Source organism: Sciurus carolinensis, chromosome 15, assembly GCF_902686445.1.
Source record: "Sciurus carolinensis chromosome 15, mSciCar1.2, whole genome shotgun sequence".
Taxonomy (NCBI): domain Eukaryota; kingdom Metazoa; phylum Chordata; class Mammalia; order Rodentia; family Sciuridae; genus Sciurus; species Sciurus carolinensis.
Window position 1 is genome coordinate 63,883,502 of NC_062227.1, and position 116,103 is coordinate 63,999,604.

The 116,103-nt window shown below is 42.2% G+C and overlaps 1 protein-coding gene across 2 annotated transcripts; it reads left to right on the plus strand.

The window, feature by feature from the left end:
- Positions 1-34,817: 34,817 nt before the first annotated feature.
- On the plus strand, positions 34,818-87,076 carry Onecut2 (one cut homeobox 2). Of its 2 annotated transcripts, XR_007105199.1 has the most exons (3): positions 34,818-36,347; positions 74,858-77,295; positions 82,401-87,076. XR_007105199.1 is itself a non-coding variant. In XM_047526601.1 (2 exons), exons 1-2 carry the CDS (start codon positions 35,120-35,122, stop codon positions 75,142-75,144), a joined length of 1,515 nt encoding a protein of 504 aa, XP_047382557.1. In that variant the 5' UTR covers positions 34,818-35,119; the 3' UTR covers positions 75,145-87,076. The 2 variants fall into 2 exon arrangements, 1 of the variants encoding a protein (XP_047382557.1); XM_047526601.1 differs by having other exon boundaries at positions 74,858-87,076.
- The last annotated feature ends 29,027 nt before the right edge of the window (positions 87,077-116,103 follow it).

The window sequence follows — 116,103 nt, forward strand, 5'->3', positions numbered from 1 at the left end:
TCAAGATAATATCCCAGGAACTATGGGAGCCACTCTTGCATTGGGAAGAAACAGCACGTGGCCAGGCTTGGACTTGTTCCCCTTCTCCATCCAGGAAGCAGGCAGCACTGAAAGACTGGGAGGCAGGGGTGAAGTAAGAGCCACTAATGAGCTGGTCTGACCCCTCCTGCTTCTGATGAGTAGGTTCATATGAGAGAGTGCATCACTATACACAGAGTCACGGTTCTTAAAGGGCTAGGAAAACAGAATCCCCATCCTATTCAGTAAATCCTTCCATTAGGGAAGAAGTCCAGAGAAAGGATTGTTTTTCATTCTCAGCAACAGAAACTTAAAAGTCTTTGTCCGCTGGTGATTCCTCTCAGCTGGAATACTTGTAAATTCCCTGTTCAAGGCACACGTGTTGCTCCTAGCTTTCCCTCTCAAGTTAGCCTCATTCAACATAATTAGAATAAGCAGCAGAAGGCCTGGGATGATTTGAAAGGCAATCTAATTCCTTCCTACCTGAAGTCTAGCTCCTCTACTTAATTAAAATTGCCCCTTAAACAGCAGCTACCAGACATACAACTTTTGGTTACAACAGAGTTTTTCTAGAAGGATTTCTAAGTACACAATGAGCCAAATAAACACTAGAGCACACATTATTTCACTAACTTTCTAGCAAAGACAGGCTTCTGGGGGAAAAAAAAATAGGAACAAGACCAGAAGATCTGAAGAAATAGAGAGCTGAGCATGCAAATGAAAAGATGGCTTAGAGAAGAGAGAAATAGCAAGTCCATGGGGAGCACCAAAGTCGGGTGTGGAAGGAGGTAGCTGACAGTTCTAGAGTGGAGGAACCCGGCATCGAAATGAAAACAGCACAGAAGTAAACAAACTGACCGATATTCACTCATTCACTCACTCAATGAACGCTGCTACAGTTTACCAGGCACTGTTCTGGGCACTGAGAAAAGACTCCGATTGTGGTCTGCCAGGTCTGTTTGGTCACTAGCTCAGCCTATTCACTGACAGGCATGTAAATCAATGAGCACCATTTTCTTCTTTGTTTTGTCAGGGGATTAAATGAGATAATTGTGCACAACACAGTTCCTGCCACATATTCATCAATCTTCTCACTCTCCCCTTGCCCTAGCCCTGCAATTTGATTGACTCTTCTTTCAATCCTAGAAGTCCTAGCTGTGCCAGAAAACCACCTACCCAGAGCACTCAATTTCAGAAAGATACTAAATTCCACGAGCCCTGGGCCTCAAGCAAGCATTCATCTACAAGGCGGTTTTATCTCCAGAATCCCAGCAGAGCAAGATCTGCAGCCATACTTAAGGGTGAATGCTATTTTTCTCGGGAAATCATGAGGCACTGCAGATGGAACAAACCACTATACAAATGAGCAAACGACATACTGGGAGACCACATAAACCAGATATCACAGTGAACCAGCCAGGGACGATGAACAGGCATCCACAGCATTCACTAAATGGCCACTGCAGACCTACTTAGAAGAGGACAGAAGAGTGATCCAAAGAACACTTGCATTTAAATAAATCTTCAAATCCTCTCCACAAGGCTGGAACCATCATCATACAGGGTTTCTGAAGTTAGGGCTGTGAGAAGCCACCATGCTCACAGGGAGGCTTGAGGAACAGGGCAAAGGCTGTGGACTAACTAAGCAGCTGGAGGTGCTGTGAACAACTTAGGTACAGCCTTCCAGAATTCTTCTGTTGGGTAAGGAGTCTAGACTACGACAGATTCAAGAATAATGAGACTTTCCCAGTTGAATGGACCTCATTTATTCATGGGACAAATATTTGCAGAACATCTACCACGTGCCAGGCACTCTTGTAGGTACCGGAAATACAACTGTGCATAAAATATGAGCTCTGAGCCCCTGGAGCTCACGTGTTTAGTGAGGGGAGACAGGAAACACAAAGAAAAGAAAGAAGGGAGGGAGGAAGGAGCCAATTCTTCCTTGCACCTATCACTATCTAAAATTAAAAGCTAGTCATATGTGACAGTGACAAAGTCGCCAGCCATGCAAAGATCTGGGTCATGCTTCTTAGAATCATGTACTTTTCTTCTTAGAATCATGTACTTTTCTTTTTTTGATCAACCTTAGTGATCAAACCCAACACTATTTATGTATGATGAAATTGAGGTCCATTCAATAAATGTGATGTCTCCAAAGTCACACTGAGTCACAGGATCCTCTACACATATAGACATCCTGAATTATTTATTGAAAGGTTTAAATACACAATGACAATTATTCAACAAATGCATATTTATCCAGTACTTTTCTTTAACACTATGATGTCTACTCTCTTGAAACCTAAACTAAATACAGTAAAAAGAAATACACAAATGAGCCGGGCGTGGTGGTGCATGCCTGTCATCCCAGCACCTTCAGAGGCTGAGGCAGGAGGATCATGAGTTCAAAGTCAGCCTCAGCAAAAGCAAGGTACTGAGCAATTCAGCAAGATCCTGCCTCTAAGTAAAATACAAAATAGGGTGGGGCATGTGGCTCAGTCTTCAAGTGCCCCTGAGTTCAATCTCCCATACCAATAAAAAAAAAGAGAGAGAGAAATATACAAATGAAGTGAGCAGAGATCCATCCTGTGCTTACTGTGGCCTGACTACTGGATACAAAGTAGCAGGAAGGGAAGAAAAGGATTCACAGGACCAAACCCACCCCTGAAGGCTGAATGCAGGATAAAATGTGGAGGATTTCAAATATTCAGAGAAGTCGAGCAGGAGACCCAAACAGGGCAAGCACAGGAAATGGCATAGGAAAGAGGATTGAGGACAGGATCTTGAGGGGAGGGAAGGGACACTAAGCAAGACAAAGGCTAGATGGGGGGACCTCAAATACAAGACAGAAGAAGGAGGATATCTCTGCTTGCTGTCCATGCAAGCTCAGGCTCTGTGGGTCTAAAGATCCTAATTCTTTCCAAAGGAGAAAGACTTCCACCTGTGCACACAGGAAGGAGTCCCACTGAACTTTAAGCTACTGCTTCTGCACAGTAACTGTGGGATCCTCATGCCAGTACCCCAGCAGGCAAACAGAGAAACACCCATCTTGACACAGGCAATTGACCCTGGTTCACAGGCTCTTCCAGGGAACAGAAGTAGGAAAGATGTGCTTTCCAGTCAGGTGCCCCGGTCAGGGCATCTCCTGATGCTCCCACGCTCAGCACTTAATGGCAAATGGACAGGTAGAGCAGCCATGGCCAGAGACAGAGCCAGTAACCCAGGCTCAGGGGTTTAGTTACCACCAGCAGGTAAGGCTAAGCCAAGACAGTGTAAAGGGGATCTAGAAAGAGTGATAAAGAAGGGCAGTAATGAGGCTTGAGGTCCACTACATAAACTTGAGATCAATTTTAGCATCAAGAACTGTGGCATTCCTACTAAACCTTCACTTGTAAGTTCAAAGGAAACAAGACCAACAAAAATGCAATAGATATTCCCAGGAAGGGTGAATTCCTGATAAGCAGTAACTCGATTTGAGTGACAGTGTTTGGACCATAGTGCACACCGAAGTGTCCCACCCAGATCCCCTCATCGGGACTGACACTCCAACCCCAGCTGCCAAGATGCCAGATGCTGGTGACCCACAGCTGAGTTCTTCACTGGAAGTTACCCTCTGCTGTTGGACATCGCTTCACCAGGGATGGTGGCCCCTCCTAGGGAACAGTCCATGACCAATGACCTTTGGGAGGGATAGAAAGTGCTGGTCCCTGTGCTTTGAAATATGGAGCACTCTGAGGGGCCTCCCAGCTCCAGAACTCCCTGTAGAATTGGGATCTCCATTGACACAGGAATACAGAGTCATTTCTCTCTCTGCCCACTCTTTCCTTCCCCACGACCTTGCAGATTTATCTCCTGAAAAGAATCACAATGAACTTTCCTTGTTAAACTCCATCTCCAAGTCAACTTCCCAGTACATAACCTTGATCTGCCTACTCACATACATCAGCACATGACCTGAGCAGACTGCCCTGGGAATACAACAGTCTTGGCTTTATCTCAAGTTCTCCATTTCATCAGATCTCCCTACCCTCTCAAAATCTAGCTGGGTAAACCTCATGCTGAATTTATAGAGCTATGCAAGTTATTAATAAAATGTCTGTAAAGCATTCTGCTTCTTCCAACACAAAAGGCTGGTAAAGATAGTAAGTCAAGGAAATTTCATGTGGTATTATCATCATTGTAGAGTGACTCATGAGAAAAGATTAAGAACAGGTCATTAAGGGCAAATGACCCTATGGAAGTTATTCAACTTCCATGAGATTGTTTCCTAACCTATTTAAAAACTTGTTCTGACTACTCAGAATTTTCATGACTCTTCTCTGTGAAGATAACTGTCCTGACTTCATGGGGTTCTTAGAAAGACTAAATGAGAGCATAGGATTCCTGGCACATAGTAAACATTCACATATGTGTTTTTTAAATAAGATACTGGAAAAATACTTTGAGAACTCCCATGTGCCATAAAACCATGTAATTATGATGACAGCCCAATATATTTGAAATGTAATATTTTACTTTTTAATCAGAAGTTTAACCTTGCCTCCTTAGTAGGATCAGAGTCTTTTTTTCTCATTTCATTTAACTTTGAAGGACCTAGTACAGAACTTGCCAGTTGGCAGATGCTAGAAAGCTTTTCCCTGACTTGGAAAGCAGGCAGGAGTGAGCAATCCCATCTTGGTACCCTCTACTAAAACATGCAAATACTTCTTTAATGCTGTTAAAGATGGGTTGTTTTTGCTCTTGTTTTGCATCACACTGAAAAAGGAGTGGAAGATCTCAAACCACAAACCACAAGAACATCACCCAATGATTTCAAACACATTCCTCCAAGTCCAGAAGCATTCAACCAACTGGTAGTTCAGGGTGCTGGTGTGTGTGCACCCATCTCCCTTTACATTTTAATAAAGAAAGAATTAAGGATTATATCTATCCTATGCTCAAACTTTTTAATGGAATCAAAATCCTCTAAGGATTATCTTAAATCCAGGTAATATTTTTAAGTGGGACCTGAATATAGCCAAATAGCTGCATGGTGAGAAACACATCTCTCTCTGTCCTCAAAGTTATCCCACAAATCTGGGTTTGTATGTCACTGACCCACTTCAGTGTTGGCATGTGTATTATGAGGAAATGCACTGTGGAAATTCAAAAGACACTCAAACAAATGCCAGTGTGTCTCTACATAAGAATGGTTTGGAAAAACTCTATCAGTCTAATCCAACTCATTTAATCTCATCTTCAAAAAGATCTAAACATATTCCCTTCCTGTGAACAAGGCTAACTTTTTTCTTTATCCCAAATCTCCTTCTCTGAGAATCCCCAGCCTCTGCATCAGTCACACTGGCTTTTCCAGAGTTACCTCAGATCTTACTTGCTACTAATGCCTTCCTGATATGTATTAATTTCCAGTGCCCATCTCATTTGTGAAACTTGGAATTTCCCCCATATTCAACAATCACTGCAGAGGTCAGATCAGCAACTGTGCTCAGCCTTGGTTCTCTCTACAGGACTAAGCTCAGGGCTTGAGCAGCCACTTATCATGGGGAAAATTGCAATAATTATATAATAATTACCTGCGACACTGAGTGGTATTTTTGTTTTTGGAAGAACAGGTCTTCATTTTGCAGAGGAGATACATTAGAGATACAGTGTCGTTTATTCATTCCTATCATAAAATTCCTCCCACCAATGGTGGTGTTTCCTCCCACCAATGATTTACCTTGACAGTGCACTAGAAAATCTACCTGGTGCACTCATACATTGACCATCAATCCCCATAAATCACAGCAGCCAGTCTCAAACTGACTTTTGAACAGCACCTGAGAACATGTCCTTGCTGGGTTCGGTTCCCTTAGTTGTTGCCCCATGCTGGAACAATGGGGTTAAACTTTAGGTCTCCAGTCTTGATGGCTGACTCTGTGTGCCTTTTCAGGATGGTGCCTTCCCTGCCCCCACACCCCAACACACAAGGTCTTCACAAGGCCTTAAAAAAATAAGAAGGACTGGAAATTTCAGAGATTGTGGTAAGCCAGGAAGAGTCATTTTTGAGCAAAGACTTCAGAAACCTATCAGCTCTTATTAGGTAAATGACCACCTTTATGTCAAGCAAATTCTACATCCTCGTGGATGGTGTTTGTACCAATGTGTGAATGACCCAGGTGTGTGAACACACAGGGGCTTGTGAGAGGTTTCAGGCTAAGGAGTAGCACTTCAACGTCTAAGTGACCACATGCTACTGTCCAAGGCTTCCCCTCCTACCTTCCCCTTTTACACAAACTCCTCACAAATTTCCCATCTGACTCCAGTGCTCCTAAATAACTGAACTTCTGATAGACAACCATGCAGAGTGGTAATGAAAGGCACGGTCAGGCAGACCTCCACACGAATTTCAGCTCATGACTTACTAGCAATGTGATTAAATCACTGAACCTCATCCTTGGTTTTTTTCTTCTGTAAAATGGACTTAATTTCAGTTCCTATCCCACAGGTTCATTGCAACTATGAAATGAGATCCATCATGTAAAATCATTAGCACACCTTAGCACACAAAAAGGGTTTAATCTTGGCATTGCTTTAATCAACATTTGGCCACCTAGAAATCTAGCCACCACCAAAATTTGCTAGCTGCAAAATCATCAGTTCTGTCTCTTTTTTTTTAAGTGAGGCACATAATGTAGTTTCCTCTTTTCTATCCCCAGTACTGTCCCCTTCCCTCCTCCCTCCTCCTGACTCCCTTCCTCCACTCTGTTGGTCTTCCTTCTATTTGTTTTTCTAATTGGTGCATTGTAGTTTACATAAAATTGGATACATCCATACATGCTCATGATGTAACTGCTGAATTTTATTCCCCTGTTCTTTCCCTTTCCCTCCTCTCCTCCCTTCCCCCGGTCCCCTGCGTCTACTCTACTGCTCTCCCTTCTACTTTCAAGAGATGCCCTTTTTAAATTTTTTTTTTTTCTCTAGCTTCCACATATGAGAAAAAAAAATGTTCCACCTTTGACTTTCTGAGTCTGGCTTGTTTTATTTAGCATGACAATTTTATTTTTCTTTACAGCTGAGTAGAACTCCATTGTGTATATATACCACATTTTCTTTATTGATTTGCCTACTGACGGGCACCATCATTGATAAGGTGGCTAAGGCTGTGAGGCAGGGAGCCCTGAGCCAGCACCAGGAGCTGGAATAGATTAGAGTCCTGCTTTGTCACCTACTAGCTGTAAGAGTTTATGGGACTCAGAGACCTGGAGGCTCCAGTTTCTTCTCAGATAAACCAAGAATAATAATACCATCCATACACTTCAATCAACATAAATCATATGATAATATGTGGACACTGTAAAGCCAATTTATTACTCCAATGTATTTATTACTACAAAATCTGGAGCAGAAGGATCTTATCACAGCTAAAGTCTGCAGGTTCAAACCTGGAGAAGGATTTCCCATCTCTTTCTCCACCTCTCTTTGTCTCTCTAGATAAGAAGGAAATCTTCTAAGCTAAAGGAGAGATTCTTTGCTACAGCTTATGCTGTTTGAATTATTACTGACTAGTTAGTTGTTCTCAGTAATAAAGTTTACTTTTGTAGAATATCTTTCCTATTGTGAAACACATTAAAACTATCACCACCTAAAATTCCTGCAGTAAAATCTTGCAGTAAAATTCTTGTAGTAAAATCTGCTTTGTCTTACTCAATGATCAGCAGAGTGATTTGAATCTTTTACATATTGGTCAAATTAATGAATAAATCAGAGAGAGAGAATTGATAAGGAAGCAGATCTGCTTCTAGTCCTGTCCCTGAGCAACAGGCTACCTGCCCTTTGACAAGTAGCTTAACATCCTGGACCTTATATACCTCACTTATGAAAGGGGAATCACTATAGCTTAACCCCTAATGAATAAATCAGAGGAAGAATAATCTTATTTTGTAGATTAAAAATAGACACTTTGGATAAGTTGTACTGGCATATAGTCAATTAAAATAAAAAAAGGCAGTAGTAGAACCCAGGATTCCAGGTTCAAATCTTTACCTGGTGTTACAGGTTAAATATTAGGTATCCCCCAAAAGCTCACGTGTGAGACCATGCAAGAAGATTTAGAGGTGAATTGATTGGGTCATGAGAGCCTAATCCAATCAGTGAATTAATCCTCAGATGAGACTAACTGAGTGGTAACTAAAAGCAGGTAGGGTGTGACTGGAGGAGGTGGGCATTGGGGTACATATTTTATATCGAGGTATATATTTTATATCCAGAAAGAAGAGTCTCTCTCTGCTTCCTGGTGTGATGTCTTGAGTCACTTCCCTCCACCACACTCTTCCGCCATGATGTTCAACCTCACCTCGAACTCCAAGGAATAGAGGCACCATCTATGAACTGAGACCTCTGAAACTGTGAACCCTGAAACAAACTTTTCCTGCCCTAAAATTGTCCTTGCAAGGTCTTTTGGTCACAGCAGTGAAAAAACTGGCTAAAACCCCTGGTCTTCCAATTTATTCTGATATAAGATCTGAACTGCTGTGAAGTAGATTGCATATTATAACCCAATCTGATAAAAGAGTAAAAACAACGCATGAAGAACTCAACTCACAACATGGTTCAATCATGTCATTATGACTAGAACACGAACATGATCATTTCCAAGCTGGAGTTTTTCTACTATGTCAAGCTGTACCACTCTAACCTTTCACTTTTCTCTGATCAAACAATAAATGTAAACTTGCTCAAAAAAAATAGTATATTTAGGAAGAGTGACAATCCTAGAAGGCCTAATTTTCATCCTATTTCATTGACTTCTTTTATCTTTATGATTCTACTTCTTCTCCTAATTTAAGCTAACTTGAGGGGGATACTGAGAGCATTTATTTTCAATCTTTCTTCTCTAAGATTTGCATTTAATATACATAATGGAATATTACTCAGCCTTAAAGAAGAATGAAATTATGGCATTTGCAGGTAAATGAATGGAACTAGAGAATATCATGCTAAATGAAATAAGCCAATCCCAAAAAACCAAAGGTTGAATGTTTTCTCTGATAAGTGGATGCTGATCCATAGTGGGGAGTGGGTAGGGAAGAAGGATTTGGATTATGCAGAGGGGAGTGAGGGGAGTGAGGGGCAATAGGGATGGGAAGGATGGTAGAATGGAGAGAGACATTATTACCCTATATACATGTATGATTAGCCTACTGATGTGACTCAGCACCATGTACAGCTAAAGGAATGAGAAGTTATGCTCCATTTGTATATTATGTGACAAAACGCATTCTACTGTCATGTATAACTAATTGGAACAAATAAAATAAAAATTTGCATTTAAATGCTCTAAATTTATTTCTAAGTGTAGTTTTAGCCTGCATCTCCCCAAGATTTGAAAAACCATATTTCCAGTAGCATTCAAAGTATTTGTGTGATTTCTTTATTGATCCAAGGGTTATTTAAAAGCATGTTGCTTAATTCCAAATATTTGAAGAATTTTCTAGTTTTTTTTTTCATAGTTATTTACAGTCTTAAATCTCCTGTGGTCAGAGAAAGATGCTCAAATTGACTTAAAATTTGGAATCAGTTGAGACTTGACTTAGGTCCCAGCATGCAGTCAATTTTTGTAAACATTCCATGTGTGCTTGAAAATAAGATATATTATCATTATTGTTGGTTGTAGGGTATATGCATATGAGCAAAGTCATGTTTGTTTCTCATGTTCTTTAGATCTTCCACAATCTTTCTGATACATTGCTTTTATCTATCATTATCCAGTAACTAACAAAGACATCTTAAAAGTTCCCACTAGGATTGTGTGTTTATCTATTGTTCCTTTTGTTTTGGTCAACTTTTACTTTGTATTTTAAGGCTATTTTATTAGAAGCATATTAATTTGTAATTGTCTAGACTATCTTTTATCATCATAAAATGCTTCTTATCTATTCTATTTCTTCCACCAACCCTAGTTTGCTGAGTATTAGTTATATGTTTTACCATTCTTTATTTTCAGTCTTCCGGTGTCTTGATGTTGAATGTATATCTCTTATAAATCACATGTGGTGGGATTATATTTTTATCCAGTCTTACAATGACTTTTAGCTAAAGTATTAAGACCATTTACATCTAGCATCATTACTAATGTTACTTGTATCACCCATTTTTATTATTTGTGTACTACTTTCCCAGTTGCTTTTTCTTTTTTTCTCTCTTTGTGCCTTATTTTATTATTATTATTATTATTTTTTCTTTTTTTGGTGGTGCTGGGGATCAAACTCAGGGACTTGTGCTTGCAATGCAAGCACTCTACCAACTGAGCTATCTCCCCAGCCCCTGTGCCATATTTTAAATGATTGATAATAAGAAAAAATTGTTCAGGGTTAGCTAGATTTGTGGCTCAGTGGTAGCGCACATGTCTAGCACATGTCTAGTGAGGCACTGGATTCAATTCTCAGCACTATGTATAAATCAATAAAAATAAAGGTCCATTGACAACTAAAAAGTTTTTTAAAAAATTGTTCAGTTTTCTTCTAATACTAGAGTGGTAGTTATACATTTTTTATTATTCTTTCAGTGACTGACATAAGTAATAAATACAAGCAACATTATAACAATCTGTGGTAGTTAGATTTATGAGTACACTTGACTAAGCCAAAGTACCCAGTAATTCTTTCAAACACTAATCTAGATGTTGTTATAAAAGTCTTTTTTAGGGCAACCCCTATAAGGTCCCCTCTCGCCCTCTGAGAGCTCTAGCTCTTCACACTTTAATAAATCCTACCTTTGTTTATGCACAAGAATAAAAACAAAAAATGTATTTTGTGAATGTAGTTAATATCTACAATTAATTGACTTTAAATGAAAGAGATTATCTCAGGGGTAGGGATATAGTTTAGTAGTACAGCACTTGCCTAGCATGTGAGAAGTTCTGAGTTTGATTCCCAGCATTGGGGAAAAAAAAAAAAAAACAGAGAGAGAAAGAGAGAAAGAGAGAGAGAGAAAGAGATTACCTCAACAAGGTAGATGGGCCCCTTCTAGTCAGTACCAGGCCCTAAGGGCCAAAAAACAAAACCAAGTTTTCCCTGAAGACAAAATTCTGCATCAAGACCAAAACATTAGACCCAGTTTGTGAGTTTTCAGCCTGCTTCTCTTTCCTACAGATTTCAGACTTTGCAGCTCACAAAATCACATGTCAATACTTTTGAAATAAATTTTATTGATCTGTCACACGGTCTAAAATTAATTAGTGCATTTATACTTCCCAAGAAATGCTGTGAATATAGAATATGTCAACTCAAGATACCCACTTCCTTTTATTTTACCATGCATTTTAATTCCGTGTATTTTATGCACCATGTCATTGTTTCGTGTAGTCAATGTTCATTTATATTTATCCACGTACTCTTTCCAATCTTTTTCACTTCTTTTTGCATTTCTGTTTTCATATGTTATCATTTATCTTCTGCTTGAAGAATTTCCAAAGTGTGTTAAGAATAAGATCTTTCAATTTTCTTTATCTAGAAATGCCTTTATTTTGCCTTCATGTTTGAAGAATATATTTTCACTGGGCATAAAATTCTAGATCTGCCTCTCCAATACTCCCCATACCTTAAAGATGCCTTTCCATTACCTCTTTCTCAGATAAGCAGAACTTAAGATCATTCTTTTGCCATCAGGTCTATCCTAAAAGAATGGCTAAAGGAAATCCTCCATGAAGAAAGAAAATTATGTAAGAAGCACTGCAGTCCTGAAACACCAGGAAGGGAGAATATGAAAAAAAGCAAAAATTGAAGTAAATACACACTTTCCTTCTGTTCTTGAATTTGTGAATTTATATTTGATTGAGTAAAAATTTTAATACTATCTGATGTGGTGTTAATATAAAGAAAGTATTGAAAACAAATATACTAAAATGGGGTAGGGTTTAGGTACTTGAAGGGAAATAAGGTTTTTACATTTCACTTGGGCTGGTAAAGTGCCTACACTAGTAGGCTGAGATCAGTTATGTGTCTGTTAGGACAACCACTACAAATGCTATACAAACTCAAAAACATTAGAAATAAATCAAAACAGAATTTTAATAAATTGTCAAGTAACACAAAGGAAAGCAGAAAAAAACAGAAAGAACAAGCAAAGAAAAATAAGTCCTAGTATATTAATAATTACATTAAATGTAAATTGTCTAAATGCACCAATTAAGAGACAGAGATTGACAAGTTGGATTTAAAACCATGACTCAACTATATGCTGTCTACAAGAAACTAGATTCAAATGCAATGACACAAATAAGTCAAAAGTAAAAGAATATACCATGTATATGTTAATCAAATAAAGTAGGTGTGGCTATATTAATAACAGATAAAGTAAACTTTAGAACAAAGAAAATCATGAGGTAAGGGACTTTAAATGATGATAAGAATATTTCAACAAAAAGAGATAACAATCCTAAGTGAGTTTTCACCAAATATAGAATTGCAAAATATGTTAAGCAAAAATAGAACTGAAAAAATAGACAAATCCACAATTATGCTTGGATACTTCACTGCCCTTTTCTTCATAAAAACAACTAGAGAAACTCAGCAAGAGTATAGATATGCTCAATAATATCAGCAGCCAACAAGATCTAATCAGCATTTATAGAATACATCACCCATCAACATCAGGATATACTTCTTTCAAGCATCCATGGAACATAAACTAATACAGAGCATATTTTGAGCCACAAATAGAGCCTCAACACATTTAAAACAACTTAAATCATAGTGTGTGTTCTTTGTCCACAATGGCATCAAACTGGAAATCAACAACAGAAAGATAACAGGAAATCTCTAAACCCTTGAAACTCAAGCATACTTTTAAATAATCCACCAGTAATTCTCAAAGGCAATTTAAAAATACACACAACTGAATTAAAATAAAACTCCAACAAATTGAAATACATAGGATGCAGCTAAAGTAGTAATGAACAGAAAATTTATAGCAACAAATGCTTTTATTAGAAAAGAGAAGCTTCAAATCAATAAGCCAAATTCCCACCTGAAGAGCTTGGAAAGAGAAGAACAGAATATATGGGAGGAAATAAAGAGCAGAATGCAATGAAATTGAAAAAAGAACAGCAATAGAGAAAATCAATGTGAGGGGGAAGCTACTTCTTTGAAAACAGTCAAAAAAATTGACAAGCCTCAAACAGAAAACGAAGAAAAAGAAAGAAGACACAAATTGATAATATCAGGAATGAAACGAGGGATATTCCTCCATAGTCTGCAGATACCAAAAGGATAATAAGGAATAATATGCACCTCAAAAAGCACAAACTAGCATACAATATGAGATCAGTTGAATAGTACAATAACTATTAGGCAAATTAAATTTGCAGCTTAAAAACTTTCCAAAAAGTAATCTCTGGGTCCAGAGAGTTCACTAAAGAATTCTACCATTCAAAGAAGAATTAGTACCAATTATTTCTTTCAATTTTTATTTTTTAACTGATAGAAAATGTACATATTTAGGTACACAACCTAATACATATTAGGTATATTTTGATATAAGCATTCATCAAAGAATAGTTAAATCAATCTAGTTAGCTTATCTGTTGCCCATATACTTATCAAATTCTTCTGTGGCAAGAACATATTAGGGACTCTCTTAGCAATTTTAAAATATAAAATGCATCATTATTAATTATAGTCATTGGGTTGTACAATAGGTACCCCAAACTTTTTCCTTCTAACTTGAATTTTGTATCCTTTGACCAGCATCTCCCCATGCCTGCCTTCCCCAATTATAATGAGTGTTTTACTCTGTTTCTGAATTTGACAGTTTGACTCTTTTAGATTCCACATGTGAGATCATATGGTATTTGTTTTTCTGTGCTTGGCTTATTTATCCTAATATAATGTACTCCAGATTCATTTTCATTGTTGCAAATTATAGGATCTTCTCAATTTATAGGGCTTAATTAAATCCCAATGTGTATAGGTACCATATTTTTAAAATCCATTCATCCATTTGTAGGCAGTTACTAATAATGCTGCAATGAATATGAGACTGCAGATATCTCTTTAACATACTAATTTAATTTCCTCTGAATATATATCCAGAGGTGGAATTGCTGTTTTATCTGATCATTCTATGTTTAATTTTTGAGGCACTCCATACTATTTTCCATAACATCTGTATGATTTACATTCCCAAAGTATGTCCCTTTCTCCATATCCTCTCCAGAACTTGTTCTCTCTTGCCTTTTTTATAAGAGCTATCCTAACAAGTGTGGGTCAATGAACTAAACACCAATTCTGTACAGTCTCTAAGAATGAGGGAACATTTTAAAATTTATTTTATGAAGCTAGTATCATCCTGCTAATAAAACCAAAGACAATATTAAAAAAGAAAACTATAAACCAATATCCCTCATAAATGTAGATGCAAAAACTTTAACAAAATATTAGCAAATAGAATTCAGCAATATGCAAAAAAGAATTACACACCATGACCAAATAAGTTTTATTCTAGGGATGCAAAGCTAGCTCAATATTAGAAAATCAATCAATGTAATCTATCATATTAATAGGCTGAAACAGAAAAATTACAGTCATATCAATCAATGCATTAAAAATATTTGACAAAATTCAAGACCCATTCATAAAACTCATACCAAAATAAAAGTAGGGATGACTTCCTCAACTTAACAAAAAGCATCCACAAAAACCTTACAGTTACATTCTGTTAAGTGCTGAAAGACTGAATATGTTTTCCTAAAACAAGGCAAGGATATTCACTCTCACCAGTCTTATCTAACACAGTAAGAACAATAAGGCAAGAAAACAAAATACAAGTTTTACAGATCAGAAAGGAAGAAACAAAACTGTCTTATTTGCAGATGACATCAAAGTCTACATATAAAATCCCAATAAAGCTACAAAAAATAGAGCTGTTAAGTCAGTTCAGCAAAGTTGCAGAAGACTAAACAAATAAAAATCCATGGTATTAGTGGGGCACACACCTGTAATCCCAGCAGCTTCTGAGGCTGAGGCAGGAGAATTGTGAGTTCAAAGCCAGCCTCAGCAAAAGCGAGAGGCTAAGCAACTCAGTGAGACCCTGTCTCTAAAAATACAAAATAAAATACAAAAGAGGGCTGGGGATGTTTCTCAGTGTTTAAGTGTCCCTGGGTTCAATTCCCTGTACCAAAAAAAAAATTAATGGTATTTCTATATTCATAAATGAACATGTGGATGTCAAAATTTTAAATCTATAATGCTTATCACCTGCCACCAAAGTGAAATTCTTAGGGAAAACATTAATACAGGACTTGCACTATACAATGTTAATGAAAGAAGTAGATGAAGATATAACTAAATGGATCTATCATTTTCAGGGATTAGAGGACTTGACATAGTAAAGATGTGAATTTTTCCCAAACTGATATACAAATTCAATACAGTACCTATCAAACCCAGCAAGAATTCTTGTAGATATAGATATGATTATCCTAATACTTACATGGAAAGTTAAAAAAACTAAAATAGTTAAAACAATTTTTAAAGGGAAGAATAAAATGGAAGGAATCAGTCTACCTGATTTAAGACTGGTACAGCTATAGCAATCGAGACTGCGACACTGAAGAGTCAGACACAAAGACTAATGGAACACACAGAGAACTCACCTACTCAGGCCCAACTAGTTTTTACGAAGGAGCAAACACAATTCATGGGAGAAAAGAGCCTTTTCAATGAATGGAGCAGAACCAATTGGACATCTATAAGCAAAATAAAATAAATCTCATGCCTGATGTAAAAACTTAGCATGGACCACAGACTTAAATGCTAAATATAAAGCTATAAAACCACAGGGGAAAAAAGTGAGAACATGTTCAGAACCCAGGGCTAGTCAAAGTGTCCACAGCCTTAAAACTAAAACCATGATCCATAAAAGTAAAAATTAATATATTGACCTTTGTGAAAATTAGTATTTGTTTTGTGAAAATTCTACTGAAAAGGTGAGTAGACAAGCTACAGACTAGGTTAAAATATTTGCATCTGCCTATCTGGCAAAGGACTGTTATCAGAACAGAAAGAACTCAAATCTGATAGCAAAAAAAGAAAAAAAATTGTTTAAAACTAAAAAAAAAAAAAATCCAATTAGAAAACAGGCTAAATGAACAGACATTTTATTGAAGCATATATACAGATGGCAAGTAAGTTCATGAAATGATGTAGTCTAGGGAAATCTAATTAAAACTAAAATATGACATTACTATGACACTTATCACAATGGTTAAAAATAAATTATCAACAATACCTATGCTGGAAAAGATGTGGAGAAACCAAATTACTCATGCACTGCTAGTGAGAAAGTAAATGGTAGTCATTCTGTTCAAAAGTTTACAGTTTCTTAAAAAATTATACATGCAGTTGGGCACAATGGCTCATGCCTATAATCCTGAGGCAGGAGGATCACAAGTTCAAAGTCAACCTCAGCACCTTAGTGAGGCCCTGTCTCAAAATAAAAAATAAAAAGGTCTGGGCATGTGGCTCAGTGGTAAATCACCCCTGGGTTCTAGCCCTGTACCTTGCTCCCCAGCAACTATCAAGTAATCCAGTAACCATACTACTGGGCATTTCTGACAGAAATGTAGACTTATGTTCACATAAAAACCTATACATAAATTTTATAGCAATTTTATTCATAATAGCCCCAAACTGGAAACAACCTTCAAAGGCTGAATGGTTAGACAAACTGTGGCACTTCAATATGGTGGACTATTACTAAACAATGAAAAGGAACTTATTATTCATATATAAAACAATCTAGGTAGATCTACAGAGAATTATGCAGGGTGAAAAGTCAAACTCAAAGGATCACACACTATATGATTATATTTACGTAATATTCTTTGCACTCTCAGGAGTGTTTTTCTTTTTTTCTTTTTTTTCCCAATCCCATGGTGCTGGGGATTTGAACCTCAGCCTTTCTGCTTGCAAAGCCATCACCCTACAGGATGGGTTATACTGTCAGCACTATGTAATATTCTTGAGATGACAAAATAATAGAAAGCTAAAAGGGATGAAGATGTGAGGGAAGTGAGTTTGGCTATCAAAGTGCCACACAAGAGATTCTTGTGATGATGAAGCTGTTTTGTATCTGGATTGTATTAGTGTCAATAACCTGACTGTAATATTATACATAGATGTTTGCAAGAAGGAAACTAGGTAAAAGCACAAGGAATCTCTGTGCATTATTTCTTGAAAATATTTATCAATCTAAAATTACCTCAAAATTAAAAATTTATTTAATAAAATGTTCTGGAAGGATCATCTCCATTTACTTTGATGGAGAAGACTGCAAGAGCAATTTTGAGAAGTAGAAATTAAGAGTTTTTAGACCTGTTAAATTTTAGGTACTTAGATAATATCACATGATCAGTTAAAAACATGTGCCTGGAACAAAGAAAATAACTCTGGACTGTATATAAAAATATCGATGTCACTGGAAAATAAATGGTACTTAAATTTATGCAAGATCTCCTGGTGTAGAGGAAAAAAAGATAGTCAAAACAAGAGAGAATCCAAAATCAACCCTAAGAAATCCCATCATCCCTTCAGTGAATGAATAGATCAAGAAACCATGGTACATATACACAATGGAAAATTACCCAGTCTTAAAGGAGTATAAAATTATGGTATTTGCAGGTAAATGGATGGAGTTGGCAAAATAAGCTAATGCCCAAAAACCAAAGGCCAAATGTTTTCTCTTATATGTGGATGCTGATTCATAATTGGGGGGGGGGGTGAATGAAGGAACTTTGGATTGGGCAGAGAGGAGTGGGGTGGGGTAGGGGCAGGGGAGTGGAAAAGATGGTGGAATCAGATTGACAGCATTACCCTGGGTACTTGTATGATCACGTAGATGGTATGACTCTACATCATGTACAACCAGAGAAATGAAGAGTGGTGCTCCATTCGTGTACAATGAATGGAAATGCATTCTGCTGTCATGTATAACCAATTAGAACAAATAAAATTAAAATTAAAATTAAAAAGAAATTCCATCATTTAGAAGTCAAGTAAAGGAGAAAAAGTTCCAGACTGGAAGCACTGGCCAGAGATTTGTGCAAGCAGAGTACATTGTCACAAAACCTACAAAGAGTGTCTCAAGTACGCACAAGGGCAGCTGCCAGCCTGTGGAGAAGATGCGAGAAAACAGAACGACACCAACTCAGGAGCTATGGCATGGCCTCCTCTCTGGCTTGCACACTCTGAGACAGAACTCTGAACCATCTGCAATCTTTCCACATTTCTCATTCTTTCCTGGATGTAAGGGAAGTGGGAAAACAGTGGGCTCTCTCTGTAGCACCTATTGGATGCAGAACTCATCCCAACAATCGAAGCTACTTCCAAATAAGAACATTCCATTTTTCCGGAAAACTGGTGGTGACGGACTCCCTGGCTGAGCAGACTCTGCCTTCCTCTTTCCGCCACTGCCTCCTGCCAACCTGTCCTACCCGCTGTGCATAGACATGCTCGGCACACTGGCTTTCCCTTCTCAGCCTCCCTTGATACTTTCTCCTGGTTATGTTACCAATCAAACTACTGAGCGCCTTACACCCGTCTCCCCGTGATCTCAAGCACCCCGTGGCCTTACATACCACCTACACAACCAACCCTTACGTTTACACCTGTTGGCTCCACTTCTCACCTCAAGTCCTGGCTTAGATCCAGTCGCCTCCCCAGTATCTCCCCCTGGATGACTAGTAGACACCCCTATTTAACACACACAGACATTTGATCTTGCCTACCTGCTAAATTGTTTTTCTTCCCATCTTCCCAACCTTTCCTAGGGTGCTTTAGTAAATGGTGTGATTGTTTTGAAACCTGTTCCCGAGTTGTTTGATGCTTCAGCGTGCCCTCCTGTCTGAGTCTGGATTAGCCTGTGCATGATTCCAGACACAAAATACAGTAGGAGCGACACCCTGTGACTTCTGGTGCAAGGTCATATAAGGCCATGCAGCTTTTTCCTGGTTCTCTTGGAAGAGACATCCCTGAGGGAACTCTTCCTCTCAAGATCCCGTCAGTGTGCTGTAAGAAGCCCAAGCCAATGGGGTAATAAAAACAGGTGTGAGGTCCTTCGGGGTGGCTTGAAGTAATAGAGAACTGGAATTGATGGTAGCTTTATTCTTTCAATTATTCAAGATGAAATATTCTGAAGTCATTCTTGATTCTTTTCTCTCACACTCCATATTAAATCCATAGCAAATTCTATCAACCCTTGCTTCAAAGCATGACCAGTTGTCACCAAGCTGACCAATACTTCCCTTATAAAATTGATCTCTCCTATGTAGAGTTCTTGGTGAGAAACCATAGAAACAGACTCCAGCTAACGTTCACAAAGAAATTGACTGACAGGAAATCAGCTTGCTCAGAGAATAGACTGAAAAGGTGAGACCCAGTAAGGAAAGGGTCTAAAATTAATGCAGTTTAGGCAAAAGGAACCACAGTCAAAGCAGCAGACCAGTGAGCTGCCACTGCTGGCCACAGAATGCACCGTGTCACCCACATGGATTCCAGGCCATCCCCACTCTACGGTCTCTTGGGCATCTTACCTTCAAAAAGGAATATGTTATTAGCGGAGATAAGTTGATGACTCTGTGTTCCAGCTACCAGAATATGGGAAAAAGGAGAATTTGGGCTTTTGGCTTTCATTGTAAGAAGTGAAATCTCTTCCTCTCCTCAAAAAACTCATTTCACAAAGCATTTGTACCCACAAAATGTGGGTACAAATTTTGAGCACCAAGTAAAAATAAGCATCTGTGAAAAGGGGTAGATGAGAAAATAAAACACTTCCTATGGAAAACATAGTTCTCAATAATAATACATGTTAATATGGTGACAACGTAACTAGATTCTGAAATTAAGCCTTGGATTCAGGTCCTGTTTGACCACTTAGTGGATGCGTGACCCTTAAAGACACTTAAATTATCAAGACACTTAAGTTCCCTCAGATTGAGTTTTTTATCTTTAAAATGGGAACAAAAACATCTGCCCTGCTTATTGCCATCTGAGGCTTCAGTGAATGCATGAACAAACCAAGTCATAATTTCAACTCTGTATCCCTCTTGCCTAACTCAAGGCCAGCCTGGAACAGAGGTTCCAAAAATGTCTATTAGTGAAACACAGTTACAGAAAGAATTTGTTAAAATAAAAGTGATTAATTAGTTGATGCTATTAACTCCTCCCTCTAAGCCAGAAAACCGTGACACTGTCACCCAGTGCCAGCCTTAAATGACATTAGATGTGCTTTGGGAGTGAAGTCTTGACACTGGTACTTTTTGCCACCAACCTCTTTATAAAATAAATACAGAAATGCAAAGAGCAGCTCATTGCTTCTTTACATAGGATAGATTTGGCTTATGGAGCAAAGTCTGCAACAAGTTTTAGGGGCTTATATATAACTTTTGAGAGGTATTCTAGCATGGGGAAGTAATACTGTATTATTGTTTATTGTCTAGACTTCTTGGCACTGAATTCAAATTACCAAGAAAAAATAAGAACTTCTTACAGGCTAACTAATAATACGAATTCACAATGCCTTGGCCAAATCCTTCATAAGTACATGATTTAGAACTGAGAATTGTTCAGATACTTGAAAGGATTAAAAGCAACAACCATACATTACCTAGCCTCCAATAGAGCCTGGATCAACACCTTCTCATCAAACACAGCCATATGTCCACAATGGTATGTGTGAATCTTAATTTTAAGTGGAATTAAAACTATAAAACAGTCTCACATCAGTTTGGTTAAGTTTTTTTTTATTTTATTTTTACAGACTGCATTTTGATTCATTGTACACAAATGGAGTACATCATTTGGTTTCTATGGTTGTGATTAAGGTTATTTTAACAAGAAATAAAAATAACTGGTTTTAGATTTTGGCGGGCAGTTAGAAATGCAGACTGGAAATAATAAACTTGCACTTCTCATAAAGGAATAGTTTTGTAGTTCTTTGAACTAGAAAATGCTCCATCATGTATATTTAGTTTTTAAAAGCTTGAAAATGAATAGTAATCTATTTCTTAAAATCATCCATATCAGAACCCTTTCACAATACACCTTTTTTCCAAACACGCAATTCAGCAAATCCTGGAACTTGATCACCTGGAACTCAGTTGCAACCTGCCACCGACTTCAGCTGACTCCTACTAACAGCACCCTTGCCAGCTAATCACCCAGTTTTAGCTACGTTCTATGTGGGTCACGACTTCGCCCCTTGCTGTGGCAACCGGCTGTACTCTTGAACGACTTTAATTACCAGAATCAAAAGCAGCCTGTCACTTTTACCCTTTGGTCCTAACTATCCCATTCCCTCTGCCACGTGACAGAGAGGCAAATATTTGAAGTGGCAGTTGTGTCCCTCACCATTTGCCTCTTCACTAGGTTGAACTTTTGCTCTAGCTCTTCCACTTAAAGCAGGGTTTCTTCTTCCCTCACATCCTGATGACCCATGTTCAACTCTAACTTACCAATGTCAGTATTAAAATGAGTTGCCTAGAATAAGATGAATCTTCAGCTCAGGACACAGGAAGCCCGTTACCTCCTTTGTCAACTCTACACCATATCTCTACTAATGCAGTCTAAAATTATACTATCTTTCTAATGGAGCTTCACACTGTTGAGTCACTTTACATTTATACAGGTGGAGCATCCTTAATTTGCAAATCTAAAATTTGAAACTCTGAGCACCAACATGATGCTGTAAGTGGAAAACAGGTCACAGTCAAACCCCAGTGTACTAAAATATTACATAAAGGTACATTCAGGCCACATGTATATGGTATATATGAAAGACAGATGGATTTTGCTTTTAGATGGGTCTCATCTCCAAGATATCTCATTATGTATTTGCAAACATTCCAAAGTCCCAAAAAATCCAAAATCTGAAACACTTTTGGTTTCAAGCACTTGGGATATGGGGTACTCAACCTGTGGTCACTGAATACCCCACTTCTTTCCCACATACATGGCTGTCACAATCCTGGAACCACTCATGGTTCAATTTTTCGGCCTAAATAAAGCACTTTACATTGCTCCTCATTAAATTATATCATGTTGGTTTTAGTTCCAACCTTCATATTTCATTTTGAATCTTGATTTCATTTTTGATAGGTTAGCTGTGAATAATATATTAGCTCTGTGTCACCTACAAATTTGATGAACAGTCCTCCAACCTGCAGCAAAGACTTTACTGAAAGCCTTGGACAAGACAGTCGTATACAAGACACTGGAGACTTCTCTGCAGGGTGGCATCCTCCAAGTTTTTACCATCAAAAACCCACAAACCAAAATAGCAATGTCGAGTTTTAGATGACCTATACTGAGTGATCATGCAAGAATGATCAAATTCAAAAAGAAAAGAATGCATCTCTGAACCATCAGACAAGGTTCTATGCTTCTAGTAATTTATTTCAAACACAAGTTTGGCTACAAGGCATTTAAAACTATGTCTTTCCTTTCTCAAAAAGTTAAAAACCAAATTACTATATGATCCAGCAACCCCACTATTAAGTATACAGCCAAAGGAAATTAAATTGGTGTGTAAAAGAGACAGCTGCACTCCTATGTTCATGGTGCCATTATTAATAGCAAGATAGGGAATCAACCCCAGTGTCCACTAATGGATGAATGGATTCAGAAAATGTGGCATATCTACACAGTGGATGCTAGTCAGCCTTTATTTGAAAAATAAAGGAGAAATACTTTTCAACAACACGAATGAATTTGGAGGATAGTAAGAGAAATAAGCCAGGCACAAAAAGAAAAAAACCTGCATGATGTCATATGTGGAATATAAAAGAAGTCACACTCACAAACACAGATAGGAGAATGATGATTCCCAGGGATCGGGGGATTGGCAGAGATGTTGGTCAAAGAATACAAAATTTCAATTAGATAGGAAGAATAAATTCAAGACATCTATTGTACCACATGGTGACTGTAGTTGATATATGACACTATATCATATACTTGAAAATCATTAAAAGAGTAGATTCTTAAATGTTTTTATCACAAAAAAAAACATACATATACATGTATGTGAGATAATACATAGGTTAATTAGTTCCACTTAGTCATTTCACAATATATACATATTTCAAAGGAATGTGAATTATAAATATATAAAATTTTTATTTGTCCATTTGAATTAGAAGTAAAAGACAAATAAATTTTTCTGATTAATAAATTAGAAGAAAATGTCTTTCCTGAAATGGGTTTCCACCCTCTCCAGCAGTAAGGATCAAACCTAGGAACTTGCCCATGCTAGGCAAGAACTCTACCAACTAAGCTACATCCCCAGCCTAGAAATGTGCAAATTTGTATATAGTAGGATCACAACATAAAATCCATTTCCTACTATAGCTCTCACCCAGAAAGCTTATAAATGCAATATTAAGGATGAGTAGGATTTGAAGTGGCTTAGGGGAGAGGAGGATAAGCCAGGGGAAAATCTTAGCACATTAAGGATCAAGAAACTCCTACAGACACCAGCTTTAGTCTACCATCCCACCGCAACCACCCACCATTAAAGGCAACCCCAACATATAAAAATCAATGTCCCCAGTATTTATATCTTTAAATGATCAATGTCTTAAGGGATTATTCACTTTTTAAAAGGGTCAGATGGAGGGCTCATTTATAAGGCAAGTAACTCTCACTTAACATGCAATCATTTAATGGATACCCAATTTTTGTAGAATACCAAGAATGTAAAATATCCAGGGCTACTGCTGTTTGCTTACATTGTGTAACAAACCTAATGTTAAACATGACCCTTGAAACTGTTCCCACATATTTCCCAGTCAGGATACTTTGATGATACAGTAAATACCACTATAGTTCCACATGGAAAGAACAGGGTTTAAATAAGGATTTCACTCTGTCAAGTGATAATTTTTCACATACAACTTAAAATCCTCTTCAGAAGAAATACCTGCTGAAATATCTGTAGTAAATTCCAAGAAGTGGTATAATTGAAGTGATTCTGTCTCACTCTCATGGATCCTAGGGAATAAAAGGGGGGACACAACCTTCCCCTTATACAGTACACTTTAGGGAATCACCTCAAAATAGGAAAGGTTTGGACAGTGGGCAATTTAAATTATGACAATTTCCGTTTTTCTCTAGTTTCTTGTTCTTAATTCCTTCTACCTTTTTGGTCTGGATATTAGTTATATATATTAGTTATAGATAGGAGCAAAAGCTCATATCATAATTTCAAACTGAAAACAACAAACCAATTCACTGATGTGGATGATGTGGAGTTTGAAAAAGCATCCTGAAGGCTTTTCAGAATATGAAGCTGATTATTACAAATTTATTCATAAGAAATAGTTCCCAAAACACTGGGAATCAGAGTCAGGGTATCTAAAGTGCCCACAGGAAATTAACCTAATCATTATAAGGACTCCGTTTTGATGAAAGGGGATCCATGTCAAACAGATGTTAAGTGTGGAGGGGACCTGGAAGATTATCTCTAGGGGGAAGGAGGGAAAGCGGCTCTTCCTCACCCAACTAGACAATAATAAGACTCAGGCTAGAATGAAGGTCCCTGTCCCCCTTGACCATGAGATTAAGGATAGTGGACTAGACACAGAGCCTTCCAAACCAGTAAATTTTAACTTCCCCTGACTAACATACAACCATATCAAAAGAGAACAAAAAGAAAAAAGTCAAAGAGGAAGTTAGCTCCCTGCTTTGAAATGGGAATAAATCTTTGTTGTTTTGTTGTTTCTTTCATATAAAGAAAAAAGGTTATCATCATCACCTTACTAAAACATAAGACCCACGAGAACAGTGAGCAAGAACTTCCACCTAGCTCACTTTTCTATCCCCAACACTTGTGTGGTCACACATTTCTGCTTTTTGTTTTGTTATTGTGGCTGCTTTGCTGTCCACTATCCAAACACCCTTTCTACTATGAAGTGACTCCCCAAATTGTACAATGTAAAGAGTAGATAGTGCCCCCCTTTTTCACTCCCTGGTTGCTAGGTTCCTAACATGTGACAGGAGAAGTTACCCTTCACCCAACTAGCTCGTGTTGAGGTGACACAAAAACAGGAATAGTGTGCTGTTGGCAGCAGCAACAGAGACAGCAGTGTCAGCAAAGGCTTCCTAACCTTTCTATTGCACATCATGACCTTGGCTCTGTTTCTGTGCTTGCCTTTCCTATCACTTCTGTGAACGCTCTGGTTACTTCCATGGAACTTCTTTTCCTCTTAATCTAAAGCAGCTTCTGTCGCTTGCAACCCCAAACGCTAAAAGGCACATGGACACTCAAATATTTCTGAAACAAAAAAAAAAGAAAAAATTGGCTATTTATTATATATTTTTTCACATTTTACAATTTCTACTCTCTCCCATATCCTAATTCTTGCACCTGATTACAGCCCCATTTACATTACAGTTGAGTTACAATATTTAACAAGGATAAGTTCTCTTTAATTCAAGAGTCAAGTAAAATTTTTTTTTCATTCAAAACTAGCCTTAAAATCATTTCCCAAAATATGCTATGAAGCACCATGTTAATGACAATACCACTGTGGGTGGTATTGGCTAAGTAATAAGGAAAACCTTAAAAAAGAAATTTAGAACAAAATCTTGGAAGTTAGAGCTAGAAAGTATGGGGCATAAGAGAAAGTTTAATATTTTTCAAAGGAAATCAGATATGCAAATAGCTTTAAGGAAGGCTAGGGACTGGAGGTATAGCTCAGTGGTACAGCACACATGCTTAGCATGTTGCAAGTCACTGGGTTCAATCTCCCACACAAAGAATAGTCTAGAAATGACAACTGAAACTTTAAATATGAGCTGAAAGTCACCAGGTGCAGGGGTAGGGGAGTGAAGGAGTCGTCAGAATGATTCTTGCACTGAGTTAACACCTACAAGGGCAAAATGTATGTCCTTTCAAAACATGAAAATCTTTATGTTAATCATATGATTCTATCTATCCAGGAGGTATTGCTTGTTCTCTGAATCCTTAAAAATGTCTTCACCCACCCACCGTTACCTTACAGGAAGTTGAAGTCAACCATAACTTCCTTGTCCCTCCCCTAAAACTTAAAGGGAAATTTTACAGATTTGCCATATATACAATTATGAATGTTGTTTCAAAACTTGATGTTTCAGAATTACCCTAAGAATTCCACTATCTTGTTAATAATTTATGTTGATAAAGAATTTGACATAGTGCATCCTGTTTTTTTTTTTTTTTTTTGAACAAAAAGCCCCCAAACCGGGTTTCCCCAAACTGGAAAAGGGTTACGAAATCCATGAAACCATCTCAGTAAGCAAGAGAGGAAAGTCCACTTGGTGTTCAGTGACCTAGACTCAGCAACAGATTTCAGAGCAGGCAATGTAGTGCTGAGGTCCCTTTTTAATTCTGCAAATCCGATCTCCAGGAAGCCAGTGCCCAAGTTTTTCCAAAATAAAGTCTGAAGAACTCATTTCACAAGGCAAGTTAATATTTAGGAGTAGTTTTCAAAGAGGGAAAAAGAAATATGGAACACTGAGACCGAGATACTTAAATCTTGGATTTTTTGCTCTGTGCAGCCTATATGTTTCCTGCATAATTTGTGATCCGTATAAAATACAGTGTACAATGTAATTTCAAGATGTAATGAAAACCCATATGGTTTTAAGTCGACAAATGAAGAGGACATAGAATGTATATACTGGTTTCCAGTGCTTTTTTGATTTAGATACAAAAAAGAAAGCTTTCGGGACACTTGAATACTTCCTCATTTTTGTTTCAATTATGCAGCTCTAATTATACCAGGGTCTTTATTCTGTATTCGCTATACAAGTGTGTCCTGTCCTTGTTCTGAGAACACACTGAAAGCACTCCTCCACAGGAGAAACCCTGACTCAGTCGCGAGCTAGAGAAGAGGAAACTGGCCACCCGCTCGGGGCCTCCCCAGACTCCAGGACTTGTTGCTCGGTTGCCGACTCTCTCACGCCCTGACCCCAGGGTGGGTGGCGCGTTCTGGGAGCCGGAAGCGCCGGGAGCCCCCTGGCCCTTCCGCCTCGCACTGCGGGCCGGCCTGGGGGCGGCGCGGGCCTGGGGCGCCCCCTGGGGCTGCCCCTGCCCCGGGCCGCCCTTTCCCGGAAGGCTGCAGTGGAGAGAGCACCTCTGGTGCATGGCTCTGGTTGCCCTAGTCCTCTGCCCCGGAGTGGGAGAGCAGGCCCGAGGGGAGCCAGGCCTACAGCCCCTCGAGCGCCCACTCGGGTACCAGCATGGCCCCGCGGGCCTGGGCTGGAGGAGCTGCCGGGACTCGGAAGCCAACCTGCGCCGCGCTGGGCCAGAGTCGCAAGGTCGCCTGGTGCAGGGCACCCGAGGGCTGGGGCCGACTCTCCTGCCTTCCCCGCGCCCCGCGGCCTCCCCACCCCCACTCGGCCCTGGAATCAATAGTGGCCGCTGATTTTTCACGACAATTGCAGCTGTCTAATTCATCAGTGAATAATTAAATCAGCGGCTACCAGGCCTGCCTGGCGTCGGAGACCAGGGGCTCCCCACCCAGAGCCCATCAAATTGGGGGTCAGTGGGGGGCAGAGGGGCAGGGAAGGGACAGGCCTCGCCCTGCACCAAGGCTGGGAGAGCGGCCCGGCCGGCGCCATTCCCGGTGTGGTGCGAGGAGGCCGGGGAGCAGGGGGGCGCTACGCAGAGGCCCGACCCCCAGCTCAGCATAGTCCTCCATTAGGGCGCAGATTCCAGATCGCACCCACCACACCTAGGTGCCTCGGGAGGGCGGTGGCGGGGGTTTGTCAGACTCACTCCTCACACAGACTGCAAAGGGAGAGGAAATCCACCCTCGGGAGGCGATCTGCCTTTGAGGAAGATGGAGAGGAGCGGGGAGAAGCGCCTAGAAACGGCATTGATTTAGACATCAATCCTGGCCAGCTCCCTCCGCCTCCCGAGCCGTGGGGCGCGCCGCCCCCTCCCCGGGAAGCGTCTCGGCGAGGACCCCGGGGCCGCCGGGCCTGGGGAGCCGCTCAAAGCTCCTGCGCGGCCATCCGCGTCCTCGGCCTCGACGCCGCCCCGCCCGCAGGCCCGGGCTCCCGGCCGGCGGGCTCACACGCGCATCCTCGAGGCCAACAGGTCCCCCTGGCCGCGAGTCCGCAGCGCCGCTTGCACAGCTCTGCCAGCACCCAGTGGGACGCCCTCGGAGCTCGCGGTCTTTCGAGGAAGCCAAACCAATTGTGCCCAGCCGGGCCCGGGGCTGGTTCTCCCGGGCGGCGAGGGCCGAGTCCCGCTTCTCCGCCCGCGAGGCTACGAAACCGCCACCTCCGAACCCAGCGGTGCACCAGAGTCGCTTTCTTCTGCACCTTTGCAAAACAAAACAATTCAGAATTCCTAAAAGTGACATCGAGTCAGTTTCCAATAATAAAATGCTCCTAAAATAATCTCAGTGTGCTCTGTGACTTTTGATTGTGCTACCCTGAAATATTTATTCATTCTCACTTGGTTCCTTCATTTCTTTGGGAACTGATACTCGAGGAATCTAAAACCTACGCGATTTTTACAAACTGCTGTGATTCGCGTAATTATCCTAAACCCCTCGGTTGGTTTTGTTAGTTTTCAACTAGACATATTATTTCTTAATCGAAAATAGTATTTCTCAAGTTAAAAATCCGGCCAACTCCTTTTTTAAATACTCTAATTAAAAATGTTTTCCATGGTGACTAGACGTCTAATTGAGATAATACACAAAGATTTTTAAATTCTCCCATTTTCACTGAAATGGGAAGTACTAGGTATTCGTAATAATGCCTAAACAATATTGAATCCTCAATCAAAAATTGTTACTTTCAGAGCAAGTAAATGATAGTTTTTAGAGGGTAATAAATTAAAAGGCAACGCCCGTGCTTAGGTGTCTCAGGGCAACTTGAAAACAGCTCTACTTTCAGGGAGTTAAATTTGTCCTTTTTACGATCAACTGCAACTTTCGCCTTCCTTTGGAAAGAACAACAAAAAGATTTCACGCACAACTTGACCTGAACAAAAGGGACCTCACGCCAGTTCTTCTTTTGTAGGGTGACAACTGGAGGAGAGGAAAACTTTATTTGAAGCATTTTTCAGTTGTACTTTTGAAAACCATCTTTAAAAAGAGCATGCGGTGGCAGGTCTGTACAATTTAAAATTGAGGCTATGGAGTTTTGGGGGGAGGGAGACAAATAATCGTGGGCAAAGAGTTGAAAGTCGGTGAGGGGAAATTTTGTCTTCGTTTTCCAGCTAGCAAGTTGCTTATTTAAAAGAGCAACGTTCTTAGGGAAAATAATCTGTACTCTGAAAATACCTTTCCCCTCCCTCCCCAAAAGAAGCCCTCGAGCATTCGCAAGTTCGAATCCTCACTTCCCCATTCACTGTTTGGAATTACGTTTTCCCCAAAGAGGAAAATTATTTCTCTCATCTGCTTCCGCAGTGGTAGCAGCCATGAAGACAGAATTGGAAGCGGGTGGGGGCAGGAAAAGTCTGCGGTGGGCCTGAACTCCCGGGAAGGAAAGTGCTCTGATAGGGTCAGAAGTCCCTATGGTCAGTTCCGGGGACAGCTACCGCAGGTCCAAATGAGAGGCCCGGGCACCCAATCCACTTCAACTCCAACTCCTCCAACGAGGGGGTCAAGGAGCCAGGGACACAGAAGCAGCAGGGGTTGGGGGGAAAGCAAAGAAACTACGTGTGCGCGCGCGCGCGCGTGGTGTGTGTGTGTGTGTGTGTGTGTGTGTGTGTGTGTGTGTGAGAGAGAGAGAGAGAGAGAGAGAGAGAGAGAGAGAGAGAGAAAGAGAGAGAGAGAGAGAAGACCCCGGCAGTCCTCTATGGGGTTAGAGGAGGACGATCAAGGTCAGTCAACTTAGTTCCTGGCTTTCTTTAAAACTAGGCAGGTGGACACGCTATTAGTAGCTCAGCTTGGCGGGGTTCGGGATTCGCGCTGCGGTTGCCTCTGCAGACCCACGGCCCCTAGAGCAGGGGCCCATGCCCATGCCCCTTGAGGTACCTGCTTCTCCTCTTCCCTCTCCCTTAAGCCTAGCCACTCCCCGTGTTCAGATTACAGAGGAAAGTGTAGGGTTTGCTCTCTGGCGGCCCAACTAATACAACCTTCTAATGCAGATGCTGGGCTGGGAGCTTCCAGAAAACCTTTCCACGGTAGGCAGGGTCCTGTAGCTTCATTTATTCCCTAAGAGGCAAGATGAGGGTGAGGATGAGACTAACAAACCCCAACTCTCTTTCCAACCCCGCACCAACTGTATTTTGTCAAGCGAAAAGTTGGGGGCAATCCCTTATAAGCTCTGCTAAACTCCTGTTTGAGATTTTAATAAGACCAACCTAGAGGAGGAAAGAGAGGAAAAAGGACCGGTTTGACCTCAGCACCCAGGAAACTTTTGTTTTGTTTTTAACTTTCCTAGATCCAACTGGCAATCTAGAAAGTGTCAATGAGTTTCTGATCTGAGAGGCCGAAGGGAGTTGTCGGGCTAGGCTGTACAGCTTTAGTTTTCTTCTCCCTGTGCACAACCAGTCCGAGCTTTCAGACAGAAGAAAATTGAAGCTAATGGAGATATCAAACAGAGCCACAATTCCGAAGGCTCCTTATCCGCCACAAACACCCTCCCTCCATCTGCACGTGTAATCACAGAGACTTGCGGGGTCTTCATTACCAGGGGCTCAGAGAAAGGGGGAGAAAATACTCCATCGTTAAAAGAAACCCTCTATTATCACTACTATTATTTGTGTATAGCAACATAAGAATTTCTTTCTCTTCTTAAAATTCCCCCACAATATTGAAACAGCATTTGTTGTCCGATTCATACAAACGCTTGAGGCCTTTCTGGAAAACCATTACCATTCAATGGCTAGAAAATTGCTCTCCTTCCTTTAAAAAAAAAAAAAAAAAAAAGCCGGGCGCAGCAGCAGCTACACAGACAACAAAAACTTTCTCCTGCATAATCCTCACTCACAGAATGACAAAGAAATGATATTGACTTACCCCCAAACGGATGATGTGTTTGATAAAGGGGGGACTTTTTTTGAAGATTTCTGTTCCGGAGCTGCACAGACAGCTGCAATTCATGGGCGACGCTGTTTGCCAGAAACGCTATGGATTGGCATGGGGTCTGCAGCTCACAGATCCTGATCAATACCCCTACACTCACACGCCAGATGGTTTGGGGAAGGACAAAAATAAAATAGTCCAAATCAACCCACCATTATGTCTTTTTGTATTGCTCTGATAAACCTAGTTGGAGCACAAATGTGTTCTGGCCAACACAAAACATGAAGAGATTTTGAGCACTTGGGTAGAAATAAATAGCCCTGCTCTTCCCTGGATTTGGGCTGTGGTTACTGTTGTTTAGTAAAAACAAAGCTGTTGGGCCCCTTATCCAGAATGGGTTTACTTGTGGTCTGTTTAAAAATTTTTGTGAATAATTTATAGAATTTCTGTTTAAAGTGAATGTTTCTCCCCCTCCCCAAAATCGCTTTAATGTGGAAAAAATCCATATGAAAGATTCTTGACAGTAAATATTTAATTGCTACCTTAAGTTCAGGGTTTTAATTTTTTCCTTTTACATTGCAGTAGCCTACATTTGTTGTCAAAGCTGCATTTTATTTACATGCTTCTTTTACTCCATTTAAGTTTCTGATCTTGAAGAAAATCTGACCTGCGAATGTGGTATACTCAAAAGTGGATATTCCTGTCCTGATATATCACTTGGTGCAGCTATCTAGATTCTACAAGTTGTGCGCTAGCACACTACATTTCTATACAGACTATTTGTGAATCAAATACTGGGGAGTGGGGAGGAGAGCAGAGAATAAGTTCAAATTAAAAGACACAATTCTGAGCTACAGAACTTGTGAAGGTTAGAGTATGGATCCTAAACAAGGAGCATTAGAAAGCAATGCTTCCTTTTTATTTTCTCAAAGGACTATCTTAAAGAAACATCAAGTATAACTCAAACATACTTTAAAATCTTATTGGTGTAGGTATTCTTCAAATTATCCTGAAGTGGAAAATACATTTCCTTTTAGAAAGAAAGGCAAAAAGGGCATCCAAATCTAAATCAGTAAAAAATTAGGGTGCTGACTTTCATTTTCCTTTTGAATGGGATTTGGGTTGAAACATAAAACCTCAAACCACCATTAGAAAAACGTGAAAAATCTGCTTTAATCTAGCCCAATGAAATTATATACAAAGAAGCCAATACGATTTCATGATTTCCCTGAGATCGCCAATATTGATCGAGGAAAGGGGGAGGGAGGGTGGAAGAGAGGCTAGAGGGAGGCAAGCAGGGAGGGAGGGAGGGAGGGAGGGAGGGAGGAAGGAAACGGCAGAAAGAAAATGCAACTCACCTTTCTGCTCCCAGACACATCGAAATGCAATTCCCAGGAGCAGATTTATCTTGGTGACCTGGTAAATGAGTTTATCATTTTGAAAAATAATTTAAATGGCAATTTTTATACTTAGGTTTCTGTGTGGAAGCAGCACCAGTCTGGGGTCATTGGCCATTTCTTGAGCCTGAAGCCAGGGGAGCAAAGACTACCTCTAACCTTTAGCACTGGGGTCCTTTAGATGAACCCCTTCTCAGCCTTCCTCTTCTCCTGCCTTATTTCAGTCACTCAGGAGGCCAACAGCAGGTTGCCTTCTTATGAACTTTTGTTCAGCTGGGTGTGTATTTCAAACATTAACTGGTTCAAATCATCCAAGTGTCCAGCCATCATATATAAAGTAGGCAGTGGAAAAGAGATGCAGCAGAAGGAAAAAAAAGGGGGGGGGGAGTGGAAACTAGAAGAACAGAAATCTGAGTTATATTACTTGTCTCCTGTTGTGACACTAAAAATGCGAACATCCAGAAAACTGTTCCACAAAGCCAAGTACCACTTCCTTACCCAGGCTTTGATAACACAGAGAAGATTCTATTTGAAAAAAATAATTGGCAACGTATTGGCCAGAGCTCAATAAAGTTGATCTATGAATAACGTCACTGTACATTCATGTGACAGGATGGTGTGTGTGTGGGGAGGGTCTCTGTAGCTAGAAGAGAGAAGAGGGCAACAGAAAAGGTCACTGCGACTAAAAACTGTTTTCCAAATGAATTAAACCTTTCTCTAGCACCAAGAAGCACATACAGTATTCCAGGCTGTCCTTGTTTTCTTATCAAGTTTTCTCTAACAGCTGGAAGTGTTTGGCGGGGGCTGTCTTAAGGAGACCCCCTGCTCTTCTTTTGACAGCTGATCAAAAGAAAATAGGTCACGCTTCTCAAACTTATGTCCACCCTGTCCTTAATTACTGTCTCTTTAAACAAAGGCAACATCTGCGCAACCTCAGCCAGCTTGAATCTTCGGAGGCAAACAGAGCGCAACCTGCTTTGGAAGAATCTGTTACTTTTGAGGTTTTCAAAGCCGAGTGTTGGCCTCTTTGGCTGTCTTCAACTGCTCCTGCACCCCCACACAGGCCGCAGAAATCACCATCTCCTCTCTCTCCCAGCTTCACTTCCACTTCCCGACCTGTGGTTGCCAAACAACGGAAATTCTAGAAAGACTAAGGTGCACTTTTTAAAGCTACGGATGCTTCTCGAACCGGCCAGGGGCTCTGATCATTTCAGAAATAAGGTTTGAATATGCAGATGTCAGTCCAGGCTCGGTGTAACCTACCCCCATGACCAGAGATGTTGCTTTTCCGGGATTCCAGAGAAGCTGTGTGTGTGTGCGTGTGTGTGTGTGCGCGCGCGCGCAAGCGTGTGTGTGTGTGTGTGTGTGTGTGTGTGTGTGCACGCGCTTGCTTGCTTGTGTGTACAGTGCATTAGGAGAAAGATCCACGGTTATCGTCCCAGTTTGCATATTCTCTGCCCCCAAAAGAAGTTTGCTTACTATAAGCATTGGCAACAATCTTCACCCCACCCCACCAGTTCTACACTCTCCCCCTTCTTTCCAAGCCACTGATGGTGCAAGCACTTGATCTTGAAACCGCTGCTCCTGGAATTCGAGTTTTGTTTTGCAATCTAGCAAGGCCCTTTTGAAGCCTCATAACTGGGAGATTTATGGCCTTGCGGAGTAATTAAATGATGTTATTGTGTTAACTTTGCATACATTACGGCTGCTCGCGCCGCCCGTGGACTGTCGACCGGCCGCAGCTTGAAAGCTGCAAAGGCGTTGGAGTTCCTTTCGCCGAGTAGATTATGCACGCCCCAGTCTCGGGAATTCACCGTGCATTAGAATACACTAGAGCCTGCATTTTAAAAGGCTAAACTACTGGCTCCCAGCTAGGGACTCTCGGGAAGTGGTTCGCTAGGAGACGCGCGTTTGTTTTTACACCGCCACGGAACAGAGTCCCTTCCTCCTGGCCGCGAGAAAAGCTTTGAGGTGAAGCGAAGGGGACCAAGCAATGCCCCTCTCCCCAGATCGCAGCTGCCCAAGAGGATACAGAGCGACATCTTTCACATAATCTCTCTCTCTCACTCGCACTCCAGCCTCTCACCATCCCCACCCCCGCCCTTCTCCTCCCTCCCTCTCCTTGACGTTTGATTCCAGTAGCAAAGGAGGAAAAAAGGCACCGAGCCGTCAGCCAAACATGAAACGCGAAGCCCCGCCCCCAACGCATTCATTGGTCGCGGCATAGCACAAAGCCTGCCCCCGGAGTAGAGGCGACCGCGGAATGGCTACTCGTGGCGCCCATCGAGTGCGACCCCGCCCCGGGTCCGGGAGGATAGGTTGGCTGCCCCAGCGAGCGGCAGAGCCCTTCTGGACAGCTCCCGCTCACCCAAACAGAAGACGTCGGCGCCGGAGCGGGCTCGGACATGGCGAGGCAGCGCGCCGGCCCGAGCGGCGGGGCCCGGTGATCCCTTCCTCCCTCCCCGCCCCCTCCCCTCTCCCGCACGCACGTCCCGTCCGCCCCCACCCCACCCCCACCCCGGGCGCGCCCGCCGGTCCGCAGCCCGGGACACACACCCGCACGCACGCTCCCCTGCACACACTCACGCACTCCCGCGCCCGCCCCAGTGCCCACAGTCCAGCCCAGCCACGCGCGCCTTGCCAGCCCGCCGGCCGCCCCCGCCGCCCCCGCCGCCCCCGGGCCCCGATGGACTGAATGAAGGCTGCCTACACCGCCTATCGATGCCTCACCAAAGACCTAGAAGGCTGCGCCATGAACCCGGAGCTGACAATGGAAAGTCTGGGCACTTTGCACGGGCCGGCCGGCGGCGGCAGCGGCGGGGGAGGCGGCGGGGGAGGCGGGGGCGGCGGCGGGGGTCCAGGCCATGAACAGGAGCTGCTGGCCAGCCCCAGCCCCCACCACGCGGGCCGCGGAGCTGCTGGCTCTCTGCGGGGTCCGCCGCCGCCTCCAACCGCACACCAAGAGCTGGGCACCGCGGCGGCGGCAGCAGCGGCAGCGTCGCGCTCGGCCATGGTCACCAGCATGGCCTCGATCCTGGACGGCGGTGACTACCGACCCGAGCTCTCCATCCCGCTGCACCACGCCATGAGTATGTCTTGCGACTCGTCCCCGCCCGGCATGGGCATGAGTAACACCTACACCACGCTGACGCCGCTCCAGCCGCTGCCACCCATCTCCACTGTCTCCGACAAGTTCCATCACCCACACCCGCACCACCACCCACACCACCACCACCACCACCACCACCAGCGTCTGTCCGGCAACGTCAGCGGTAGCTTCACCCTTATGCGCGACGAGCGCGGGCTCCCGGCCATGAACAACCTTTACAGCCCTTACAAGGAGATGCCCGGCATGAGCCAGAGTCTGTCCCCGCTGGCTGCCACGCCTCTGGGCAACGGGCTGGGCGGCCTCCACAATGCGCAGCAGAGTCTGCCCAACTACGGTCCTCCCGGCCACGACAAAATGCTCAGCCCCAACTTCGACGCGCACCACACTGCCATGCTGACCCGCGGTGAGCAACACCTGTCCCGAGGCCTGGGTACCCCGCCCGCGGCCATGATGTCGCACCTCAATGGTCTGCACCACCCGGGCCACACTCAGTCCCATGGGCCAGTGCTGGCACCCAGCCGCGAGCGGCCCCCATCGTCCTCATCGGGCTCGCAGGTGGCCACCTCGGGCCAGCTGGAGGAAATCAACACCAAAGAGGTGGCCCAGCGCATCACCGCAGAGCTGAAGCGCTACAGCATCCCACAGGCGATCTTCGCACAGAGGGTGCTATGCCGGTCTCAGGGGACTCTCTCCGACCTACTCCGGAATCCAAAACCATGGAGTAAACTCAAATCTGGCAGGGAGACCTTCCGCAGGATGTGGAAGTGGCTGCAGGAGCCGGAGTTCCAGCGAATGTCCGCCTTACGCCTGGCAGGTAAGTTCAGGGGCACCCAGGGGCCAGGCTCCCCGGTGCTCCAGAGATCCAAGTCTGCGCGCCTGGTCACTTCTCTTGGTTCTCTCTTCCTCTCCCCTATACATTTCCTCTTTTTTTCTCCTCTTTATTTCTTTTTTTCTTCCAGTTTCTTTTTCTCTTCTCTCGTTTTTCCCTTCTCTCCCTTCCTTCATCCTTTTCCATGAGCTTTCTTTAACTAGGATCCCCCATTTCATTCACCCTCCTCTCAGTGTGCCTATCTTTGCCCTCAATTTCCCACCTTTCCCAGCAGTGGGAGGCACGATAGAGTGGTGGTGGTGTGTGGCGGGGTAAGGTGTCTGGGAGGAACCCTTTCTTTCCAGAACTCACAGAAACTGGGAACTACACTTATTCAAAATCTCATGCACTTGAACTCTTCCTTAGACAACACATTTCAGTTTTCCAGGCTACCTACTCTCCCTGTATGGAGGCAGTTGAGGGACTTTGCTTCTTAGAGAGGAAAAAGAAATCTGCACTCCCTCCCACCCACCACATCAGGCAAACTTCTTTGGTCATTGGCAGGAGGCACAGCCTTACCCGCTGAAGGAGCTGACAGACAGGAGGATACAACACCGCTCCTGGACTCCATCTCCAGCCTTGGTGTTGACCAGGGACTTTCTGACATGTCTTGACTAACAGAGCGGGCTCTTGCCAGCTCCAGTGTCACTGCCTGTAGCGAGGGGAGGGTGCGAGTAGAAGGCTGGATCTGTCACATTCACCGTTTTAGAAAGACGGGAGAGAGACTGAATGGAGAGTGCCTTGCCTCCTTGGCCAGTCGCCCTTGCCCGGCTCCCAGCTATTGCTGGGATTTGCCGAGGTATGCCGCGACTCCGGGAGAGAATAGGAACTCGGGAAAAGAGGTGCTGAGAAATTAAGATGCAGGTTTAGTTAATACATCTTGGCCGCTAGCTGTAAGCTCCGCCTTTGCATTAAACGGGTGCTGATTGTGCGCGTAGCGGGGCGGCAGGGAGGGCTGGCGGCCCGCAGGAGAGGACCGGTCGAGGCGCCGGTTACATTGTTCTGGAACGGGCTCGGCTCTTTGTGCCTCCTCTAGCGGCCGAGCCGCGAGGTACAGCCCTCTATTGTTCTAGCAGCACAGAAACCTCCCGTGTGGGCGGCGGGTGCGGGAGCGAGAGCGAAGGACGCAGCAGTGGCTGCCGACTGTGGCACACAGTTGAGCGCCTTTGTGCGCGCAGACCTTGCGCCGCGCTTGGCGACTGCTCTACCCGCAGGACCGAGCCACGGTCCCAAAGGTGGAAAGTGTCCAGATCTCCCATTGAGGAAGACACACAATAACCTTACTGCAAGCCAGTATGGGCAGCTTCTCCAGATTGTGTGTTTGTGTTGTGGCGAGGGGGCGGGGGTGGGGCGTCTCAGAATCTGCGGGCGTTGGGGGAACAATTCGTTGCGGCTTGGATTTGCATAGCGCGGACTTTGGGACGCGCGCGATTCCGAGACGAGTCCGACGCGCACAGAGCGCTTCCGGGGCTGCGAGCTCCCCGGGGCTTTTCTTGCATTGCTGAACCCGGCCTATGGGGTGCACTCTACTGACGCCGGCGGGGTTGGGGAATGTGACAGGCAGCGTGTTCTCTTAGGCTTGGGGAGGGGGCGTTTCCGTTCTGACAGTCTCCTCCTTTGCCCGCTGTTGGGGAGTTTGGATTTTCACACAGTAACCACCCCGCCGTGTTGACCTCAGAAGGTTAAAAAAAAAAAAAAACAGTTTTCTCCCAAAATCGGTGGACTCCGAATACTCTTGAGTATACTTAGGAGTCTACTTGATCCTTTTTTCTCCTTTAGTTTACCCTTCATCCTCTCCTACAATTTTCTCAGATTTACACTTGGTTCCTGGCAAAGATAAAGCAATGAGAAGACAGTAGCCCGAGGAATAAGCTGGAGACTTACTGACAATTCTATTGTAGTGCTTCTTTGTTTTCGATTCCTGCCCCCTCCCGTCCCCCCACCACCACCACCACACACAATGCCGCAGGCTCTCTCAGGCGGACCTCAGCGTCGGCTGGCTTCCTGGGCTTTGGGGGTCAGAAGGAACTTGGCAGCTGCTGTTGGGGGTACAGTTAAAGGCAGAATGACAGCTCTTCTACTCCGGCCCTTCTCAGAGCGCTGCCGCCCCCTCACGCCTGTAGCATAAAGAACACAGCTTATCGAAAACACGTGCTTTTTGCCTATGTAGGTCTGAAAGCGATGTGGAAAGCACTCCTTCACTATTTAGGGCCATTCTGTTTTTACGGCGGCCCTCAGTATTGCTGGGATGAGGAAGAGTCGCATCCGCGGGTCCTTAGCCCCATGCGGACCCGGTTAGTCCCAGCGGTGACGACTCAGCATTGCCCACACGGCGGGCTTTGGAGCACAGGAGCGCTGAAGCTGCCTCTGCAGGAAACTGATCGCCTCCAACGACAAGCGGGAAATGCCGCTGAGGACCCGGCTTTGCTCAAGCATTCAAATGTGTGTCTGTTTTATTACCCTGGGTTGAAAAGGGACAAGAGCTTTAGCCTTTTTATCTGGCCATTTTATCAGCAACTACAAGTGTGTTGAGTGGTTATTATTACATAGGAGGCTTTTCAGTTGGGGTCAGTAGATCAGTCTCTTCAGACTGACGCAGAAACTGGACTGGTAAGTAGGTATTATGTGCTCAGGAGCGCTGGGGGACAGGAGCAAATGGAGAAGAAAAGCGGAGGCCTTCTCCGCCAGGAGTATCGATCGGAATCCCCGCTGGGACGCACTGAGGGCCCAAACCCTTGGCCCCGGGGGTTAAACAAGCCGGCGGCTGGGCCAGAATCCTAGCCCAGTGCCTCCAAAACACAGTCCTCACCCTGCCCAGATCCGGAGCATGTGCATGTCTTTCTTCTTTTGCTATTTTCCCTCCCATTTTGGGTCCCTTTGGGCCCTGCCAACCCTAGCAGGTAAGGGTTGAGGGGCCTCAGAATCCAGGCGCCTGATTAGGCAAGCAAGTGCCTGCCAACCTCAGGGTAAAGCACTTCCAGTCACTAGGAAGGCAGGTCCTTCCTTCCGCCTGCTCCTGAGTTACCGGGCTCTCTTTCCTACCGACTGCTTTGGCCTAGCCAAGCTGGGAAGGGGCGTCACTTAAAAGGTGAAGGGGGAAGGTGTCAGGGAAACTCGAATTGCCACATTAGATTTCAGGAAAAAATGAACTCCAAATGTTCAGTTTGGTTTGGAGAAGGTGGAGAGGGCAGCAAGTGGTTCAACCCCGCCCAGGCCAACGTCTTTCGGGGTTCCCAACAAGGGCCCCAGTGGGGAGGTTTTTATTAGCCTGACAAGAGACAACAAGGACAAATTCCCGAGGGTTTGAGCAGACGCGCTTTCCGGTTTTGAGCCCAAGAGGCCTCTGCACCAAGCACAAACACGAACAAGAAAAGACTGAGAGAATACAGGTATGAACCTGAACGGGCGCCTGGCGGAGGAAAAGCGTCGCTTTCCATGGCCAGGATGGGTTTGCTTGAATGCTGAAAGACAGCGCAGTCTGCGATTACGTTCCCTGCGAGGTTTCCGCCTCCACTTAAGCCGCCTCTCCCCAACTGCCACCTCCGACAGACGCATGGCCTTCCCCAGGCCCGCAACTGCCAGGATGAAGCCATCCTCGTTCAGGAGGCGGAAGACCCTTAACCAACTCAAAAAGTCGCCTAAACCACCTGCCACCCGCTGTGGTGGGGCACCGACTCCGCAGCGTACAGCTGCTCCCGCCAGGGGCATTACTTGTATGCATGTCCCCTGCACTCAGGGGATGTCCTTGGACAAAGCGGGTCGCAGGACGTCTCGGAAGAGAAGGGGCAGAAGGGGTCTTCCTTCGGAGTGCACCGCATCTACGCCCAACCCCCACCTCCCGCTTCTCGGACTGCCGGCTCAGCCCACCTCTCCTGACCGGTTTAATTCGGGATCCCAGAGGTAGATGCGGGACGCAATCCTCGCCAGTATGGAACAGATGATGTATTCGCCGGCTAGCTGGTTGGATTAATAATTGAAAAGCCTGCTATCGTCCTTGCTTCGTCAAGTCCCGGGCGCTAGGAGAACGCCTTTCTAACACACGTTAGGGTGGGAGGAACGGGCGGAGGAGGCGGGACGCTAGGGAGTGGAGTGAGCCCCAGCGCTAGAAGTATCCCAGGCTACCCGGCGCCCTCCAAGCGAGAGGCCCCACATTTATTTTTATTCCAGGCTTTCCACCGTGTGGTTATGTCACTTTCTCAAACAAATGTGTATATGGAGGGAGATCGATGCTGATAATGTTTAGAAGATTAAAAGAGCATTAATGCTGGCAACAATAACGTAAACGTGTGGACCCAGATTTCATTGATCTGGAACCTGATCCGGCGCATTTCCAGTAAGTCCGACGGAGCGCTCTTCCCAGCAGAGCGCTCGCCAGCGCCCAGGCTCCCCGGCGCTCCAGCCACGCGGTTTCCCTAGCTGAGGGCAGTTTCTCAGTTCTTACCGCAACTCTGCCCCTGCGCAGCCCCAGCACGATCCTTCCGAGCCAGAGTTTTCTCCTCTGGGTGCTCCCAGCCCACCCCCTGCCCACTTCTACCTCTCCGCACCATCCTGGTGTGCACTCACTGCGCTCTGCGCTGGCAGCGACCTGTAAGGTGTCTCGATCAGCAACCAGCTCCCAAATCCTACCAGCTTTCTTGTCCTGTCCTTCGTTGTGGTGTCCGTACCTGGTTCATCAGGGCTCGGGGCAACTACGTTTTCCCATCAAAACCTTCCTGAAAAGTTCCCCGTGATTCTAAATTTCAGTCTCGATATGAGCGTATGATCAAGTTTGTAAATGACTTGGCTAAAGCTGCCTACTACCTGCGCACAGTCATGATCCGAATTTCCCTTCCATCCTTACTACTTATGGTACTTTTGACACTGATGCATTAATTGGGTCATTAAATGCAGCCCCAGTAACAAAAGCCTAGGTCTCATCCCGCAGAACAGTCAGCTCTGCTCTTGGATAATTGTGTCAAAGAGCGAAGAATATTGTGTCCTACTTTGATGGGGCAGGGCGGTAGGACAAGAAGACTGGAGAACACCCTAACCCTCACCTGACTCTGAGGCAAGGGTCACAGACCTATTCTGGACAGGGGGATTTCTCTGAGACACCTGAAAAGAACTCAGCTCTTCCTGCCACTACACCCTACCAACCTTTGCTTGCCAGGTGTAGCTTATTCTTCCAGAAGGAACACTAAGGTGAATGCTATTAAAGAATGAAAAGAACTGGGTCTGTAGTGGGATTTGGGATGAGAACTAAATTGGTCTTTTTTAAAAATTATAAATTCTTGTTTGAGAAAACTAAGCTTTTCCTGTGAGAGAAGGTCTCATTCTGGAAGCATTTACCTTCCTTTTCCAAGAACAATGAGGAAGAAAGGGGGAAAGAAAAGGAAATCTTGCATTGTTCTGCTGTGAGATGTGGCAGAGGGTGAGCAGTTGTTGTTGTTGTTGTTGTTGTTGTTTATCCCCCCACCAGCACTTCCTTTAAACAAGGAAGCTTCCAAATGCTGCCATGGTTCCTAGCCCAAAAGTGCTATGCACTCTTCTAAAAACCAATGCCAGCCTGGGCCAGGTGATCAGATACTGACAGGTTGGGTAGTTCTCTTCTGGTATGGAAAGCAACTAACCCCCTCCTCACAGGTCCCACGAGGACTTCTAGGCTCTGAGAGAGGTGAGTCAGACCACCCCCACCTCCTTCATGGAATCCCAAGATGAGCAGGATTCCTGGTGAATGGTGAGGGCAGAGTAGAGGATAAACAGATTACCCAAGAGTCTCTCTGTGCCTACAAGGCCTTAGCAGCTGCTCCACCCTCTTCTTGAACCAGTCTGCCCAGAGGCAATAGAATCCTGGACCAACTTTCCAGGACTTCATTTTAGGGTCACCTCTTGATGTAAGAGAGCCCCCCATCCCAAGGGCCTGTGGCTTCTAAACACCCATTACTAAAGGAAAACTGGAAGAATGGGTTGGAGAGCTCTCAGGAAGGAAATACTGGGCCCCACACCATTTCTGGTGACTGGAGTTGGTAGAAACTGTCTTCATGAAAAGTGGTATCATGTAGGGCAATCCCTGGAGAGATGAAAACCTCAAAGGAGAAGCAGAGAAATTTAGTTTCTGGATTCTTGCCAAAGGAAGGGAAATGAGGAGGGCATAAATAGAAATAATTGCCTGGATAAATGACCCTAGGGAAGAGGGTAAAGATGGAGGCACCCTGGGCCCTAAACTTACTCTGCAGTCTCTCTGAGCTTTGCTTACCTGATCTTTATAGGGACCCCCTCCCCTTTCCCTGAGGAAGGTCATTTCCTCCAGGGAGGATAACTTTTCTTGGTAGGTCAGGTCATTATGAGGAAATCCTATGGGATCATTTATGCCATCAGGTGCAGAGCTGGAGCCGGCTCATGCCAAGGAGGGCCTCACCATCCCTCTTCACTGGGTCGTTTCCCTGAAGCAATCTCAATGCCTTTGGAAAAGCCTTTTTGATTTACAAGTCTCATGCAAGGCAAAGATTTAAAAGGGAGCATAGGGCTTTTAGAGGTAGGTGGAAGGAGGTGAGGTAGTTTATTGGGTGACCCAGTATAACTGAAGCCTGACACAGTGCAGATGGGCAAGGCATGGATAAAGGACATAGGCTATGCAGATAGAGGTAATCTCACTTGGGGTGCAGAATTCCTAGAAGCTGTGGACATTTATTATGAAAAATCATTCCACACAAATTGTCCCAGAGGGCAGGGAAGCTCTTCATTCCACCTTGGCGCCTCTCTCACCATTTGAGGATCCATTACTCTTTCAGTAGAAAGCAGACTTTGTTTGGGTTGGAAGCACACCTCCAACGTAATTTAATCAGCATTGGACTTGGCTAGTGTAATCAAATATACATATACTTTCTCCTGCAGGAAGAAAAATAATTTCTCTGTAACTGGTATTGACTTGAAGTCATGTAATCTCTGGAAAGCATCACATTTTTAAAGGGAAAGGTAAAAATTAAAGGGAAAAGAAGTCACAGTTTTAGTGGTTTGCCTTGTCATTACTAAGAAGGGCCAGTTACCATCTAAGAAAGGGCAGAAAGAGCCCCCCCAGGGCCCAAATACTCATCCTGCTCCAATTGCAGAAATTTCACTACAGCTTCCCCTGTGCAGTCAGCCTCTGAGATCTATATTGATAGGATGCTAGGTTGACTGGCTCGTCAAATCTGAGAATGTGGGATTTATATTTATATTTCATAGATATCCTTAGTAGAACCTGTTTGGTATTCTAATTTGCTACCTTCTTAGAGAGGTCCCAGGCAGCAGGATCTGGGGACAGAAAGCCTCCTCTTAACAGTGCTTGGTAGCCATTGCCAGCTTGCTCCCCAGTCTGCATGAAGCTGTGTCCTAGAGCATCTCCCTAGAACAAGTTTGGGTCCCCTACCCCCAGGGTGACGCTCTGGGCTTTGCCCAAGTTAAGTCTGTTAGGGAATCTGTTGTAAACACAGATCCATTGATTTGCATTTGTCAGAGAGTAAAGTTAAACCAGTGAAAAGAGAAGCCCTTACCCTTTTATGCAGGGCCAGGGAAACCTTTCATATTGATCCTATTGATCCAACCTTTCCCTTTAAGGAAACCACATAGTTAAAGACCCTCGTTCAATAGATTTACCCTTCGTGCTTGTGATATTCCTTTAAGTGTTCTCATCTAGGATAGCTAGGCATTAAGCCCACACTCACAACCAAACAAAAATGAAGAGGGGGTAGAAGAAGGGGTTAGGAGGCAGAATTGTGGGAAGTGAAATTAAATCAAACTGAAATGTGTAATGACCCAGTTGGGGATGTTTTTCTCGTTCTTCTAAGATGACATGCAGAGATAAAGACAAAATAGATTCATTTAACCTCCTCTCCCACCTCCCACAAAGGAAAATCAGTTTATATGTGAAAATGTCTTAGGAACACTACTTTCTACTGTATAATATTTCCATCAAGCCACTGGTTTGATTCATTTAATATGGTTCACTAAAAAGCAATGATACTGCTACAATAATTTTTTTGGTTCATTTGTAGAAAATCAGGAATAGAATTGTCTCTAGAAATGTCATGTTGAACTCTGCATATAAGCAAGGACACTGAAGACACTTAAGAAGAGAGAGGTCTCAGAGCTGTCTGTTCTGATGAAAGTGGGTAGAGGTTAATCCAAGGTACAACTTTTGTTGTAGAGCAGGGTAGATGGAATCAGAGTTGCTAAATATTGTTCAGTTCCTTTTGCTTGCACATATGAAAATGAAAGTCCCCTTTGTCTCTAGAACTGCTGGTACAATTTGTTTCATTTCTTTCTTGACCCTTTTTTGCTCTGTAAATAACATTCGTTCGTGATTTTTTCCAACATGGTGCACAAGCTATTCCTAATTGGCTATCTCATGGGTTGTTTTTGGACATTCATGTTTGTTTTATGTGATTGAAAAATATTAATGATTCCTTAGGTGAGCTAATGTATTTATCTGCTGAGCAAGTTCAAAGGGCAGAGTTCAGCCATGGTTCAGGTTAATTGAACAGGAAGCAGTGAGCTCGCCAGGCTGTGTTGAACAAGGGACCAGTCCCTTAAAATATCACCCTCAGCAAACATACAATTTCACTGTCCTTATCCTGGAGTCTGATGTAAGAAGCTCAGATCAACTTGGATTGCCTGTTTAAAAACCCAAAGCAAAACACAGCAAGTGCAACAAAACCTGCAAGTCCCCCTTGGGGAAGAAGAGTTTTCTCATTGGCTAATTGCTTTATTGGTAGCACTGACCTGCAGAGCAGCTGCAGGGGCCTGGATGAAGGCTTAAGGCCTTGGAATAATGTGCTCCATTAGAACAGGGCAAGGCATTTTTTGTTTACTCAATTGGAGCTCCCTGCAAAGTGCCATTAACCCCAGCCCAACTGTGTGCATGCTGCAAAAGCCAAAGGTCACGCCAGTCAGTCTGTAGGCATAGCCATCTTTGCCCTAGTGGAAGGGAAGGGGCATCCTGCTGGCATGGCCCTCCCTGGGGCTTGGCCCCATCCTATGGGCCTCCTTCAGGGATTTGACCAAAGCAAGCAGTTGCACAACTTGTTTACATTTCTCAACTGCTGAATCATGATATTGATGATTAAACAGTTTTGATCTGAGCACCATCAATCACACCAAAAAAAAAAAAAATCCTTCCACGGACTCTTTCTTTTCTATTTATGTTTCCTTCATTACTATGCATTACAGTAAACAGAATTGCAAACACGGTGCTTTTAGCAGGAATGTAGTCTGGGCAAGTATTTGGATCAAGAGGAAGACAGGCCTACAAACATGGCTGGGGGTTTGCTGGGTAGAAGAAAGGTTTGAAGTGGAGTGGAAGATGAGTTAAGACTTTTACTACCAGCACCATGAACTAGAGTGCCACCTGCTGGGAGTCTTTGGACTGCAATCAGCCCTGCACCTCCCACAAGGTCCAGGCGCTGGCTCCTTTTTGCTTGGTTCCTAGTATCTGTGCCCAACCCCTATTCCCCACCCTCCAGATTGCCACCCATGCAAACATGACTTTCCCAGAATTATCTTAAGGGATAATGTTTCCTGGTTCTTTGGAATTCTAACCTCTGCCTCTTCTAATTCATTGCCAAGGAGAAACCAATTAACAGTTCTGTCATTAATGAGTTTATTCACCCACCGTGCTCTTTGAGGTGCTTGGAGGAAGGAGATGCAGAGAAAGCAAGAACTACGTGTTAGAGAGAAGAGGAATGGCTATGTTTGGAAGAAGAATGACTCAGTTGATGGTGCCAGGGAGGATTGTGCCAAGTGCAAGGTGCTCAGCAAAAGTAAAATACTGTACAAATGAGAGAGGATGGACGAAAATTAGCATCAGCAGAGAGGACGTTGGTGAAAGAGATACCAAGTCAGCAAGCGGCAGGGTGGGCTCTGTGAAGTCCCCTGGGAAGAAAAATGTGAACCAGCCGTTTTGCAATTGCAAAGAAATGAGCCATTGAGCTAGATTTGGAGCCAACTGTGGAGCTGGCTGTAGCTCTGTGGGCGGCAGCAGTTTCCAGAGTCACCACACATCGATCCCAGCCTGGAGCCCCTGGCAGCCGAACGCCTGTTGGGTGGGTCGCTGACTCTGCTCCCGTGGTGCGGGCTTCAGCACCATGAACAGCGCCACGGAGCGCCCGCCAGCCCTGAGCTGCCGCTGGGACTGCTGTTGGCTCGAGTTTCTGTCTCTACATAGAGAAAGTAGATGGACCCTCTACTGGTACTAAATCCGGGCAGGACTCTGACCATTAGCTTCAGCCCTGTACATCTCTCTGACCCCAGAGAAGGACTTCAGATTTTCCTCTCGCTCGTGCCGCCTTAGGTTCTCTGTATGAGGTCGGCGATAATAAAGGGAGAGAAGGGTCCTGACTTTGAGAAGACAAAAGATACTAAACTACCCTGGCCTTCCAAGAGGAAGAGCATTGTCTTTGTTGGGGATGAAATGATTGACCGTTTCTTTCCCAAGTTACTGCCTTCTGCAGGCATTGGAATTGCGCCCTCAACACCATATTTCAGATCCAGGTTTCCTCTCAATTACTATCAATTGCCTCCGCCTACCCCCCCCCATTCCCACCCCCACCCACTACAGGTATACACAAGTCGATGCTTCTGTTTTTCCACCTGCTTGCCTCTGCTTTTTGAAAATATGGTGTTCATTGTAATAAATAATATTCTCACATTAAATTAACAACTGCCTCAAGGAGAGCCAACTAGGAGACAGTACTATCTCACATAAATCTAAAAGCTGGGTTTGGTTTTTTGAGAGTCACTAATGATGGGGCTCTTTAAAAGCCTCACCACCACTTCTGCTCACCCACAAAAGGCCAGGAATGTTGAGTCACATCCTCCAGGCCACACAATGGATTCTTATGGCCCCAGCCTGGGTGAGGGCTGACATTCGGCGCTGACCCCTGACTCTGGCCTTTGTCAATTAGTGGCTCTGCTTTATTTGTGTTTTTATTCCAGAGAAGAGATGCAGGTGGGTTATTTTGGTCAAGGACAGGGAACAACTCACATCTCTTTGGGTCTCTAGTAAAATGACCCTTGACTTCCCAAAGCTAATTAAAATGTAAAACTTTTGCTTTATTTCAAGGAACTTCAGTTCAGGCCTAATCTATTGCTAAAGTGGCTCTCAGGGAGGTGAAGCCTGGGAACAGACAAGTGTGCCCCCTTAAAAGAAAGTCAAGGGTATGATAAATGAGATTCTCTTTCCTGTGACAATTCATCCTGAAATTCCAAGTGGCTCTTGTATGAAGGGAAAATCCAATCCCAAACAAAACAAATTTGGTAGAGCATTCCAACTCACTGGAAAAAAAAATTGTGTGTCTAAATACCTAAAATTTCAGAAATAAAAATGAATCAGATCTAAACACTGATTTTAAGAGTATTTGATAAGCTGTAGCTAAAACTGTTTCTTCCACTGGATAATCTTTGAGTTTGCAGACATGCATTTCTGGTTAGTTGTTGGGTTTCACTATCAAAATCTCTTCCAATAAAGCCTGGAATTGACAGTAAGCATGACTTTTTTAAAAAGTCTTTTTACGTGCCTCACTAATCTTATTAAAACAAGGCATTATATTCTGCAAGAACATGTACTGAATGTATTTCCTTTCTAAAGAACTCAATTTGGTTTTTAAAAGAGATCTTAACAGGACTGCCTTATAAACAGGAGCCTTTCTGTGGTCTTCTTTGACTCTAAATATTTTTTACAATGTGTAGAATAAAAGAACTTCATGTTTTTCTGAGTCAGGGCCATAGATCCCCAAAAATGAGAAATACAGAAAAAAATCTTGGATGCAGTTGCCTCCTAGTGTATTCCAGAGTTCACTTCAGGACAGGTTCAAGGCACATGAATGAATTTTTTTTTCAGCCTCAACATCTGATGCCCTCATCTTTTCTTCATCTGAAGAGGAAGAGGTGATCTTCCTATTGAAGGCCAAAGCCTCTACCTTGTTCTGGACCCTGCTTCTGTTACCTTCTCAGGATCCCATCCTTTTCTGTCCTTATCACCTTTTTCTCTCCATTGGTTTTTTCCCATCAGCATTTTTGTGCTTCAGTCTCTTTTGAGTCTTTAAAAAATGCTCCCTAGTATCTATCCCAGCTTCATCTCTTTCCTCTCTTCTCTTCTAGAAAGAATAGCTGTAAATCAACCACCCTTTTCTCTAAATGCTTTTTCCTTTTTTTCTGAAATACTTTCTCCTCCCCCCTCCCCCTCCTCTCCCTTCTCCTCCTTCTCCTCTCCTCCCCTCCTCCTCCTCTTTCTTCTTCCCTTCTCTCTGTGTCTCCTCCAACTATTTCCTTTCTGACATCTTCTGGCTGTGTTCATCTAACCCTGTGCTCTGCTCTAGGCCGTTTTATTTTTTTTTCATTCAACATACTCACTGTGGAAGAGCTTACCCCTGTGATTACCATCTCTCTGTGCTGAGGACTTATAGGTCTCTCTCCAGCTTTTACATCACTCTCCTCAGCTCCAGGTTCCTGTTTCCTTCTGCATCTGGTCATCATTGCCTGAATATCCTCACAGTATATCTCAGAGTGTTTCCTTATCCTCTAGCCCCACTCACCACCACCAAGAGTGAGGGTCTTCTCTTATTTCTTCTTTGAATAATATTAGCATGTACATAGATTTTCAATCCAAAAGTCAAAAAAGTCAATTTGGGCTCTTTCCTTTCTTCTTTCTCTTTTGTCAACCAAATTAGCCATGTGGATCACACCTCTTAACAATCTGCTTATATCTCTCCATCCCCTCTGTCGCTGCCCCAGCTGGGGCCATCAACAACTTCAGTAGCCTCCTCTGATCTGTCTCCAGTCTTGCCCTCTCTCACCTTCTTTCCATGCTTAAGCTAGAGTGACTATATCCCAGCCTTGCTTAAAATTCTTTGTTGGCTCCATGTGCCCAGATCTCTGAACAGGGCTACTACACCCTACATGTACTGACCTGAGCCCCCCTCGTCCCACCTCATCCTCCCCATTTGCTCTGGGCTCCACTCCAGCTGTCCTTCAACTCCTCAAACACATCAGGCCTTTGCTTTGGTCTAGGGTACTTTCCCCCTCATGAAAATAACTTGAACTCAACGTCAGGTCTTGACTGTGGCCTCCTAAGTCAGGATCTCCATGAACTAATGCACAAAGAACACAGACAGGGATTGCCTCTCACTTGCCAGTGTCACCGTATTAGATGAAGTCCCAGGAGAGCAGGGATCGCATAGAGCGTATAGTAGGCAGCCAATAAATATTTGTGAATAACTTAATAAATACTTTTCTTTTATACAACACTATTTCTACCCATTGTATTCCCCCAGACTAGTAGGTGGTATTTAAAAAAAAAATGCGATCGAGGCACCATTTAGAAGTATTTCACATTTCACAATATCTAGCTCTCATCAATATCATTTTCCTCCAAAGCTAAGATACTATAGCCAGGGACTAGTTTTAAAGGGAGGGAGTTTTACAGTAGATTTAAGTCTTCTTTAAAGCTTCAGATTATCCCCCATGAGGCATATGATATGAAATGACTGTCACTGGACACTAGAAAAGAGACCCATTTAACCTGTTGACTCCATTCCCCTAGGTAACCCACTCCAATCAGGCCGTTTTCCTTGCTGCTTCTCATCTATTGTCCCATTTGTCATGTTTGCCTATTTGCAAATCCGTTCCCTCTGCCTGGAATGCCCCATCTCATCCATCTCTCTCCAGGTCCTCTCTAGCCTTTCTGGCCACCTCTGACCTGCCTCCTTTTCTGAAATCATCTCCTTTGAGTTAGCTCATCCTTTTCTCTCCCTTTCCTGAGCTGTGGTTGTAATCATCTGCTCTAAACCAGATAATCCAACCTCTTAGTTCCTACCTACCTTCTTCCTAGGGCTTTTCTGTGTTTTCCGTTTCTGTGGTCCTTGAGGACAGGTAGCATATCTTTATTCTTCCTGTGGCAACTGGCCCATGGCTGAACCCATAGTGGGCGTTTTTTTTCCCAAGTGAGTTGATTCCGGACTACAGAATCTCCTAATTTTACTCACTCTGGGAGGAATAGGTAGTCTATGTATCTGTCATTGTTTTCTAGCTTCTTTTTTTAAAAAAATGGGTGTTCTTTTCCAGAAATGATTTGGTCCTTGACAGAAATATTTGCTTACATAATCAAAAATGGATTCCCATGTTAACCTGAAATTAGACATAAGCTTAATATGGAGAAAACAGTGCTTATGATGATTTGGTTAGTAGCAAAGATTGTTCTGCCACCATACAAAGCTGAAAATGTTACCCATTTTGGAGCAATTGAGCCAACAATAGGTCAGCAAATAGAGTGTTCCTCTTGCAAATAATTTTAATTTTCATAAACTAAAAATTTGCATTTATATAGCCCTTACTTGATATTCTGCAAATTCTTAGATAGACTTAAATTTACCTGAAAAGAAATAAAATCTAGAGATCACATTTTTTGTACTTATGAGTTTAACTCTTCCCTTTTCATCCTCACCTTGTGGCAAATAAAGATATAATTGAAATCACTTGAGATCCTGAAACTCAGTAGTTTAGTTTAGGGATGAATAAAGGTCTACTTACACAGCACTGAACTCATAGTTAAGAGTAGAAAAAAATTAGGTAGCTTTTCCCCCTTTGATTTTAATAAATTTTGAAAATTAAAACAGATAAGTTTTTGTTTATATTTAAAATATCCATAGGGGATTAAGAATATATTTTATTGGACTATGGTTGTGACTTGGTGGTAGAGCACTTGCCTAGCACACATAAGGCGCTGGGTTCGGTTCCCTGTACCACATAAAAATAAACAAATAAAATAAAGGTATTGTGTCCACCTATAACCAAAAAAATATTTTTAAAAATGAGTATATTTTATTATTATCTCAACTGTAGTGAGAAACCAAAACTAAGATAATTTATTTACTATACATCTTATGAGGAAATAATATATTGCCTTGTGATATTTTATATCTCTTGTAATTAGGCTTTGACATTCATATTATAGGAGTAACAGACTATGAAGAGTAAGCATATGTGAACAGAATATAGTGTTTAAATTAAAACATTCCAGACTTTTTTTTTTATTGAATGCATTGCTGTTCTGCATGATAATTAGGTGTGCGTGGTAAGCAATTGACTTACCAACTGTGTGCCTTGCATAGCCAAACCAAGTTCCTTTGATACGTAAGTGGAGATGGGAAAGACTGGGCAGAAGAGTGGCTCAGAGGCCTCTCTGAAGCATCTGGGATTCCCACCTGAGGGACCTGAAGAGATCGTCCTCTGTTGGCACACCATTTCCCCCCCTTCTCCCTGGTACCTCAACCTCCTCCTCTGCCACCTTGCCAAAAGAAGGGAGAGGGACCAGGAGGAGTCGGCAAGGGTAAGCCCACCCTCCCTGGAGCCGTTCTCCATTAAGGACCCCAGACTTGGGTTTCCTCAGTCAGATTCTGGAAAGTGAATTAACTGAGCAGGGTGAGAAATAGGTAGGAGTTTGAGTTGGAAGAGGAAAGTCCATATACAGATAGGTGGTGTTTTGGGTTTTGTTTTGTTTTGTTGGGTTTTTCATTTGTTTTTGATTTTGTTTACCATAAGCCATACCATCTCAGGAAACCAAGCATTCTGCCTCTTCAGATCTCTGGAAATGTCTGGAGGCGGGAGCAGAGAACCCCAAGCTAAGACAGGGAGTCTAAGAAGGTCCTGAGAACAGTCTCATATGATCAGATCTCTCTCTCCCAGGCGGCTGGGTAGGGATTGGAGACAATAGCGCTTGTTTTTCTCTTCCTGTTCCTCCTCCCCATCTCTTCCTTCTCCTCCTCCTCCTTCTTCTTTTCTCCCTTTCCCTCTCACCTCCTCCTCCTCTCCCCTATCTTCTGATCATACAGAAACAGTACTAGCAGCAAGGTACACAGTAGAATGAATGATCTTTGGCTTTGGAGTGAGACAGACTTGAGTATTAATTCTAACTCTGCCATTGACCAGTTTTATCCTCTCTGAGTCTCAGTTTTCTTCTTTATAAAATGGGGATATGTCCACCTTGGAGAGTACATGCAAGTATTAGAATTGATCTGTATAAAGTAATTGTCAGGAAACAGGGTGATGTGAATTATCTTCAGAATTTCCCCACAAAATCTCTTGCCAAGAGACAAGATGGCATTGAATGTTGGGGAGGCAGGGAGAAAGGATATAAAGAACATATTTTATTAAACATCTATTATGTGCTGTATATGAGTTATTTATTGCCATAATAATGTTGAGTAGTAAATCACAACAAAACTCCTGGCATTAAACAGTAAATACATTTCTCACACCTCCAAGATTCCACTGATCAAGGCTTGTCCCAGCTGGGTTTACTCATGCATCTGTGGTATAACTGGTAACTGGCTAAAACAGTTGTCTATGGGTGGTTCTTCCCTGACCTGTTTTCCACCTTCTCCTGTGACCATCCAGTTAGCCTGAGCATGTCCTTCTCCCAGCAATGGCAGGGGTAAAGTGTTCAAGCAATAATTGTCTCTGTAACATCCTGTTGGTGAAAGCAGATACCATACTATGCCTGGAGACAGAGCAAGAGAGCACTGCAGCTTACATGGTAAGAGCAGGATACAGAGAAGGCTGAAGAATTGGAGTTTGGCCTTTTTCTTTTTGGTACTCTACCTCATGCCACATGTTTTGGTTAAATCATTCTTTCAGGAAGACACTCCCTTGGTAATATATAGACATCAAGGGATGTTTGATAGGCTAGGACTGGTTTGGGCAACAAAGAGAAGATAAAGGGGGACATATTTCACATTCCTAAGTAACAAACCCATGCCCATCTGGACAGAAACCTTGTCTCTTTGTACTGTGATGATTTGTGATGTACCTGAATTTCTCTACTAGATCATAGCAGTCAAGGGCCTTAAACTTCTCTCCTTCCTTCTTCCCCTTAGCCCAGCCACAGTGCCCAACACACAGCTCTCGATAAATGCATGAGGTAAAAGGATGCCCAGGGTCACACAGCCCTAGCAGAGATTGCTTAAATTTCCTTCACTTCGAGGTCATCACATATTCCTTTTAAGCTTTTATTTACATTTTTTCCATTGTAGTAATCACCAAACATCCAAGAAACTAATTTTCAAGTCTGATGCCTTCAGGGGTTAAGGCATCCAATTTAGATCTCAGTTATTCGGTGTCAATAAAAGTCAAACAACATGGATGTTGTGTAGGGGTCTGCCAATTAATATAGAGGCAATTTGGAGGTGATATCAAAAGTCAGTATCAAAAAGATCAAAAGACTGATCATTTGTGAGTCTAACATTGCTAAGATTTTTTGCTCATTTGTTCACTTTAAACCTCAACTTCTACACCTGGGGCATGCTTTCTTTTTTCTTTTTTCTTTTGTCATAGCAAAATTAAAAAAAAGTATTTGACATTCTCGTTAGGTCTTGATTCTCAGTGTAAATGTTAAGGAATGCCTTCCATTAGTGAATGTGCCCCAGATAATGTGTTTATTTGCATCTTCGTCCTTCTCTACCTGCCTCCTAATGGTCTGGTCCACAGACGGCTACTCAAGCTGATTTCTGTGGCTCTCAGTTGCTCTCATTTGTGCATACTTAACTCCAAGGGGTGATCACATTGATTTCTAAGCCTGCTTTCCAAGACACAGTACTAACACAGATATCTCAGCTGCTCTAACTACATTGTCTTAAAAGGAAAACATTTTAAACCTTTGGAAGCAATTTTGATGGACATTTCATTGTGTTCTATATTACTTACATAATTAAATTTCCTTCACTTCGAGGTCTGTTTAAAATTAAATTGAGAAATATTTTTTGAGTTCCATTGGGCAGATAATTTTGTTTAGCTGGATTTCTTCTGCATACATATGAAAGAGCTCCTCTGAATCAATACCCAGAGCTTACACTTCCCATCATGTGAACAAATGCCACCCTTAGTAGGAAGATGTAGTCTCCTATTATTCATAATGAGCTGTTCCTAGTGATTAAGCTTGTCTACCCTGTAATTCCACAAAATCATGGTGGTTTTGTGCCTGCAGTTTGGCGGGCTAATTTTTTTTCAGATGCTAAAAATTGTGAACAAAATTTGTAACTTCTTTCATGGATTAGCTGGAGTCCTGGGATCCTTATTTACAAGCTCATGGTTCAGTTCAGGGAAGCTGGTTTCCTTTGAGGCATGCAGAAGTCTTATTTAGGGAATTCAGAAAACTACCAAGGGGGTAGAATTCCATCTTGGATTTGAAAGCAAATGGGATAAATTGTCAGAAGAACTATTCTCCAGTGAAAGAGATGTGAGTCCCAAAGTTTTGTATCATTGGAAGGAAAACAGGAGCAAGACTTCTCTTTCCATTCCACCTGCCCTGCTACTGATGAGAGAAAAACAGACTTTCCTCTTTTTATTTTTTAATCCTATATTTGGAGAGTTGGTGTTCCATAGCACTGCTTTAATGTTTTTGTTTTTAAATCCCAAAGAACCGGTTTGGGTTGCACTGTTAGCTTTGAACATTTCAGAATTCACTAGAATCTTTAAGATTTGTCAAGGCCTTTGAGATTTATCTTATCTATCTGGGTCTTGAATAATAGTGGATACATCATAAGGTTATTGTGAATCTTGAATGAATGCATATAGAAGCTTAGAACAACTCGTATATAGTGAATGTTTGCTTATTTAGCTATTATTATTACTATTCATTGATCACCTTTTGCAGTTTCTCTGTATGTCAGCAGATTTGGCCTGAGTCGTGGATTCTCCCTTAGTATTATGTATTACAAACATTGCTTGGCATTGGCATTGAGAGTACAAGTGTTGGAGTCAGAGCATTCTAGTTTGTATCCAAGCTCAGTGACCTCAGGCAAGGGATCAACCTCTGAGAATGTCCATTCTCTTCTCTGTGAAATAAGGATAAGGGTGGTACCAACATCATCTAGTTGGTGTACAGATTTAATGAGATATAACATGGTGAACTGCACTGGCAAGTTCACCTGATTTCCTTAGTGCTAGCATTACACATGGTCACGTCTCTCATTCAACATAATTTGTGTGTCACTTTCAGTGCTGGAATTTATGATGAGCACTATGGCCACTCTGCATTCATCACTGGAGATACTTTTTGCAGACTCGTCAAAAGTGCAAAGAGGTTATTTACTCTCCACTCCCTATGATCCTTTTAAGACCCTCTTGACAGTTATGGGCATTTTTCTAAGTTCGTACTTAGAACCCAAAAGCCTACTGTGAACCTAGTAGATTCTGACTGAATTCTTTCAGGCTTATGCTGGGAGGAAGGAAGTCCATTTTGCAAATGTTAAGCAAATATTCTATATTTGATAGTTTTACATATAGAGATTGCAGCTGAACCAACAAGACTCAACTATCTCCATAATGATCACTGATTTGGAGTGTGTGTCTTATTAAAAAGTTGTTTTCATAAACTCCCAGGTGATTGTGAAGCTACGCATGCTAAGGAAAAGAATGGTTTTTAACATCTTCTCTGGTTTCAACATGTCCAGGCCCTCCCTCTTTATCACATTCCCCAAATCTATTCACTTGGGTTCTCATCTGACTCCCTGTAGAGCCTCTCTTTGGGTTCATACCGTTGCCCTTATTTCCAAATCCAGGAGGCTTAATAAGAAAGAAAATCCATAGATACCCAGCTGTTGCTTTTTCTGCAGTAGCAACTTATTTTCTAATAGAAGATTTTGGGAAGCTGTGGGCCTCCGCATTGTCAATACAACAGTCCATTTAAACAGTCTCCAGTATCCTTTCCTGACCCCAAATTACTCCTAAGCATTAATTGTCCTAGTGGTTTCATGGCCACATTATTTCATATTCATTAGTGTTTTCATGAAAAATTATAACACTAATTAGAGCAGCTTCCAGTTAATTCACTTGGTGATTCATTACTCTCTCCCCTCTTGGTGTTCTGCATGTGGTCATCCTGGAGAAAGCATCCAAGGGGTAATTGCAGCTCTATTCCCTGAGTGATCGCCTAATGCCATTAGTTCTGATCCACAGGCTCATCCCCAGCAGCTCTGATGGGGTCTGGTTACAGCTGCACCCTTGTCCCTGTCCTTTGTGTGCAGGGAGGGAGGAAAGCTCACAGTGAGGACCAGTCCTCAGGAGGGCATCCAGGGCAGCAAAGGGGAACAATGTCTTAGAGCAAAGGAAGTCAGATCCGGGACAGGGGAAGGAGCTTTGGGATGTGAACATCACTTTAATGTTTTCTGCAACCTGGAGTTGACAGTCTGGAGCAAAATCTGCCCTAACAAATTGCATGTAGGAGAGAGTAAAGATGGCGAATTCTCTTCAGTGTCTGCAAATGTGCAGCCAGGCACTGGCCTGGGCTTTGGAAGCCTGGTTCCATCTCAGAGCTCAGTTATCCAGTTCTTTTATTTAAAAGTTTATTTGACCCATTAGGATGGCTATCAAAGGAGAAGGAAGAGGAAGAGGAGGAGAGAAATAACAAGAGTTAGTGAGGATGTGGATAAATTGGAACCCTGAGTACCACTAGTAGGAATGTAAAATAGTATAGCTGCTATAGAAAGAGTATGGCAATTCTTTAAATACGTAAAAATCAAATTACTATTTGATCTAGAAATACCACTTCTGGGTACATATTCCAAAAGAATTAAAAGCAAGATCTCAAAAAGCTATTTGACCACCCATGTTTATTTCGGCATTATTCGTAATAGCCAAAGAGTGGAACAATTCAGGTGTCCATCAACAGATGAATGGATGGGCAAAATGTGGTATAGACATACACTGGAATATTATTCAGCCTTAAAAAGGAAGGGAATTCTGATGCTGCCACAATGCAGATGAGCCTGAAAGATATTGTGCCAAGTGGGATAACCAGTCACTAAAAGACAAATACTGTCTTACTTCACTTACGTACAGAGTAGTCAGCCTCACAGAAACAGAGACTAGAATAGTGATCTCCAGGAAACAAGGAGAGAAGGAATGAAGTGTTGATGTTTAATGGGTGTAAAGTTTTAACTTTGAAAGATGAAAAAGTTCTGGAGTTTGTGCAGTGTGAAGATACTTAACATAGTGGAACTAAATACTTTAAAAATGGATAAGATAGTAAAATTTATATCATGTGTATTTTATCACAATTTCAAAAATGATCATTTGTTGTAATGCTTGCTCAAGTAAAAAATTGGAAAATAGAAAAGTTTCTGCCACTCAAAGACAACCACATTATTTTTGCTTTTATTAAAATTGCTTTTTAATTACTTGAGTAATATGTTAAAACATTCTCCTTATAAAACTCAAACATTAATGATTGGGATGAAGTCCCCTTTGCCCATCACCTTTAATCCCAGTCTCCTTCATTACTCCCCAGGGGTAACTGCTCTGCTGGGTGGGTCTCTGCCAATTCAGGCATGTGTTTGTTTACCCATGTATGTACTCATAGAAATGATGGATGGATGGATGGATGGATGGATGGACGGACGGACGGACGGACGGACGGACAGACAGACAGAGAGAAGTCTAGACATTATTTTAACATAAGTGGCATCACAGTGTGGATATTCTGAAGTTCTCTTCTTCCATTCAGAAAAACATCTACCCAAATTCTCACATAAGGGTCCTCCAACCTGAATCTGTTGCACAGCATCCCATGGTCTGGGTATTTTCCTTTATGTAGTCATTCCTGGTGGATGGGCAATTAAGCCCTTTACATTTTTGGCTGTTTGCCTTATTTGCTGAGCAATGTTGAGCATACATCCTTAAGCATCCCTCCCTGGGTCCCTGTGCGAATGCTTCCTGGGGAGACACTGAGCAGTGAGCTGCTGGATCATAGAGATGCACGCACTTTAGTTTTGAAACATGTTGCCAAGCTGTCTTCCAAATTGGCTCCCTATCAGCAACACAGGAAAGTCTCTATACCCACCCCCACTTACCCAAAACTGTATTATCCACCTTACTTTTCCCAGTAGTTGGTGTATTAAAAATGGTACTTTGTGGCTGCTTTATGGTACTTGTCATATTTTTATGATTTCTAGTTAGTCTGTATACATTCATGTACTTATCGGTCATATATATTTCCTTTTCTTTTTTTTTAATTGTTCTAAGTAGTTATACATGACAATAGAATGCACCTTGACACATCATACATAAATGGAGTATAGCTTCTCATTCTTCTGGTTGTACACGATGTAGAATCACTGGCCATGTAGTCTCATATGGACACAGGGTAATAATGTCTGATTCATTCTATTGTCCTTCCTACTTCCATGCCCCCTCCCCTCCCTTCTGCCTAATCTGAAGTCCCTCTCTTCTTTCCTAGCCACCCCGTACCCTTATTGTGCATTAGCATCCTCAACCTTTGTTTTTTGGTGATTGGTTTACTTTGCTTGGCATAATATTCTCCAGCATCATCCATTTACTGGCAAATGCCCCTGTTCATACCCTTAGTCCTTTGTGATTCCTGGATTACTAATGATTTTGAGTATCATTTTGTTTGTTAGATTTCTTCTTCTGTGAAGTACTGGTTTTATATTAGGGTGTCTGGGTTTTTCTTACTGATTTCCAATAGATTTTATATATTCTGGCTTCAAGCCCTTTTGCCTATCATATGTGTGGCAAAAATCCATACTCTCCTTTTTACTCTTACTGTCTTTTGATAAATAGAAGTCCTTAATTTTAATTGATCCTAATATACAAATGTTTTTCCTTTTGGTTAGTCCTTTTTGAGTCTTAAGAGATCTTTCCCAGGAATATGAATATATTACCCTATGTTTATTTTTCTGAACACTTTATTGTTTTGCAGTTTAACATCTGTGATCCATGCAGAACTTGCTTTTTTTTTTTTTTTTTTTTTTTTTTTTTTTTTTTTTTTTTGTGGTGCTGGGGATTGAACCCAGGACCTTGTGCATGCGAGGCAGGCACTCTACCAACTGAGCTATATCCCCAGCCCAGAACTTGCATTATGTGTATGACATGAAGTAGAGGTAAAAAATTATACCTAGCCAGGTACCCCAGCTCCATTATTGGAAAAATACAATTTCTTCATGTTCTACATTGTCAATCTTGTCACTAAGTGTCCATATGTGTATGACTGTACATCTGGGCTTTCTGTTTTATTCCATGGGTCTAGAGTTGTGTATCCTTGTACACTATTGTAGCCTTACTGAAAGTTTGATAGTTGATGCAGCAAGACCACCTGTCTTATTCTTCATCAAGAATAGCTTGTCTATGCTTTCATTTCTTTTTTTTTTTTTGCATTCCATATAAATTTCAGAATCAGCTTGTCAAATTCCAAAGACTGAAAGGAAAGAAAGAAGGAAGGGAGGGAGGGAGAGAAATCTGTTGGGATTCAGATTAGAGATTGTATTGTATCTATATATCAATATGGAAAAAAAATTAAACTCTCCACGACTCAGTCTTCCAGTCCATTTAAGTATTCTATAATTTCTTTAACAAAGTTTTGACATTTTCTCAAAGATTTGCATGCCTTTGTTAGCTTTATCCTGTGTACGTGATGTTTTGATTTTACTATATGTAAATGGTATTTTTTTTCTTGTTTATTGTGTTTATAGAATTGATTAGTGTCTTACTGATTCTGAGCTAGGAACCTTGCTAAAATCTCACATAGTCTCATTCTGAGTCTCCTAGCTTTTCTTCTATTTTCTTGGATTTTTTTATGAACGTATAATCAATATTGTTTTTTACGTTTGTTAACTGTTCACCTTACCGAACTTTGTTGTTAGTTCTAATAATTTGTCTTAGAAGATCTTGGGTTTTCTAGGTTAAAAAAATCAAATTAATATGTAGTTATGAAAGTTCTGTTTCTATCTGGAAAAATAGTATAGAGTATCTATTAGGTATCAAGACTCAGACTACCTGAATTTGAATCCCAGCTTCCCTACTTACTATGTAGCCTTAAGTGATTTGCTTAATCTTCTGTAGTTCAGTATCATTCACTAAAAACAGCCTCATAGGATGGTTGAAAAAATCAAATGAGTTCATACAGTTAGAACAAAACCAGTCAAAGAATGTGCTTGAACTTTATGTCAGATTTGTCATTTTATTATTTAGTTTCATTACTTTCTATATGTCTATGTCTTGTTTATTTTCTTATTATATTGGCTGCTTTCCCAACATAATACTGAATAGTAGTGGCGCTTGAGTACCTCATTTGAAACTTATCACTTTGAAATATTTCCTCCTTCTTGTTTCATTATAGGCATAGTTGTTTTGATTCATTTTTCACGTTTGACATCTGAAATCATCTTTAATTGTACTTCTGAACCTGGTGTTACATTCTGATAAATACCCTACCAAGGGAATTTCTTATGTTAAAACTGTGTTATTTGCATAAAAAAGAAAGATATTAGTAGCGAAATTTATTACTTGTTTTTAAACATCCTTGAGATCTTGTGAAAGGAGACCTCAACCCTTTACCTTCCTGCAGATATGTTCATTTCCAAGGAAACTGCTTTGTTAACCTCACAAACCTCCTTGGGATGTTTGGGGTGAGCTCAGGGGCATTGGCATATCCTTTTTAAAGACAATACCACATTCTTGAGCTTTTAGGTTTTTTTTTTTTTTATTTCAACTTTAGGTCAAAATTTTGTTTTTTTAATATTTGTTCTAATAAGTTATACAAGATAGTAGAATGTATTTTGACATATTATACATACAGAGAGTATAACTTCTCATTCTTCTGGTTGTACATGATGTAAAATTACACTGATCATGTAACCATATATGCACATAGGATAGTACTATCAAGTTCATTCTACTATCTTTCCTATTCCCATCTTTCCTCCCTTCCCTTCATTCCCCTTTTTCTAACACAAAGTACTTCTATTCTTCCCTAATCCCTGCACCTTATTGTAAAGTTAGCACCCACATATCAGAGAAAACATTTGACCTTTGGCTTTTTTGGATTGGCTTATTTCACTTAACATGATTTTCTCCTGTTCCATCCATTTACCTGCAAATGCCATAATTTCATTGCTTTTTATGACTGAGTAATATTCCATTGTGTATATATACCACATTTTTAAAATCCATTCATTTGTTGAAGGGCACCTAGGTTGGCTCCATAGTTTAGCTATTGTGAACTGAGCTACTACAAACAATGATGTGGCTGCATCACTGTAGTATGCTGATTTTAAGTCCTTTGGGTATAAAGCGAGGAGTGGGATAACTGGGTCAAATGAGTTTCCAATCCAAGTTTTCTTAGGAATCTTCACAGTGGTTGCAACAATTTGCAGTCCCACCAACAATGTATGAGTGTACCTTTTTCCCCACATGCTCGTCAACATTTATTGTTGTTTGTATTCTTGATAGTTGCCATTCTGACTGGAGTGAGATGAATCTTAGTGTAGTTTTAATTTGCTAAATATGTTGAAAATTTTTCCATTTTTTTTTACTGATCATATTTCTTCTTCTGTGAAGTGTCTGTTCAGTTCCTTAGCCCATTTATTGATTGGCTTGCTTTTTGATGTTAAGATTTTTGAGCTCTTTATGTATCCTGGAGATTAATGCTGTATGTGAGGTGCAGGTGGCAAAGATTTTTTCCCATTCTGTAAGCCCTCTCTTCATGTTGTTGATTGTTTCCTTTGCTGTGAAGAAGCTTTTTAGTTTGATTCCATTCCATGTATTGATTCTTGATTTTACTTCTTGTGCTTTAGAGTCTTGTTAAGGAGGTCAGTTCCAAAATGGACATGATATAAATTTGGGTCTACTTTTTCTTCTATTAGGTGCAGAGTCTTTGGTCTAATTCCTAAGTCCCTAATCCATTTTGACTTGAGTTTTGTGCAGGGTGAGAGGGGTTTAATTTCATTTTGCTACATATGGATTTCCAGTTTTCTGAACACCATTTGTGGAAAACTTACTTTTCTTCAATGTATGTTTTTGGCTCCTTTGTCTAGTATGAGATAACTGTATTTATGTGGATTTTTCTCTGTGTCTTCTATTTTGTACCATTGGTCTTCCTGTCTATTTTGGTGCCAACACCATGCTATTTTTGCTATTTTAGCTCTGTGGTATAACTTAAGTTCTGGTATTGTGATGCCTCCTGCTTCACTTTTCTTATCATCATTTGGTCTCTTATTTTCCAAATGAATTTCATAACTGCTTTTTCTATTTCTATGAAGAATGTCACTGGGATTTTAATATGAACTGCATTAAATCTATATAGCACTTTTGGTAGTAGGGCCATTTTGACAAGGTTAAATCTGCCTATCTGAGAACATGGAAGATCCTTCCATCTTCTAAGATCTTTTTTTTTTTTTCATAAACAAATGGGATACATGTTGTTTCTCTGTTTGTACATGGAGTAAAGGCATACCATTTGTGTAATCATAAATTTACATAGGGTAATGCTGTTTGATTCATTCTGTTATTTTTCCCTTCCCCCATCCCTCCCATCCCTCTTTTCCCTCTATACAGTCCCTCCTTCCTCCATTCTTGCCCTGCTTCTAAGATCTTCAATTTCTTTCTTTAGTGTCCTGTAGTTTTCATTATAAAGGTCTTTCACCTCTTTGGTTAGATTGATTCCCAAATACTAATTTTTTGAAGATAATGTGAATGGTGTTGTTTTCCTGATTTCTCTTTCAGTAGATTCATCACTGATATAGAAACACATTTGATTTATGGGTGTTAATTTTATATCCTTCTATTTTGCTGAACTCATTTATGAGTTCTAGAAGTTTCCTGGTGGAATTTTTTGGGTCTTCTAAATATAGAATCATGTTGTCTGCAAGTGGGGATAGTTTGAGTTGTTTTTAAGTTTGATTAAATTCCCACTAAGCTGTATTGTGTCTCCAAGTTATTTTTCCTTTCATTAAGAAAATGTTAAGTAAAGTTTTTAAGTCATTAAATAACTGAGAATGCATTTCTACAGGAAATACCACCTGAACTGCCTAAAATCCTAGCATTATAATCACACTGTCAATTTCATCCGTAATGTCCTCCAATGCTACTACTTTCTCATTTTCCTGCAAATTTTTTATCTTAACTATATTTTCATAATATTTGTTACTATAGATTTTGTCTGTTTTTCTTCTTTGTAATTTTCTGTTTCATAAATCATCTCTTCTGCAATCTAAAAGTGATATGAAGACATTTTTTTTTTTTCAGTGCTGGGGATCAAATCAAGGATCACACACATGCTAGCCAAGTGCTCTACCACGGAGTCATATTCCCAAACCTGAAGTGAATCTTTAAAATTTTCTTTATTTGTAATATATCTTTCAAGTGAATTTTCTCTGATTCTCAGGTTATGATCCCTTTTCCCATTTTCTACTATTTTCCTCTGTCTACTCATTCACAAATGACAAAAGACTCATTCAGGCTTGGTGTGGTAAATAGAAAGTTGTATGTTTTGCACATGACCTCGTTTCTGGATGTCAATGAACTCTCTAAGACCTATACTGAATTGCCAATGATACATCTAGCTGCTGTGGTAATTTTGTACATGTGGTGTCCTATAAGCCTTGAATTTGATTTTCCATTTCATTCTTCAGGTTTGGGAAATTTTCTGATGTTATTTCATTGAATAGATTGTTCATTCCTTGGGTTTGTATCTCTGTGTCTTCCTCAATCCCAATAATTCTTAAATTTGGTCTTTTCATGTTATCCCATAATTCTTGGAGATTCTTTTCATGATTTCTTACCATCTTCTCTGTTTGGTCAACTTTGTTTTCAAGATTAAATATTTTGTCTTCATTGTCTGAGGTTCTGTCTTGCAAGTGATCCAGTCTATTGGTGATGCTTTCTATTGAGTTTTTAATTTGGTTTATTGTTTCCTTCATTACAAGGATTTCTGTTTGTTTGTTTGTTTTCAGAATCTCTATCTCTTTATTGAAATTATCTTTCACTTCCTGCATTTGCTCTTTTAACTGATTATTAGATTGATCATTCATTGCCCACAGTTGCTCTCTTATCTCATCCTTTGCTTTGCACATCATTTTAATTATGTACATTCTGAACTCCTTTTCTGACATTTCTTCTACCATGCTGTCATTGGATTCTATTAATATAACATCTTGGTTTGTTTGGGACACTTTCTTCCCTTGTTTTTTCATGTTGTTTGTGTATCTTCCCCTCTAGCAGTGTGAATCTGAGGTATTGCAGTTTCCCTCCTGTAGGCTTACAGTGTCCCTGCACGTTTCCAATACCTCACCTTTAAGGGGGAGATCAATTTTACCAAGACAAACAATATGCTGCCTTAAACCGAATAGTCCCTATTAAGATATTAACAATATTGTTGTAATAAACATGAGAGTTCAATTATTATCTACAGCATAAACAATAGGTCTGCAATTCCTAATTGTGGACAAAGAGGATGGGGAGGGGTGTAGGATGTAATGTTAATAAGATTATATAGAGGTGCTAGATCATGGAAAGAGTGAAAGCAGAATCAAAAGAAGTTGGTTGTTAGCATGAGAAAAGGGAGAAAGAGACTCCAAGGAAACAGATAAGAGGAAAATAGAGTGAGAAAAATAATTTAAAAAAATAGAAAGGAGGAATAATAGTAATAATACTACTAAAAAAAATCTACGACAAAACTATAATGTACTGTTCAAACCACCCAGTCTTCAGTAGCCTGATGCATGAAAGGTACTTGATAATGTGGTGTCCCAGGATGGGAGCTGCCACGGCTAAAGATGGCAGCTTCCAGGTCAGGGATAATCCATGATGGCGGGCAGAGGAGTCCCCATGTGTTGGTAGATGGGGAGCCAAGAGGCACTGGAGATCCCCACAGGCGGTGCGGCATGGTGTTGGGAGTTCCCAGGGCTCCTTGCTTTTGTCCTCAGAGTTTCTGCCAACAGGGAAGCAGGGGAAGGAGGCACATCCCCACTTGGTGTCCATGCCCCAGTGTGTTTCCCACCTGCAGGCTGGGCCAGCTGGAGAAGTGATGCAGCAGCTCAGGCATGAAGGCAGGCACCTTCCCCTGGGAGATTTGCTCTATGGCCATCCTGGGCCTTTGTCAGACCCGCCTGTGCACAGAAATTTTCCAGACTCTAAGAGCCTTCATTTCCTGAATCCTGGCACTTCCATGACTTTGTACTGAAAGTAAAAACAGGGAATAGAACTTGTTTTCCCCAGGAAACGACTTTGAGGCATGAGAACTGAGGATGGTCACTGTGCTTGTCTGCCTTTCATGGGAAAAGAAATGGACATTGCTGAATTGCTATGATGCATGTTGAGACCCACTTGCTTATAACCCACCCAACACCTGACTGCAAATAGGGGCTCTGGGATACGAAGAAAAAACAGCAGTATATCACTTATCATCCAAATGAGAGGAGGAGGGTACTGCAGGAAATACCCACATGGTTAGAAATGTGCCCCACATGAGAGGTGAAGCCCAAGGCATAGCTAATCATTCACTGGCAACACCAAGCTTCATGGGACTCTGGGTCTCTGTACTTGAGGACACGATCCCCACTATCCAGAGTCTCCAGAATGGGGGTGCTTGTGTGTGTGGCCCTCTGGCTCTCAATACCCTTCTCCCCTCTTTGTTGCCTCTTTCCTGCTTATTCCCTATCCTCCCACCCAGAATATCTGCTTGGATAAGCACTTAGACTGGCACATGGTCATTCATTCCCGGTACCTTGTGTGTTCAGGACAATTTGCCAAATGGTTTAGAGGTCGGCTTTGCCAAGGTTTTGCCTACGCCCTTAATTAGAAGAAATTGAAAGAATGGCCCCCAAGTCCATTCGCACGGCACATTCCCATCTCTGCTCTTGGCCTTTCAAACAAATGTTAGTTTGAATGTCACTGGCTCTGCTACCTGACAGGATTGGAATCTGGTCCATGGAGACCTTGAGACAAAACCATTAAATTTCCCATCTAACTTAGGCCAGAGACATCTGGAGAAATTAGGTCAAAGTTCAGGTTCACTTCTCAGGAGCTGGTGACGTCCTCAGGAGTTCTCAGGAGCCAAGCTCCGTGGTAACCTGGACCATGGTGGGCTTTGTTGATATACCAGCAATCAGAAAGGCAGGAAAAACTGCAGAACATCTAAAGGCAAACTATCATTTTAAGAAGCATAAAATAAATAATGATTTTAATATAGCCCTTTTCCCTCCAACACCCGCCCCCGCCTTCCAGGTGATCAGTTCCCCAGCTCCAGTTGGCCCTGAGTGCCCAGTGGAACTGCTGAGAGGCTGAACTCAGGTCATGGGTGTCAGCCCCTGCTCCCCATGTTGCTGTAGCGATGTGCTGGCACCTGTCCCTCTGCTGGCCCAAGAAGCTGCATGACTAAGATTTCCCAGCATTGATGGCTCACTGAATATTAAATATGTGCTTCTTTCACTTACTTCCTTGTTTGAATGCAAGGGACCCTATCATTCTTACTTTAGAGGTTCTTGAATATGTAAATGAGTTTCAGAGAATTCCTTTTTGGAACACCATCACCTGTCCCACAGGCTTGCTACTCTTTCAGGGTCAAAGGGCCCCCTCTTCAGAGCAGGGCAGTATAGGGAGTTTATTTCTCTTGTTCTTTCCTCAAAAACTCATAGGTTTTGCAGGGAATGAGGCCAACAGTACAAATGTGAACTTAGGTTTGTCATTGATTTTTTCCAACACAACTCTCGTTGAGGGCCTCTGTTGATCTTTCCAACACAGCTGCACACCTGTGTTCTCTCTGGATGTGCCCTCCTTGCTGGGGAAGATCATTCTCTCCCCTTCTTGCACAAGCCCTTTAAGAGCAAGAGCTTCAGATTTTCCAGCTGGAGGATGAAAAGGATTCTCCTGTAGGCATAGTTTCCAAACCCATATACTCAGAAGTTAAGTCTGCTGACAAACACACACCCTGGATGATCTCCTTCCCCACCACCCACCGTATGCCCTGGCAAGATCATATCAAACTATTCAGGGAAAGTATTTACTGAATGCAAGGAGAATAGAGCACTTCTGCATTATTTATTATAGGCTAACAATATCCATCATATGTAGAATGTATATGGACATAAATTAGTGATGTTAGGAAACACCAGTGGTTCAGAACCTATTAGGATCTCTGACATGTATGTAAAAACACATCACAGTCCTACCTCTCGCACAAGGCTGGGAATTGGCTATGAGACAACTTCACTAGGAAAACAAAAATCATTAACCTTTTATTTTCCATTAGCCCTCCAAGCAGTTCATCTACTATTGAGGAAGGCTTAGAAAATCATTTCAAATCATGAGTCTTAACTGTACCTTCTAATACCTTCTTTCTTTTCTCTCTGTGAAGGAAGAAAGAAGAGTCACATATACTAAGTGCTAATGAGATGCCACATGTTACAGCTAGCATTTGGATGTCCTGGAGTGGTGGGCATTAGAATCCCCGATTTACAGAGGAGAAAACTGAGGCTCAACATCATGCAGCTGATAAATGACCAACATAGAATTGGAAGCCAGGTCTTGGTTCTGAGCTAAGGCTTCTACCCTACATGTATGTGACTCACTTCCTGAGCAGGAAGGCAAAGTTGTTCTTGGCTCTGTGTCAGTTACCTGTAGCCACAATAATGCTGCATAACAGAGAACCACAAAGCAGGCAGTACAAAGCAGCATTTATTTTTGCTCAGGAGCCTGTGGGTTGATGGGGAGGTTCTGCTGATCCAGGCCATGCATGGCTGATCTCAGCTGGTTCCCTTGAGCATCTGCAGTCAGCTGCTGGGTCAGCCGGAGCTGGCTATCCAGGATGGCTGGCACTGGGACAGCCCATCTCCTCCAGCAGTCTGACCTGGGTGTATTCACGCGGCAGCCAGGCAGTGTTCCAAGAGCCTGGACAAGGTACACAGCTTCCTGGGGCCTGGCCTCACAACTGCTACAATGTCCCTTCCACCACATTCTGTAGGCCAAAGCAAGTGACAAGGCCATCCAGTATCCATGAAAAAGGCAAGTACACACTCTTCTGACTGGAGCAGATATAGTCAGGTTGCAGAGGATGAGAGCACTGGGCCATTTTGCAGTCAGTCAACCTTAGCTCCTCTGTGGGGCTGCTGTGCTCTGTGGGTGGCACCTGCTTCCCATAAGCCTCAGTTCTCTCAGCTCTTTCCTTCCAGAGTCTGCACTGAGAGATTCTTTGTCACACTAAGGGAATGAATGACTACAGGGCAGTACAGTGGTCCTTTCCCAAGGGGAAGGGGGCTAGGTTGAACCCTAGTCTGGCAGGGGTTAAACCTTCAGCAAACCTGTTTGCACTAAACTCCAGCCCTTTGTCACCAACCTGCAGTAAAGGGACTGCTTTAGGAGTCCCTCTTCAGCATTGGCTCCTCTATGTCAACGACAGCATCTTCAACTGACATTGGGTTTACCTGTGGAGTTAGGGCCCACACATATTCCCTCACCTCTCTGAGAGGACCTCTATTATTAGTTAATTTTGTTACTATAACAAAATACCTGAGACTTGGTATTTTACAAAAGAAACAGAAAAGAGGTGTTTAGCTTACAGTTCTGGAGATTCAAGGGCATGACTTGTCTTTGGTGAGGACTCCATGGCAGATGCACCATGGCAAAAACGAATGAGAGAAGAGATTTCATGATGAGACAAGAAGCTAGAAAAGGACACTGGGATCACTAAGGTCCGAGAGGAAATACATTAATTCTTTCTAAGACACACCCCTAATGACCTGAGGACCTCCCACTTAGCCCCACCTCTTAAAGGTCCCACCAGCTCTTAACATCACCACACTGAGGACCAGCCTTCCAACACATGAACCCTTGGGGGATGCGCTCAAATGGCATCTAACAATGGCAGACTCTATTTGGCCTGTGTGCTTGTGGTTTCAGGGAGGAGGATTAGGAGGACCAGTCATTTCTGCAAGACTCCCTGTGTGAAGGAGTCTACATAGGAAATGCTGTTGGGCTTGTGGGAGATGCCAGGTGGGCTGGGAGCTACAGTCGGGGGAGGGAAAAGGTAGTGTTAAAGGCAGAGGTAGAAAGCACAGCTGGATTTGAGGACAGGGATAGGCTGGAAAGCTTGAGCAGAAGTCAGAGTTGAAGGGAAACGGGAGAGATGACTCTAGAAATCAAATGCAAAAGATCAGGAATGAAAGGTCAAGCCATCCTTTCCAGACCCTGAAAACCCCATAAGACCACATTGGCCCTGCTGCCAGCTCACACCCAGAGCTTGCTTAGGCCATCTCAGTTGATTCATGAGCATCCAGTAGGACGACTACTTAGTGCTCCTGGTGTTTAGAGATTCTACTCCCCAAATCCTGAAGCTTCTAGTCTGGGAGGGAAGAGAATATATCTTTTCTGTCTAACTTGGTTATTGGGCAGGAACCCTAATTACTCCAGACTAATAATGCTTTTGTACATCATCAGGTTTAATTCTCCAAAAACAAATGGGAGGGTTCCAGCCCAGGACAGGGATGTTGCTCAGTGAATCTGAATTCAGGTTGCAAAATCCAAGTAGTGTGGGGAGGACAGGAGAATTCTGGCCTGATGTTGGTTTGCCCTTACTTCATGGGCCCCCCAGGAAGGCTGCAGAGGGTGTTTTAAAGTCCGGATCTAGTATCCAACACTAATTGTGTCACCTTAAACAAAGCTGTGTCACTGAAACTTTACTAACTGTAAAATGGGATCTGCACCTCTGCTTTATCTTCCTCTCAAAGATGTTGTGGAAAGAAAGTCCCAGTGGGGCATCCAGACCCATTCAGATTCACCTGCAGCTGAGAATCAGCTCACGGGTCTCCATTTCCCCATGTGAGACTGACAGCCCCTGACCAGACAAGATCCCTAAAGATCTGTGACTGTGATAAGGACCAAGTTATGGGGGGGCAGGAGATGTTCAGGCACCTTGAAGAGCTAAAGCCACTGCACCTATAGTACAGACCAAGAATCAAGGTGAAGTGTGGTACCAGGATGACCCACCCCCATACAACTGGACCAGCCTCTGGAATCAAACAGACACTGCCCCCCTGAACCTTTACACGCCCCCCACACACACTCCTGAGGTGATGTGAGTTGTCCTGTGCTTGATAAACTTTGCCTCAAGTCTCTGATCACACACCTTCAAGGGACCCATGGTGGGCTATGAGTGGAACTAAAGACTAATTAGCCTGGGTGTCAGAGGCTAAGTCCCCAGAATGCCAGGAGCATTCTCAAGACAAATTAGACCTGGCTTCATAGGGATTTGGGTTTGGGGAGGTATGGAAATAGGATCGGTGGGGAGAGAATCCATTCGTCTCTCCTGGTTAGGGAAGATCAGCTACAGGGAAGCAGCACATCCGGGAGAAGCACTTTCTTCCTCCTGTTTCTGATCCTGAGAGAGAGGAAAATATAGTGGCCACCAGGTAACAGGTAAGTGGACCTCAGAGAAGGCGTATACCTAGGACCAGATTTCCCTTATTTAGCTCTGAGTACTGTATGGTTTGAAAAAGTAGTCTACCAGGGAAACTGCTTTTTTAAGTAGTAACTGACTGCTGCCTTTGCTATGGATCATTGGTTAGACACAGATCGGTACATCTCTGTCCCAGTCCAACATTACCAATCTGGATCAATCTTATTCTTTCCAAAGGATTGGGCACTATAGTGATAGGTTGCCTCCCTGTAGGTAAATCTATTTTTCAAATAGACATGAGCTCTTGGTCCTTGAGATGCCTCACATGGGAGGCACCTCCCAATAAGAGGAGGTGATTCAAGAATGGCTGAGCACTTTCAGGATTCTCATTCCACCTCACCATCCTGCAAGACACGTATCAACCCATGGCATGCCCCACACCCCACTTTTCTCCTAGGAGAAGGAGTAGAAAGAAACACATCCACGTGCTATTGAGTAGGGTGGACTAGCCTTGTACCTTCCATAGCAGAATTTCCTTTGAGTAGCTAGAACCCAGGAGAGACAGACTGGTATGGGGCTGTATCATCTCAGTACATCAGCACTGCCCACCTGTGAACACCTGCTGTTTTGTTAGGTTTCTAGCACATTCCTGGGTTGTAGGGAACCACTTGGCATTTTCCTGGCCACTTAGAAATGGATACATATTGACTACAGGATGTAATGTTTTAACAATACAAAAGCCATTTACAGGCTGCTTGTGCCTATGGCTATAGCTGCTTCACAGCTTGGTTCTGAGAACTTCAAGGTCACAACCTCCTAACAGCTTCTTCACATCATTTGCTCTGTTGACTTTTTCTTAGACTTTCAAAGCAAGTGAAATTGTGTTTATTTGCTTCAGCTCCTGAACAGTGGCTTTTTAAAGAATCATGGGCTGGCTACTACCAGCTGTAAGGACTGTGGGCAAGTAATGGACCTACCACCTCATTATTCTGGGCTTCTGGTCTTGCCATACATTTGCAGATTCCAGGGAGCAGGTTTGCATTTGCTGGTGCAGAATATGGTGGCTATAGAAAGCTGTTGGGAAGAGATAGGCAGAATGTATTGATCTGGTCTTTCTCTGCAGTTTGCTGATGTTTTAAGTCTTTAATATTTTTCTGAAATTAAATATATACATCTACCATCTATTTATCTATCTATACCTCACCAAATATAACCTAATGAAATCAATATGGACTTGCACCAACACTGTCTAATCACCCTACTAAAAACACAAATACAGAATTATTTGAATAATCAATATTTGTATCAAAATGAGGGCTGTATGGTTAATCCAAAGGAGCATTAATTGACAGAGGACCTCTGCCAATGTTTGCAGAAGATATTTACCCAGATTTTGTTATCAGGAGATTATCCCACACCACTGTTTATTCAAAGTCCTACAGATGAAGGCTCGGCACTAGGCACCCCAGGAGCTTGGGGCAGGGACCGTGGTTTGGGGACCTCAAGTGGCAGTGTTGCCAGGCACACTGGTTCCCACATCTCAGAAGGGTCTGAGGAGAGTCGAGTCATCTCAGGATCTCTGGAGTGGAGCCTGAGGTCTTTCCTGCATGGAGGGACCCTCGGCTGTGCAGCTGGGCACAGTGCTACCCTGCAGAGAATGGAGCCTCTCCCTGGGTCAGCAGCAAATCTGGAATGTGGACCCAGAGCCAAAAATTTCTCTCTCCACTTATTTCCTTTTAAAATGAAAATCATCCTGCCTTATTTTCCCATCTTAGGGTGACAGGGCTAATCCAGTGAGAGGGAGGGCAGGAAGCAAACAGAATCAGACTCAAGCTTACCTGACTCTGGAGGTCCCCTTTGTATCAGGTGCTCTTCTGAGATTTTAGAAATAAAGCAGAACATTGCTACTCAGCTGCAGCAGCTTTACCTGAAAACTCATGAGAAATGCAGAATCTCAGGACCCACCCCAGACTGGCTGCATTCGAATCTGTCTATTAATGAGTTCTCTAGAAGATTCCCTGGCTCTTTTAAGTTCAAAAGCACCACTGTAGAAGACCTGATTTGGGGCAACAATGACCTGAGGTTATGGCAACCATGCAGGACTCATTATCCAACAAAACGCAAACGAAGGGCATAGAAGTGCTTACTGGGAACCTGAGAGACAGTTTCAGCCCTGCTGTCCAAGCTCCCACTGCAGAGGAAGCTCCCTTCATCTGAGAAAGTCCTAGTCCACCCCACCCCCAAGAGAATGGGTTTTAAGATAGGAACAAATTATTTTCTTGGGGATGTGGATATATTTAATTTTCCAAGGTAATATGATTAATTTTTTTAAATGAAAGAAAAATCAGGAAGAGAGAGTTTGGCAAAGCTGACATAGCCTAGCAGTTTTCCCTTTGGAGGGTTCTCTTCCTGCCTTTGAGGGTGCTGTTGCATTTTGTTTGTTTCAGGAGTGCCTCCTTTAGATCCCTATATGATGTGCAGCATGCACCAGGAAGAATGACCAGATAGGTCAGGGGGTTCCATTTCTAGGGTATTATCTGTGAGTGTTGAACTCAAGTTAAGTCCTGTCTCAGTCTGTTCTGGCTGCTATAACAAAATACCATGAGCTACATTATAACAATAGAAACACATTTCTTATAGCTTCGGAAGCTGGGAAGATGAAGATCAAGGTGATGGTAAATTTAGTGTCTATTGAGTACCTGCCTCTAGGGTCATAGACAGTCCCACTCAATGTGTCCTTACATAGTGAAGTGGCAAGAAGTCTCTCCAAGTCCTCTTTTATGAAGGCACTGATCCCATCATGAGGTCTCCACCTCCATGACCTAATCATCTTCCAAAGACCCCACTTCCTAATACCATCACTCACTTTGGGACTAGGATTTCAGCATACAAATCCAGGAGGGACACAGACATTCATAGCAAACCCTAAGACATTTCCTAGATATTCTGAAATGCTCCCTCTCACATAATGCTCCCAACAGACAGAAAATGCCTAGACTGGGGACTAGTCAACCACACTACAGACCAGGACTTTAAGGTGTACAGAAATACATCCAGTCGTCACACTGAATGCCTGATGTGGGGAAGTGTCAGTCCAGTTGAAAAGACTCCTTACCTGGGGCTTAATGTCCAGTGGAGTATTGAATACAGTTCCAGGAGAGGCTTCCTGATCCAGTCCTCTGTTCCCTTCCCTGACTTTCCCCAGTTTGCGTGGGTGAGGCTGTACAAACCCCTGGGGAGCTGGGGTTTCTTTCAAGTGATTTTAACCCATGTCCTCATGTCTTAACTTTATGATTTGTATGTACTGTATCATTTAACCCTTATAAGTCACTTTTCTGAGAAAACAAATCTGTCTAGGAAGCCGATCAGTTCCCTGAAAGAGACAAGAGGCCATTTGTCATTATGGTTCCAATCACTCACTGGGTCCCTGGCTCCAAAAAGAGTCAGTCAGGAATCTTAGACAGACCTGGTCACTGCCTACAGGCTAACAAAGAGGCGATGACACATTAATGTCCTGGTTGCATGTGTCCCTCCAGGTGTGGCTACTTACGTGTCTAATTTAGAAAGACTCTGCACATAGTAACAGACCAGTCTAGGACCTTAAAGCCCTGTCATTGTATCCCTCGGTTTCTATTCCCAACCTCACCCTCTGTCTTCTACCGGTTTCGCTTCAAATTAGCCAAGTTAGAGTTGGATAAACCAATTTTTTTTTTTGTGGTCCTTCTCACTTTGTTTTTGTGTGTGTTTGTTTTGGGGGCTTTTGTTGTTTTGTTTTAATTCTCCCAAAGTGTAGATTTCATTCTGTTAATATGGGTAGGATCCTTGATTTTGAAAAAATATGTACTTTTAAGCTTTGACACCAGAAGGTAATTTCAGCTCAGCTTAAAACAAGTATAGAGGATGACCATAAGAGCAACCGACTGGCCAGGTTCCCCTAGAGTCCTTTACCACACCTAACTTCAGAGTAAAGAATTCTAGGGTATGCAGGGGCACAGGGACTAAAAGCGAAAGACGACTTCAGTTGGTCCAAACGAGACTGTAACCAGCCCATCTCCTCCCTTCTCCCATCCCACTAGCTAGCAGATGCCCTCCATCACACGCATGAGCTGGGAAGGCTGGTTATTGACAACTGGGCAATCTTCGCAATAAAGCTTAACAGTTTACATCCCCTTGTACTGCCCTGTCGATGTTTTCAATGGATCACCTTCCGGCGCTGGTCTGCACCCTGCCACTGACTCCTCTCCTTCTTTTCTTTCCCTTTAAGCGTGCAAACGCAAAGAGCAAGAACCAAACAAAGACAGGAACAATTCCCAGAAGAAATCCCGCCTGGTGTTCACCGACCTCCAACGCCGAACACTCTTCGCCATCTTCAAGGAGAACAAGCGCCCGTCAAAGGAGATGCAGATCACCATTTCCCAGCAGCTGGGCCTGGAGCTCACCACCGTCAGCAACTTCTTCATGAACGCCCGGCGCCGCAGCCTGGAGAAGTGGCAGGACGACCTGAGCACAGGGGGCTCCTCGTCCACCTCCAGCACTTGTACCAAAGCTTGATGGAAGGACTCTTTGCCGGGCACAGGTCACCTCCAAACGAGGAGAGCAGATACCAAAAGAAAACACAAAGGAAAAAGACACCAGATTCTTAGCTGGGGCCCTTCACTGGTGATTTGAAAGCACAATTCTCTTGAAAAGAAACTTCTATTCTAGCTGTAATCATAGGCCAGGTGTTCTTTTTGTTTGTTTGTTTTTAAAGGCTATGGAGTCCAAGTGCAAGCTGAAAATTAATCTCTGAACCAAACACTGTCCTCTGAACATGCTAAGCATCCCAGAAACCCAAATGGGGGCCTTCCTGGAGCAAGTTAATTCCAGTATGGTGTCAACCAAAGCTCAGGATTGCTTAAAATGTCCACAGTCCCACTTCGGGTCCTGTCAACCTCTTACAGTCACATTCCCATGGGAAACAGTGGGAATTTGGCCTATGGAAGGACTCCAAGTTTAGGCTTCCAAGATGCTATAAGAGAAGAATCTAGCAACAAGAAAGACCTCATTTGTTTTCCAAGTGCTTAGCCTCATTACATCACAGTACACCAAAGTTCACAGCCATAACATAAAAAAAATCAGAATAGTAACTACTGAGCACAAGTTTTAAATATGGAAGTTTAAAAAAAAAAAATCCAAGGACCCATTTTTCCAACTCAGGCATCTTTCATTGAATGGTTTGGAGCTTTAAATCGATCCAGTTTACAGTTTTTTTTTTTCTTTACCTCCTGGAAATCTCATGTGGTCTTGGATTCGTCAAAAAACAAATCAGTTCACTTGAGCTCAAAGTATCAAGCACAACGAAGATAAACAGAAGTAAGGAAGGTTCTAGATTCATTGCATCTGGATTTTCAAGACACCTGTTGTGAAGTCATTAGGGAATTGTTAGGAATATGGCTTCAAGCACATTTTGCAATTTGCTACAAATTTCGTTTGTACATAACGCAGACGCACACTCAGGAGGCCAATTTAACTGTTACGGTACATGGAGCAAATGCAGCATTTAAAAAGATCTCGATTTTTTTAGATCATTAATGTATCCTTCTTGATTTATTAGTCATCTGGTTCCTCCTATTGTGCATTACAACCACCACGTAATTCATTCTCACTCTTTCTGATTTGTGTTGTTTCCTCCACCATCCCATTAATAAAGGATGTTTCCAGTGTTTTCTAGAAAGAAAAATAATAAATTAAACCACCATACGTGTTGCTCATGACTGTCATCTAGTCCTAACTCTCTTCCATTGTTGACTCATCCTTGCAAAACGGTTGAATAAATCTGGAGAAAACACAGCACACCAAAGAAGCAGAATACTGCAAACCAAAGACATTTATTACTTGCCATTTTCTAGCCTAAAAATACTGTGATTACTTTTAGAAATCAGAAAAACCTCTGCAACTCCAAATGGCATTCAGCTCTTGCATTTGACTCAATATCGGGCTGAGCGGACCAGCTACGCCAAAGACGTTAGCCAAGTCCCCCAGGCAGTGGCTTTACCACGCCAGCTCTGGTTCCTGGCTGTCACCTTCCCACAGCAAGCAAAGAGCACCCACAGAACTCTGGGAGATTGCGAAGGTCACGATGTGCATATTTACCAGTGAATGGCCCCAGGTGGGCACCATGGGGGTGTTCAAAGCAAGCCAAACGCTGCAATGATTCTTTACAGACACTTGAGACTGACTTTTTTATGAATTACTTAATCGAAACCAAAGAAACTTTTTCTGCACCTACTTCTGCAACAAATAGAACTGTCCCATTAAATGAATAAATAAATCCGTAAATCAATGGAAATCACCATCAACAAAAGGAAGCACGCCAGAAAAAAAAAAAAAAGTCCACAAAAAAACAGTGAGACGCACTGTGTTCAAATAGACCTCTTGGGACATTTTTTGGAAGCAGATTTGAAAGAAAGGGTTGATTCAAGAATTGAAATAAGGAAGCGCCTCGGTGGCTGCTGCTTCATTTGACAACTCACATGGTAATCTTAAAGTTGAAGATTGTCTTTAATTTGTGCCTATGCAGTTTTTCAAAAGAACACGGAACAGAGCAACAGAAACCTCAACAGCTACAATACCAAAGATGAGGATTTCTCACATCTTTTGTTTCAGTTCATGATCTCCTTTTGCCTGGCTAAAATACTAATAGCGTCATTGATCTGTACAAAGGTAATCAATTTTGTTTCTCTGAGCAACGAAAGGAAAGGGTCATTTATTTGATTTTATCGTTTTCCTTTATTTTGTTTTATGGCTTTTTACCCCAACATGGAATCTCTCAAAAGATTCCATGGACTCCAAATTTAAGATGTTGGGATACTGAGTAATTTTCTCTGCTCAGCAGAGTGTGGGGAATGATATTGTCATTGAATGTTCTTTGCTTAACCCTTAGACTTGGTTCCTTCTATGTTCAGAGTCTCATCATCAGGGGAGGGAAGTGGAGCGAGGGTCAGGGTAGGGGTCTTAGTGACGCATCCTCTCCCTAGCCACAAAACCAAAGAATTTATAGAGGAATTTACAACCTCATATTCATGTGATTGCTTCATCTTAACAGGGCTTCATTTGGGGGTGGGGGAAACATGTAAAAATAATGGCCAGTTTCTACTTTTCTATTAGCTTTTTAAAAATCAGCTGTAAAGTTGCATTTCTAAAGAAAGATATATATATGAATACATATATAGATCAACTTGACACTGGTGATAACCCCAAATTTTTGCTGTCCAAATTCATGTCTTGTTTTTGTCACGTGCTTCATTTGCTGAAAATTCAGCTTAGAATTTTGCTCATGTCTCATGCTATGCCAGAGTTAATTTGCCACTGTGGATGATTTGGAGTATTCAGATTTCTATGAAAATTTCTGGGAAAGAAAATTCAAGTATTTCACCATTTAACCTGTTGATAAATAGATTCATGGTATAAATGAGTTTTATTTGTATCTAGAGTCATCTCTATTCTATGTCTCACCCACCACTAAGGTGGTGGGTGAGGTATAGCCATCAAATCCAGCCCAGATCTGGACCATTGACAGTGGGGTGCTCATCTTCTGTAACTGCTGGGAAGGTTCTGTGGTCCATTCCCAATAGCTATGGAATATGGCCAGCTCAGAAATCGGTTCTCCAGGAGATCTTGTCCATCAGGGTGTTCCAGATCCCCCTCAGTGAGTAGATCCACCAGAGACTTCTCATGGGGAAGTCCAACTCCTGTTGCAATGGGTTGATCAGTTTCCTCAGGGTGGTACACATTACCAATTTGCATTGACAAGCCTGCATGCAACCACAGCTGGCACTGGGGTGGGACCCTGGTGGTGGTGTTGGGGGGAAGTGTCTCAATCCTGGAGAGAAGACATGTAGCAGGTTTTGGGGAGAGTCCCAGAGCCCTGCCCCTAGAGAACCCCATCATCTACCATGCCACCTCCTCACTCCCTCCATGTAGATGGGCCTTTGCAGGGGCAGCAGCCATGGAGCTGGGAGAGAATGTGATTCTCCATGATTTTTGTAATTTATCCTGCCTAGGGGATTGTTCCCTGACGTTGCCCTTGTGTCCCTTGGTCCCTTGCTCATACTCCACGTATCCTTTGTCAAAGGATCAAGAGAAGAGCGTCTTTCAGCAGGGGATTATTCCCACGTAAATTGATAAAGGTCGATTTTAACTTGGCTATTTCTGAACAAGTCTTTGTGACTTGTGGCCAATGGAAACAGTTGTTCTTGAGAATAGGTTGAGGAACCAAGTCTCTTGGTTTGGTTAGTGTTTCTTTGACACATTAATCTCAGCATCTGGGTCTCTGGCATCCTCTGAAGATGCATAGGCCAAAACAGTCTGCCTTTGTGGCCTGACATTTCAAAACTGGTCAAACCAGTGCTCTGGTGATCAGAGAAAGATGTCATAGTATGAAAAAAGCAAGAATTTCCCTCCAAGGACTCTTGATAAATGTCTCATACTAGATAATGTCATACCAGAGAGAAGTGCTTGCTTTTTTTAAAAAAAATTATTTACATACATATATAAATATATATGTGCATCTTGTACATTTATGTATCAAAATTTAAAGCCCTAGAGAATTTCAATTTGTTAGAAATCTGAAAGAAAAAAATTGCTGTATTGAAAGGTTATAGAATTTAACCCCCTGAGTTTCCTCAAGGATTTTTAAAAAATTGTTTTTCATTAATAGTTTCAGAGAAAATTACCATTTGGATTTGGTTACAGCTTAAAATCCATTCCTCAATCCAAGAAAAATTTGAGGCATGCCTCAGCCATCGGCAACAACAGGGACTGTGAGAAGAACTGGTTCTCAACCAAGTTTCACCTTCTTGAGGCAACAGAAATTCTAATGTTCACAGCTATTAAGTGGAAAGATATTTTACTTTATGCCTTTACACAATTAGGTTTCATGTTTGGTTTCAATGTGATTTTGATACTGGGGATATAGTTGTTTCATTCTAAGAAATTTTTTAAAAAGCAAAACTGATAGATTTATCTTTTAAAGGAAAGCAAGCAACAACAACAACAAAAAAAAAAAACCCATAACACTAATATTTAAAAGCTTTCTCCAAAATGTAAAAGAGTATGTAGGCTGTGGCACACACAGTCACAGGCTAACCTGAGCCAAGAAGGACCCAGTGCAATGCTTTCTCTGGAAAATTCAGAGTTGGCTGCACAGCAGTTCTTTTCCCATAGGCTCTTAGCAATTGTGGGCTTAGAAAATCCAAGCTCATTTTCATTTCAAGCTAAAATAAAATCAAAATTAGGAAGGTAAATCTGACAGACCTCCCCTACATTTTGCTAAGTCCTGTAGTGTATTTCAAAGCCAAATATAAATACCCTTTAAATAATCAACCATTTTCCTTGTCTATGCTGGCCACTCACATATTAGTGCCAATAAAGTTGAGCATATTAAAAAAAAATCTTAATAACCACTGCTACCTAGGTATAGGTAAACTTTCCCACTTTTGAAAATGTTGATAGGATTCTAGGAGTCTCTGTCATTATCAGTAGTATGACAGCATGTCTTTGCAGCGAACCTAGATCCTTAGGAGGTTGTAAAATGAGAATTTTCCAAAATCTAAGACCAGACAGGGTTCTAATGTTGTTGAAGAAAAATGGACCAATGGACTCCATAAAAACTGGAGAAAAAGGGATGATACCTGTTGTTAAATCAGGGTTGACCACAAGACCCAAACATAAGTACTTTGGCAATAACTCCCTGGATTCACAATAGCTCAGAGCTTTTTGCTGTTATTGTTGCTTAACCAAGAAGAGTGAATGGGAAATGATAGAAGAAGGGATAGAGCGGGTGTACCTATAACTTGCTGGTATTTATCCGCAAAACTGGATAGCTTAATAATTTTGTACCTTTATCTAAGACCAAGTCATCTCTGAAACAACAAGAGATTCCAGATTTAAAATAAGGTCACAAACATCCTCCCTAAAGAATGGTACCCCAGTTGGTTGTATAAATTTCATAAGATAAAGACATTGGCTTTAAGTACGAATGTCCCAATGCCTTTATCTGTCAATGAGTTGATTCTTTCCAAGGTTGAGTGGAGGGGTGGTTTGTTCATTTGTTTTAGAAAGTCCCGAAATACTTATGAAATACAAAAATAATTACTGAAATGATATAGGACCTCACATAGTTGCAAAACCTCTGCTTGAGGCTCATGGTCTGTGGTGTAAATCACACAGAACGTTGGCTGCTCATTGTCCTCAGATGCCAAAGTGGCTTTGACAGTCTAGGGGAAATGAAAGCTGTAGCCCAAGCTTTCCCATACAGGTTTTGAGTTAGGTTGATTGAAATTGACCAGCTAATACATTTTTAGTGGAGAAATGTGTATAATAAAAAAAAAACACATGGCTACAGGTTTGTTCATTCCACTGAAGTCTTATACTCGATCCATTTTTAGCAACAGGCATTTCATATAGCATAAACCTTGGTAAGTAAGTTTGCCTAAAGTTTATAGGGTCTGTCAGCTTGGATGTATACAGCTTTAGATGCATATTTCAACAGGTATTCTCATAGTTGTCTTTATATGAAACATTACCCATAGGTGTCTAGACTGTGTACATGCAAGTGTGTACAGACATACTAAAAACATATATACTGTAATCTGTTACAATAAATAAATTTTAAATCATCTTGTAACATGTATGTGGTACTTTTACAATGTACATTGTTTTCATTATTATTTATTGTAACATTGAAAACCAAAGTGCAGGAATACATATGTGTATATAAAAAGTATCCCAGCATCTTTATTGTGTATACTTGGAGTTACTTTCATTTGGGCACATCCAAGATAAACAACTTGTAAAGGAACCTTGGATATTATTTAATCGTCTCTGTTAGAATGACACCTACGCTTTATGACCTCGGTTGAATAGCTTTATTCTGGATCTCTCATAACTAAAGCTAAACCCAAAGACCTGAAAAAGGACAAAAAAAACCAAAAAACAAAAAAAAGAAAAAAGAATAAAAGAAAAAAAAAAAGAAATGAAAGAAAGAAAAAAGGAAGAGAAGGAAAAAATAGCAAAGTAAAGCTCAAACCAATGGGAGAAAGTGGGCTCTGGTTTCCTGGGTTGAGGCAATGCTGCCGTGGTCCTGAGGAGGCTGCACTGGCTAGGGAGGAGTGGTGATTTTATTTTTCTCACGCTGTCACATCTAAATGATCTTTAACGTAAGCTTTAGAGGCTATCCTTTCTTGCTTTATTTCCAATTAGACTATAGAAAGAGATTATACATTTTGCCCATCAAAAAATGAAGACCCTCCCCCCAATTTTTTTTTAATCTTGTTTCTTTGGGTTATGACCCAATACGTAAAGTACTATTAATGTAATTAATTTATTTAAATTAGTTTTTAGTACATAAATGTATAGAATTGGGGTAATTATTTAATCATCCTTCCTTAGTTCAGTTTTACTTCTTGTACTTATTTATCAAAATCTAGACCAGAGGTGCATCAGAGATGCAAGATCTTACTTAGAATGTTCTCAAAGTTTAGTTTGCTTTATAAAGCAGTGAAATTCTGTTACAGACAGGGAAGAAATACAGGTTACAAAAAAAGAATTTGGGGTATTTTTCCTTCTTGAATTAACTTTTTAAATAGTTTAAGTAATGATTATTAAATTATTTAATTTAAGTTCACAGCCCTACCTGGTACCAGGCGAACTTCACCTCTTAATTATTGGGGCCCTCAGAGCCTTCATATTGTAACTTATTTATTTAACTTATTCAGCATCTGAGACAGATGCCCTGTATAGTTTATATTTTTTATTTAAAACAACAGAGAGCACTGCAGTTTGTTTGCTGTCAGAACAACAGAGCAAATTTTGTGGACAAGCAATGACTATTCAACCTGAACCTGTGCATTCAGAAAACATAAGCTGAGACCCTGCTTCACCAGCCTGGATTTCGGGGCTTCTATATGGAAACTGGAAAAATAAGTTTAAAAAAAATCATAGACAAAAAAAAAAAAAGAGAGAGAAACCCTTACATTAGCTGCTTCCAAGAATGAACTATGTGTGTGTGTAAAGCAACAAAAGAGGGGGAAAAAAGCAGAAAAAAGAAAAAAAGGAAAAACTTTCTATTTCTAGTGAGAACCAAAGAAGGCTACCTCACTGACTTTTTCCATTTGTAATTTTAATCGTGTTGATGACACCAAAGATACCAAAGATTTCTTTCTCTGTGCGGTCTGCATTTTGCTTGTGCTCTTTTATAATTTGAACTATTCTCTCTGACGTATGGTATGTACAGCCACAGCTCAGATACCCCAAAGAAATAATTATCTATGTGATGGCGGCTGCTAATTTAGAAAGGGATATTTTCTGTGTTTTTCTCATTTGTTTGCTGTCCCCTCCACGTGGTCAGGAGGCAAATTTGGATGCTGGTGAAATTGGATTCCTTAAATTCCAATTCCCAATTGGTGAAGAAGACTGGTTGGAGATGGCCTTCAGTCTTAGCCATGACCTCTCTCTGCTTGGAGCTATCACAGCATAGAGTTCCAATTACAAGACCTTAGAAACTCTAACCATTGGGCAGCAGAGTCGGAAGGGACCTCAGGAGTCATTTAGTCCATGCCCTTGTGGTGTAGAGAAGTGAAGTAGTTATCCAAGTCAAATAACCGTGGCGCCAAAACCCATCTCAGCCTCCTGCTCTGCCCCAGCGCTCCATTGTGTGGTGCCACCTCTGCGTGACACTGGTTACATGTAGGCAAACAGGAAAGTGGCAGTCCTATAGCAATGAGCAGGAACTGGGGCTTATCACTTAACACTTTAACTCTGAGAATAATCACAGGCGCGTTCAGTACCTATCTAGTTATACTGCCACAGAGTCACATACGATCAGTTGCCTAGTCCGATAGCCAGCCGTGAAATATTAGGGCTCATGCGGGGGGTTTCTGCCCTGGGAAGTACATATTGATCCAAAGAGTATGATTGCTTTCCAACCTCCCCATTCCAAAGTATTGTGTAAATAAGCTTTTAATTCACCGGGAGGAGAAATTTCATTCTTGGCCCATTGAGTTTAATTATTATGGACATTTTTAAAGTCAGTATTTACCAAGAAAGGGAACTCAATTGCCATTTGCACATATGACATTTCTGCTGTCCATTCTTTTCCTTTTCCTTTTCACTTATAGGGTTTACATTTCATTTCTAAGCCAACTCCATATGTATGAGAAAAATTTAAAGCTAACATTATTTGATGCTAAACAGTAACTATAAATAACCCAAATTTTCAGAGGAATTGATATGCTTGTTTAAAAAGTGGTTTAAGTTGCTTCTCTTTTTTTCTTAGTCATGAAATTAATTGATCTTCTTGAAGTTTCTTTAGATTCCATTAAATGATAAATCATTAAGATCATTTATCAAAGTGATTTGTATGTTAGACAATGAATCTTCAGCTTCTGACCAAATGGGTTTTAGACACATGAAGATATCCACCTCTAATCTATATAATTCTTCACTGAATTCTATATATTTTGCATTTCACCCAATATAGTAATCTTTGAGCTTTTTAAGAGATCATTTATATAATAAAGGTAACAAAGGAAAAGACCAATGAATTCATCAGTTCCACACATCAACGGAGTGTGTAGTAGAGGAATATTAGAAAATAGATTGACACACCAAGAAACATTCAGTTCTCTTTCTGAGGTTTCCATGCACCATCCTGATGCTGGTGAAAGTTCCTTCCAGTCCCATCAAGCTCAAAGCTCCATCTTCTCCCTCTAGGAGGCGAACCTGTAAGGCCTTCCTTCCAAGCAGTAAATTGCTTTGATTTTCTTCCCAAATTCATATTAGGAATAGAATTCCCAGAGTACCTGGGAGACAACAAAGATGGCCTAATTCATTAGGCAGCAGAGCCCTGCCCCATAAGCAAACATAACCTTCCCCAGTCTTCCTACCACCAAGTCCCACAAGTGAGAACCTAGAGAGAGCGATGGCAGCCTGGACACAGAAAACATCCTCTTGTGGCAGACCCCGCCTCAGCAATCCCCCCTCAGCCTCATGCTTCACTTGCAAAGTGTGACATAACCACGGGACGAGTGCCTTGCTTGAACCAAAGCAACGATTTAGCCAGTCTGGACCTCTCTGTGCTTTTTTTAATCCTTCCTGTGAATACCTCAGCTTCAACTGGGCCTCCATACAGTAAATTGGTGGGCTTATTGTACTGTGGTGCTTTGCAATGCAACCCTGCAAAGAACAAGATTTGTACTAATACCAAAGGTTCTTTATGTCTCCTCCTTCTGCCTCCCGTTCTTCCCCTTTTCTAGTTCTTCATGGTTCCAAAGCTTTAATATGAACCTGGGCATGTTGGCAATGCAGACCGCGCAATTCCTTACCGAATTTTCTCAGATATACCTCATAGATAATAGTGTTTAGAGTAATGTTATTATAGCGTATGTAATAAATTATTCACTGTTTCTTTTGGTAACTGTAATTTAAAAAAAGAAAAAAGAAAAAAAAGCTTTATACGTTTTAGGTTGTGCTTTTGTAATAGACGAAAAGGTGCGCTTAAAAAGAAAATGTATGTTCTTTTTTTCCCCTTTGGATTTTATTTATTCTGGATTGGGGAAAGTTGCAGAATGAGCCCAAAGTTTACAGTTTCATATTTTGCTGAAGAAACAATCTGTGTTCATTTGCTCTGTTGAAAAAATAATAATAATTATTTTCTACATTTGTGCTACTTGGTCTGAACAATTAATTGTTCTGTGTTAACAGTGTAGTATTATAATTAGCAACTGCCAATCAGTGCTATAATTTTATGCATGAGGCTAAAAATTTAGCAGTGTGATGCATTGTGGTCTTAATAGCAACATTTTTCATTTTGAACTAGCTCTTCCTCTTTGGTTCAATGGACATTATTTATGCATGAGGCCTATCGTTTGTTAGCAGTTGTGGAACAGTTGTGTATACATTAAACTGTGAAAATGTACACAGTTCAGCCTCAGACAGTGGTAATCTCGGTTTTATTGGGAGATGTCTCACCTCAAAAATATCTTTACACCTGTTGGGATTTCAAAATAAGTCAGATTGAATTGGGTTCAAATTTTATAACAGGAGAAGTCATTTCAAGTTTGTTAGCCAACTTGCATTCCACAAATTGGGATCCTCGTAACCCAGATATAGCACTATATCTGAGGGGGGTTTGAAAATGAGCATCAAAAAGCAGCTCACCTCTGCATTTTTAATTTCCACTCAAATGAGTTCTTTTGGCTTTATGTTCATGACCTCAGACCTAAGTGGCCATGTATATAGCTCAGGCTCTCCTGGGTTTCTGTTTGGAAATGGCTATTTTTGACTATGTGGTTTCTTCTAGTATTTTGATGTCAGGTCAATTCCTAGTTGAAACTCAAAGGGCATCAATATCATTAAGTCTCTGGCTTTTTTGCCCACTCCCATGGACATCCCCACCAACATTTTTCCAGTGATTTGGACAAAAATACATGGCCATTCCCCAAAACTTCATCTGTGTGGTTTTATCCCAGTTTTCCTTCCTATAGCCAGAGTTGACTTGCTCCACAATGCTACGCCTATCTTCTAAAGGGGAGTATAAGAAAAGTTTGAAGCCCAGTTTAGGAAAACCATCTTGTTTTAAATTCCCCAATTATCTCAAAGAGTAGTTTTCAGCTGCTGTGGATTGGGCAAACTAATTCCTATATTTGGGTTTTGAGATTCATCCTCAAGTTTTAGACCTGTTTTCCAAACAAGTATGTTTGACATAAAGCCAAACCAACTACCAAGCACACTTTGTTTTACATAGGAGAGTGCAGATGAGAAACAGTGGTGTAAACAGCAGTGTGCAATGCAAAACATTAGAAATCACCGACAGAGGAACATTCATATTATCTGTCAATGAGAACGTGTTGCAAATGTGCTTTCATTAATAATAGAGAAACATTTTCATTTGGCCTTATAAAGTAGGTTGTGATAATGAAAGCTTTGTAATATAGTCTTTTATTTTTTCCTTTTATTAATCTGCCAAAGATGGGAATGGATACAAGAATTTTAAAATGGGCTTTTGTAAGACAGTTGATGATTGTAATAGTGTTTAATCTTCTAGAAAGCTTTGTATGTTCTTCTGCAATAAACCAAATCGATCTTTGTTTCAGTAAATTCTCCTCACACTCACAACTAACAAACTATTCCTCTTGATGCAGATATTGTAGCATATATAAAATCCAAATGCATTTTCCATCCAAAGAAAACAGAGGGGTGTCCGAGACATGAAAGTGTCCAACCCCTTTTATTACAGGCAACGCAGAGGTCTGGCTCACTAGGATTTGCCAAGAAGTCTTGTCTTATGAAATTTGAGGTATATTTTGTTTGCCACTTATGTCCTTTTTTTTTTTTTTTAAACTTTGTGGAAAGTGATGTTGAATCAAGTGTAAGCTGAGTTTTACAGACATCTGAAGTAGCTACATTGTGAATGTTATTTTGTTATTAAAGGGTTTTTACTCAATGCTTTGTGCCAATGGATGTCCTTTTCCTTGGAGACACGGAACTATGGAATCACCAGCTTGGCCTGGTTTTATCTCCTGCCCTCCTGGAAAAACATGGGCCTGGCCTGGGAAATAAATGGAAGGTCTGGGCTAGAAGGTAGGTTTGGGGTATTAGAAAGAGATCTCCGTGTCTGTCAGCTTTAAAGAGAGCTGGGTCCAAACTCTAACTTGTCTTTACACCCTGACACTTCTCTGAGAAGTGTTGACCTTGAGCACATTGCCAATATGAAGGCAGACCCCAATTCACATAGTAACCTCAAATCTTCTGGGACCCAGCAGGCACTCACCCTGTCAGGCTGTGGTGGCCCCTCTGGTTGACTTAAGCTGGGTTAGCACTGAAGGACTTTCTTCCATCTTGACTACTCTACTGCAAAGGGTCTGGGTCCACTTAGTCCAGTGGGGCTCCTCCAAATCAGAAACCCCCTCCCCACCCATCCTCTGCATACCATTTAGCTATTCCATCTATAACTTTTGTGATAATTATTTAAAAACAAAGACAGGTATGGAACCAGGTTTTCTGATTTTTTTTCCTAAGTTATATTTTAGCTTCCCAATTCTTTAATCTGCAAGAAGGAAAAGGAGACTCCACTGTCTTTCTGGGCCTTGCTCCCATCTCAAGGCAGACATTCCCATCACCCAGGCTACTGAACTTTCTTAAGGAACAAGCTGTACCACAGCTATGAGGCTAACCAAGAGCACAACCCATCAGAGCCTATTTTATCTCTGCTTGAAAATCCTATTTAAAAAGTTGTAGAACAGTGGTGTATGCCTTTAGACCCAGCAGCTTGGGAGGCTGAGGCAGGATGATTATGAGTTCATAGCCAGCCTCAGCAACTCAGTGAGGCCCTGTCTCTAAATAATTGCTCAGTTAAGCAGCCCTGGGTTCAATCCCTAGTACCAAAAAAAAAAAAAAAAAAAAAAAAAAAGTTGTAGAATTTGGGTTTTCTTCTCATGTCTTCCTGACTTTAACTCAGTTTGGCATTTAGCTCGAGTCAGTTTATGATCTGGAAGAATTCCCCCTCCTCTTGTCCCAGGTATGTCAAGGAGCCTGCTACTTGAGATAAAAGGTTAAGTTCCAAAACCTATCTAGATACCAGGTAGGTAGTCATTTCACTTTGAAGGCAAAAGATGATCTCCTTTCCTTACTATGTTATTTTGTGATACACAAACCCAAATGGTGCCAGTTGAATCTTCACCATGAAATGTTATAAAACACCCACCATATTGGAATTTCTGAAAAAAAAAAGACATAAGCTTTGCATTTGACCAATTGACAAAAGAACTACTAACTTTTGGAGACTGGGACTGAAGTGGTATAGGCATTAACTTGGTTTTGGTTTCTTTTTTAATCCCTGTCTCCAATCACCAATTTTTTTTTATTTTTTCCCCATTAGTCCAAGAATAGTTCAGTCTTTTCTCCACAAATCCAGGACACCACCAAATTTCATGGGTGAGGATAATTAGGAATTAACCAACATTCTAATTAATTCTCTTCTTCTTCCTTTGCTTTTCTCAAAGAAGGTGTTTCCCTGAACAGCAGAGAAAGAGCCCAGCCAATATCTTTTTATTCTTCCTATTCAAGTATTTCCACCCAGATCATACTTTATCAGCACAGGTACTATAGATTCTTGGTCAGTGAATTCTCTCAAGAGAAACTATCTTCCCACCAAAGTGGGTAAAAACAAGTACCATACCTTTTCTCCATCTAGTTTTGTTCTCACAATCCAAGTTGATCTTGGCAATTTCCTCACATTAGGCCTTGGCTGTAGATGTTTATTTTGGGTATTCAAAACACCATTTAATTTCACATGCTGGTTTGTGGGGTTGAATCCTTTCATCTTCTAATCTGTTGGTTGTTTTATGGTATCTAAAGGTGACTGTAATGAGAGAAGGGATAAGGTAAAGAGAGAAGAATTTGCCCCAGCTCTGTTTAAAGTTTTAAAATGGAAGAGACCCACTAAGCCCTGGGGAAATGTGGGTATCTCTGTCAAGGACCACTCTCTGCCACCTGCCTTCCAAGTGGCTATTCCAGAAATCCAGTTCTTCAGTAGGAACCCAACTACCTGCCATAGGTCTCACACCAGATTCAAGGAGGACAAGAGACTACAAAGTCACATGCACACCTCTTGTTCTGTTTCTTTGCTTTTCTGGATAGTACCTCCGAGAAAATCAGGAGAAAGTGTTAAACCGTTACTTTTAGTCAATCCCTTTGACATTACCTCTCATATTTAAAACCAGGAACACAAACCCTCTAAAATCTACACTCCCTCCTGTTTTGAAAAAGAACCTACACAGTGATCCACATTCTTATTTCCTTGTCACCCTGAGCAATATTCCCAAAGGACATTAGAGTGCAGATTTTGCCTCACTCAGACATGTAGAGTCAGAATGTGCTGAAAGATTTTCCAGGGATGGTCAACAGGGTATATGTTCAGTGGCTCCCTGAAATCCTGGTGAGATGAGGATCACACTTCCTTATCGAGGGAATGGTCGCCCTTGCTGAGGTCCCAGTCCTCTGGAAGATTTCCTTGAATGTTAACTGCATTTTCCAGTTTGCTCACTTCCCACCCTGATGTTTCATGTGCAACGTTGCTTACACTGGATTCTTTCTATTTTTATTCCTATCATTAAATGGTAGTGCTGTAAATTCTGCAATTAATGTCAAATAAACTACTTTAATTCATTGACCATAATTCAGTTGCCTTCTTTCTCTTTTGACAGAATTAAATGCTTAGCTGGGCGCGGTGGTGTGCGCCTGTAATCCCAGTTGCTTGGGAGACCAAGAAAAGAGGAATTGAGCTCAGAAATTAGAGAGCAACTGGACAGCATAGCAAGACCCCACTCAAAACAAGAAGAATTAAGCACTCTTAATCCTGCTGTATCCCATTATGGTTTCATAGAGAACAGATAAGTTGTTCTTAAAAAGACTGCAGCTTCTATCTCTGACAGGATGAAAGGAACATTTTATAATCAATAAATCTGTCATCCTTCTTATCAACCACAAAAGATGAAGGATGTCCCATAAATTATCTTTTTTTTCCAATTCTAAGGCTTGGGATTGAACCCCAGGGCCTCATATATCCTAGGCAAGTATTCTATATCTGAGCTATAATCCCATTCCTCAATTAACTTATTCTTAACCCATTAAAATTTTAAAGATAACCTATCCTAATCTTATCCCTGTACAAATGCTATTTTAGTCACATGTGACAAATCAAAATGAGAATCGTGTCATTGTCACCCTATGGAAGAACCAAGAAACACAAACAAATCGGAAGCAGGGAAGCTTCACATAGAGTGGAGACTCTACCAAAAATTACTTGTATGACTTTGAGCAAGTCATGCAAACTCTCTGGGCTTCAATTTCTCCACCTATACAAAGTAAGGTTAGAATAAGTTATGCCTACAGTCATTTCCATCTTTTCACTTGCCGAAAAAATTTGGAAACATTTGTACTTTTGTACAGTTCTTATATTGGCTTATTATTTTCTATAAGTGAATGAGCCAAAGAGTTCTTTCATTTTAAACTTGGATGCACTCAAATTTCAAAGGTGCCTCCTTAAGTCAAGGTTATGCCCAATCCCCCTGAACTCAGGCCACAAAGCACTAAATTTCTTTGTCTTAGCTACAGATTTTTAACTCTGACTGGGCATTAAAATTACCCAGAGCATCTTGAAAATATTCATGCTAAGTCCACCCTAGACCATTAATCTGATTTGACATGGGTGAGCCTTAAGCACTGGTGTATCAGTTAGCTTTTGCTGCCAACAAACCACCCTAAATACTAGTTGCTTAAAAAAACAAACATGCATCACACTTTGCCTCATAAATAGATACAAATATCATATGCCAATTAAAATTTTTTAAGTTAAAACAATAAAAATAATTTTAAAACTTCTCTTTTAGAAAAGAACACCCATGTTTATGTTTATAGCTAATAAACCCCTTGGTTCTCTGTTTGAGCTTGTTGCAACTGAGTGGTTCTTCTGGTCTTGCTTGGGCTCCCTCCACTTGGCCATTCGCTCCCTGGTTGGCTTAGAGCTGGCTAATCTACAGTGACCTTAGTTTTGACAACTGAGCTCATTTTTTCTCATCCCCAGCAAGCTCAGCTGGGCAGGGTTCCAGGGTTCAAGTGATGCGTGTGAGGTCCTTGAAACCTAGACACAGAACTGGGATAATCACTTCTGCATCCTACTGACTAAAGAAAACCCTAAGTCCAGCAGAGACTCAACAGAGAGGGGAACGGTTAAGACATTCCAATTTTTGATGGGAAACTCACAGTGCCAAAATAAGAGTTAAAGATGGTGACTTTTGTATAATGTGGACTCATTTTCTGGAAAATAAAAATTACAGCTTCCAAACTTCAAAAGTAGTTTCACTCATTGGATGAATTGATACAATTTGAAAAAAATCTTACACAAACCAGAATATTAGACACTTGTGACAGAAAGGGGCATCTTAGAGACAGGTGCATAGCCATTTCTAGCTCCTGCCAGGGTAAACCATATGACACCAAATCCACTTCCACTTCTGCTAACACTGGCCTCCAGTGATCATTACTGTTACTCAGAAAGTGAAGCAGTGACTACAGCTGCCCATTTCAAGGCTCAGGACCTCTGATCTCAGTTTAGCTCCCTAGGGAGAGCCAAAAGAGAAATCTTCATCATCTAGGTGGATCTTTTGAATGAGAGATTTGGCTCATTGGAGAAAAATACTTGCTCACTTTTGGAGCTCATTGACATGAGGCCATTCATTCAGCTAGCCTTTGGTTAAACACTTTGGTTGTATGGAGCATCTTTTAGTCAAAATGCCCTAAATTATTGGTCACACCCCTTGCAAATTCTTTTTCTTTTATTGCTCCCTGAACTCTGCCCTCCTTAAATGGGTCTATGTCTAAGAGGTGAATCACTTGATAAAGGAAAATTGGAAGCAAGAATAAATCCATGAGGACCCATCCAGCATGAGGAAGCATTGGTCAGTCTGCAATGGTTCACTGAGCATCATTATTTCTGGAATTAATTATGGACAGTTGTAGTCAACCATGGAGGCAGCCATTGTGCTGTCATCTCCACAATCCTTCCCTGTGCAACATAACAGTTGTGCAACTGTGCAGGGTGCATACATTACAGCAGGGGCCATCATTCCCTCCTCACAAAGACAGAAGTTGGGGTGCAATGACCTAAGGACCAAGTGGTAGAACTGGGATGCAGACCCAGGTGTTAGTGTTCCACCAGGGAGACCTGGTGGCAAGTCAGGTATGCTTCCTCTGGTTGGAGTAATAAAACACATATGCTGAGTCACTCCTGCTGTGGACCCATAGCTGCTGTATTTCAAATAAGTGGCACAAACAAACAAAAATGCCAAGAGTTCAGAGGAAATGAAGACCAAACTTGACTGATCAAAAGAAACTTCTAGGGCTAGAAATATAGCTTAGTGGTAGAACATTTGCATAGCCTGCCGAGACTGAGTTCAATCTCCAGCACCATGAAAAAGATTTTTCTCATTAAGAATTTCAAGTATTACATTTTCATTATTAAACCCAGCTGAGCACAACTCAACTCAGGGCAAGTAATCTCAGTTTGTAGGAGTAAATTATATCTGTGACCTCATATAGAGTCTGTTCTTCGGAGTATTTAGATGTCTGAATCATTCTTCCATATATACACCTCTAGCTCTGATTTGGGAGTAAAACCAGGTATTTGAGTCAGAGATTTTAATTCAAGTCCTAGGTCCATCTCTTACTGACATGTGGCTCTAGACAAATTGCTTAAATGCTCTGCACATCAGTTTTCCCATCTATAAATTCGGGATAAGAATGTAAGAATGTATTGCTATCCAATCTAGTTTACAAAGTTATTAAAAGTATCAAGCACTGTAATATATCTGAGCTACTAAAGATAACTCTCATTTAAAAAAAATATGAATCTCACAGAGGTTAGGTTACTTGGCCTCAGTCATATAGTAATGGAGCCTGATCAACTTCAAAGCCCACCTGAAAGCACATGAAACTTCTATTAAATATGGATTCCCCAAGTGGGAAGAGTGCCATGCTATGGCACTGTGGCAATGCACACCTGTGAACACCAAGGCCTAGGCCATTATCTAACAACCACTCTGGACAATAGACGTGTACCTAGTAGAAGAATTTTTAACCTTGCTTGTTCTTCCCTAAAAAGACTATTCATACAAAGGGTCATAAACTGATTAAGCCAATTTGGGCACACACAACACAGGTTCTCTTTGGAGCTATAGCAGCCACTCAGAGGTTTTGAGATGGACAAGATTTACCTGCTCCCCTATGACACCCTGCCAGATTTAAAGGAAGTAAATCTGAAACCAAATACTGCCACATATTGACATTTATATAACATGCTTTATGTAGCACAGAACCACACATACCACCTACCGTGCAAGTTCAATGAAGTCTGAGGTCCCTGTACTCCTAGGAGCTCTAGCTGTACTCAAGATAATTCCTAGCAACTTTCCAGAGGCAGTTCTTGTTAGTCCTTGTGCAGCATCAGACTGCAGGCAACCTAGACTGGATGTAGGAGCTTTAGAGGTTGAACCTATGTTCCAGCCCCCAGTGGCGCAGTCTAAAGGTATACTCCGTGCATGCAAGGGAGTAGGGTAGGGCTTCTCCACCCCACCTAACTTATCTTAAGGCTCTTTAGTTTAACCAGAGCCCATGTGTAACATTGCTCATGATAATTAATGGGCAATTACTTTCACATTAAAGCATTCATGTGGCATTCAGCATGCTAATCCCAGAGTCTCATTATTTCCGAGATGCAGGTGACTGAAGCACTGTGGGCAATTGCCCTGGGGGTTTCTTCTTAAAAAAGTGCTCACCAGAAAAAAGTACACTCATACATTACTGGTGGGGTTGCAAATATTTGCAGCCACTCTGGAAAGCAGTATGGAAATTCCTTAGAAAACTTAAAATGGAACCATCATTTGACCCAGCTATCCCACTCCTTGGCCTATACCCAAAGGACTTAAAATCAGCATACTACAGAGATACAGCCACATCAATGTTTATAGCTAGATTGTGGGACCAATCTAGATACCCTTTAAAAGATGAATGGATAAAGAAACTGTGGTACATATACGCAATGAAATATTATTCAGCCATAAAGAATAAAATTATGACATTTGTAGGTAAATGGATGGAATCGGAGAATATCATGTTAAGTGAAATAAGCCAATCCCCCAAAACCAAAGACCAAATGATTTCTTTGATAAGAGGTTGATGATACATTACGGGGCAGGGGGAGGTAAGAGAAGAATGGAAGAAGGATAGATTGTGTAGACTGAAAGGAGGGGTGGGGAGGGGCAGGGGAAGGAAAGATAACAGAATGAGACAAACATCATTACCCTATGTACATGTATGGATACACAAACGGTATGACTCTACTTCATGTACAACCAGAGAAACGATAGTTGTACTCCATTTATGTACAATGAATCAAAATAGAAAACATAAAAATGTAAAAAAAAAAAAATGGTGCTCACCAACTCCCTCCCCATGGTATCGGTGCATATCTTTGAATTAGGGAGACTTGGGTCCCCAGATCAAAGCTGGAGCAGACACCCTAGTACCCCAAACTGTCTATGCTGAGGTCTGTTGGAAAGAGTCACACTCATTGCTCCAGAAGTTCCTCTTTACCCACACCCTTCTTAGGAAAGACGGAACAGCATATGTTAATTTCAGTACAAATAATGATACCTTATGGTTGCATTTTTAAAAAATAATTTTCATTCATTTATTCATCTCATTTTCCCCTGCAACCTGTGGTGCAGGAATTATTATTACTACCACTGAATAATTGAATGATCAAAGTTTAAATCATCTCCTTACTCATCTAATAATAGCAGCTTACGTGTATAGATACTCACTATGTTCCAGGCACTGTGTTGAACACTTTTCATGGTTTATCTCTTCTAGTTCTCCCACTACCTCATGAGGCAAGTACTACAATGATCTCTACAGTAAAGATAAAGGAACTGGTGCTTAGAGAGATGAAGTAACTTGCTGCAAGTCACACACTGGGTAGGCTGAAGAGAGAGCTAGGTTCTTATTTGTATGAGAACATTTCCTTAGGCTTGTAGCCACACCTTGGGGCTCCTAGGTCTATGTTTTTCAACTGGAAGTCCTGAAGTCCTGATCCCCAAGCAACTCAGAAAGGTAGAAAGGAGGGTAACTATTCAAAGGCCCTTCCCACATCTCCACTAGATGCACCTGCAGCTGGGATGCTGTTGTTTATAGCCACGCAGAGCTCGCTCACATTTCCAAATCTTCCCTCCGTGCTGGGAAAACTCAACCTAGGACAGGTGCCTGGAACTCCATGAAGTTGACAACTGATGGTTTGGGACTTCCCAAACACGGAGATGCACAGAGAAATGCAGGTGAAGGTGCAGTGTTGGCTATATGTACTTGAGTTACCCTTGAAAATTTATTTTTAAATGATACAAAGAGCTGCCAAATTGAAGCCTGATATTGGTCGAATCAGTGGCTACAAACATCTGCCCAGTGGAGGCAGGTTGGACAATCTCCTCGAGCTTCATTCAGATGGGCTCAGTGTTGTCACTATCATCATTATCACCATCTTCACCTTCACCATTCTGGCTAGATTTTTAGGAGACCAGTAAATAACACCCCTGTCTTCTCCTCCTGAGTTTAGAACTAGAAGGGAAATAAAACAAAAATTGCGCAGTCTTTTCTCTTTAAGTCAGTTTTATCAACTGGAGAATGTCATTGGAACTAAGACCACAGGATCTTCCTACGATGTGCCTCCTGAGTTGAACTTCTCCATAAAACTAAGTTTACTTTTTCTTCACCCCTCATAGGTTTCATTCCCAAAAGCACTTCCCCATAAATGTCCTGCAGGTAGAATTTATCATTGCCTACTTTCCAGGCAACCTTACCTAAAATACCCATTTATAAGCATTCCCCCTACTCTACCCATTTCCCACTCACTCCAAAAAAGCAGACACTAAACTGGGGAGGGGGAAAGAGGGAAGATAATACAAAAAAAAAAAAAAAAAAAAAACCACAAAACTAGCTATTCCCCCAAAACATGAGATAACATGAAATGATAAAACGAAGTCTCTATCCTAGCCCCTGACGCAGCCAGACAGGACTCTAAAAGACCAGAAAGAGAAAATTTAGAGACTCCATTTTCTTGAAATAACTATGATATTGTTTCAGTCGGCTTTTTCATCTCTGTGACTTAAAGACTCGACCAGAACAATTACAGAGGAGGAAAGGTTTATTTAAGGACTCACGGTTTCAGAGGTCTCAATCCACAGGCAGCAGGCTCCACTCCTCGGGGCTTGGGTGAGGCAGAACATGGCAGAAGAATGTGGCAGAGGGAAGGAGCTCACATGATGATCAGAAAGCAGAGAGGTTCCACTGCCCAGATCCAACTATATGCCCCAAGCCATGCTGCCAGTGAGCCACTCCCTCCAGCCACACCCCACCTGCCTCCAGTCACCACTCAGTTAATCCCATCAGGGATCAATTCACTGATTAGGTTCAGGCTATAACCTGATCATCTCTCTCCAAACCTTCTTGCATTGTCTCATATGTGAACTTTTGGGGGACACCTCACATCGAAACCATAACAGATATAGACTGAATTACAACTGTGGAGGGTGTAGCTCGGAGGACCAGTGCTTGCCTCACATGAGTGAGGCCTTGGCTTCAATTCCCACCACAGCAAAAAATAAAACAAACAAAAATCTTTGTCCTAGTTCCATGAAAAGGGGTTTCCAAACTGAGCAAAGGCGGAAAGCTGAGTGTTTCAAGCCATTCAGTAGCCTGGGAGGCAGAGCCTGGGTCAGGACAACCCGCAAGAGCAGGGAAGGGCCTGCAGGGCCTGCAGGACCATCCTCTGTGGATAGGTGAGGGTGGGGATGGGGGTGAACACGGTATGCAAGCTGATGCAGCAGCAGGACAAAACTGAGAAATAGCTAAAATTATGAGCACACCTTCCAGAACTGCCTTTCTGAGCATGTGTGCATTCACACGTGTGCACACGCACAGTACTGGGTATTGAACCCAGGGCATTGCACATGGTAGGCAAGGGCTCTCCCGCTGAGCTACACCCTGGCTCTTTTTGTTTTGAAATATGTCTCACTAAGTTTCTGAAGCTGGCCTTGAACTTGTGATCCTCCTGTCTCAGCTTCCAGAGTCGTTGCCATTACAGGCGTGCTCCACATGCCTGGCTCCAACCATTTCTTCAGGTAGAGGTTGACCCCCTAGGTAGGGCTGTGGTGACTGGACATTGAAGGAAGCACTGTGAAAGCAACAGACTGCAACGAGCTCATGGAAGGGGCGACCCACTTCTTACAGGTTCACGCTCTGCCTGAGCTTCACTTGTTCAGGCCACGCCACCCCCATCCTCCTCAGTCGCCTCCCAGCCACTCTCCTGCTAGAATGTGACTGGTCATCTGGGACAGGGATTCAGGGTGCACATTAGCTTCCCATTACTTTGTCACAAATTGCAGCTTAAGAAAACAGACATTTAGGAGCGCACTGTCTCCATGGGTCAGGAGCCTGGGCATGGCATGGCGGGGGTCCTCATGTCTCAACAGGCTGCAATGGAGGCATCCACCAAGGCTGTGCTTCACTGAAGCTCAGGGTCCTCCTGGTTGTTGGCAGAATTCGGTTCCCCGCTTCTTTCTGGCCATCAGCAGGGGTACTGTCCTGACCTCCTGCAGGTGCCAGCTCACGTCTGCAAAGCCGGCAGGGAGAGCCTCCTCCAGTCTGCTGGGCTGGACTCTCAAACCTTGAAACTTACAGGAGTTGCATCTCAGTACTGTCACGAGTCACCAGTCCTGTCCACTTTCAAGGCAAGTCAAGAGTGTGACTCATTCGGGAGCAGGAGGTGGGGGGTTGGGGAGGCTCATTCTAGAATTCTGCCTACCACAGAGCAAGATGAAGAAGCAAAAGAAATCCCCGCTGGGTCTTCATCCAACTACCCTTGGCCTTTCTTCTGGGCACCAGCAGTAATGACGCCTGAAGAAAAACCAGGTGAACTTAGTGATTGGATAAGAGAGAGACCTGAGGAAATTGATTTCTGTGCCATAATCTCCACACGGGTGTGTCAGGTGTGGAAACAAATATGCCAGTCCCATCCTAGTTCTGCTCCTTACTTATTCAAGCCAATTTGGGCAAACATATTTTAAAAGTCGTCCGATTCTGGTCCCTTACTTGTAAACTGGATATAATAATAACTCCACAGGGCTGCTGTGTGGATTTAATAATGCAATGGTATCATGCAGGCTGCAGAAGGCTTACTGAAATGCAGAACATCACTCATCCATGTTGTCCATAAGCACCTGGAGTTCAGTGCAGCCCAGAGTAAACAGAACACAGCCAAAATATTTGTACAAGAAGGGAATTAACACAAGGAATTGGTGCCTACTAAATTATTGGACTTTATTATCCTTTGTCTGGACTTTCCTGATCCAGAAACCAGGGAAATGTGAAAAAGAATTCATCGTTTCTGCCACGAGTGTCTCTTGAAATCCAGAAAATTCTCACTATGACCTTACTTTGTGAATAGAATCAGTCAGAGGGGCAATAAGATGACTTCTGATTCAGTTTCACCTTGTCTATCCCACACAGCTACATGTAGTTAGAGGAACCTGATTCACATTCAGAACTTTGAACTGCAAAGGGGTTTGAGGAGGGTAGAATGGCAGCTGAGGAACTTTGCAGTTCAGTGTGAACCAAGTGTCAAAAAACTCAAGTGTGGGCTGGGGAGATAGCTCAGTTGGTAAAGTGCTTGCCTTGCAAGCACAGGGCCCTGGGTTCAATCCCCAGCACCACAAAAAACCCAAGTGTGACTGTAGGACCGGGGAACTCTTACTACTCTTCTAACATTAGCCTGAACTCTTTGTGGCTGCAGCTTAAGCAGGAAAATAGCATAGTGTTGAAGTGGAGTCTCCACCACGTCGGTAAGTTGGGAGCTTGGTGGATCAGAGAGCCCCTTCTAGAATCCTGGATGCATTATCTCCTAAAGTCACCCACAGATCACCCACAGGAGGCAGAAAAAAAAAAAAAAACATGAGAACTGGCTCGCCAGCCAGACTCTGGGGACAAAAGCTTATCACCAGGACAATATTTAGTCTACAGTTTTTAAAATGTTTTTTACAATCCCAAGTATGAGCTATAAATAAGCAATTGGCAATTGGCTAATAAATGCATTTTAACACAAATTGGACTTTTATAAAAAAGGAAATGGTCCATGTATTAATTTCCTGGGGCTGCTATAACAAAGTAAAACAACCTGGGTGGCTTAAAAAGAAATTTATTGTCTCACAGTTCTAGAGAGCAGATGTCTGAAATCCAGGTGTGGGCAGAGCCACATTCCCGCTGATGGTGCCAAGAAAGGATCTGCTCCAGCCTCTTTGCTGGGTTCTGGTGGCCTGGCAGCCTTTGGGATTCCTTGACTTGCACACACATCACCCCTCTGCATCCAAAATGCTTCTTTCATAAGGACGTAATCATGTTGGATTAAGGACCTGCTCTATTCCCTAATGCCATCATCTTAACTAATACCTCTGTAGCAATTTTGTGTCCTGATAAGGTAGCATTCTTAGGTATTGGGGGCTAGGGTAACAACATATGAGTTTGAGGGGAAGGACACAACCCATAGCTATCGGTATGAGAAAACGTTCCTGGATCTGCACCTTGGTCAGGACCTCTTGCAGTTAACTGGGCACTTGTACTTTTTTTTTTAAATCTTAGATATTCTTATAACTTGCCCTCAATATTTTGTAGTAGGAGAATGAAAAAGAAAGTAAAGGAAGAGGAGAAACCTGATGTAGAGGAGGAGAAGGGGTAAGTGAAAAAGAGAAGAGAGTGAAGGAGTAAGGTACCATGTCAGCTGTATTCTCGTGGGGCCTAGAATTCGTGGACAGGGTTTGTTTCTGTGGTCTCTTTCACCAGGGCTGAATCGAGAGAGGTTGCAGTCCCCAAATCTGCCTTCGGTGTTAAATCAACAACAAAACCCAAATGTACTAAATGTTATAAAATGATAATGTTTATAAGACTTAAATTTTACAAGATTGAAGGTTAATTTTATAGGAATGGGAGTCCAAGCAGGAGAAGGCTGGTAGGGCTTTTCTCCCCCAAAACCAGTCTATTCTACAATTAGAGATATTCCTTTCCTACGAAAAATTGTCCAAAGTGAAATAACATTCTCCATGGTTTGCCATGGCAAGGTCAAATCCAGAATAATGGATAGTTTCGAAACCTATCTTTCTTCCAATTATTCATGACTGGCCACTGCCCATCCGCCACCTGCATTTTACAGCAGGTTGGACAGAGAGGGAAAAGAGGTCATGAGTGGCAAGGTCAGAGAGGCCCGCCAGGCTCCTCCCCCAGCAGGAGGCAGGAGGCCCCAGGGCCTTGCTCCTCGATTGACTGAAGAGGGACTAGTCAGGATCCCCTGTGTTAATGAGGCGTCCGGCCTCTCCTCAGTAGCAACTGCTTCTTCTTCCAGAGCAAACCTAGCCTCTAACCACTCAGGATTACAGCTTGCTCAGACATTACTTTCTGGAACACCTTCTTCCTAACACCACAAGTCTCAGAAACAAAAAGTGACTTTGTACCTCCTGCGTACAAATTGGAGAACCTGTGCACACACGGAACAGGCAGTGGCCTTGGTGGCTGGGGTGAAAAGCACTACCTGCTCTGACACTCATGTTGAAGCCCCACCATGCACAATGTGTTCTTTTGAGTTCAGTATTGTCCTTTTGGGGTGACTTCTGTTTACTTACGTTTTTCTTCAGGCCCATCATCTTGCATATATATTTTTACTCATTGCCTTTGTTGTTGTTGTTTGGGGTTTTTTTGTTTTTTGTTTTTTGGTACCAGGGATAGAACCCAGGGACACTTAACCACTGAGCCACATCCCCAGCCCTTTTTGTATTTTATCTAGAGATAGGGTCTTGCTAAGTTGCTGAGGACCTCACTAAGTTGCTGAGGCTGGCTTTGAACTCGTGATCCTTCGCCTCAGCCTCCCAAGCTGCTGGGATTACAGGCGTGCACCACTGTGCCCAGATTCACTCATTGCCTTTTATCCTTTTACCCTACATCATTGATTTGTTCTCAACCAGGGTGATTCCTTGACCCCATGACCATCTTACCCTGGCAGAGAACATTTGTCAATACCTGGAAACATTTTTGATTGTCACAGTGAAAAGGTATTACTGGCATTTAGTAGGTAGAGGACAGAGGATGCTGTTAAGTGTCCTACAATGCACAGGACAGCCCTTACCACAAAGAGTCCTTTGACCCAGAATGTCCACCATTCAAGAACGAGACACTGGTCTACACTCATTCCTTTCAAAGCAACTTCATGGTTTTATTTGTATGTATTCGTGTAAAATGTGCATTGTTGGGTCCATGCATTTTTAGTTTATGTTAATGAGTACTGTATTAGATTTTCTCATTCCATTTCTTGCACTTTTGCTCATCACCCCGCTTTCGAGGTTCCTGCTTTTTATATTACTGCATGCATTTGGATCCATTGCTTCTAAGTGCTCCTGAGTAATGCATGGAGTGAACCATTGCATTCTTTGTGCCCAGCCACTACCCCGGGAACAGACCCAAGGTTGTTTCCCACTCCCAGCCACCATCAACACTGCTGCAGAGAACATTCCTGTGTAAGTCCCTGTATAACTTAAATAGCAAGAGTCAGATTGCCTGGTAGAGTGAACTTCCCCAAATGTTGACAGACAGCTGTCTGGAAAAGCTACCCACATCTTCATTCACACCAGCAGTGCCTTGTAGATCCCTCATTTAAAAGGTATTCTTGAAAATGCAAATGACCTAAAGGCAGCTACTGAGAGGAGCATGTTCGGTCATCTTAACATTCTAGATGGATTTGTCACATCGTCTTCCCACCAGAGTAGTTTAAGTGGCCTGGGCCCTGAGACTGGAAAGGCTCCAGCAGGGAGAACAGGTAGAAAGATGAGATCTGAGGACCTAAAGGCAGAACCTCCATCCAAAACAGGAGAATTTCCTTTACTCATGATTCACTGCCATCCATTTGGTGGGTTGCTTGATGTCTTTTATTATTAAACTTTTTAAAAATACCTTTATAATAAATTCAACTGTGAAAAAAAAAATGTTTCTTTTTTCCACCAACAGTTTCAGCATAAATCCAGGGGAACGAGCTGGAGACGCAGAAGCACACAGGAGTGCAGACCTTCTGAGAGGCACTGCTGTCTGGCCCTGATTACGCATGCTTCTTTAGTCATTCAGCTTGCCCGCAGGACCAGGGGATCAATAAAGCGATATAACCACAGATAACAGAAGCCTATCGGTGATATATTAGCAAACAGTGTTTAAATGTAACTTTAAAAATGATTCAATAATATTCTAGCCAAAGTTGGCCATCTTCAGTATCCTGAAGCTAAAGTCCATTCCTACTGACAGCATGTGTGGACAAGGAACCCAAACTATTAGGCAGATGGGCCTGAGCAGCCAGGAAGGCCATTTAGGGACATCAGTGAGGCTGGCTGGACTGTAGGGAGCCCCCTGGGAGGTAATTATAACCCTGTTGGCATGCTTTCGAGGGCCATGTGTCATCAGAGGTGTACCAGGGCAAATCTTTTCTAGAATAAATAGCTCCTTTGGGTTAAAAAAAGGATTTTACAAAAACCTCGAGTTACTCTCCAATAAGTATTCTCCCTTGTTTCCCTCAAAACAAGGAGTAACCACTAGGATATCCCTGTCCATCCACTCCTATGCGTCTTAAGGCAACAGGCACCCCCCCCCCCCAGGAGCACAGAAAGGAGGCCAAGCTCCTGCTTAGGACCCAGGGCCTTGTACATGCTCAGCATGTGTTTTACCACTGAGCCACATCTCCAGCCCATTTTTTTGTTGTTATTTTTTAGCACTAGGAAGGTTGGCGTGGGGTATCAGTGCTGGTGGGCTCACGCATGCCCTCACTGACCTGCTGGTATGAGGCAGTGGCCCACCCTGCAGCCTCCAACCTGGCTCCTCCTTCAGAGCTTCCAAACCCAGGGCTGAGGAGTCCAGCATGTGAAGCACCAGCTCTTCCTGCGGCACCAACATCGTGAAGATGGTGGTCTAGAGCCCATGAGAGAGATGGAGAGTCGGGCTCCCCTCCCGTTGCTGGCTTATCTGCTAGTCTTTCTTCTTCTCTCTCATCACTATAGTTTTGCTGCCACATCTAAGAAACCATTCCCTAATCCAAAGTCATGAAGATTCACACTTCTTATGGTTTAGATCTAAAATGTTCTCTAAAAGCTCATATGGGAAGCTCTTGGTCCTCAAGACAGTGATGTTCAGAGGTTGGGCCTTTGGAAAGCATTTGGATCTTGAGGGCTCCAGACCTCATCAATCAGGTTTAATCTATTAATGGAGTCATAATTTAATGAGCTATTGGGAGATGATGGACACTTAGGAGGCGGGGCCTAGTTGGAGGGAGTAGATCCTTGGGGCTATATTTGTCCTCTGGTTTCCTCTCTCCCTGCCTTCCTGTTTCTCACCCCCTACCCTCTCTTTCTCTCTTCCTTTTCTTCTCCCTGTCTGCCATGAGTTGAGCAGCCTTTTCCCACCATGTCGCCCATCATTCTGTCACAGTGATGGAAAATTGACCAACACAACACCAATGTTCTCTTCCAAGAGTGTGATAGTTTTAACCCTTACTTGAATGTCTTTGATCCACCTGAATTTTTATGTACAGTGTGGAGGAAAGGCCTTTTCATATTTTCCAAACACCCATTTGTTGAAAAGGCTATTCTTTCCCCCATGAATTATCTGGGCAGTAGCACTATTCAACATTTCCATCAGCAATACATGAGGGTTCCAATTTCTCCACCTCTCTGCCAACATTTCTTACTGTCTATCTCTGATCATAGCCCACCTAAGTGGGTGTGATTTCACATCTCATTCTGGTTTTGATTGGCATTGCCCTAATGACCAATGATACTGAGCATCTTTCAGGTGGACATTCATTTCTTAAATAAAAATTTTAGAGCAGTTTTAAATTTACAGAAAAATTACACAAATAGTACTGAGAGTTCACATACACCCCATAACCATTTCTCACTCTTATTGGCATGTTACCTTCATATTATACACTTGTTACAATTAGTGAACCAACACTGAAACATCATCATTAATTAAAGTCCACATTTTATTCAGATTTCCTTGGTTCTACCTAGTGTCCTTTTTCTGTTCCAGGATCCATGTCAAATTTAGGCATCGAATCTCCTCCAGCCCCTCCAGGCTGAGACGGTTTCTCAGCCTCTCCTTATATGTGATGATCTTGACAGTTTTGAGGAGTACTGATCAGTTACTTTACAGTCTGTCCTATTGAGATTGATCTGACAGTGTCCTCATGATTCATTGGGGTTCTGGGTATTGGGGAGACTGTATAAAAGCCATTCTTACCACATCATCTCCTGTACCATCAGCATGACATCACTGTTGGTGTTGACCTTGCTCACCTGGCTGAGGTTGGGTTTGTCAGTTTCCTGAACTGTAAAGTTATTCTTCCCCCACTTTCCACACTACTCTCTCTAGAAGGAAGTGAGGTCCCTTTCTTCTTCCCCATTCTGCCCAGATCTTTAGTTCAGGAGCCCATTTGCAGTGACAGCTGCGCTGGCCACCCACCTTGGTTCTTTCCAAGCTTGGGTTCAGGAGGAACAGCCCTGTCATGGGGAAAGTCACTCATCTCTGTTCCTCTCTCCTTGCAACAGAGCATCTCAGAGCTCCTAGGTTTGATCCAGCATTCCCTAAATAAGTTTAATGCTCAACTTAAAGAGAAAAACAGAGTCATCAGATCAATAATGTGCACACACCTGTATACACACACACACACACACACACACACACACACACACACAGCATGATGTAGGGCCAGCCCCGAGCACGTTTCTGAAGCAGGTGGTATTGATCTGTAAGGCCTTCTCTCTTGCCTTTTCGGACTCCCCCCGGAGGTTCCCCAGGCCATCCCTGAAAGCCCCTTCAAGGCCCAACCTCCTCTAGCACTGGGTCTCTCTGCCTCCTCTCCCTCCTGAATCAGGAGACATGCAAAGCTAATTAGTAGCCGGGTGCCAATTGTATCTAGGACAGGAAGGGTAGGATGGAGACACCAAACCCTCTCCAGGGGGAGAAGAGGCAACAGCTATGGTTGTTGATCTGTTTACCTGTCATTTCCTGAGAACTTTGAACGTTTTCTACCTCTGTGGTTTCACCCTATAGAGCAGGCAGTCATCATCCAGCAGTGAAAAATTGATTCTGCCTCTAGGTGTTTCTGTGTAGCCAGGGGATCAGGAGGCAGCTTTAGATTTGCATTTCTATCGCTCCCTCTCCAGGCTGGATGAAGGTAGCCTGTGCTTCTCAACTGCCCATTAGTTTTCCTAACCACCTTTGGCTTCTCACAGTCCTGATCAAACTCCATTTCGGAAATACTAGTCATTGCTCAGAAACTTGGGAAACTTTCTGCTTTCTCCCTGTGTGAAGTTTTAGAAAAAGGTTTATTTTCCCCTCTAGGTTTATTTTACTTAGCTGAAGTCATTTGAGACAGCATAAACTTTGCATTTTTATCAGACCTCTTTCAAACGTGCTAGCACTGCCGTTGAATTTCAATGATTGTGTTCAATGATTTGCAATAGAGAGTATCAAAAATGCATGCTCCCAGAGCTTTCTTGTCGGTAAAAGTCGAGGCAGCACAGCATTTACTATTTATTCTCGAGACGTGCATTGACTCATTTTCTCTTTCACAAATAATTATGATCACCCGCATTTGGGTCCAGCATCCAGGTTGGCAACCAGAAGCAAACAGAAAGTTTAAGAGAACCCACTCTCTTTCAGAAGCTCACAATCCACCTGGGAGTCAAGGAACACACATCATATGGTTAAATTTTACTATAAAGTAATATGAATGTGTTTTAAACAAATTCTCTAGGATTCTATGTCCAGCATTGCAGCTTGAGCGACAGAAACCCTCATTCTGCAATACTGCCATGGCTCAAAATGTGTTTGGATCTTTTGGAAGAGTAATTCCAGGGTGAGTTTAACAGTCATAAAAGAAAACCAACGGCTCTCCTTCCGTGGCTATGGTGGTTGTTTTTACTATTGTGACTTTCAGTTTGATCATCCACCTTTTGTGGAAAGTTTGACTAGAAATTATTTTAAACTCTAATCAAAACTAATATCTATTCTCAAAGAAGTTTTTTGCACTCTATGCCTGTGCTCACCATCTGTCGGCCTCCTGCCATCTTGATTTCTACCCAGTCCAGAGCACTGCCCATACCCTGTAGGACACTCTTGTCAAGCTCTTCAACGCCTTCACTTCTGCTGGCTTCCACTCTGCACAGTTTGAAACCACCCCCGCCCCGGGCCCTGCTGCCTGGGAATCTTCCCACTCTCTGCCTCCAAGAAGAAAACCATGGAGCAGAGAGCAGTCTGGTGCCTCCACAGACTCAGGTTCCCATGTCAGCAGCCCTCCTGGGCAAGTCAACTCGCCCTGCCTCCTGCTGTTTCACAAGTAAGTACTTGCACATCCGCCCTCACTCTCAGCTTCCCCTCCTGCTCTAAGAGACCTCTTGACCAGCATGGGGAGGGAAGAATCGAAGTCCATTGGACTGGACGAAAGGGAATGAAGGGAAGGGGGAGGGGAGTAGGAAAGCCAGTAGAATGAATCAGACATAATTCCCATGTTCACATATGAATACACAAGTAGTGTAACTCTACATCCCATACAACCATGAGAATGAGAAGTTATCTCCATGTATGTAAAATATGTCAAAATACACTCTGGTGTCATGTATACCTAAAAAGAACCCCCAAAAATTTTTTAAAAAATCTCTTAACTAATTGCCACCTTCTAAACTTATCTGTATCTATATCTGCTTAATCATCTCAGGAAAGAACTACCCTTCCTTCTAAGCTCACATCCGGGGCTCTGGATGCTGCTCCTTTCTCCTCTGGCTCTGCCTCCATCAACCAACGTAATCTTGTATTTTATCTTCCATATGTCTACCCCACTCTCCTCTATTTAAAAATAAGCAAACAGAATTTGAGAAACTCAACTATATGTCCCTAATCTCCCTGTGGTATCGCTTTCTTTCTTTCTGTGAGTATATTAGAAGCAGCAGTGTGACGATTCATCTTGACCATTAATCTGGATTGTCAACTTGACCGGATTGAGAAACACCGGGCAGTTAGTAAAGCCACACTTCTGGGTGTGTCTGTGAGGGTGCTTCCATACACAATTAGCATGTGGGGTGGCAGACAGAGGGGGACACCCTCCCTGAATGTGGCCTGCACCACTCAGCGTCCTGGGGCTGGAAGGAGGAGGAAGGCTGCAGCAGGCAGTAAGCTTGACTCTTCTTCAGTGGGTGCAACTATTGCTCCTGCCATTGCCTGGTGCCACCAGGTTCTTCAGTATCCACGTGGACTTGCACCTGCAACTGTCCAGGGGTCTTCCGGGCCTTCAGCCTGGGGCTGCACCATTGGTCTCTCTTATTCTGAGGTTGCAGCTTTGGGGGCTGCTGAGTAGCCACTGTTTTCCCCTCTCTGCTCTGCTGCTTTCTGATCATTATGTGAACTGCTTCCCTCTGCCACACTCTTCCACCATAATGTCCAGCCTCACCTGGAGGCTCTGGGGAATGGAGTTAAGTATATATGGATTGAGGCCTTTCCAGCCTGCAGAGGACCACCGTGGAGATGCCTAGACTCTGATCATGTGAGCTGATTAAATAAACCCGTGTGTGTGTGTGTGTGTGTGTGTGTGTGCACGCATGATATCTACAGTTGACTGTTGAACTCATTCACCTTTTAAGACACATGTCTGTGTGCCTTAAATACATATATTCTATTGGTTGTCTTCCTGTAGAGAATGCTAATACAGTTCCCCCCAACAGTCACGATGCCACAACCCTCGTTCATTCCTTTAACCCTGTGGTTACTGCCCGTCTGGACCACCTTCGTGATAATGGCTGGGCCAAGAACTGCAGACTCCTCCTCCTTGGGGAACCAGCAGATCCTTCATTCTTATCTTACTGCTCCTTTGAGCAGCACTGGGCACTGTCCCCCACTCTCTCCTTTCTGAACCGCCCTGCTCCTTTGGCATCCCATTCACCCTTCTTTCCTGGCTTCCTTACGTCTCTGACCACTGCTGCTTCATCTCTCCTAAGAGCAGTCATTGAAAGCCCCTAACATTCTGACTCCTCCAAAGTATGTTCCTGGCTATCTCACTCATACGCTGATGACTCATAAATCTTTATCTGTAGTCCAAATGCTTCTCCTGGATTTCATACAAATATATTAGATATCTAAGCCCTTCTTAAAACTCAACTTACCACTTTATTCCAAAACTGGCTCTAGTTCTTCATGCTAGTGAATAGCACATGCCACTCAGTTGCCTAATCCAGAAACTGGGGATCATCCAGTTTCTCCTCTTTTTCCCTCATCCCTTTACCTGGGTGGTGACACTTTCACTTGCTCCATGGATCTCCAGACTCCCCCTTCCCTGTCCTTCTACCACTGCTCCAAATCAAGGCTTTCATGATCAGATCTCAAAAAACTGTCTCACCTGATCATCTTACTTCCAGAACTGCCTCTCTCTAACCCATTGCTCCATATTGCAGCTAGATAACTTTTTCTAAATCATTAATCTGATTTTGTAACTTCCTTACTTAAATTAATTCAGTGGCTCTCCAGTTGTTATGGTGTAGAGGTGAGGTGTCCCCCAAAAGCTCACCTGTGAGACAATGCAAGAAGGTTTAGAGGAAAAGATTGGGTTGTAAGTGTCTTGACCTAATCAGTGAATTAATCCCCTGATAGGGATTAACTGAGTGGCAACTGAAGTGGTAGGTGTAGCTAGAGGACGTGGGAATTGGGACTTAGCTTTGGGGTATATATTTGTATCCAGCAAGGACAGACCTCTCTGCTCTGCTGCTTTCTGATCACTATGTGAGCTACTTCCCTCTGCCACACTCTTCCACCATGATGTTCAGCCTCACCTGGAGGCCCTGGGGAATGGAGCTGGGCATATGTGGATTGAGGCCGCTGAAACTGTAAGCCCTTACACTTTTTCCTCCTCTGCAGTTGTTCTGGTTGAGTCACGGCAGTGAAAAAGCTGGCTAAAATACCAGTGTTTTACAATAAAGTCCTAAGTCTTTGGCATGTCTTTCAAGGTTTTTCTTCATCTAGAGTCTGTCCACCTCTCCAGCCTCACCTCTCACCATCTAACCTCCTACCATAGAGCCTAATCGGAGAGAGCCACCCACAGGCCCTGAAGGGCTCCATCCATGTGTTTGACTATGGTCCCCTATATACACTCTTCCTTCTTTCCAGAAGACCTTTCTTTGGTTGATGAACTCAGTCACCTTTCAAGACACGGATCTGGATCAGAGGTCTCTCCGGGATCTTTCCATGTATTCCTGTGTTCCTGCCCACCGGGGACCTACTCCCTGACTTGCCATCTCCCTCCCTGCACTGTAAGCTGCTTGGAAGCAAACACTGAATTTTATTCTTTTGTATGTCCCCAGAATCTAGCATGTCTGACATATAGTTAGTACTCAATAGCATTTGTTGAATAAATAAAAGATTCAGTGCCACCGAGGACATGCAAAAGGAAAATAATAGCTAATATGTACAAAGAACTTACTAGGCATCGGGCACCATCCTAAGCACTTTACACGTATTATCTCATTTTAATTATCATAAGAAAATGATGGGGGGGAGCTATTGTTATCCCCCATTTCATAGATGGCCTACAAAGAGCTTAAGTAACTTGTCCCAAGTAATAATGGGCCACGGGCTTCTTAAAGGCCATTTCAAGAAAAGAATTCCCAAGACAGACTTTCCTCCCTGCCAAGAGATAGCCCCATTGTCAAATTATTGGTTACTGATGACGTTGTGCTATCTGTAGCTCTTACCATCAAGTGTAAACAGCCCCTGAAGAGCACTGAAGGTATCATCTAAAATTATTTTGGGGAGTGACATCTCCAAGGACCTCAGTTTGAGAGAAACAAAAGCAGCAAAGCGAGCTGGAAGCTGGGTAAGGGTGATTCTTTCTAGGGTCAAGGGGAGTCAGCTGTCATTTCTAAGCCCCAGTTCATGACAGCTAACTCTCCAATTGATTTTTGCCTTTTCCTATCTGAGATTGAAAATTGCTCCCATCATAGAACACTAAACTCACTTTTCTCAGGCTTCCCTGATCTAAGAGAGAGAAAAAAAATTCCACTTCCAAATTAAAAAAAAAAAAAATCTTTGTCACAGCAGGAGGCTCCCTAACTCTCTTAAAAAGATAACTTCGCGTATGCCCCGTGCCTTCTCCCTCCCTTCTGGCTTCTTTATTTTCTCCAGATCTTAGAACCCCAATGAGCTGATTTTCTGGTCATTCAAGGTGGCAGGTGGAGATGATTACAGGTAAGTTTATACAATCATCCTCTTGTTCTTATATCTGCAGGAAGACTTCACAGTGACTGCTCACCCACTTCCCAAGTTCAACAAGGAATCGTAAGGAAGCCAACACGTCTTGTTGCTGTGTCTCCTAGAGTCGTCCTAATTAGAATCCATATATCCAAATATATGTTGAATTTTTCATGGTCATTACCTTGGGAAACCAAATACTTATTCCAACCACTTGGCAAGAACTAGGTAAAAGGTGAAGAATTTGTATGGAAAGGGCCACCAGATTAGGAGGGACATGAGATTATAGGCAAATGGGAAACAATGAGAATGGAAAGGGTCAAGTTAGGGGAAAGGGGAACCAGGAATCATCCAACAGAAGTGAAGTCAGAAACTACACAAGTATTAGCAGGAGGCTCGCTCGTGAAGGCTGTGGGAGGCAGAGACTCGCAGAGGGTAGAGACAGCGTCTCGGGAAGCAGGGTTCTGAGCTTGGGCTTCCCACTCAGCCATGGAGAGCTGTCTTCTGGTGGAACACACCATTCCATAGCCAGATCAAGTCCTGATGTCAGCTAGGGTGGGGGCACAGGAAGGCTTTGAGAAGCACCCAACACTGTGGTCTCTGAGTTACTATGCTGCTGCGAACACTCAGAGGTCACAGCCAGACAGGTTGAGGCTGATTTGTTTGGGGCCAGGAGCAAGAACCGAGGTAGTCCTTAACTTTTCTCCCATTCCTGAGGAAATGAATACAGATGCTGTTGGTTTCTCCATTAAGGCTTCAAAAGTCTCAGTGAAAGTTTGCTTGCTCTGCATGTCCATCTCTTACACACACACACACACACACACACACACACACATGCACACACGCCCTAACAAAAGAAGTCCCTTTGTTATATGTGAGCTCCCATCTCTCTCCATACCATCCCCCATGAATGTTGATACAATATTTATTAAGGCTTAAATAGCACAGTTAAGTGCACACGTTGATTTAGAATGATGGAGTGTGTCAATGCAAAGAACAGGAACTCAGCCGCAGAGAAGGGACCCCCAAAGGACAAGTAGATACATCATTAGCTAAAGACCCAAGTTAGCAAATGTCACCAGCAGGGAAGAACCATTCTTTAATTAGGGCTTTCTTTACACCTATTGTTAACACCAATTTTTCATGAGCGTGTTTTCAAGACTCTTATAAAATGATACATTCATAAGGCTAAAAATTCTAACAGTACAGACTAGTATTAAAGGCATAGCAAACGCCCCATCTCATTTCCCCTCCCCACCTTCATACTGCACTCATTGTGAAAACCCTTTTTTTTTTTTTTTAATTCTTCTGGTAAGTTACCACCATAATTTGAACCAATATGCCAGGATCTCAATTCCTTGGCTTACCCGCCTTTGATAATATCAGGTCGCTTCCTCTCGCTAACAGGGGAAGAATTTAGTTCTCTTACAACATTTGCAACTGTCTCTTCCTGTTGTGGATTTTGTTGGTTATATCAGCATGTCTTTGATTAGTTGTGTTTATCCTTTTATAGTATACATGCCTTTATACTTTTAAATGATATATATAATCCTCTTCTTTTGTTCCATACTTTTAACGTAGTATCTCTTGTCTCTTCCTAAAATAAAATGAAGACAGTTCAACCTCTATAATTGCCCCCCCACCTCAAATTCCACCGGCAGTGTCAATTATTACATACACATTCTGTTATATAGCTCTAATGTTCTTCAGTTTTGATCATAAAAACTGAAACTAGTAACTATTTAATTATAATTATGTAAATATGATTATATGTTAGTCACTGCAGAAATAGTGTGATCTGACCTGTTGAAAAAGAAATGGGATAAGATGTCACTAACTGATTCTCTCAAAGGATAAATATTCCAAGGATAAGGTCAATGGATTCTCTTTTCATACATTCCATCAATTGCTCAAAATCAGGCCACATTTTTCTATTTTATATTTGAACTTACACTTTCACCTTGTGTTTTTCCTTTTGTACCCCCACCACACACACCTTTTTAATCATCTTTCTTTTTTCCTGTAAAGAAGAAAAACAAAACAAAACTAAGTCTTCTTTCCCACTGAGCTAAAATTTCTCTATCTTCTTAATTGTACTGTCTCTTAACTCATGTTCATTCTAATTTTTTTTCTTTCATTATTTTTGCAGTGCTGGGGATGAAACCCAGGGCCTCACTCTAACTAGGAAGGTGCTCTTCCACTGAGCTACACTCCCAGCTCCATTCTATTCTTGAAGAAATTGTTTTCAGGGTTCTCCAACCTCCCACTTTAATTGGAGCTATGTTTCTAGACCTACTTTGGAGGTACCCTCCTGAGATTCTTTCCATTTCACCCCTAGAATAATGGCATTGACTCTTGGACCAAGACTATTCCTCTCTCCCATGTATTCTAGATGAGTGTTTGGTATATAAAGAACCTGAATTCATTCTGAATCCAGCATGGCTGGGAAATGTTTATGTCACTGTCATATTTGATTGATAGTTTGGCTGGATATTAAAATCTTCTCTTTTTTTTTCCCATAGAAATTTAAAGACCATTATCTCCTGCCCTCCAGTTTTGATGAGAAGTCTGCTGCCGGTTACACACTCCTTCCTTTGTTAGTACCTTCTCTCCACATATATTCTTTTACAATAACAAGGTGAGATAGAGATATAATGTGAACCACACATGAAATGTAAAATTTCCTAGTAGCCACATTAGAAAAAGGTAAAAACAAACAGGTGAAATTAATTTTATAGTGCATTTTATTTAACCCATTAGTCTAAAATAGTATTTTAACATGTAGTAAATATTTTATAGGTTATTATTTAGATACTATCACAAAATTTTTCTTCTACAAAGTCTCAACTAGCCACATTTCCAGTGCTCAGGAACATCATGTGATACTTGTCTACTCTCTTGGATACCCCAGGTCTAGAATTGTCTCTTTATGGTTCTGATATACTGCTTCACCTAAAGATATGGGCCTTGTTTCTAATTTCCTGCTCAGAAATTAGCATGCCTTTTGAATTATAAAACTTGTGTTTTTGTTTGTTAGACCTACACTGTTATAATTTAGATGCTCATTTCATTCCTGCTGATTTTTTTTCTTTCTAGCTTTCTCATCACTTGACAGTTGTATCTCTTGGACTGATATTTTCTCTCTTAGTTCTAATCCTATACTTTTCATCTCATCTCCATTTCACTCTGTGCTCTGAGAGATTTTGTCAAATTCATCTTCAGGCATTATATTAAATGTTTTAATTTTGTCAATCACATCTTTAATTTCTATTAACTTATTTTGTTTTTCTGTAGAATCTTTTTCATAGCATCCTATTCTTGTTTTATGGATGCAAAGTCCTCTCTGAGGACTGTACTCAGATGTTTTAAAAATTCTCTCCATTCCTGAAATATTTTTTTCCTTTGGATTTTGTTTTCCATGTTAGTCTTCTCTTAGATGCTGCTTGTTGCTTTCATGATCTGTTGATCTTGAATTATTCATTCATATTTATGAATGAAACACTAGGTTGATTAATATAGGAGGAAGCTCTGATAGGTTTTCATTAACAAGATGCACATTTGCATGTGTGACCTGAACTCTTACCTGTAGCAAGCTGGTTGTAGTAACTGATGACAAGCTCAGTTGGCACCTCCCTTCCCCCATTCAGTGCCCCAAATTTTAGTTTTTATAGTTTCTACTTGGGGGCACCAGCATCTACATGAGGAGCCCTAGCCTTCTCTAGGTTGCACAGTTCATTCCTTGACATATAGCTTTGCATTGGCTTAGTAATCAAATCTCTTACAGAAATTAGAATCTCTGAGCTATGGATGCTCTCCCGACTTTGCTGTGAGGGGGTTTTCATTTCTAGTCACCTTCACTGCTGTTTCCTGGAATTCTGCATTTGTCTTCCATCTTGAACCAGAGGGTGGGAAATATTCCTCCTCCAAAGCTGTTGTTGCCTCTACGATGGTAAACATGGCTCAACTTTTGAGTTAGATTTTCTTGGTGAACATTCTATTGCTCTCTGTGATCACATCAATTTTCTTCACTGACAAATGGTTAATCCATCTCAATGGGAGTTTACCCAGAGTCCAGGTCCATGGGTATGTCTTAAGTTTCCTCTCCAAAGGTCTTAAATTGAAACACTTTCATGTGCTATGCAGAAATACCCCTAACCCCTTTCCCTTTCCTTCTACCCTAACAATGAGTGCCTTGGTGCAATTGAGGAGTAAGGCTTTGTCTGCTTTGTCACCTGTAATGTAGAGGGAAACACCGGCGTAATGGTGAAAGGAAGTGGATTCTGGTCTCTGTAGTTGCTTTCAGTTCAGTGAGGCCCTGTACTACGCTGAGCCTCAGTTGCCTCATCTTTAAAGTCAGCATAAACACTCTTGCTGCATATCTCATGGGGCTGATATAAAGAGGAAGAGAACTAATGACTGACCAGTTAGCACTCAATAAACATTTGTTGGTGAATTAAATGAAGGGTTCAAGATAGTGTCTCCTGTTAATGGCATGGCTGCTCTGGGGCTAAAGGCCAGCAAGGATGAACAACCTCCCTGCCTGCACCCAGCATGACATGCAGAGTAGATCACCTCTGCCAGATCTCCCAGAGAGCTCCGCAGAATGATTGGGTAATCATCAGCCCCAAGAAGATAACGCTATTCATGGTCTTGCTCAGCTCACTGACTACTGGCCTTCAGAAGCCATGAGTTTCTCATGGGATAGAAGAGGAACTGCCTAGTTGAGATTCCAGGAAGGCGAGGGAGATAACAGCTTTTATAGGAAAGGGTGGGAATTATGAAAGGCCTAGTCTTGTGCCCTTCTTTTATTTCCACAATCCTACCATGCTCGGGACTTGAACCCAGGCCTCCAGCATGCGAGTCAGGCACTCTACGTGATGTGCTATATCGCCAGCACATGTCCCTTCTTTTAAAGATGAGAGACCAAGGGGCCCTCGGAGGGAAGGGACTTGTCTAGTTGGTGACAAAGTCAAGCGTAGAGTTTTTCAGGCTTGTGTGAAATTACTGCACACTACATCACTGGGGACCACACTGAGCTCTAAGTTTCATTTGAAAGCATTTTTTTGAGGTATTCTCCCTTCCACATGGCCAAGTTATGTTTTGGGGAGACTGCCTTACACCCACCTCAAGTCCAAGAAGAAAAGGCGTTGCTATTGTTTGAATGTCCCCACCAGAAAGCTTGTTGAAGTTTAATCCCCACTGTGAGGTACTAAGAGGTGAGGACCAGATGGGACCTTCAAAAGGTGATTAGGTTATGAGGGCTCCCCTTCAGGAATGGTATACATCCTCCTCCTGGCTGATGGGTTACTGAGGGTGTGGCTTTGTTTCAAGGGCAAGTTCTCTCAGGCAAACTCAACCTGCCTTGTCTCGTGATGAGTACCACTTTGGGACTCTAAAGAGAGACCCCACCAGCAAACCCTCTCTCATCATATGTGGCCCCTTGACATTGGAATTCCCAGTCTCCAGAACTGTATGAAATAAATTTATTTTCTTTACAAATTACTCATTCTGTGGTATTCAGTTATAGCAACCAGAAAATGGTCTAAGATAGAC

Bases quoted from the DNA above. Each gene is read 5' to 3' on its own strand.
- Onecut2 (XM_047526601.1), top strand. From the start codon at position 35,120: ATGAAGGCTGCCTACACCGCCTATCGATGCCTCACCAAAGACCTAGAA. The intron at 36,348-74,857 runs GTAAGTTCAGGG...TTTCCCTTTAAG, and splicing joins GTCCGCCTTACGCCTGGCAG to CGTGCAAACGCAAAGAGCAA.